At 35.1% G+C, this 120,438-nt stretch overlaps 3 protein-coding genes and 3 long non-coding RNA genes across 6 annotated transcripts; 2 read left to right on the top strand and 4 right to left on the bottom strand.

Annotated features, from left to right (window-relative positions):
• Window positions 1-49,162: 49,162 nt before the first annotated feature.
• Window positions 49,163-50,428, bottom strand: LOC114277095 (uncharacterized). Its single transcript, XM_028218915.2, has one exon. It carries the CDS (start codon window positions 50,426-50,428, stop codon window positions 49,163-49,165), a length of 1,266 nt encoding a protein of 421 aa, XP_028074716.2.
• Window positions 50,429-60,101: 9,673 nt separating this feature from the next.
• On the top strand, window positions 60,102-65,281 carry LOC114277421 (cytochrome P450 CYP82D47-like). The gene is made up of 3 exons (XM_028219321.2): window positions 60,102-60,848; window positions 61,935-62,271; window positions 64,373-65,281. The coding sequence occupies exons 1-3, from the start codon at window positions 60,235-60,237 to the stop codon at window positions 64,991-64,993; spliced, it is 1,572 nt and encodes a 523-aa protein (XP_028075122.2). The 5' UTR covers window positions 60,102-60,234; the 3' UTR covers window positions 64,994-65,281.
• A 5,674-nt stretch (window positions 65,282-70,955) lies between these two features.
• Window positions 70,956-71,940, bottom strand: LOC114277082 (uncharacterized). The gene is made up of 4 exons (XR_014341075.1): window positions 71,846-71,940; window positions 71,652-71,743; window positions 71,158-71,541; window positions 70,956-71,056 (listed from the first exon to the last, which is right to left on the bottom strand). It is a non-coding gene; the product is annotated as an uncharacterized LOC114277082 (long non-coding RNA).
• LOC145789224 (uncharacterized) lies at window positions 71,941-73,176 on the bottom strand. The gene is made up of 3 exons (XM_082888966.1): window positions 72,933-73,176; window positions 72,609-72,850; window positions 71,941-72,246 (listed from the first exon to the last, which is right to left on the bottom strand). Exons 1-3 carry the CDS (start codon window positions 73,174-73,176, stop codon window positions 71,941-71,943), a joined length of 792 nt encoding a protein of 263 aa, XP_082745092.1.
• A 32-nt stretch (window positions 73,177-73,208) lies between these two features.
• LOC145799016 (uncharacterized) lies at window positions 73,209-83,629 on the bottom strand. Its single transcript, XR_014340990.1, has 3 exons — window positions 83,512-83,629; window positions 75,207-75,331; window positions 73,209-73,361 (listed from the first exon to the last, which is right to left on the bottom strand). It is a non-coding gene; the product is annotated as an uncharacterized LOC145799016 (long non-coding RNA).
• A 17,207-nt stretch (window positions 83,630-100,836) lies between these two features.
• On the top strand, window positions 100,837-103,914 carry LOC145799015 (uncharacterized). The gene is made up of 2 exons (XR_014340989.1): window positions 100,837-102,742; window positions 103,085-103,914. It is a non-coding gene; the product is annotated as an uncharacterized LOC145799015 (long non-coding RNA).
• The last annotated feature ends 16,524 nt before the right edge of the window (window positions 103,915-120,438 follow it).

Below are 120,438 nucleotides of genomic sequence, written 5' to 3'. Positions count from 1 at the left end.
AGGACACACAATCTAAAACATCAGAACTTACATGACCTAAATGACCACTGAAAATTAAAGATTTTAAACGACCAACAGAAAGATGGCCTAAACGATAATGCCAAAGCTGAAAAGGAGATAAAAGAGGAGCAGTGGTAGCAGTGGTAGGAGCTGTGATCTGAGAGGAATCGGGAACATGAAGATGGATGAGTTCGTAGAGACGTCCATGCTTACGGCCTATCCCAAGAGTTTGCCCCGTCCGAGGGTCCTGCACCAAACAACCAGTACGGGAAAAGGTAACAGTTAGACCATGCTCACATAATTGACTAATGGAGATAAGATTTAAAGTAAGAGCAGGCATAAGATAGACATGTGATAAAGATAAGTGAGAGGTTGAAACAGAACCAACATGACTTACAGACAGAAGAGACCCATCAGCAGTATGGATAGAAGGAACATGAGGAGTAGAAGAAAGAGGAGTAAAAATAGTAGGATCAAAAGTCATGTGATTACAACAAGCGGAGTCAAAGTACCAAGAAGAGTTACCTGCGGTGGCAGATAAAGCAGTAGATGGAGGAGTACCGAAATTCTGCCAAAAATGTTGAAACATGGCTTCGACATCAGTTTGAGAGAAGACTGGAGTGGAAGGGTCTATAGGAACAGAGGAAGGTAAATCCTCTGAGGCAGCAGCAGCAGTGCGTTGAGCAGGCATTGGTTTAAACTGAGTCCCAGAGCGGTGAGAGTGGCTGCGAGAAAAATTCCCGGTGGAAGGACCATTGCGAGAGGCACGGGCGGGATTGCGGAAGCAGTCTTGCTGGAGATGACCAGGGCCAGTCTTGTTGCAAAACCGACAAAGACGAACTGGACAATGAACCAGAAGATGAGTTGACGGAAGATTGCGGTTGTGACAGTAATTGCAGGTATTGGACTTCTATGGTGAAGGTGGGGAAGGAGAACTTCGAATCTGAGGAGTGGCAAGAACAGAGTCCACAGGGTGCGGATGGAGAGTACCAAATCTGGTTTCCTCTGACAGGAGTTCAGAAATTGCTTGCTCAAGAGTGGGTAAAGGAGTGCGATGAAGGAGAGATGCTCGGACTGGCTCAAATCGGGAAGTGAGAGCCATGAGAAACTGAACCAAGCGTTGTTGGTCACGGTAAGTAGTAAACAAGGCAGCATCTGTACTACAATCCCATGGAGGTTCAGAAAGAGCGAGCTGATCCCAAACATAATACATTTGGGAGAGGAAATCATTAATGTTCTGAGTTGTTTCTTGGCGCATACGGTGAAGATGACTCAGAAGCTGATATTGGTGAGCAAGGCCAGTAGTCTGATAGCGTTCTTGTAAAAAATCCCAGATGGCCATGGCTAGAGAGGAAGCAGAGTCAAGTTGGAACCGACCAAACTGAAGGTTGATAGATGTAATGGAAGTATTGCGAAACCAAGTGATGATCTGATAGTTTTTACTATCCCAATCTTCCAATCGGTCAACATATTTGGTGGCGGAGTCCGTGGCAGCGGAATCCGTGGTCTCTTGAACGGGTTTGCGTACATCCCCAGTGATGATGCGCCAAAGTTTCTTTCCTCTGAGGAAGCCAGACATAGCTTGTGCCCATAGGACATAATTAGTCCCGTCAAGAATAACGGAAATAGGGTGATTAGAGGAGCCCAGGCGATCCATGAGAGAAAAATAGCACAATTGAGGTAGAATCTGAAAAAACTGAGGTTACCAGTGAATTCAGATGGTCAAAATTAGTCAGGAAAGGAGTGAACGGACCAAAAATATGACCAGAAAGACAGAAAATGAAAAAGTCAACGGCTGGTCAAACTGGCGCGGCGCACGTTAGCAGGCGAAGACACACGGCGCACGGAAGCAGCAAGGGCTGACGTCGGCTGACGTCAGAAACGCGCGACTCACGTTAGCAGATGAGGCGGTGGCGCACAATAGCACCGGACAGTGTAGGAGGCGCGTAGAGCGCGTCTGAAGCGAGGCAGCGCGTTGGCTAATTTTCTGGCGGCGCGTGGAGGCGCGTGGGACCTCAGATGATGATGAATCTGGTGGCGTTGGCTTCGTCGTGAAGAGACGAAGGTGTTGGTGTTGTCCAATCTGTGTATTAGGTAAGGACGAGGTATGCAGCAATCTGCCAAGAGAAGAAAGTGTGATGCAGAGGCTTAGGAGAAACACCTGTGCTCTGATACCATGTGAAATAAATTGAAAGAGAGTTGAGAGAGTGATATTGACAGAGAATTATCTGTTATTCATTCTGTAATGAGAAACCAATTCGATGCTCCATAATATAGGAGCTGGATTACAAACATCATAATGATGTGTTTCATTAAAATAAAGAAAAGGAGCCGAAAGAAGGGATCGGCCGAAAGCAGCCGAAAGTTATATACCTGTGTTTGGCAAGTGGGTTTGTAGGCTTTTTTGGCTATTTTAGGCACAAAAAACAAAATAGGCTATTTTAGCCATAACAAACAAAACATCACATCCAATCCATAATCATTACATTCTTCTCTCACAAAAAAACTCAAAAAAACCAAAAAGCCAAAAAGTCCTTCCCAAACCAAACTTTTAAGCCCAGGCTAAAATAGCCAAAAAAGCCAAAAAGCCAAAAAGCCAACCCACTTCCCAAACGGAGGCTTATTATATACATATTATACTATACATATTAATATATTATATCTATTAGATACAGACTATACTATTTAATAATGATATTACTATACTATTCTATTTAATAATATATTAATATGTTTAACACAAATAATATGAAATGTGACTGTGGATCGAAATCATAGCAGCATGGACTCCATCTGTGATTTCAGTTTCTGTTAAAATAAAGATAAAATATTTTGAAATAGTTTAAAGGCTCAAATCTTGATCTAGCTTCTATATGATCAAGATTGTCACTTTTATGTATAGAAGTCTCTCTGTCCCTTGGAAGTTGTTTGTCCTTCAACTGTCAACTTGTCTTCCTAAAGCCAAGCTCTGTTTGGTTGAGTTTCTTGGAGTTGGTTTTTTGGTGGAAAAGTTAGAATGTAATTTGAAAAAAATTAACACCAAAAATTTAAATTTGAATTTTCAAAATTTTACACTTCCTTGCACATAATGAAAAAGTGTATCATGAAAATATTTTAAATTTGTCCCGGATGACTGAAAAAATTTAGGATTGACCAGTCGATCGACTGGAAAAGGTTTTAAGCATTAATGATCTGGGGTAAGTACTAGGACTGGGACTGGTTTGGAACCAATATTATTATTAGTATTATTATTATTATTAAACAAGAACAACCGAATTAGTTTGTCCTCTCAATTAGTTTGCCCTGTTTGGTGTTAGTGCATAACAGATGACCACTTTAGAGAGAGAAAGCATATGGTTATCGTCTTTCTTTTCCATTCTTATTTTATAGTGTTAGAGCATATACCAAAACGCCTAATAGAAATTCTATAGTACACATTTTGAAAAAAGTTTAGTATAGTACACACTTGCATACACTACAGGAAAATACACCTTTGGCGACTAAATTTTTAGTCGCCAAAAGTCCCTTTTTAGTCGCCAAATGTCAAATTTCCACTTTCCCCGACAAAATCTTTTAGTCGCCGGGTTTGTCGCAAATAGACGGTCGGCAATACCTTTGGCGACAAAAAAAACTTTTAGTCGGCAATACACAGGTTTTCAGCGACTAAGGTTTTAGTCGCCAATAGTCAATTCCATTTTTGGAAATTATACCTTTGGCGACTAAACTATTAGTCGCTAATAGTGAATTATTATTTTTATTATTTATACATTTGGCGACTATTTTTTTTTTAGTCGCCAAAAGCATTTTTGAAAAAAAAAAAAAAATTTCCTTTGTGCCTCAGAGCTCCCACGGTTCGAACCTAGGACCTCCAAGTTCCAAACCTTAACCATACACTCCACCCCACTATGCCACTGAGCCATCTCATGACTATAATTGCAACTTATATTATTTATATATTACTTTCATCAGTATTAATACACAACTATATATATAAATGTAATTATATATATTCAAATATAATTTATGTAAACAATAAATTATTTATTAAAAAAATTTTAGATCACTTTTGGCGACTAAAAAAATTATTTAGTCGCCAATTGTATTATTTTTGGGCTACTAATTAATTTTCCGTCGCTAAAGAAAACCATTCCGCCTAAAAACCTACCCTTTTGGCGACTAAACTTGTTTTTGGTCGCCAAAAACCTCCCCCTTTGGCTACTAAAGTGAATTTTAGTCGCCATAAACCTATTTTTAGCTACTAATTTTTGTTTAGTAGCCAAAAAGCTTGACCTTCAGCGACGAAACTGTTTTTAGTCGCCAAAACAGGTACAATCAGCGACCAAAGTGGTTTTTAGTCGCCAAAACCTTAACGTTTGGCTACCAAATGGTTTTAGTCGCCAAAAACTCTAACCTTTGGCTACTAAAAATATGTTTGTCGCTAAAACCCCTATATTTGGCGACTAAACTGCCTTTTAGTCGCTAAAACCATTACATTCGGCGACTAAAGTCTTTTAGTCGGCAAAAGTGACCAACTTTGGCGACTAATTCCATTTTAGTCGCCAATTCCATGACTTTCAGCGACGAAAATTCCCATTTTAGTCGCCAATAGTGTTTTTTGTTGTAGTGATATGATACATCATTTTTCAAGGATTTGTATTGTAGCATTACCCATCCTGTATATCCAATGCTAATGTGGATGTACGTGTTGTGTCGTTGAAAATGAAAGGGCATGGAAAATCACGCTACCATTAACGGCCTTGTTTGACTTAAAAAGAAAACAATTGTACTAATAATGATGTAGAAAAAAAAATAAAATGCAGGCGAATTAGGATCAGATTGCTAAATAGGGTACAAACACACCTTTAACAACACAGCTTTTGTTAGAGAACAAGTGGAAACAAAGATTGCTGCTGATGATGGCTTCAACAACAACTCTGCTTTTAGTGGTTGTTTTTGTCTTTGATCTCATTGCTTTTGTTCTTGCTGTTGCTGCTGAGTTTAGGATTGCAAAAGTCATTTCCTCTCTCTCTCTCTCTCTCTCTCTCTCTCTAATTATTTCCTCGTAATTTTATATACCTACATAATTGCATAATTATGTATTTTTCTTGATATGTGTTTGTGGGTTTCCATTTATGGGTTCTTAATTCATGGTTGATTCAATACAATGTTGTGGGTTCTAGATTTATGGTTGGTTGAATTCATTTTGTGTATGTATATATTATATTTGGTTATGCTTGGATATCAAAGTGTCTCTCCACTGAGCAAGTCTTTATTCCAACTAGTCAGTTACATGAATTATTTATGCAAAACATTGTTTTCCCTACCATAACATTACTCATATACATGTAGTTGTTATGATGAACAAATAGCAATTCTGGCTTTCCACAGCCACCAACTTCTATGGACACCCCCACAAACTAGAATTACATCGAGCCAACCTTAAATAGATGAAATTATTCATAAAAAAGTCATTCAGCATGATGGGGTCACATTTAACTCAAAAACCATAAATCCATTAAAAACACCCACGTAGGTTTTTTTTTTTTTTTGTAAGTACTTATGTATAGATCCTAATAAGTGGACTTATTGTCTAATAGGTCTTATAGGAAAATTTTGTTATCAAAAAACGTCACTAATTGTAAATTTTAGCGACAATTTATAAAAATCATGACAAAAAAAAATCACTAATTGGTAATTTTTAGTGATATATATAAAAAATTGTCACAAAAAATTGTTTTTAGCAACAATTTTACCAAAACTTATTTTCAATAGGATTTGATGAAAACTAGGGTCTAGCTTGTCTCAAGTTGAGATCAAGATTGGACCCGTCCAGTTCGGCCCATGGGGCCCATTTTTGGGTTCGTTTTGATAATCCGAACCGTTTAATGTGTAGAACTCGTCGAGTACTACATATCTTTAGAAAATCAAATTGATCGGATATCATAGCTATGTGATCAAATCAGTTTTGTATAAAAAAAAATGGACGGTGAAACAATTAACGGTTGATAAAAAACTGTTTTGTTTACATAGCTATCGATATCTGATCAACATGATTTTTTACAGGCATATAGTACTCGACGAGTTCTACACATTGAACGGTTCGAATTATCAAAACGGGACCCGTGATGGTCCCCACGGGCCCAATAGCATGGTCCAGTCCGATCTTGGACTGGACCAAAGCCACTGCCTGAAAACTAAGTCTGACTATTGGGACCTATTGGTAGTTTACTCTTTTTTTTTTTTTCCATCAATTTAATGCGGTGAAGTTGACACATACTTGTACACATAGTGCGACCCTTGAATGACCTCTGCTTCTCTTCCCTTTTCACCTACTTATAATTGGAAACATGTCTGAACTAGTGTAGGGATCAATGTGTCTGTATTTATCTATCTCTTGACTTCAATTAAAAATGAAGCCGGATGCAGATAGGGTGCCTAAATTTAAAGTTGCGTTGGATTGTTTTGATGGAAGGTATTTGTTTGTTGAAGTGGAAATTTAGGAAAAACTAATTCAATTAGAATTCTAGATTTTAGGAAATTCAGGAAGTGAAAAGGGTGTTTTTAATATTATTTTTGGGTGAGGAGGAAACACTATTTATATTTGTATCTCTGAAAAGCTTTCTTGAGTTGTTTCAGAAATGGAAAGATATGGTCAGATGAAGTTCTTTATAAGTTGCCTCATCTTACCGTGTGCCCCCAAAAAAATGTAATTAAGAGAGAAACAATCCAACAAATCCAATGCTTTTGACAGAAAAATATTAGTTGACTAGATCTAACTCTTCATTATTTGCCTTCTCCTCCATTTTGATGTTTGACGTCTAAGATTGGCTCAAAGCATTTTTTTACTGTTACTTATAGTGACATTTTAATTTTTTGGCTGAAACGAAATGTTGCCAAACGAGACGGAGGAAATTAGAAATAGTAATAATAAAGAAAATGCTTTGGGCCAATCTGACATCAAACATCAAAATGGAGGAGAAGGCAAATAACGAAGAGTTAGATCTAGTCAATTGATATTTTTCTATCTAAACAATGGGATTTCTTGGATTCACTCTCTCTTAATTACATTTTTTCGGGCCACAAGATAAGATGTGTTGTAGGTTTAATAGAATTAAATTATTACAGCAAGCTGACCCTACTCTATTGACTTGCTGACTTCTTTGACAGGCTTCATTAAAATCAGATGCAGATGGTAGTACCTTTCATTGTATTTATGATTCAAATTATGCAACCGGCTTAGGTGTGGGCTCATTGGTATTACTCATGGTTAGTCAGCTCCTTATAATGCATGCAACTCGATGCTTGTGCTGTGGGATGGCTTTGAGACCTGGCCGTTCCAGGGTATGGGCCATCGTGCTATTTGTCACTTGCTGGTATGCATTTTTTTTTTAAAGATTTACAATTTCAAGAGTCTTGATATGGAAATATGGAAACATGTTCTTTCCTAAATATTAAATAAAATAAAAAACAAAATTCTGCCAATTTGATATTTTTCAGGGTGACATTTTTTATTGCTGAGGTTTGCTTGCTGGGCGGTTCAGTGAGAAATGCATACCACACTAAGGACAAGTTTGCAAAGTCGGATCTTTCTCGTTTTTGTGCAACCTTGAGTAAGGGAGTTTTTGGGGCTGGGGCTGCTTTCATTGTCTTCACTGGCATAGTCTCCGAGCTTTTTTATGTTTACCACTCCAAGGCTACTAATGAAGGCTTCCAACCTGCTATAGACACCGGTATCAGGATGGGTAACTACATGTGAACTCCGTTGCTACAGAGAGTCAAAAAAAAGTTGAAAGGGGAACAAAAATCTGATGCGTAATATATGTCATGAATTAGTTCAATATTTTTTTTTACTGTTCCCTTTTTTTTTTTTTTTTTGGTTAAGCACTGTTGGTGATCTAGATCAATTTGATTTATTTACCCATACAAAAGGTTCGATATCCAACAGCACGGGTCCTTTTTCTCAAATTATTCCGTTTTTCTACTCCCAATGCGCTCTTAATCATTAAATTATGTCTTGAGATTCAGGTTTCTCGCAATTCTTATATAATCCAATGAGTAGAAGGGCATTGGAATATCTTTTGCCTCGATATCCTTCCTCTCTAGGTCTTTTTGTGGAAGGTAAGTCATGCAGAGTAGCTAATGCGAGGGAAATTGAACATCAGAAAATCAGGGCACTTGGTGTCATTGGAACCATTGATGCTGTCCACTTAGCCTAAGTCTGATCTGTTTGAGTTCATTAAAATTGTTCTTCACAGTCACTCAATAAAAGAGTATTTCATCCATTAGACCAACTCTTACTCATTGAAAATTACATTATGGTCCTTATGAATATGAATTAAGCCTGAGTCGCCTTCATGTACTAGTTTCTTGCGACCACAAAGAAGGGTATAGGAAGATCAATGTTGTATCTATTTCAAGGGGACACCTACAGAGCACAAGCCCCATGCTAATGTTTAGTTCATTGGATGGAGTGAAATAGAATAATTATTTCATTAAAATACAATTTATTTCTATGTTTGATTGACAAAAATAATAATGAAAAAATTCAATGCAAATAGAATTATCATTCACTATTGTAAGGGAATGATCATTCTATAGAGAAGCTTCAAAAATTATCTTTCTCTTCCATACAATCTCGTTCTAGTGAACCAAATAGAACATATATGCCTGCATTGCTTGTTTATGCAAGGAAAGCAACCATTCCTTGATTGATTCAAGCCATTTGAAGTACTAATTCAGAGAGTGAATATTTTAACCCGATCAATATGTCCAGTCTTGAGGCTGCTCTGCTCCTAACATAGGCAACAAATGAACTAGGCAAGTAGTAGTAGTAGGCCTAATTCAACCAAAGCAGTATAGTTTTGAACCTAAAAAAATTGAACCAGAAATTTACCCAGAATGAAGGAGGGTGGTGGCTCAAATTGAACTTGTGTGTTCTGGATCCATATATAAAATGCATCCAGACCATTATTTAAGTTTTTGAATAAATTTATGGTTAATTACACCAAGACTCCCTCAACTATTAACAAATATCATTTTGACTATGGATTTGCACATGTTGACTCATTCAATTATGAAAATCATATAAATACACCCCCTTTGAAGATGGTCTGTACAGGGTGAAAGTAATATATTTTTATAGTTGAACGGGTCAAAATGCACATGTTCATAGAATAGGGGGTCGAAGTGATATTCGCTAATAGTTGAAAAGATCTTAGTCTAGTTAACCCATAAATTTACGAGTAATTATTTGAATTTTTAGGTAACTTATAATTATAATTACAGATAACATAGAACACAACTTAGGAGTATCTACTATTAATTCATGATATACAAGAAGTCCCTGCCCCAAACTAGGACAGTATCAAATTTGATACAAAATTTAGAAATTACCAAAGGATAAAAAAAGAAGCTATGTATCTCAAAAATGAAATATACGGTGTAGATTCAAATTCGGTGTGATGTGAGTCACGTTCTGAATAAATCTTATTATTATACATTTCATTTTTGGGTATTTTTGAAGATATATTTTTTTGGGGGGAGGGGGATGCCTAGTATCTCTTATAGTAGGGTCCGCAAATATCATTTCTATTTAATATTTGGTGAGAAAAAAAAAAAAAAAACATTTATACCATTAAAGCATGATTGCCAAGTTATATCATTTTGACAATAATATATCAAAATTCAACTTTGCATTGTCATTTTAAGATCAACCATGCGTTATGCTATCTTAGGGTTTGTTTGGCATGTGCGAACATTATCTTATTTGGATTACAATCATCTTATTTAGATCATATTATCTCTCTACCATATCACTTTAATTCCAACTCACGTTTTACATTTTTTTTAATATAAAAAATCAAAAATACACTAATCTAACATTTCTCAAACAATCCCTTAAAATTATTAGACATATTCAACACAAAACTAATTGACCCTGTCACATGACTGAAAGACAAGATAAATGTCTCGGATGGAAACTTGCTCCCCTAAAGATCATCCAAGATTCAATTTTGATAATATGTTAAAATTATTTGAGATATCCAACCCAAAACTAATTGACTATGAATAGAAGAATATTTAAATTATATAAATTAAATTTAAGTAATTTAGGGTTCATTTAGAATGTGGGTTGACATTTTGATTTTTTGACTATTTTTACATGGGGCTAAAAAGTCTCGTTTGGGTTAAGTTTTTTGACTTTTGTGAGAGAAAAAATGAAGTGATTATGATTTAGATATGACATTTTATCTTATTAATTTTTTAACATATTTTATCATTTTATAACTAAAATAATCAAAAAGTTAAGTTTTTTGGCATGCCAAACGAAGGCCTAGAGAAATAATACAAGACAAGTATTAAAATGCACTAAGCTCATATTTAGAAAAGAAAAAACCAAGTTCACACTATTCTCCATCACATTAATTACACTTCCACATTTGTACTTGATAACAAATTAAAGATTCCAATCTCTTTATCTAGATTTACTCCCAAATTGTTTCCTTGAAAATACCACATACAAAACCTTTTGTAGAATATAAAATTTGCACTTGTTTAGTAATCTCTACATGCACACACCAAACGAAGCACAGAAAACAAAACAACAAGAGCCAAGGAATAATGGACATTGGCCCCCAATATGAACATGTTTTTTGGTTTTTAGGCAGAGTAGCACATGCTCAACAATACTTGGGATGGCGAGAGGACAAGAAAGGACAACCTAACCAAAACATCATCCATGCTACATACTCACAAAAATTAAATAAATAAACTAGAAAAACATTTATATTTTAAAATAATATAGGGTATATTTATACGAATGTATTTCTCACTTCATAACACATTTAAATTTACAGTATATATTTAAATTATGAACATTTATTTATAGGATAACTTACACCGATCATTCTTAAATTTTAGAAAAAATATAATAAATTTCACAAGTTTAAAAACATAAATATACCAACTTTTTTTTCAGTAAGACTAAACATACATGTTGACAAAATAAACGGATAGGTTTCTTTCCAGTCTACTTTGTGGACTGGAGGTGTTGTTGGAGTTCATGGGGTTCACCACAAATTTTGTTTGGACAACCTAAATAGTTTATTTTGTTGGACTGTGTGTAGATCATCCATAAAAAATATTCAAATTAATTTGACAATCATAACTCACAATTTTATTAGATTTGACTTAAAAAAAATAAATGATCTATTTTTTAAATTGGCTTTGTCGTCTATTTTTTGCAAACAAATGTCATCCAAATATGTGGATATGATTATCGAATCAATTTGATTTTTTTCATGAATGAACTATACCTATGGTCCAACAAAATAAATAGTTCAGATCATTAGAGTAGGATTCATGGTTGGTCCCACTATCCCCAATAGCACCTCTAGTCCACGGACACCCCTTCCTAAAATAAACATTTCAGTATGAAAGAGACGAGTACTAGTACATTAATTTTTTTTTTTTTTGTTCATGTGACTAATAAATTACTGATGAGCAAGAGATTAAGTGTTATGTAAATAAAATTGATAAAGGTCCTAATGTATTCAAACAAAACTTAATCATGCTCACTTTTTGGGTTGTTTTATTAGCATTAAAAAAATGTTACTTTCTTTGTTGATAAAAACAAATATAGAAAAAGAGAGAAGTTAGTGTAATTTACCTTTAAAATTTTTTTTATATAAATAAATTACATTCATTTAAAAAAAACGAAAGATTGTGTGGGCGATAATTCTGCTCAAATAAGGGTTGTTTTGAAACGATGGTTAAAAGTTGACTTTTTGATTTTTTTTGAAAATACATGTAAAAAAGTAGAGAAATAATGTGACTCAAAATAAATTAAAAGTTGAAAAATGACTTTTAACTATCTTTCTAAAATAACCCTAAATATGTCCATCAAACGGCCAAGTCTGAGCAAGGATGGATCAAGTCAAAGGTATAGGTGAGTATGCTCAATGTGAGACTATGCTCATCTGTTCCGAAGACACAATCCCATCTAGGATGGAGCACCATGTGCAATTAAGAACAAAAGGAGGGGCAGGCCAAGGTGGCCATGGCTCCCTTAAGTTTTTTAAAATTTCACTATTAACTCTATAATTTATAGGAATTTTATCATGTTTATTAAATGGCCCTCTAAATTTATAAAATTCTTTATTCATGAATATTACTACAATATTTATGGCATAACCTCCGACTATTTGCTTGTTTTGAAATTTGTAGAGCAACTAAAATAAATGTTGTTGCTAACGAAGTATGAGGAAATGAGTCCCTCATATTATATATAAACCTTGTTACCGAACAATTGATTGTTGTGGCTCTGAGGATAGTGAAACCTAATATTGAGCTTCATATGAATTCCCAATATTCAAATTTAGTGAATACTTTACTTGGAAGAATAAACTGATGTAATAAAGAATAATACCATATATTGCCGTGTGTTGACCTTGTGGACACTCGAGGAAATAAAATGTTGATGTCGAAATTCTATTTGAATTCTTATTAATTTGTGTTGCTTCAATTTCGATATTCTGAATTTGATACAGTTAACTCCTCTTTGTCATGCTTATTATTTTAGCTATATGTCTTCTCGCAAGAAATCTGTCGTCCCGAGGTCATCAGAGCTGCCTCTTATGAAAAAGAGAGATGTGCCTCCAGCGTCTGAGTAGAGGAAATCTCCTTATTTTGGCCGAAAAGACCTGTTTTGGCGAGCGGCTACCTCTACCACTTCTCTTCCATCTCTGAGGGGGACTCTATTGTGCCTTTCTAAGGATATTGATTCGAGGCATGAGACCCTCATTTCCCCTTCTTTGGTGCTACGCTTTAGGGTTGAGCGAGAGGATTTTCCTTTCTGCTATCCCCAGTTCAAGGCTTTCTTCAACCCTCTCTTTGGTTGGCAGGAATGGGTCGATGGTGTCCTCTCGGACAAGGGCTTCTGTCAGAGGTTTCAGAAGGCCCGATTATTGATTCCAGTGAAGATATCTCGATCTTTATCCATTCACCGCAACAATGCTAGCCTTGAAGCCATGGCTCTCCGGTAGAGCATCGAGACACACACTTTCATACTTTGCCAGTATGAGATGGGGCCCACTCTTGAGGATGTGTTCATGTTGCTGCACCTAGAAATGACTAGCCCTGAGGCCTTCTGCCCTAAGAAGATACCCCCTGAGGATGATACTCTAATCCAATCTCTAAAACAAAATCTTCAAGCTTGTGGTCGGTGGAGCTCTGTATTTAATGGTTCAGCGAGGAGGACCATACCCATGAGGATGGACTGTGTCTTCTACACCGCATGGATCCTCCACTTCTTTAGAGATCTTTAGTCCTTGGCTAGAAATGTTGACCCTGGTTATCAAGAGTACGAGGTCGGCCGGATGCATTGTTCCAGACTTTATTTTTTGGATTTCTGGCTTGCTTCCTCTCCTTCTTCATTCTTCCGAGCACACCTTTAGATTCTCTCAATCCTTTTGTCTTTCCATTGGCAGTTAGATTCTTCAAAAGGGATCGGATCCCCTTAGCCCCACTATTTCTTGGAAACTTGTATTACCGATAGAATTTGCTACATCAAGACATGTTACGTTCTATGGGCCCGTATGAGCCTGTCTCTTTCATCCACAGTCAGTTCTTGCTCTGCTTCGTTTTTTAGAGATTCCCAAAGTTTGCTCCTACTCCGAGTATATTCGAGGCAAAAGTTCTTCAGGAGATAGTGGATAAAGAGGGTATCCCTCTGCTTGGTAATGACGAGTCTCGCACATTTGAGAATACGAAGACTTGTCAGCCGTTGATCACACGTTGGTCACGTGTTATTTCCACACTATCCTTGAATACTTTGGTGGATGATCCTTGGCGCTTTGTGGCACGCCCCTATGTATACCCACTAGTAGGTGTAGCGACGCCACTTATCTATCATGGTTCCTCCCAACCAGTTTTCTTTCCCTTGCTAAAGGGCATTTCTGTACATCTTGTTGATATGTTAATAATGGTTCGTCCCAGTTCATTATCAGTATGGCATACGGAAGGCCTTGATAGCACCGTCTATAGACCTGGCAGAGTGGCATGTCAATTTGGATTTGACTAGTGCGCCTCAGGGTTGGCACCTCCTTTATTGCTCTTTTCGGAAAGCTAGGGATGCTTTACTCGTGGCCTTGTATATGCCCTGCTTCCTGTATCTGGCACTTTGACAATGCCGGGTTTGAGTCGGGTAAGGGGTTTCACCCCTTCTTTTAGGAGATATTGAAGGAAGAATATTGATGCATTTATTAAGTTTGTCCAGAGTAAACCGACTATATATCTGCCTTTGTTGATTTATAAGAAGAACTACTCTCTTTGGTTGCCTAAGAGTTGAAAATCTGATCATATGTATGAGAGCTTCTTCGCTTCATCCATTCCGACTGACCCTCCAGCTCGGACATCTACTTCTAGCTTGGCAATTGCTATCTCAGAGCCAGTTCCTCTGAATAAGGCTTTTGGTTCTCGGAAGACTGGCCTCAAGAAGATGGCCCATAAGCGGGCTTCCGATGCTAGTCCTTCTATTCCTTGCCTTTCTAAAAGGCTCCATCAAGTATTAGATAGACATATTAGTTCTTTCTCTAATTCGTAGTTATTTTTCCTCTTCTGACCATATTTTCTTAAATGAACACTCTTTAATTTCCTTGTTGTACAGGACCTTACTCCATCTTTTGATTCCGCAGTTGCTGATGTTCTCGATACTACGGACATTGACCATGTTACCCCTACCAGGCCAGACTCAGACCTGGATGACACTTTTCCTTTGTCTGCATGGCTTGTGAAGATTCGAACCCCTCTAGTAGCAGCTATAGATGATTATGAGGCTGAGCTTGCCGATTACTTTAATGACCTTGTCCCGTATGTGCGTCGTCACCGTATGATGCCTCCCCCTCTGTCAGTTATTCCCTTCCTTGCTCAGTTATAGGGGATGAGCGCCATCTTGGCGACGAGGTTATCGGGGATTACTGCTCTGATGTTGAGATTATTGAGAAACACAGCTCTGGTGCTGAGATTATTGAAGGGACTGATGGCGTAAGACATACTTCTGGAGGTAGTGCAGAGATGAGGTGTGCTTCCGAGAGGCATGCTTTTGGAGGCCATGTAGAGATGATGTATGCTTCTGGTAGTGCCGAAGGACACACTTCCAAAGGCAGTGTAGAAATGAGGTGTGTAATAACCCTCACCACTGATTAATGCTAAACTGAGACCGATTATGATAATTGACTGAATTGACTGAAATCCTGAACTGATTGATTGTCTGTATCTATTTAAGTGCATTTCTATCTATTCGACTGTTAAACTATCTGTTCATGTTTTATGTTTTAAACTGCAAATTGAAGGCCTTATCGGCGGCCGAATCTAAAATTGATTAGTGATATGTGTTAATCATAATTTATGGCATATTTATTTGAAATGTGATTTGGTATGATTAAATAGATTAAAATAAGTTAAATTACATAAGTTGCCTTATTTACCATATTGCCATGCTAGTGGACCATTTAGGCAATACATGTTGAGCATCACATGCAAACACAATATTTCTTCAGCCCATTCTTGAGCCCTCAACCGACCAAGAGAGAAGAGGGGGAGAGAGTGAGAGAAATTGAGTTCTATCTTGTGAATTGCTTGGTGAATTAAAGAAATTGAAGGCTGATTTCATAGTTGAGCTTCCTACACTTGATATTCAAGGTCTAAGGTAGAGAATCCACCTTTTTAAACTTGTCTTTAAGTTAGTTCTTGCTTGATTCTTGTTATATTGAAAATTGGAGTCAAAATTAGCTTAATATGTTGAATTGAGTAGGAATTCATGCATGCATGTTGCCATTCTTGAGTTTTGAAGTTAATGTTCATGAAATTCCACATGCATGTTCATATTTTGAGTATAGTTCATGATTTTACCTTGTTTTTGGAAGAATTAGCTCATTAGAGCATGTAATTGAAGCTTTGAATTGGTTTAAACTCATGCATGTCATGTTTGAGTTATGTTCTTGGAAATTGGTTTGAAATTGGATTTAATTGAACTACCTTTGGGCTTTGATTTTTCAAATTGATCTTTGAAACATGTTATAATATGAGTTTTGAAGTGTTTTCTAGGAAATTAGCCCAAAAGGATCGAATTTGGTACATTGAAACTTGTTTTTGAGCTTGAGGTTCAAATCTGGAAATTCCAGATTTTGGACTCACGCTCGAGCGGAGTGACCGGCGCTCGAGCATGAAATTCGTGCATCCAACACTTTACACTGTTTTACAGTCCGCTCGAGCGGGGTATTGGATGCTCGAGCGAGGACTTGTGTCACACGCTCGAGCGGGTATCGAGCGCCCAATCGAGCGTGATTTTCACACATCCAGTACTTTTACTGTAGCTTGCAGTCCGCTCGAGCGGATTTATTCACGCTCGAGCGGAGGCCCTTGTCTGCATGTCCGCTCGAGCGGATATAGACACGCTCGAGCGTAACCCCTGTTTTCTGAAAATTTTAAAAAATGTTTTAAAGTGCATCCTTGCATCCTCATTCCATCCTAGGCATTCCTAGGCCTAGTTTAAGGCATCTTAATGAGGATATTGATGTAGAACCACATTGAGGCAAATTAGGGATTAAGTTATTATTTTTCCAATTGTGTAGCTTAGTGTGTGTTCACTCTATAACTGTGTAGGGTTGGCATCCGAGGACGCGTACTAGCTTATCTGTAGCCCAGAACTCTGTGAGTAACAATGTTGTAGAGATATGTTCGAAAATGAATATTTTCTTAATGATCAACTGAACTGTTTACTGTTAACTGAATGAATGTTTATCCTCTATTCTGAACTATTTTGTGGCATCCTTAGCAACTACTGTTACTGTTACTGGTACTGTTATAGAGATCTCTGTCAGTTCCTATCTTGGAACTTCTGTTTACTGTTACGATGGTCATCATTGACTGTTTGGTATTTTAAGACCTACTGTTTACTGTACTGTTCAGCTAATGGATGTACCACATATGACTGTTATGACTGAATGACTGATATACTGATTCAATGAACTGTTTTCGTTACTGTAAGGACATTCATTCTTAACCTCTTTACACATTATGTTATTCACTGGGCTTGAGCTCACTGCTTATATATATATGTAGGTGTTCAGGCACCAGACCGGAGCTAGGAGCGTGGGTTAGACTCCCTTTTGTCAAAGCCAACCACTGTGCCTCATTGCTAGGAGCGTGGGTTAGACTCCCTTTTGTCAGAGGAGCAAGGCAATGTAAACAGAGGCAACAGTGGCATGGTACCGGGTTTCCGGGCGTGGCAAATCGAGCATGCAGCGTCCCATCATTCCGAGGCGGGGCTGCGGCCACCTTCTTTTTGTAATTAATTTGTTGATTAATTAGAAGTTTTGTAATTAATTAATTAGTTAGTCAGCTAGTTAATTAGTTAAATCTGTATTATTTATTCGGACCCTCCGAGTGAGGGCAATTGTGTATTAAGTGTGCGTGAGTGTGTGTATGTCTTCCAACCCCACGTCTTTCTTTCCTTTTATTTACTAGCTTTCGATGGTTAGTTTAGGGCATGTCTTGATTAGCATACTTATGATAGCATGTTTGCATACATTCATTCGTAATGCACGCACCGGGCTCGGCGCATCATACTAATTGCATAGTATTTTCATTCCAACTTGAATACGTGTATCGAGTTGTCGCATTTCACATGCCATTCTTAGATTAGCCGAGCCTATTCTAGTTGCATTCTGTATGTGTTGCATTAGCCATCTTAACATGAACTAGGATCATGCATTTGATTACTAACTAGTTTCTGTTTTGGCTTGGAATACTAGGTAAGCTCTTATGCTTTAGCATCTTGCATGCGTGTGAGTGTTGTCATATTAGCATGCTTACCATGAGGCTATATGCTTATGTGATATATCTGCCTGAATGCTTGTGGGTAAAGGTTGGGTTATCTGAATTGGAATAATGCATTGACTATGAGTTTTAAGCCCACTAGACAGTAGCAAAACCATTTTTTCTAAGTCCACTTGAGGGTGGCAAAACCTGCATTTTAGCCTACTTGCGAGTAGCAAACAGTTTTCAAAACAAACATGAAATGCTTTGTCCCAATTCAGGCGACTCAGTCTATACTTGTTATGCTGTGCGCATCACATAGTAAATCTAGGCTAATAACCGGAATAAGAACGCATAATGTTTTCAAAACAAGATATCATGGTTAGTAGAGGCCGATCTTCGGATCGGGCAAGAGGGGTTGCTCATAGCTGACCTTCCCCAATCATATCCAAGTTCCCGAGCCGAGGTAACTCTGGTGATGACGGACACGTGGCCTTAGGCAAACGAGTCAGGGTTTCCTAAATTCCCCCATAAAAAATATTTAGGTGGCGACTCTGTATCTGGCAAAGCAGTCCATGTTTGGCACTTCTTTACAAAAAATCTGTTTTCAAAACGATTTGCCGGATTTGGACTCTTTGGTTCAGATTTAGAATCGTGACAATTTGAGTCCTGAAATGTAGTCAGCCCTAACGAACAGAACGGGATTCCCTTCCGGGGCGTTCGGGGACGTCTACACACGCCATCATGACGCACACCAAATTTAACCCAAAACACTCTCATATATCTTCCATCTTCACAATTTCTAACTCATACATAAAAGTAACTGTAAAAGTTAACATCAATCAATCTCGATGGGTTAAGCATAAATTCCTATGGAAACACTCAAATTACCACCATACTAATTATCCTAAAGCATCTAATTTAGAATTATAATATCCTTACAAAGTAATCTTAAAAAATTTCCTCTAAAAACATTAGTTGCTAACACAACTCCACAACATCCATCACATCATGTCCTTCAACACACATTTATTGCACTTAAGAATATCAACAACTAACTCTAAGACAATGGACTCTACCAATCTTGAAGGCACTCGGAACTTGCCTACATGTTCTAAAATATCGACTCACCAGTCAATGTTGTTACTACTAATAATCCCATCAAATGGTGTAACCCAAATCAAATTTAATCTCATTCCAATCTATCTCAAAATTATTTATCTCATTTGCCCTCTTAGGATTTGCAGCAAAATTATGAATAAAACAAACTCTCTAAGAAACACATTTCTTACTACATGATATAATTTCTATCATGCTAAGACTACGTTTATCACTAACCTTACAAGTAGTCCATCAAGCAAGTGAAACAATCCAACTATAACTAACTTCGTCTATCCTAATAAAATTTAGAACTAGTTTTGCGTGTTCTAATGTCAACAATCCAAAGCATATTATCTTAGATTACTTTAATCATTATTAAAGTCACAACCAAACCAAACTATTAGAATAAGGTTAATCTCTAATTCACTCTACTTCTAAGATTTTTTTTTTCTTCATCTAGTCCATTTCTACAAACTTGATATAAAATTGAAAAATAATTAACTCCTCATAACAACAAACCAGTCGCTACACAGCACAAATTCTACTATTTTAAGGTCACATTTACACTCACAATCATACAAATCGGTTAACCTACGTTTTAATACTAATTCCACAACATCTTGACCAATCATCCTGGCCATATTACTCTAGCTTACACATTCTTCCTGGGGAAAATGTATCCTTCTACATGAGAACATCCCAGGCACCCCAAGCGCCTCTAATACGGTCTCTCCCGCTTTATGACATCTTATATAAGAGACAGAATTAAACTCAGAAGTAAGTACTCCACACTAGTTCTAACATGCTGCATACGGCTTAAACATAAACCTACACATGTATCTACATCACATAAGGCAAACCATATAAGCACATAGTCACATAGAGCATATACGAGTTACCCCTCCAAGATATTGACTCGTTCCACAAATATTCAAAGACTTCCAAATAGAAATAGCATTGATTAGGTGCTTTTCAAAAAGGGCCTTAAAGAATTTCATGGACGCAAATCACATCTCAGAAGTTTAACCCTATACCCACATAGTCACATAAACATATTATAAAATATCACATAAGATATGCAACATTTCTCACTAGCGAAATGAACCCATTGTGGTAAAAACCACTTCCCATGAGCCCCAAGTATTCAAACCCGGTAGCTCTGATACCAAGTTGTAACGCCTCGAAAATTGGGCAGGGTATATCTATTTATGCTACAAAACCCACCTGATAGACAAACACATATATATAGTTAACTATTCCATACATCCATTTCCATTAAATTCCAAATGCCAAATACATGCTATTCACATCTCAATGCCCCAGTTCCAACCCCAAGCATACATTTTACAACAAGTATGAAATGGAAGCTACACGGATAATAAGTGTTTTACAGGCTTACAAATTTATCCAAGAACATTCTTTATTACACAAAATGGAGTTCTAACTCAACACAAATACAGCCCTGGGCTTACATTTAACAAATAACAATAAAACAAAAATGAAGCCTCAGCTCCGAGTCCTCCCAAGTCAATGCCTTGGCGGAGGTATAGCACCTGTACCTGAAATGGTTTCCCTTATAGGTAGTAGAGATATACTACACAACATATGAACCATGACAAGACTAAAGAGGAGTATACTCATGCCATGCTCATGATAAAACAATTTATCCTTTTTTTTTTTTTTTTATAAAGCATGCAATGCTAAGATGCAACAACAGATATAAAATCATTTTCATTTTAAACCACATGTGTTACATGAATACAGGCTCTATGAATCTCTAAGTGAGTGTTTGCGAGTAGGCCCTAATGCACTACCACTGTCATTTTACCAGTAAACTGGAAGGCTCGACACCTAACCGCGCGGTTCTACACCCTCTACCCAGATTCACCATGTATTCATCTTTTTGCCAACAGATACATTTCTAAACATTTCTCAAAAGCAGATACATTTCCAATAAAATGAATGTAATGCAATGTCCAATGCAACAAATGAGGAATGTGGTTCAATTTACCTAAGTCTCACCATTTCTACAACCATCATGGCTATCCTTCACCGATAGCCCAAAACAGAAATTTCTAAACAGATATTTAAACAATTAAATTCTAAAAATTTCGATAAATACAATATATTTCACATCTCATCAAATATGAACAACTACACTAATTTTCATATTACAATCACGTTCAGTAACCTCTCAAGGTCCATTTCTAACCGTGTCGGTTTTATTCTAACAGATACATTAAGCAAAATAATACCGTTAATGCCCAAGAAAATATCATTTTCTTTCCAAACTCATTCTCCAAGCATTATTCAATTATGACAACCTATTTTGATCGAAAGTCCCAAAAGTTAAGCGTAATTCTTTTGTTTTCTTTAAAAATGCTCTTTTGGCCACAAACTGGTAAAAATTTCAAAACGAATCGAATCGAAGTCCGTTTTTGTTCAAATTTAAAACATAACTCTTTCATAACCTTACAAACATATTCCAAGTTTACACTTTCGCAATTTGGGCATCAACTTTTTATTTTTGTCAAAATTTCTCTTTTAAGCAAATAAATCACAAATTTTTCAAAAATTCTAATTAAATTATATACAATTCTAAACTCCATATAATCAAGTAAAGTGTATAAAGAAGTGTAGGAAAAATTCCTACCTCAAGCTAGAAGAGGAAATAAACAAAAATCCAAATTTTCAACTTTGTTGAATTTTGATCTCCACCAGTCAAAACGTTGCTCTCAGCAAGCTCTTCACTTTGATCTTAAGAACTATGGTTTAAAACCTAATAGATTTTGGTGGATCAAAGAGGTCTTGTGATAAACCTAAAAGAAATTTGAGAGAGCAAGAGAGAGAGAGAGAGAGAATGCTGCTTAAGAACCAAAAAAAGAAAAAAAAGGAATGAAGTAAAATGAGGAGAGGGATGGGAAATAGAGTAGCCCTACGTGGGCTGCTCTTCTATCATCATTATTATACTTTATTTTATTATATTAAAACATCTATGAATCTACATATGTATATATATATATATATATATACATGTATCAATTAAAAGTATATTTTAACATCATTAATGATAAAAAGATATAATATTTTCTCACCACAAAATATATTTCGTTTAATGGTACATACCATAAAATCAACTATCAAATATTTATTATAATCCTATATAATAAATAATAACAACTCTCAAGGTGGTTATTACCAATCACATTTTAAAATGACTAAACAGTTAAACGTGAGTCATTAAATAAACTCAATTTAAATTAAATCTAAGTCATGGGTCTCACCCATAAGTCAAATATGATCCAATTATATATCAAAATAGACCAAACAAATTTATCTCAAATCATGGTCCGAACACCCAAAACTCAATTTTAAATTATGCTATAAATTAAACTGAACACCAATCAGCCCGTGAATTTTTATAAAATAAATTTTCATCATTAAATTCTGAAATTTTTAACCAAATTTCTAGACTCATATAGAAACAACATATAAAAATTTCATAATTTTCTGAGATTAGGAACTATTTTTAAAAAATATAAAACCAAATTGTTTTCACACAGAATTTACACGGCAATCAAATTCGAAAATTTGCTCAATTGAATTATGCACGGCTATTTTAAAAAAAAAATTTGGGTCATTACAGGAGGTATAGAAATAGATCATTTCTGGTAACAATCTGAATTTGATGTGCTAAGAAGTAATGCCTGAGCTTTTGGGTGGTGAATACCAAGGCTAAACAATGTCTCTCTAAAATTCATCCATTGTGAAGTTATGGGTAGGTGTTATTTATAGGTACTTCATGATGTAGGATGACTACCTTGTTCAAGGAGGTGACCTCTCCTAGGATAAGGAAAATCCCGAAGAGGAGATCAACCTCTTGGCAAACCCTTTTTCTTAGCCACACCTTACCAATGATCCCCAATCATCCCAAAAGGCCGAGGTAGTACTAGAGGACTCCCGCTACTAAATATTGTCGAGTCTCATGGACCCCCCGGGGTCATGCCACATCGACCCGAAAATAGGCTAAATTAACCGATGAGTGAATTCATTTCTACTTCTCGTCCTCGGGACTCAAGCCCTTTGTTCAGGCTCCAACCTCACTCATGATTCTGGTGGGCTGATCCCGAAATGCTCCAAGTCCACAAATGTTATGGGACTCTCCAATGAAGCGACTTCTAAATTGTGATCGAATCTGTTCGAAGCCCGAGTGTCTCGAATCTCTAAGCTTGCTCAATATCCTTTCGAGTCCAGGCTCGAATAAGTCTCTAAGTTCGTGGATCCAAACTCTTTCGAGGCTTAGAGCGATCTGGCCCATTTGATGGCGATAAATTCGGGCCCATCAATCTTGAACTTTTTGATTGGGCCTAATCGATTTAAATGGGTCCGACTCGACTTCTCCTAGATACAGAACTAATCATACAAAATATACAAGAATGAAAAATAATTTTTAAATTTGAATTACATTAATAAATTTTCGACAATGATAGAGACCCTTACAAAATACAATCTCCACAACCCCTAAAATGATCTGAACCATTTATGTCACTATCTGACACAACTCTCAAAAAAAATTTAAATACATCAATGATCAATATATTAGTAGGAGTCATGGAAATCATCTTTTGTAGAGATCCCAAATAGCTTCCATAAATTTTATAAAACTTATCTATTCGTCTGTATTTCTGCACACCCCTGTTTCTATGTTAGTAGGAGTTGCCAAAGTCAAGAAACTTCCTTATTTTAATTCAAGTGATTTCGCATTGGCAATCTTAATTGGCTGCAACATTTGTCCTAAGCTTGAAAATCAAGTGAACATGGACGCGGATATATATGTACGTTGTTGATCATTTCAAACTTGGTCTCTTCTTTAGCAATAAAAAATAATCAAATGAAAGAAAGCAAAAAGATATTGGAGAGGATAAATATGTTTTGGGTCTTGAATTAGAAGGTGTTGCTGGATCTATGAGAGTTTATTAGTATTTTTGTTTCGATAATTTGAATTGTTCAATAGGTAAAATTGCTATACGCTTGTAAAAGTCATGTTGATCAGATATCGATAGTTATCTCATCGGATTAGTTTTCTGTCAACCATTTATTTTTTTATTGTCTATTTTTTTATACAAAACTGATTTGATCACATAACTATCAATATCTGATTAACGAGATTTTTATAAACATATAGTACTCGACGAATTTTACACATTGAACGATTCAGATTATCGAAATAGAACCTGTGGTGGGCTTCACAAGTTCAACAGTATCCTCCAATCAAATTTGAAACGGAAAGGAAGCCAGTGCAATATGGTTTTTTTTTTTTTTATTTATTAACATTACTGTCATTTTACAAACAAAAAGGAAACCACAATTAAGTGAGTGACCGAGTTAATTGATTGGAAAAAAACAAACAATAAAGTAAGCGAGGCAATCCATTATAATCTTTTAGAATAATTTTTACTTCTCAATTTGGATAATTAAAATAATTTCAAATATTTAAATATTTAAATCAGTAAGTCACATTTGATCAAATAATATGACTAAATTATAGTAGAAGTTGAAGAGGGTTCAAATCCTTTCCCGTTTGTCCTGTTCATAGACTTGGCGATGACCTCTCTCCTATATTTTCTTAGCTCATAAACTTATCAATGACCCACGAATTTCCATTTCGGACAGATCAGAAAAAAGACGAGGTCTTGGTAAAAAAAAATAATAAAATAAAATAATAGCAAAGGTGAAAACTATTCCAGAAATTTTAGAAACAGAACAAATTTATGTAACAAAAAGGACAATATATGTCACTAATAGTAAAAGTCCACATGACACTCACCCCTTATAAATTATTCTGAATATTTTGTGGGTCCTTCACCAATCTCCGAAGTGTTGCCAGTGCCATCAAGAAATAAATCGGACCACTTGAATGGGATTAAAAACGTAGCGTAATGTTCGGTCTAACATAATTTGTCTACTACGTTCTATAATACTCATTGAGGAATGGTTTGAGGTTGAGTTACTTTTTGATTTATTAATTTTTTTATGAAAAAATGTGATAATTTATAATAAATAATAAATAAATTGCTTATTTGTTGTCAAACCACGTCGCATATCTAATACAAAAAATAAGGCATGCAAAACCATTGTTGATTTGTTTCAAGGAGATGGATTCTCTTCAATCTATTTGGACTGGATGGAGTTGTTTAGGCCCATGAAGCTTATTACGGACTTTGTTTCGATCATTCGAATTGTTGATTTCATTAGACACTTCATGTATTTCATCCACAAAAAGATTAAGTTGATCCAATATCTACAACTTGTTCAATTTATTATTTTTATCATCAAAAAAATGTATGGTCTACTTTTAAAAACACAATTATTGTCTTCTTTTTTTTTTTTTTTTTTTTTAAATATACTGAAAAAAAGATAAGTTGAATAAGTTACAGTTATTAGATCAAACTAATTTTTGTAAATGAAATTCACGAAGTGCCTAACAAAATAAATATTTAGATCATCAAAACAGTGCCCATATTTGGTCTCATGAGCCCAAACAACTCCCTTCTGAACTGGAAGGAATCCTCTTCATTGTTTCAATGACAAGATCATAGATAAGATAGGACCCTCAAAAAAATTACGAAATAAAAATTATCTTAACAAATTGACTAAATTTCACGTTTAGACAATAAAATTTTTATTTTTATAAAATAAAATTGTCACATTATTTTGTAGAAAATTCATACAAAAATTATATTTTGACAATTTGTTATTTGCAATATGTAACGATGTACAATTTCACATTACAAAGCCAAGTCTATCAGATAGGGTTCGTTTGGGGATTTTTCTTTAACTTGACTTTTTGATTAATTTAGTTTGGTTAAATTAATTTTGTTTGAGAATATTTTATTCTTGACTTTTTATTTTTTTTTTTGAGAAAAAAAATAAAATAATTGTGATTTAAATGTGACATTTTATTTTTGGGATACTTACGTGTAGATCCTAATAAATAGACTTATTGTCTAATAAGTCTTATAGGAAAAATTTATCATAAAAAAGTCACTAATTGTAAAATTTAACGACAATTTATAAAAATCATAATAAAAAAAGTCACTAATTGTCAATTTTTAGCGACATATATAAAAAATTATCCAAAAAAAATTATTTTTAGCGACAATTTTACCAAGACTTATTTTTAATAGGATTTGATGAAAATTAAATCTAACTATTAAGACTTATTGATAATTTATCTTTTATTTTATTAATTTATTTAACTTATTTTATCTTTTTATATTTTTCAAATTCTAATTTAAACCCAACTCACTTGTCAAATCTGGACAAAAATTTGACCGGATTATATAACAAAGGATTGATATCTAATTTTACCCAAAAAAAAAATTAACACAAGTCAAAACTCAAATAATTGGATCCGTGTCACTGTCAAGTGGCCTCACCCACGCACTTTGAACATTGCATATAAGACAAAATCACTATAAACTATTTTATGCTATGAAACAAATTACTATGCGTATGCATGTTATATAGGCCTAGCCTATGGAAGTAATATTTACTTGATGGACTGAAGTAAAGGCTAAGCCTATGGAAGTGTTTGAATTTAAAATAAACGGAGAAGGACCTCTCCAGTTGAGAAACCCAATTAGATGATGTTATTATACCTTCGTGAGTTCATCACAAAACTCGTATAGATGATCTGAACTAATCAATATGTAAAATTTGTTAAGTATTTTATTTTGTAAAAAAATAAACTAATGATAGATACTAGATCAAATCAAATTAGTATCAATAATTTATTTTTAAAATCATACTTACTGTTAACATAAATATGATCTAATCAAGTGGCAATCGATATCCAATCAACGTAATTTTTTGCTAAGATGAAGTACTTAACATATTCTACACATTAAATAATTTAGATTATCGATACGGGCTCCATGATGGGACAGAGGCCCAACAATGTCCTCCAATCCTATTTTCAATTGGAGAGAAACCTAACATAAAATAAAAACTTGTCAATATGATTGTTTCATAATCATCCATCATGAAATGAAGAGGATTCATGTCCTTTTTAATGCAATTATATGTTACTAATTTATTGGTCCTTTTTTTTTTTTTTTTTTTTTCAGTGTTATAAATCTTCAGATCTTAAACTGTTTTTGTTTTTAATGAAATATAAAATAGAAGATTATTTTCATATGTAATTTATTCCAAATAATAATATTTTATATTATATTATAAAAAAATGTTTTTCTTTTTGAACGAAAGAAATTTCAGGTAAGGGGGGCCCTCGTTACAAAGTTTCAATGTTTTTCTCTAGTTACAAATAAATAAAAATTAAGGTGAATTTGGTGCTTATCCTTGCTTTATTTTCCACAATAAATAATCAACCACTACATAAGAGGTAATTATTCAGTAATTTCGGAATATAAAAATGTGTTATTTTATAGTATTGTGATTGGTGAAGAAGGTGGGTAGGTGGAGTATTATGTTGGGTGATTAAAGAACATGAGGGGACATATTAAATAGTAATTGGTTAAAGAGTATAAACACATTATATTTCGAAAATATTGAATAATTTCTCTTATACAAGACCGGTAAAACGTTTTTAGTGAGAAATCTAGTTGGCCTATAACGATCAAATTATTTTGTCAAATTTTCTATTCACACATGATTATCTTTTGTGACACTTGTTAACAAGTGTCCTATGGGTATTGCTTAATATTAAGAAGTATGTAAAAATTCTCTTAAAAAATATAAAAATGTTAAAAAAAGTATCTCGAATTCAGTAAAATTACATTAAAATTAATGAAAAATGTATTGTATTATATAAATATTTTATTTTTTACTTGTGTTCTAAGGCTATGTTTGATTCACAAAACTAATAGTGAAGGTATTAATAATTCCATCAAATTAGTGTGGTATTCACTATCCAATTGAATTAGTAGGATAAATTATCTCCTTGTCTATTGTTTGATTTGCATTGAATAAGAAAACATATGAGAGTAAAAGAGTCTTTTTATTTTATTTCCCAATTCAGGATATATAATCTCACCCCTACCTTATTACTAATAATTCTACAAATTTGTTAGATTAATTATCTATTCCTGAAACAAAATTTCAAAACAAATATAGAATTATTAGGCCCACAGATTAATTATCTCAATTCCATACTCTATTCTGTCAATCAAACATGCCCTAAAGGCACTTGTTAGCAAGACTGATATTTTATTAACACATTAATTAATTTTTCGGTCATTCCAAGTTGAACTTGTCAAACACAACCAAGTTTCAAACGATCATCACACTCAACACTCTCAAATTGCCTATGGGCACTGCCTTTTAATTTGCTAATTGTTGTTGGCTTTATGATTTGTAGGGTTTGATCACTGGAGGTGCCGGTACAATTGCAGTAATGCTGACATGGGTGTCAACATAAATTTCAGAACATAAACCTTACACTTTGGATCATTTACCATGTGTGTTATCAAGAAATCAAGACAAAATGACATACCTGAATCCATTGATGAACGGTTAAACGGAAGCGTGATTATCAATGAACTCTTTGTTATTGATTATGTTATTGCCTTCTAATCCTTTCCCCTTTGGTGCCTTATGTTTCTCCTTGAGAGGATTTAGAAAGAAAAATGGCAGTGTTCTTATTTTTCCACCTGAGAAGGAATATGGACCATAACCTTTTAAAGGTTATAATTGGTTTTCAAAACCGAAAGGTTGTGGAAGTTCAAAAGGAATGAAAACCAACTTTAACCATTATTGGTTTTAATTTCTATTTATTGGTTTTCAAAACTGAAAGGTTGTGGAAGTTCAAAAGGAATGAAAATCAACTTTAACCAATATGTTTTAATTCCTATTTCTGCCCCTCATAGAAATAGAAATTATACAACTAGTATCTACACATTAGGTCCATAACACATATACCCTTAAGCCTATTAACTAAATTGAATCACTTAAATTGTAGGCTTCTTATAAATGATAACACCACATTTAATTATGTGGTCCCATTGAGACATTATCTAACAATCTCTCACTGGACCACATATGTATCCTGAAAAATGTGCTTAACTTTAGTGAGCTCAGAAATTTGTTATCATAACTTGAGGGTATCCAAACAATCTTGTCCATTAACTATATATTAATATAGGATCAAAGCGGTCTTCGTTACATCAATCGTAACTCGACCCACCAATGGCCACGTATACTAATACAGCTAAATGACATAGATCAATCATGGATGCGTAGCATGGAAATTACATGTGATGTGATCCATACATGCCTATTTCCAACTGGTCCTACTTAACTTTATTGAGATCAATACTTCACAATACGTAACAGAGCGTAATAAACTGAATATTTCATTTCTGCAGAAATTAATCTAATTACATAGATAAAACTCATGGCTGACATAAAGCAGTAATATAAATACAAACTCCCACTAAACCAGAATGTTCTCAAATAGAACAACACCCATCTGAGCAGTGTGCTCATGAAATACCTTGGGTGGTAGTCCCTTCGTAAGTGGATCCGCTATCATGGAGTTTGTCCCAATGTGCTCTATGGAAATCTGTCCACTCTGCACTCTTTCTTTTACAACTAGGAACTTGATATCAATATGCTTTGATTTTGTCGAGCTCCTGTTGTTATTGGAATTTAAAACTGCAGACTTATTGTCACAATATAACTTAAGTGGTCTTGCAGTGCTTATATTCTTCATTCATGGCTTCTATCCACTTATGAGAGTTGGAACTTTCCATGGCTTGACGAAAGTTGATTGGATCATCTTTCGACATTCCATTTTCTACCTTATGTTCCTGGAGATATACAATATAATCATCTGAAAATGCAAATCTCCTTTCTCTGGTGGATCGCCTTAATGGCACAGATTCTTGAGGTTCAGGTTGTAGAGTTTGTTCCTCAGGAACAATTACCTTATCTTGAATGGGGGTTTGAACTATATTATCTTGAACAACATTGTCTGGTTGAGGATCCGAAATTACTTCTCGAGCAATGACAGGTATAGGAACCTGTGATTGGTCAAAAGTAGTAGTAGGAAGTGGGATTACTCCTGCTTCCTCCTCAAAGACAATGTCTCCAACTGGATTTCTCCCCCCAAACTCAACATCATCAAAAAATGTTGCAATTACCTCATGTTCACATTAAGTTACCAAACAGATAATCTCTAAATAAATTAATTTAATGACAGCATCTCAAGATACCTAGCACAATATTAATACCATGCCTTTGGGTAGTGATATTAACTGTAAGTGGTATTCTTATTGTAATGATCAAACATTGACAATAAGTTATGCCAAATAACAAATCTATCTTTTGATGGATTTATTATTCACATTAGGTTTTCTTGACAATTGGCACATGTTTATCACCACAAAATGTGTGTGTAATTCTGCCAAGTCTTAATCATGTCTTTGGACCGATAAATACCCGCATGAGATACACAGACATGAACTTCAAAACATTCCATATAAAACAATCTAGACAAGAGAGATCACTTTTGTGACATCTTGTTTGAATTGACTTATATTGAGAGTGTTAGAAAATTAAATTTCTGTAGACGTTGTATGAAATTACATTAAATTTAAAGATTTCTAAATTTGTGACCCCGTATATGTTATATAATCTGCAGCAATTCCAATTATATATATACATATATAAATAGAATTGACGGGTCCAAAAAAAACTGCCCACCGAATCATTTTACAATTCCAGAAAACAGATTGCCATTTTCACAGAACAAAACAGGAAAAAACAGAATTTACATCCATAAGAAAATTCAGAATCTGATTCCAGGAAACTAAAGCATATCAATTCTGATAAGACACATGATATGCATGCTCTGATACCAATTGTCAACATAAATTTCAGAACATAAACCTTACACTTTGGATCATTTATCATGTGTATTATCAAGAAATCAAGACAAAATGACATACCTGAATCCATTGATGAACGGTTAAACGGAAGCGTGATTATCAATGAACTCTTTGTTATTGATTATGTTATTGCCTTCTAATCCTTTCCCCTTTGGTGCCTTATGTTTCTCCTTGAGAGGATTTAGAAAGAAAAATGGCAGTGTTCTTATTTTTCCACCTGGGAAGGAATAAAGACCATAACCTTTTAAAGGTTGTAATTGGTTTTCAAAACTGAAAGGTTGTGGAAGTTCAAAAGGAATGAAAACCAACTTTAACCATTATTGGTTTTAATTTCTATTTATTGGTTTTCAAAACTGAAAGGTTGTGGAAGTTCAAAAGGAATGAAACCCAACTTTAACCATTATTGGTTTTAATTTCTATTTATTGGTTTTCAAAATTGAAAGGTTGTGGAAGTTCAAAAGGAATGAAAACCAACTTTAACCAATATGTTTTAATTTCTATTTCTGCCCCTCATAGAAATAGAAATTATACAACTAGTATCTACACATTAGGTCCATAACACATATACCCTTAAGCCTATTAACTAAATTGAATCACTTAAATTGTAGGCTTCTTATAAATGATAACACCACATTTAATTATGTGGTCCCATTGAGACATTATCTAACAATAGGCACTCTCATTACTAATGAACAATCTCCATGTATTAAAGAAAGCTCAAGAAGAATTGGACATCCACATCGGTAAGGAAAGACAAGTGGACGAATCAGATATTGGAAAATTAGTACATCTCCAAGCCATAGTTAAGGAGACATTAAGGTTATACCCAGCAGGCCCACTATCAGGCCCAAGAGAATTCACAGAGGATTGCATTATTGGTGGATACCATGTCTCCAAAGGTACACGCCTAACTCTGAACTTATGGAAACTCCAAAGGGACCCAACTATATGGCCATAGCCATCGGAGTTTCGACCGGAGAGGTTCGTTACAAGCCACAAAGATGTTGATGTCAAGGGTCAGCATTTTGAGTTGATCCCCTTTGGAGCTGGAAGAAGGGTGTGCCCCGAAACATTATTCGGTATCCAAATGTTGCACTTGGTGCTAGCTAGGTTACTCCGTGGCTTCGAGCTTTCGACTCCATCCAATGCCCTAATTGATATGACTGAGAGCGCTGGACTAACAAATCTCAAAGTCACACCACTTGAAGTACTTGTCACCCCTCGTTTATCTCCTAATCTTTATTAATAGCTTGTCAACTATTTAAAGCAATAATGTTATTATGTGGACAAAATATCGTCCAAATATATATATATATATATATATATATATATATATATATATATATATACAAAAAAATCAATGTGTAGTTTAAATTCATTTTTGATGTAAGTGGTACTCAAAATGAATCTAAATTTAATATTGATTTTTATATGCATATATATATATATATTTTTTTTTTCAGGGCATGTAAAAATATTATTGTTTTTTTTCTTTTCTTTTTTTCAGTGCATGTAAAATTAGCGAAATTAAAATGCTCTGTGAAATTAACAACCTATCACTACAAGAAAATGGGGCTTAAAAGACGGAACTATTTGCGACGGTACACTTGCCGTCGCAAAAAGTGACTTTTTGCGACGGTAAAAAATACCGTCTCAAAAAACAGAGTATTTGCGACGGTAAAAAATGCCGTCTCAAAAAACAGAGTATTTGCGACGGTAGAAAAATACCGTCGCAAAAAAGGAGAGTATTTGCGACGGTATTTTCTGCCGTCGCAAGTACTCTTCTTTTTTGAGACGGTATTTTTCTACCGTCGCAAATACTCTGTTTTTTGAGACGGTATTTTTTACCGTCGCAAATACTCTGATTTTTTGAGACGGTATTTTTTACCGTCGCAAAAAGTCACTTTTGTGGTTTTTTTTTTAAGTGAATATTTTTAAATTTTTAAATATTTTTTTTAGATGCACTTTACTTAAATGTATCTAAAAAAAAAAATTATGAAAAAATAATTTTAAAAATTAATAAATACATACAAATATAAAAAAAAAATGTATTGAATTATTGTATTTCTTTTGTATTTTTGGTATTTAGTGAATTTTTAAAAGATTTTTTTACTTTTTAGGTGTATTTATGTTAGGTGTGTCTAAAAATTAAAAAAATTAAATATTAAAAAAATTCTGTAAAAATAATATAACACGGAAAATAAGAAAGTATAATTTTCTCAAAAGAGTTTTTGGAAAACTCTAACCTAACATAGTGATTGTGGCTTTGAGACAGCTTTCAGTCACAAAATAGTTTGAATAAATTCAATGGTATTTTTCTGTCACAAAAAAAATAAAAAAAACAATGTCGTCTTACTCTTTTAATATAACATCTCTTTTCATTCATTTTTTCATCTTCCTGTCTCTCTGTATTTATCTCTCTCTGTTCTCTTTATCTCTTTCACTCATCACTCTTCTCTTTATCTCTCTCGCTCATCTCTCTCTGTCTCTTTCTCATTTATCTCTTTTCGCTCTTTCTCTCTTTGTCTATATCTTTTCATCCATTTTTCATCTTCCTTTCTCTCTTCTCTTTCTCTCTCTCACTCATCACTCTTCTCTCTCTGTCTGTTTGTCTATCTGTCTCTCTTCTCTCTATGTCTCTCTCTTTTTCTGTGTCTCTCTCTCGCTCATCTCTTTTCGCTTTATTTCTCTCTTTTTTTGTCTATCTTTCGCTCATCTCTTGTTTCTCTCTCATTTTCTATCTCTCCTTCTATCTCTCTCTCTCTCTCTCTTTCTCTCTCTGTCTCTTTTTCTGTCTATCTCTCTCTCTTTGTCTCTCTCACTCTCACTCTCTCTCACTCATCACTCATCTCTCTCTCTGTATGCTTGTCTATTTGTCTATTTCTCCCTCATTATGTTCGCCTTGCTCACTCTCTCCTTCTCATATTCTCTATTTATCTATCTCTTCTCTCATCTCTTTTCTCTCTCTGTCACTCCATCTCTACAACTATCATTACTACCATCATCGCTACCACTCCACTACTACTACCATTACCTCTCATCTACCACCGCTATTCTATCTCCTCTACCACTACCACAACTTCACCACTTTATCTCATTCACCATCACTACCACCACCACTATCACCTCTTATCCACAACTTTCACCACTACTGCCATTTCTATTCTCTACCACAAAAAATTAGTTCTTAATTTTTAGTATAAAAAAAAAAAATGAGTCACAAAAAAATTATTTTCATTGACCACAAAAAATTAACTTTATTTTAATGGAAAATATTATCCCTACTTCTACCAAATAAAAAAAAAAAATTTATTCATTAAAATAAATATGAAACAAATAAATTTTCAACCTTACTAAATCTAAAAAAAAAAAAAATTCATCAACTATAAAAAAAAAATTATTTTAATAAAAATTATTTTAATAAATTATCTCTCTCTTTTTCTCTATGTCTCTCGTCCATCTCTCTTCTCTCTATCTCTTTCATATATCTTCTCTCTCTGTCTCTCTTCTCTCTCTCTTATTTTTTTCTCTCTCACTCTCTCGCTCATCTCTCTCTGTCTGTATGTCTCTCTTATTTATCTATTTTCGCTCTTTTTTTTCTCTCTGTCTCTGTCTCTTTGTCTATATCTTTTCACCCATTTTTTCATCTTCTTCTCTCTCTTTTCTTTCTCTCTCTTATTCATCACTCTTCTCTGTCTGTCTATTTGACTCTCTCTCTGTGTCTCTCATTCATTTATCTCTTCTCTCATCTATCTTCTCTCTTTGTCTCTTTCGCTCATCTCTCTTCTCTCTATCTCTCTCACCCATTACTACTGCCATCGTCACCACTTCACTACCACTACTACCACTATTGTGTAAATATTGATCCACTGTTTCTCTCTTTCTCTCTATGTGTCTGTCTGTCTGTTTGTCTCTCTCCTCCATTGTGTTCACCTTGCTCACTCTCTCCCTCATCTCTTCTTTATTTACTGAGTTATCCACTACAAGAAAATGCACTTTTAGCGACCACTTTGTCTCTCTCTCGCTCATCACTTTGTCTCTGTCTGTCTGTCTCTCTTTCTCTCTCTCTCTTTCTTCTCTATTTGTCTCTCACTCATCTCTCTTTCACCACCTATCTTCTCTACCACATTCACCACTACTACAAATGTCATTCCATTACTACCACTGTTGTCACTCCACCTCTATAACTATCATTACTACCATCATCGCTACCACTACTACTACCATTACCTCTCCTCTACCACTGCTATTATATCTCCTCTACTACTACCACAACTTCACTACTTATCTTCTTCACCATCACCACCACCACCATTATCACCTCTTATCCACCACTTTCACCACTACTGCCACTTCCTATCTTCTACCACAAATATTAGTTCTTGATTTTTAGTAACAAAAAAAAAAAAAAAATGGGTCACAAAAAAACATTTTTCATTGACCACAAAAAATTAACTTTATTTTAATAGAAAATACTATTCCTACTTTTACCAAATAAAAAAATAATAATAATTTTTTATTCATTAAAATAAATATAAAATAAATAAATTTTTAACTTTACCAAATGAAAAAAAAAATTCATCAACTATAAAAATTATTTTAATAATTTTTTATTTTAATAAAAAATAATTTTTATTTTAATAAAAAATAATTTTTATTTTAATAATTTATTTTTTATTTTTTATTTTAATAATTCATCAACTCTATGTGTGTGCGTAGGGTTTTGTTTGAGAGAACACACACACACAACACAAACACAAGCCGTCTCCTCTCTCTTCTCCTCCTGTTCGCTCTCTCTCTCTCTCTCTCTCTCTCCATCTAGGGTTTCGCCTTCTTCTCTCTCTCTTTCACACAACGACGGCGCCGATCATCCGTCACCGCCGATCCTCCCTCACCCCCGATCCTCCCTCCCCGTCGCTCGTACCTCACTGTCGATCCTCCTCCCTTACCGCCGCTGCTGCCTCCCTCTCTCTCTCTCTCACAAACGACGTTGACGGTTGCTCGCCCCTCACCGCCACTCCTCCCTCGCCGGCGATCTTCCCTCACCGCCGATTTCAAAGGGTATCTCTCTCTCTCTGTGTGTCGGGATTTCGGATATAGGGGGTTTTCATATACACACATATATATATATATATACATCTGTGAGTGTATATAGGGTGTTTTTGATCTGTTAATACACTAAAATGAAATTATCCCTAAAATTTTTTACTTACATCGCTGCTCCTTGTTAAATAAACACCTAAAATAGTTATTTATTATTTATTTTTTTATTTTCAAGAACTCTTGTTAACAAATTTTAAATTATTAAACATTTTTTATAAAATTGTGTGTAAAAAAATATCGAGATTGACTTGTATGCAGAACTTCTCGAGAAATATCTTGATAGTGTAATCCTGTCTCCACCACTCAAATAGGCATTCTTCATTTGCTCTGTTATTTTTCTTTGAACATACTTGGCATAGATGAGAGACTTTAGAGATTTCTTTTTTTCTCATGTGCTCTTGATTATCTGCCTTTTCGAGTGACATGTCATTTTTGTATGAGAAGAGTTTAGAAATTGACTATATGTAGGTCCAGAAAGCTCATTCAGGATTTTTAATTTATTGTGTTTTGATAAGTTCAAATGTGTTCAAACGGCGGTGTCAGCTGTCCTAGCTGTTGGCTTGGAGTTATCTTATGGAAATTATGGGAGCTGGTCTTCAGGACATCTTTAGATGTTTTTACGTTACATTTCGTTGCCTAGGGGCTTCTATTTTAGTGGAAGTGTTTCCAAAACGATATTCTCTTCTTTCCCCTCCCAAACACACATTAATGTGTACTAATTAGGTGTTGTTTTATGTATTGTTGCTTCTGGTTGTAGAATGGGCCTCCTCCTTCATTCTGTATATTATTGGTATTGTCATCACAACTCCAGCTAGCAGCGGAGTACCACTTTCCAGATAGTACATGTCAAGCCTATGTCATACTAACATGATTCTTTTTTTTTTTTTTTTTTTGGTTCTAATCTAACAACTTCAGGGACAGAATTTTTCTTTGGTGATTCTTAACTTGTGTTGTTATAAGATCATAATTTTATGGTGATATATGTGTATATATGAATAATGTGATGTTTCTTCTTGAATGGGAGTGTAGATTCTTGTTGGGTCTTTGATGATGCATTTGGGTTTTGATTAGCATGCTCTGTGAAATTCTTGGCTCTCAGTCTGCTCTGTTGCAGTTTTTAAGATTTCTGTCTTTTCAAGAACAAATTATTCATCATCAATCCATTCCCATATGTTGAATCCTCTGTGAATTTTATTGTAGGTTACTTTCTGACTAAGATTTTTCATCCAAACATTGCAACAAATGGTGAGATTTGTGTCAACACATTGAAAAAGGATTGGAATCCAAGTCTTGGGTTACGACATGTTCTGATTGTAAGTTGATGTGCAGTTTAGAGTACTAGTTTTGTTTCACTTTGATGCAGAGACCAGTAATTTGTTGAACCCATCAATCCTCTAGAGATTTTTGCATTCACGTGGCTTGTGTGCTGGTCCGATTATCTTCTCATTAAGCTCTTATATTTGTTATATATCACAGGTAGTCAGGTGTCTACTGATAGAACCATTTCCAGAATCAGCTCTGAATGAGCAGGCTGGCATGATGTTGCTTGAAAATTACAAGGAGTACGCCAGGCATGCTAGGTGATACATTGCCACTATGTCATTTGTTTATTTTTTATTTTTCTGAAAATGTGAGACTTCTGCGTGATTGATCTCAGTGGTTATCAAGATTGAACCCATCATGAAGGTAGGTTATTTAAAAGGGTAAATTACACTGACCTCCCCTGAGGTTTATGCCAATTATAGAAGCCTCCCTTGACGTTTCTAAAAAAACACTAACCTCCCTTCAGGTTCAATTTTGAATTTCACTTTTCCCATCTGTTAGTTGTCTGTTAATAGTACTAACAGATGTTGATCAGATCATCACAAATTTTCATGTCATTCCCAATTTTGCCCTTATTTATGTATGTAGACATAAATAACCTTAACTTTATAGTAAATGACAAAAATACAAAAAATGTGGATGAGAACTGCCTTTAAAGAAAGCAGCGGTCATTATGTGGTTGCTTTTCTTCGGTCCTTAATTTTGTTCTAGATTCAACACTTGTTTTAGGACTAAATCCCCTTCGGTCCTAAAACAGGCACACAAGGTAGCGATGTTGTATCGGTAGCTTTTCCTAGAACACATTGAGCTGAACACTTGAATTATTTGACCGACCAAGGTGTCATCTGCCATGTTTGGTCCTTAATCAGCTATTGTGTTTCCTATATTGGCCTTACTTCCTATAGTTGTGAAGTTTTCCTCATCATTGGAAATGCGTAGTTAAGATGGAGTTTTGGTTAACTTGTCATGAAGAAGATATAAATGGAACAGTGCTAAACATTACTCTTGGTTAGCAGCCATGTCAGCAAGAGTTGAATTGTGAAATTTCCAATGTTTGGTTGGGGGCTAATACCCTCTGGTTCTCTGTCTGGCGAAGGTCATGTGTCACCGAATTGTTAAATTGTTTCTTGCAATAGATTGGTGTTTCCCTTGAAGAAAATGGTTACTTCTGATGAAGTTTGGATTTTGAAAGAAATATTATATTGTTTCAACACATTAGAAGATTATGTCACGTTCACGATAGTAAATATGGTGTATACGATTGTATCATATGTGCCTTGTATGGATTTCTACTCATGAATTTACGGGTTGTGTTGTGTTTCTCGCTTTACAGACTGTACACTGGAATTCATGCTCTTAAGCAAAAATCAAAGTTTAAATCAGGAGCTATTTCAGAGTCGACCACTGCCTTGAATGTCGACCAGTCAAATACCTCAGTTCTTAGCGTTGATGAGAAGAAAGCAAGTTCTGGAGCTGCATTACCATTGCCATCACCATTGGCTTCAACTACAACATTCACCAAAGGGGGAAATGGGCAGGATCAGTTTTTTTTTTTTTTTTTTTTTTTTTTAGGATTTGGGTGAATTTTATAATTTAAATATGTTTTTATGAACATGTACAGTTTAATTATTCTTTGTAAAATATTGAATTTGATGGTTTGATCAATTTTTATTTTTATTTTTATTTTCTATTATGATGTTTTTGTGAATGGAATGTAAATAATCAGCTCTTAGAGAGTGAGAGACGGCACCACCGTCGGAAAAAATAGAAAATTTTAATATTTTTATTAATTTTGTTATGGGTTTTACTTTTTGCGACGACATTATACTGTCACAAAAAATAGAAATTTTATTATTTAAAATAAAAATTTTATTATTTTTTAATATTTTTTGCGACGGCATTACACTGTCGCAAAAAATAGAAAATTTCATATTTTTTATACTTTCTGCGACGGCACCACACCGTCGCAAAAAATAGTGTTTTTTTTAAAAAAAAGACTATTAGCGACGGTATTTTTTGCCGTCTCAAATAACGTTTTTAGCGACGGTAAAATATGGCCGTCGCAAAAAAGTCAAGAAATTTCAAATTATTAGCGACTGCACGGTGCCGTCGCAAAAAGGTAAAAAATGCCGTCGCAAAATATTAGCGACGGCACTTACCGTCGCAAAAACTTTTTTGCAACCCCTGTAGTTGCGACCCCCTCTTGCCGTCGCAAAAAGTTATTTTACCGTCGCAAAAAGTATTAGCGACGGCATTAGGAGTATTAGCGACGGTATTTTACCGTCGCAAAAAATCAATTTTTTTGTAGTGTATGGTCCTTGCTAGTTTAGAGCAGTGCCAATTGCATGTGATTAGAATAGGGCAGTTATCAGGATAGAATTAGGAGAAAACTATGAGGGGTTTATGGCTCCCCTGTTTCTGTAAAAAATTATATTTATCATTAATATTTTTAAAATATATATCTTATTATATAAATAAAATAATTCCCAAGTATAAAAGATATGTAGCACATTCTTTTACCATCTTACATTCTTTTTTTATTTTCTACCCAAAGTTTTTTTTTAAATTTTTTTTATCTTATTAGAGATGACTTCTATAGTATTTGAATTTTTTTTATGTGTATATATATATAATTTATATATCATACATGTGTGTTTGTATATATAATAAAAAAATTATTTATCTTTAACTCTGATGATAAAATTTTGATTTCATCCCTAGTGGTAATTTCTTTTTTTATTCTACGTAATTGGACTTTGCAAATGTTGAAGGACGGTAAAAGATTTATTAATTTGTTTGTTTGTTTGTTTTTTTTAAAATTTATTTATTTATTTTTTTATGACCAAAAAACTAACTAAAGGTTTATGAGCAAGGCTAGTAAATTTATTAACTTATCCAATGTTTTGTGCATTTCTTATTCTTATTCTTTTTTATTTTAGAATTTTTATTTTTATATTTGAAAAAATCTCCAACACAAATGCACAAATATTTCTTATATTATATCCTATCAATTATAACCACATCTTACATTTCATGCAAGTGTCAACCAGAAAATAAATTGGCCTTTTATTGTCTTAAAATGAAACTCTATGTGGGTTAGCTGATTGAAAGAATTGCTTTATGCCATCTCATGTTTCCTTCTCTCTAGCACCAATGCATCAGTTGGAATTGAAAACACTACAACAAAATACACTTTTGGCGATCTATTTTAGCTACTAAAAAAAATTTAGTCGTCAAAAGTTGTGGAATTGACGACAAAAAATTATGTTAGTCGGCAAAAGTACAATATTTAGCTACTAAATTTTTTTAGTCAGGTTATATTGATTATTGGCGACTAAAAAAAAATTTAGTAGCTAAAAATGTCACAATAAGCGACTAAAAAATATTTTAGTCGTTGTATAGTTAGTTTTGGCTACTAAAATTATTTAGTCGCTGAATGAAAAACAAAAATTTACTTTCTACTTTTGGCGACTAAAAGTTTGGTCACAAAAAATTTATTTGCAACGACTAAAACAATTTTTAATCGCCAAAGAACTAAAATATTTGGAGGGAGACATTTCAAATTTTGAAAGGATTTAAAAAAATATTTTCAGCAACTGAAAATTATTTTAGTCGCCAATAACTTCTTCTTTCCCCATTTTTTTGTACTAAATTGAATTTGTTTCTGTGAAGGAGCTCTCTCTGTTCCCTATCGGTGGGTCATCAATCTCAATCCCTCAAGCCGCTTTGTATGTCCTTGCCACCATTGCCGACACCACCGGCAGTCTTTGCCGGGACATCTGATTGTAAGCCTTGTGGTGGTGAAGCCAGAGAGCAACTCATCGGTACCGGCTAGGCTAGAGCTACGACTAGGGCTCCACACTGATTGAGCCGCCACCAGTTTGACTAATTTGATGGTGGGTCCACCGTCGTTTTATGGAAACAAGCCGACCACGCTTGATCTTCTTGGGTTGGGGATTGGAGCTGGTAGAGCCTCCATTACTGGCTTCTCGGCTTTGTTCACTTTCATTAGAGGTGGGCTTGATGTTGCGGTGGCGGCGACTTTATTTGAAGGAGTGAATTCCTTAGCTGAAAAATCTCAGAAAGGTCCATTTGAAATTACATTTTTCTCGACCAATTTTGCTGACTAACTTTTATTTAATTACTTAAAGTTTTCATTTGGCGACTAAATTAAAATTTGGTAGGCAAAGGTTTGGAGTTTTGCCAACTAATATTTTTTAGTTGCCAGAATAGAATTTTCTGTAACCAAAATTGAAATTTGGTGGGCAAAAAGCGGGAATGAAAAAAATTTTAGCGACTAAAGTAATTTGGTCGTAGATAATAAAACAACGCCGTTTTGATTGTTATTCAAGTAATTCAAAGACAATACTAACCAAACGGTTTTGTGGGAAAAATTGCCCTATATCAGCAGGATGAATTTTTCAAACTCTTTATACAGTATATCCCGTGCACCACTTCTCATACGCACCTCCGTCTATGATTCTCTTGCTCAATTGCAGTCACCAAAGTCGCTTGTGTTGCTTCGTCGAGCAAGCATCAGCGATGCTTTGAAAAGTACTTGGGCCCCCATTGTTAGGTATGTATTCTCTCTCTTTCTCTCACAATCCTTGTATTTGTGTTCCATTACTCCTTTACTCACATAGTTGCTCTCTATTTTCGCACCTAACAGCACCGACCAGTTCACCTATCTTCAAACAACCCCGAGATCAGGTATGGGTCCTCTCTCTCTCTGTTGCTCAATTTCTCTTTTTTCCTTTGTTTTTCTTAATTTTCAAAACCCTAATGAGTGAATGTTTAAAGGGATGGCCTCAAATCATACTCTCCAGACAATGCAAAAAATGAAAACTGATATGTATATATATGTATATTCTTGTTTGTTCTGGTTGTATATACCATATTTGCTTTATATAATTTGCAAATCATACTATCTAGACAATGCAAAGGAATTTTGTGTATCACTGTATGTATGATCTATGTTATCCTTGGATAGCATGATCAATAATTTTGTGTATCACATGTAGTGAAATGTTTTTGTAATTTAAATTTATGACACTTGAGTCACTATGCAATAATTTTATTCTCAGACTCACACAAATTATAATGACAAAAATCATATAATCATGGACGTGTTTGAAGTGATATTAACATAATTAAAAGGGTTGCCTAAAAAGATCCTTTTATTCCTCTTGATCAAGAATTTTCATTTCAGTTACATTAAGGTTTTGTTAATATATTAAAAAAAATTGACAAATAAGCAACATGTCAAAATTGTCAAAATTTAATCATTTTCTTTGGGTTGGGTTTGGGTTAAATTTGATCAACAATCGATTATCTTGTGACTAAGGCCCAATGATACTATGATAACCCTATAGAACGTCCTTTTTCGATGTTAAAAAAAAAAAAAAACAAAACTTTTATGACAAAATGCTAAATTACAACTCGACACTCTTTTGTGCTCCAACGCCTTGTTTGGGCTTGGATATGGTCCATTAAAGATGGCTGGCCCACTTTTTAGGTTTATGGAGCTATACTGTCACGACCCAAACCCGGCCCTATGGGTTTAGCACCGTAACCGGCCAGTAATCCGAGATTACCGAAGGCCTGCTGAACAGTAATACAGTAAAACAGAGTACAGGGCCTGGCGGAAGCCAATACAGTAATTAAACAATGTCCAATGAGCTGTGACAGTCTGTATGCCAAAAAGATTTTTCATGCATTCATACATACACAAACAGTACAGTCTATACAAAATTTACAGTCACACAGTACAGGGACCTAATCCCTTGATAACAGTATAGTAAACATTCAGTCTATACGGAACAGTTAGACAGTATGAAGACAGGCGGGGGGAAAACAAACAAAACGCCCCCAAGCCATAGCATGGCAACTCGGAACCTCGCAGTGAGGCACAAAGGCTGGCTTGACAAAACTGGAGTCTAACCCACGCTCCTAGCTCCGATCTGGTGGCTGAGCACCTACATATATATATAAACAGTGAGCTAAAGCCCAGTGAATAACATAAAGCGTAAAGGGGTTTAGAATGAATGTCCTTACAGTAATGAAAACAGTTCAATTCAATCAGTATTTCAGTTGTTCAGTACAATAAACAGTCATATGTGGTACATCCATTAGCATAACAGTAACAGTAGGTCTTAAAAGACCGAACAGTAATGATGGCCATCAGTCAGTAAACAGTAGTGGCTCCACGAGGGAACCGACAGAGATCTCTGTAACAGTAACAGTAACAGTAAACAGTAGGTACTAAGGATGCCACAGTACAGTTCAGAAATAAAGGACATACATTCATTCAGTAATACCAGTTCAGTAAACAGTTCAGTTCAGTATTCAAAAGATATCAGTTGAACATATCTTTACACAATTGTTACTCACAGAGTTTGGGCTACGGTATGCTAGAGCGTGTCTCCCCAGTCGCCAACCCTACACAGTTCACAGGTTGAACACACACTAAGCTACACAGTTGGGAAATATCATAACCTAATCCCTAATTTGCCTTGGTGTGTTCTACAACGATATCCTCATCAAGATGTCTTAAACTAGGCCTAAGAATGCCTAGGATGGGATAAGGATGCAACAATACACTTAGAAAACATTTTGCAAACTTTGCTGAAAATAGGAGCCTCGCTCGAGCGAGACTTTCTTCGCTTGAGCGGAAGTCCAAAATCAAAGGCTTCGCTCGAGCGAGGAATCCTTCGCTCGAGCGGTCTGTCGAAACAGTAAAAATACTGGATGCTGTGATTTTACGCGCGATGGTCGCTCGATGGTTGCTCGAGCGGAGCCCTGGACAAAGGTGCTCGCTCGAGCGGGGAATCCTTCGCTCGAGCGAGGAAGCCAAATCTGGAATTTCCACATCTGCCTCCCAAGCTCAAACCAAGCATTCCACCACTCCAAACTCGACCTCTTGGGCCCAAATTCTGGAAAACATAACTAAATTCAATGTATAACAAGTTTCAAAGCTCAATTTATGAATTCAAGCCCCAAAGGTGAGTCAATTAAAACCATATTCAAACCCATTTTCAAGAATATGAAGAACATGCAAACATGCATGGATTCAAACCAAATTCAACCTTCAAAGCTTGTTCAAATGGACTCATTTCTTCAAGAACATGATGAATTCATGGAGTATGACCAAAAGATGGACATGCATGTGAGGAAACATGGACTTACAACCTCAAAACTTCAATATATGTACATGCATGCAACAATTAAGCCACAATTCAACATCTAAATCATGTTTGGCTCTACACTCCTTCAATATGACATGAATCATGCAAGAATCAACTCAACACATGAACAAGAAGACAATGGAGCTACCTTTAGGCCTGTAGTTCAAGAAGGGAGCTCAAATATGCAATCACTTCAACAATTTCTTCAATTACCAAGCAATTTACAAGCAAAATTGAGATGAACTCCACTCCTCTAGTTTTTCTCTCTCTATGGTCGGCAATGAGAGGGGAAATGGCTGAGGAAATGTTGTCTTTGGCTCAAGTATAATGAGCTCAAGGTATAGAGGTAGTGGCCCACTCAAGGGCAAAACGGTAATTAAGTCCAACTCTCTAATTGGCTTATTTTAATCTAATTTAATCATACCTAATCAGTTTTCAAATAATTATACCATAAAATCACATTAATTCTGAGGATCATGGAACATCAATCGGTTTCTAATTCGGCCGCCGATATGGCCTTCAATTAGCAGTTTAAACATATAAGCATGAACAGATAATCATACAGTCAAACAGATAGAATGCAATTTAACTAACATATACTCAATCAATTCGGTTTCCAATTTCAGTCAGTCAGTTCAGTACTTTAATCAGTTCAATTATCAGTCATAATCAATTCAGTTTAACGGTAATCGATGGTTATCGGTAATCAATCAGTCATCAGTCGGTAAACAGTATGAGGGTTGTTACATATACATTTCATGGGCCGGTACTTCTCTCTAGGGGCTAAGCGTAATGTAAACTTTTGAACTTTTTAGGGTTTGTTTGAGATGTAAGTTGTTTTTTTGCTTTTTGATTTTTTGGCTATTTTAGCCTAGGGCTAAAAAAGTCTCGTTTGGGATAGGTTTTTTGATTTTTTTGACTTTCCTGAGAGAAAAAATGAAATGATTACGATTTAGATGTGATGTTTTGTTATATTGAGTTAAAAAGCCTATTTTGTCTTTTTGTGGCTAAAATAGCCAAAAAATAAAAAAGCCTAGCATGTCAAACGAAGGCTTAATGGATTGTAGAGAAGTTCCATTTTGGAATTTTTTCTTTGAATAATCCTTGGTAGCTCGAGAAACTCGTGGCCCGAATTGGCTCGAATACCCAAAACGACGTCGTTTTGGGTATTTTTTCCCCTCTTATATAGCTTAAAATAGAGAGAGAAAAGAGAAAGAGAGAGAAGAGAGAGGAAGAGAGAAGGAGTCTGTGTGTGTATCTCTTGTGTATGTGTGTGTGGATGATGATGGAGGGGGAAGATCCCTTTTTTATATGTGTGTGTATCTCTTGGGAAGATCTCTCATCTCTCTCTCTCTCTCAGTGGGTGGGTTTGATTTTTGTGTTTGATCGGTGAGTGAGTGGGTTTGATTTTTGATTTTGATTGCAGTTTTGTGATGTGTTTCAATTTTGTGGTTGAATCAATTTTGTGTTCAATGTTTTGGTTGAAGGAAAGTGGTTTTGCTTCAACTGAGAGTAGTGGTGCTATGCTAGTTTTTAGGGAAAGAAAGTAGAGGAAGAAGAAGATGAGGTTCTGTTTGTCAATGTTCACAAATGTTTGAGACAGAAAAGAGAGGAAAAGGAAGACAGAAAGAAGAAAAAGAAGAAGAAAAAAAAAATGCAAAAAGACGTCGTTTTGCATTTTCGAGCCATTCGAGCTGTGTAACTTTTGAGCTACGAATCGCTGCTGTTTTTCTTTTTAATAAAAATAAAATTTATGGATACTTTACTCACATGGTCTAAAAAACAAACAATTTGGATCACTAAGGCCTCGTTTGGGAATATGTTTTTTTAGTAATTTTTTTAACTTTTTGGCTAAAATATGATATAAAAAAACTAGTGTGTTTGGAATGACTTTTTGATTTTTTACGAAAAGATGTGCAAAAAGTAGAGAGAAAAAGGAAATATTTGACTTTTTGGTATAGATTGTTAGCTTTTTGGGTTTTTAGTGACTTTTTGACTTTTTAGCTAAAATCACCACTCGCCAAATGAGGCCTAAAGAGGATTTGTGGTGAGCTTTACAAGTTTAACTATGTCATACTAGATTTCAAAAATATGTTTCAAAAATCACAAGTTTAACCGATTATTCAGACTCAAAAGTTAGGCTCACTTTCTAAATTCAGTGATGTGCCAAGAAAATAATTTATTGATGATTAAATATTTTCTAATTTTCAATAAATTATTTGCTTGACATATCATTGAACTTATATATCATATTCATTTTCAAAATAGTTTTTGAAGCAATTTTTGGAATTAGTAATTTGAAAAATGTTTGGGGGCTCTAAACTATGAGCTCTAAAGGAGCTCTAGGAGGTTGGCCCCACCCATTGATATGATGTTTTGGCCTTAGTTTCTTTTTTTTTTTTTTTTTTTTTGTGAATTTCCACCTCATTAGGGCTCAATTAGAGCTTTCAAATTAGAGGGATGAATCATTGTTGTAGTAATTTTTTGGTATTCAAAAAGTTGAGTATCATATGAATAAATTTAAGGATAAATTACGTTACCTCCCCTGAGGTTTACCTTAATTACAGGGACCTCCCCTATAGTTTAAAAAATAACATTACCTTCCCCTGCTTTTGAAAATAATATACAAATTTCTCCTGCTGTTAACTTGACGTTAATAAAGTCACAAAATTAGTGACATCAGCCTCTATAAGCCTACAAATGGCCAAAATACCCTTGGCATCCTTTATAAAACAATACACCTCCTTCCTTACTATTTCCCTCCAATTCCCAGAGCACTTGTTAAGTTTTCCTCCAAAATCTCTATCTTTTTCTACAACGTTGCTTGACATGGATGAAGATTTCATGTGAGCTCTCTCTCTTTCTCTCCCCTAGTTCTGTGTATGTTATTTATAGGTGAACTATGTAAATTTTGTTTTGTTTTGTTTTGTTTATGCATGCACAGGTTCAATGATATGGCATCATCAAACAATGAAAGCAACATACTGAAATATAGAAGCAAAACATGTTTGTGTGGGGAAAAAACAACTATCAAGGTGACATAATCTGAAAGAAACAAAAACAAAAGAACCTTGTACTATGCTTGTGTAGAAAAAAAATGCAAATTTTGGGATTGGTGCAAACCTGTTAACTCAACTGAAAAGCTATTGATACTGTTCAAAGGCCGCTATCTCATGGCAATTTCAAGGATGTGCATACAAGAGTGCAAGTAGTTGAAGATAACCAAGGACATATAAAGCTACTGATAGTCATAAGTTTAGTGATAAGTTTGTTTGCCCTGTTTGTTGCCATTATGAAATAACCTATTTATCATATGTAAAGCTTGTTCTATAGATATGTAATGCAAGGATATCCTAGTATTGTGCTAGTTTTTGTGTAATGAAATATGCAAGTGTAAGTGTAAGACAACATGCTTGTACTACTTTTCCCTTGGAATGAAAGCATGGCAAATCCCAAATCTTGATCCAATTATGAGTGCTTCAGACATATATAAACAAGTTCAAATATCCATGCTTCATAGTTACATTTGATGATTCATAGTTAGTTAAAATTTACATCATGGTTACAAAAGTATGATCAAGATGCCCACAACAAAAAAACAAAAGTGGGTGTATCATCCTATAATTATATATTCTGTACCTGTTCATTGTCACACATGTGTCTTACTACTATGCACCTCATCTATCAGTACATCATAGTTACAAAAATGTGATCAAGATGCCCACAACAAAAAAACAAAAGTGGGTGCATCTTCCTATAAGCACTATGCACTATCTATATATTCTGTACCTGTTCATTGTCACACATATGTACCCAAAAAAGCATCACTAAGTGCACCATTTATTTGCAACAAACAACCAACCCCCCCTCAAAAAAAAAAAAAAAAAAAAAATTTAGAGCACATAAGTTGCAAACCAAACAATGTAGAGCACATAACTTGCAAACCAAACAATTTAGAGCACTAACCAGACATTCTCAGTTGAAATGCCTCTTCCAGATGATCCTCTGCCTCTGCCTCTCCCACTTGGAATATCTTGAATTACCAAAAAAAAAAAAAAAAAAATAGTTGCAAACCAAAATTTGTTAGTACCATAATAACAATAGAAGGAAAAAAAAAAAAAAATACAAAGGCAAAGAAAACAAAAGATGGTTATAGATGAAGTGCTTCCTCTGTTTTTGCCTCTCCCAGATGAAGTGCCTCATCTGCCTCTCCCACTTGGAATATCTTGAGTTGTAAGCCAAAATTAGTTGCAAACTAAAAATTAGTTAGTACCATAATAACAATAGTAAAAAGAAACAAAAAAATGCATAGGTAAAGAAAACAAAAGATACTTATAGATGAACTACTTCCTTTGCCTCTGCCTCTCCCAGATGAAGTGCCTCATCTGCCCACCAATCTGCATCTTTTGTCAGATGAAGAACCCATGCATGTGCCAGATGAAATGCTACCTCCTCTGTCCACAGATTTGCCTCATTTGCTCGATGAAGAACCTATGCCTCTACCAGATGAAATGCTGCCTTCTCTGCCACCCCTGACTGGATCTCTTTGACATGTCCTCCTATTGTGCCCAAATTCCTTGCACCAATTGCGTTTCAAAATGAAAGACCTCTTGGCCTAACTTGTGCCTGCGGGAGGCTCATGAGCAGCCTTCTTCCTGGAATTCTTTGGTCTTCCTACCAATCTTTTCAGAGGTGGTGGCTGCAAAGGCTCCTCATTTATTAGTGTCAACATAGTGTGGTCTGATATTGGATGTATAATCCCACCATTGGCCAGCAAATATTTTTCTTTAAGTAATAGGGATGCACAAAGTTTTCCACATTCATTCCATTGTATGAGATAGCAACCATAGCATGTGTGCATGGAATCCCAGAAATCTCCCACTCTCTACAAGAACAACTCATTCTACCTATATGCACAATGTGTCTCACTCCCTCATTGTCCCTAATATCATACTCCTGTTCTCCTACATACTTTACTTTGCACTTTCTGGACTCATAAAAGGTCTTATCAAGTTTCTTCTTAATGTTCAAAGTTATATTGGACTGCCATTGCAATGCTTTTTGATACCTCATTTGAAACTTGCCCATTAACTTACATCTTATGGTCTCTAACATTGTCAAAATTAGTTTACTTCTGGAAATCCCCAACCAATTATTGAATGATTTTGTCATGTTATTTGTGATATGATCATTTCTTATCCTACTATCAAATGCATGCCTAGACCTTGCTTCAACAGGAACTTTTTGCAGCCATTCATATGCTTCCTTTGAGATACCTTGAATGGCTTGCATAGCCTCATCATATGCCCTTTGATTCCACGCCCTTGCTGCCTTCCAAAAGTTCTTCCTCAAGATCATTCCAGGAAATTTATCTCTGAAGTTGTTAAACAAATTCATACAATATCTTCTATGGCTAGCCTCTGGTAGGATTTCAGTCACAATTGTGTCAAGACCCTTTTGTCCATCAAACATGATGGTCCAAGGCCTAGTGGGTAATGCATCACTCGGTATTGTTCTCAAGTGTTGTAGGAAAAATGTCAAACTCGCCTTACATTCACACTCCACTACTCCTACTGCTAGTGGAAACAACCCATTATTCCCATCTAAACCAACTACTGAAATTAGCACTCCATCATAAGGACCCTTCAAGTGACAACCATCTACTCCTATGAAGGGTCTACATCCATTAACAAACCCTATTTGCATTGCCTCAAATGAGATGAAAATACTTCTAAGCACTGGGTTAGAACTGATTATACTCTCTTCATCTGGTGTGGGTTCATCCTCTGAGATTGGCTTGGGTGGGTTATCATAATTGATCTTCACAAAACTACCAGGATTTGTCTTCTTAATCTTTGCAGCATATGTTGGTAGTAGCACATATTGGCTTCCATGATTACCCTCCATCTCATCTCTACATCTTTTTTTAGCTCTATACAATTGCATCTTTGAAACATCAATCCCAAACATCTTGTTCAACTTGCCTTGCATTGTGTCTAACCTCTTGTTTGGATTTTTTTTTAAAACTGTCAGCTAATTTTTTTGTTATCCAATCTGAAGTTGCCTTAGTATTTTAGTTTAACCTACTGCATGTGCGTTGGGGAACTAGGGTTTTTATCTTGTAAGTTATCCCATCTGGCAGAGGAGATGCCTAAATCCTCTAAGGACATCTCTCAGCAGCACAGTGGGCCGTTACCCTAGACTTCTCATTTTTGTCCCTCACAATCTTGTAGCCAGTTTCCACTATATAATCTTTCAATGAAGCTCTAAAGTTGTTTACATCTGCAAAAATAATCCCTTTTTCCAATACCACTTCCCTTTTTGAATTCAAATATGGCTTTTTATCATTATAGGGAGTATGAAATTGTTTTCCCTTGAAATCCCTCCTCTTAGGTCTACAAATAGGTTCATCATCCAAGTCATCATCAATACTAGCATCCTACACCATTACATCATTTCCTGATTGATAATCACTAAGTGTACAATCATCTTCACCTAAGCCATCATCTTGACTTAACACATATTCACTACTTTTGCTATCAAATTCATTTTTAACATCCACATTTTCATTCCAATCTAAGTCTTCATCACTAAACCCAACAAAATCATCCACGTAGTACTCATCATCCCTATCACTATCACCATCACCATCACCATCACCATCATGCACTGATTGATCTATTTCTACAACATCCTCATCCCTAGCATTAACTTCTCCACTCTCACACCCAATCGAATAAACAACATCTACATACAAGTTAATTGTTCTACTCACACTTTGTATGTAAAACATATCTAGTATATCAAGATCATTTTCTAACATTCTTCTCTTATCAGTATTAGGTATATCATAGTACAAATGAATTGCAAGAGCCTCAATCAAACCTATGTTACTAAGAACTGAATCATGTACATCCTTAAACAGATCAACATGACACTACATATCAGAATCCACATTGTATATCCTGCCCACTTTACCCTTGTAATGGATGACTAAATCAAATGAAGGAAATGCAACCATAGCTGAAATGGTAACATATAACAAAACCCATAAACATTTAATTTCAACAGATAAACATTTCATTTCAACAGATAAACAAATTTGAACAAATCAACATTTAATTTGAACAGATAAACAATTTGAACCAATTCAATGAATTTTTAGCAAAACAGATTCACGCAATTCAAAAGCTACCATGATTGAACCAAATAAACAAATTGATAATCATGAATAATGCAAAATATTAAGTAATAATGTTTACTAATCCAAAAAAATTACAATTTTTGTATATATTTTTCACAACATTAAACAGATGATACAACATTGCATTGAACAAAATCTATCTACATTGAACAAAATCGAACAAAAACCCTAAATAAAAAATAATTCAATAAAATCTAACAAACCTTTTTTATACTCCAAATCTAGTAAGTAATGATGTTGAATAATCCAAAAAATTATAATATTTGATTATGAACTAGAAAAACCCTAAATACCAAAAAATACAACTCTGAATCCATAAAAATTTGTTCAAAATTACACTAACAAAACTCCCAAAACTCTAAAAAATCCTTCATTCGTAAACCCTAAACCCATGTATTGCATACTTTTTTCTTCCAAAAATTTTGATCTTCAACATATTTGTTAATGAACTTACTTGGAAGTCGTAAATCACAAAGCAAACCGATTAAACTCTTCCGCACTTTGCACTATGAAAGATAATCGAACCAGATCTTCGAAAAAATCCCCAAGCCATCATCTTCTCCTTTATTCCTTCGTTGCTCACTCTTCTCCTCTCTTCGAATTTCTGATCGTGAACCCTAGGCAATGGAATGAATTAGGGGTTTTTTTCATTCTACTATGGGTATTATGGTCATTTCGGCTGTGAACTTAACGTTGTCCATGCTCTTTTAACAGGAAGGGAGAATCTGTATATTATTTTCAAAATCAGGGGAGGGCAGTATTATTTTTTAAACTATAGGGGAGGTTCCTGTAATTAAGGTAAACCTTAGAGGAGGTCAGTGTAATTTACCCTAAATTTAAATATGCAAAAACTAATCATACAAAATATACAAGAATAAAAAGTAATTTTTAAATTTGAATTCCATTAATAAATTTTATAAAACTTATCTATTCGTGTGTATTTCTGCACATGTCAGATTCTATGGCCCCGTTTGGTGTGACTGTTAAAACAGATTATAGATTATGGCTTAACCGATTATAGATTATGACTTTAATCAGAAGCTGTTAATCTGTTTGGTGTAGCTGTTAGATTATAGATTTAAGTTACTGAGTAGTGTTTGTTAAATAAGCTGTGAAGTAGTTTTTTCGATTAATTTTTATTTTTTGTTATTCACTGCTTGTCTACATTTCTCATTAAAAAAAAAAAAATCTATAGTCTATTTGGGTGCTTTTTTATTTTTTAAAAAATAAAAATAAAAATAAAAATAAAAATAAAAAATCTAAGAATATAACTGCAAATTAACATGTTTACAGAAGAAGTTGATAATTAGAAGTAAGAGGTGAGCAGCTTCTCAGAATCCGTTTTTTTGAGTTAAAATAAGTTGTTAGAATCAGAAATTATTTGAAATAAATTTAACCAAACAATCTAAAATAATTTTTCTAAAATTAAAAGTTATAAATTGACTCAAAAAACCCTAAACAAACACCCTCTATATCAGTAGGAGTTGCCAAAGTCAAGCAACTTCCTTAGTTTAATTCGAGTGATTTGAATGCGGCAATCTTAAAGTCTAGCAATTTAAAGTCTAAGGGCGTGCATGATCTAAATTGATTTGATTGAGGTAAAATTAAAATCAATTCATTATCTATAGTTTTTGAAAAATTAGAACTAATCTAATTCATTTAAAACCTGAAACCAACTCAAACCAATCTATTTAAATACAGATTAGATCGGTTTAGGATTACGGATTCACATAATTACATAACAAAAAAAAAAAAAATATAGAACATTTTAATTTCATAAAAAAATAAACATAGTATTATATTAGTTTCATAATAGTAACATGTATTTCCATAATAGCGACAAACTATTCTAGAATTTAAACAACCACAAGAAAACTGGTTTCACCATAAATATTTAAATCATTATAAATTAAAACTAAAAACTAACAAACAAAAGTAATAAAAGAAGATATTATACAGGATTAGATTTGAGTTTAAGTTTTATATGGAATAAGAGAAGATACTATATTGAGAGGGTATATAATATAAATATAAGTTATTTGTATACGGTCCGAATCGATTCCAATCTGAAACTGTGAGGTTCAATCTGGAATCGATCGATAGATTACGAATTTTTAATTTTTCAATCCAAAACCGAATCATGAATTCAAAAAATCAATTCAAACCTACCGAATTAAATTAGACCAGATCGAATTACGAATTATACGAATTCCTCCCACAACCTATTAAAGTCCAGAATTGGCTGCAACATTTGTCCTAAGCTGGAAAATCAAGAATATGGACACAGATATATATGTACCTTGTTGATCATTCCAAACTTGGTCACGTCTTTAGCAGTAAAGAATAATAGTAATGCTATTTTCGCCTTTCCTCTCAAAAAAGAAAGGAAAGAAAGCAAAGCCGTATTGGAGAGGATATATATGTTTTGGGTCTCGCTTTCATCGAGTTTTAGACGGATTTAGATGGTGTTATTAGGTCTATGAAGGTCTATTAAGGGTCCTCGTTTCGATAATTTGAATTATTTAATGTGTAAAATTCGTTTACTATTATATGTCTGTAAAAAATCATATTGATCAAATATCGATAGTTATCTCATTGAATTAGTTTTCTTTCAACTATTTATTTTTTCACCTTTTATTTTTTTATTATACAAAACTGATTTGATCACGTAGCTATTGATATCTGATCAACGTGATTTTTTACAAATATATAGTACTCGATGAGTTTTACACATCAAACGGTTGAGATTATCGAAACAGGACCCGTAGTAGGTCTCATGGGTCCAACAACACCCTCTAATTTAATATGAGATGGGGAGGATGCCAGTGCCATATATATATATATATATTTTATTATTTATTAACATTGCTGTCATTTTACAGATAGGAAGGAAACCACAATTAAGTGAGTGACAAGTTAATTGATTTGAAAAAAAAACAAAAAAAACCAATAAAGTAAGCGAGGCAATCAATTTTAATCCTTTAGAATAATTTTACTTCTCAATTTGGATAATTAAAATAATTTCAAATATTTAAATATTTAAATTAGTAAGTCACATTTGATCAAATAATATGACTAAATTATAGTAGAAGTTGACGAGGGGTCGAATCCTTTCCCGTTTGTCCTGTTCATAGGCTTGGCGACGGCCTCTCCCCTATGTTTTCTTAGCTCATAAACTTAGCAATGACCCTCGAATTTCCATTTCGGACAGATCCAAAAAAAGACAAGTTCTTCGTTAAAAAAAATAAATAAATAACAAAGGTGAAAACTGTTGGACAATCTTCACTGTATTTAATAAATAAACTCTGTTTGTGTACTAAATAACAAACAGAATACAAAAGAAAAATAAGAAAGAAGAGAATTTGTTTGATTACAAAAATCAAACCAGAAAAAATAAAATAAAATAAATAAAAATAAATTTTTATTTTGTTACAAAAACAAAATCAAAATCTGATTTAAATAAATAAATAAACAACTTACTTGATTAATTTCTTGAATAATATTTTGATCAAGTCCAGTGTTTGACACTGTATCCTTAAGACAGATTCGTCCTCTCCATGGTACTTTCAGAATATGAACGTTTACCTCTCAGGATAAAATGATCAATCAATGAATAAATGCAGCACTACAATTTTATGCATACAACGAACACACTAAGTGTTTATACTATTCCTCACAGAAATTTAGATGCAGCAAAATGCAGAGAGCAGTAGCAAATTTAAGGACGAAAATTCAGTGCCATAAACAAATGAGAGACTTGTCTATATATAGGAGAATATATGGCTGTTAGATTTGAATTAAACAAGTGCAAAACCTGTTTGAACAGGTATGAAACCTGTTCAGTTTGAATAAACAGATACACACCTGTTGGGTTCAAATTTTGAACAGATAAACCCCGTTTGGACTTGTTTGGATGTAGAGAAAAAACTGGAACAAATTATTTCCGGAATTAATTTGAATTCTGGACAGAAATTTTATTTTACCAAAAAATAAAATAAAATTCAAATATTTTTTGTTCAAAAAAATTAATATTGGGCAACCTCACTCCACACACCTACGCCTAGTTGGTGCATGGTGATTTTTTGGATTCAATGGGTCTAGCCCATAACCTCCCTCTTTACAAAACTTGGGTGTCCCTTAGGGCCTACCCCAAGTTCCAACTTCAAGCCTTATAAACCTATTCAAAACTTTCCACCAAATCAATGTGGGACAAACCATTATACAAACCTTAAGGAATTTTCACCAAAACTCCATTTCCATGGAGCACACTTTGGCTTCAATTTCTCATTCACCCGATAATAGTTTTGAACAACTAAATATACTACGTGAATCACAACGCAGCATAAAACGTGTTACCACTTAGACCCGCGAAATTCGGCGCATGGGTCCCACCTAAAAAATAGACCAAAATTGATGAAAAATTCTGTTATCCAGATTTTTCAAAAATCATTTCTAACAAAAACTATTCCAGAAATTTTAGAAACATAAAAAATTTATGTAACAAAAAGGACAATATATGTCACTAGTAGGAAAAGTCCACATGACACTCACCCCTTATAAATTATTCTGAATTTTGTGTGGATCTTTCTCCAATCTCCTTCACCAATTTTGTGTGGATCCCTCACCCCTTAATAAAATTCTGAATTTTGATCTGTGTGGGCAAATATGGATTGCAGCTGATGTTCTTTGTTGTTGTCCTGATTTTTTTGCTGTTTGTTAGTTTTGGGTTGCACTTTTTGTTTTAGTTTTGGTGTTTGTGATTGGTTGTTCACCAACTCATGATATATGATTGGGTGGTTTTCTTAGTGTCAACTTAGTTGGTATTGATGTGGTTCGCTATGATATTTTTTGCACTCATCGTCATTTTTTCCTTTATTGATATAATAGTCTTCTGATTCATCAATAAAGTTCCTTTTTATTGCTGATAAAAAAAATTCTCCGGAGTGTTGCCAGTGCCATCAAGAAATAAATTGGACCAAGTGAATGGGATTAAAAATGTAGCGTAATGTTCGGTCTACATAATTTGTCGACTACAATCTACAATATTCATTGAGGAATGGTTTGGGGTTGAGTTATTTTTTGACTTATTAATTTTTTACAAAAAAAAAAATGATAATTTATAATATATAAATATTTGCTATGTTGTCAAACCACCCCGCACATCTAATACAAAAAATAAGGCATTCAAAAGCATTGTTGATTTGTTTCAAGGAGGTGGATTCTCTTCCATCCATTTGGACTGGATGGGGTTGTTTAGGCCCGTGAAGTTTATTACGGACTTTGTTTCGATCATTTGAATCGTTTATTTTATCAGGTATTTTTTGTATTTCATCTACAAAAAAAATTAAGTTGATCCAATAACTACAACTTGTTCAATTTATTATTTTTATCATCAAAAAAATGTATGGTCTATTTTAAAAACACAATTATTGTCTTTTTTTTTATATAGTGAAAAAAGGATAAATTGAATAAGTTACAGTTATCGGATCAACCTAATTTTTGTAAATGAAATACACGAAATACCTAACAAAATGAATAGTTCGAATCATTAAAATATGGCCCATATTGGGTCTTACGAGCCCAAACAGCTCCCTTCTGAACTGGAAGGAATCCTCCTCATTATTTCAATGACAAGATCATAGATAAGATAGGACCCTCAAAAAAATAACGAAATAAAAATTATCTTAATAAATTGACTAAATTTCATGTTTAGACAATAAAATTTTTATTTTATAAAATAAAATTGTCACATTATTTTGTAGAAGATTCGTACAAAAATTAATATTTTGACAATTTGTCGTTTGAAATATGTAACAATGTACAATTTCACATTGCAAAGCCAAGTATATCAGACATTAAGGCTTCGTTTGGGAAGTGAGTTCGCTTTTTGGCTTTTTAAATTTTTTGGCTATTTTAGCCTGGGGTTAAAAAGCTTGATTTGTGAAAAACTTTTGACTTTTTTGATTTTTTTTTGTGAGAGAAAGAATGTAATGATTATGAGTTAGATGTGATATTTTGTTTTATTGGACAAAAAAACCTATTTTGTTTTTTTGTGACTATTTTAACCAAAAAAGCCACAAAACCCACTTCCCAAACATAAGCTAAGGGTTTGTTTGGGATTTTTTTTTTAACTTGACTTTTTGATTTTTTTGATTAATTTAGCTTGGTTAAATTAGTTCTATTTATTAAAAATTAATATTTTGATTTTTTAATCTGAATTTTTTTTTCTTGACTTTTTATTTTTTTGTGAGAAAAAGTAAAATAATTATGATTTGGATGTGATATTTTGTGTTATTAATTTTTTTAGCTAATTTTATCTTTCAACAATACTACAGACTCCCAAAAAACACAACTCCACAACCCTCACTCACTTGTGATTGGTCCAAGAAGGGAAAAAAAAGCACATGATTGATCTACATTATTTTAGACATTATGAGGGTCTCCAACTTTGAGAGTTCTGAGTATTTTTATTTTATCTTTTTATATTATTTTGATCCTAACTTAAATCCAATTCACTTGTCAAATGAGGACTAAAATTTGATTGAGATTATAAAACAAATGATTGAAATCTAATTTTAGCCAAAAATTATCTGGTCAAAAAAAAAAAAAAAAACCCAAAAATTAACACAAGTCAAAACTCAAATAATTGATCCCGTTTTACCGTGAAGTGGTCTCATCTACGCACTTCAAACATTGCATATAAGACAAAGCCACTATAAACTATTTTATATGCATGTTATATATATCAAATAAGGAAACTTATCCACTCAGTTATTTTTTTGATAGGTGATTTTATGGTAAATTAAATTTGTGTAATATGAAATAAAAATGTTTAAGATTCCCTTTTTTTTTTTCACCCTCTTTGACCCCTCTTTTTCTTATTGGTTGGATTTTTTTTTTTGTTTCCCTTGTTCTCCAATCACCACCTGCCACATGTGTGTGGGGGAGGTGGTGGGGGTAGTGATTGGAGGGGGTCTCCCTCACTCCTCAATATGAAATTTATATATATTGTTAGAATAAGAGAGGGATGAAATAATATGTATTGTATTGAATGTATTTATCCTATATAATAGAAAACCTGTATATATAGGCTGAGAAAAATAATCTTACTAGAAACAGAATGAGTACTTTATAAGAAATCTAATTATGGTTATTCTCAAATATATTTAGGAATATATACCATATATACATCAATATCCCTCTCAAACTTAAGGAAGATAAACATCTTGAGTTTGGAGAAAGAAACTAAAATATGAAATAAAACTAAAAAATAAAATAAAAGGCAAATAAATTACAAAGTCTGAATGGGAATGCAAGGATACTTGAGATAGATTAGAGGATGAAACTAATGCCGAGAGACAGTTTATGGTCATGTCGGGCAGAAACTAATGCTGGGACATGAGACAATTTATGGTCATGTTGGACCGTTGAAAGAACTGGCCGAAACTAATGCCGAGACAGTTTAAGGTCATGCCGAACCATTGTAGCAGCTAATCGAAATTAATGTTGGGACAGTTTAAAGGGGTCATGTCGGACCGATGTAGAGAACTGGATGTCAGTATAGTTTAAAGAGGTTATGTCGGACCGTTGTAGAAACTAATTGGAATCAATGTCGAAACAATTTAAAGGGGTCATGCCGAATTGATGTAGAGAACTGGATGTCAAGACCAACAAACGTGATACACACATAACTTCTAACGTGGTGCTAAATGATGATGGTAACAGATGACTAAGTGCGTCAGGAACGGCTTGGATTGTGCGCAAGGTGCAACTTAAGTTGTACATTAGAAAAGGTGGCTTGGATTGTGCGCTAGAGAGGGTGGCTTGAATTGTGCGCCGGAGGGGATGGCTTGGGTGATGTGTCAAGGGACGACTTGGGTTGTGTGTCAAAGAGGGCAACTTGGGTGGTTTGCATGGTGTATAACCATACTAACCATGATATAGGTATAATTTTTTTATTTTTTTATTTTTTAGAGGAAATACAATTCATTCAATACAAAAAAAAAAAGAAAAAAGATTGTGATTACAAAAAAAATATATGATAGAGATATTTAAGATATGAATAAATTAGTGGATAGAGGAAGAAATCACCACGAAGCGATATAGGAAAATAAAATATGGTCGTAAAATGGGTTGAGGTCCGGTGGGCGGTCAAGGTAAGGCTACCGCCCGATGAAGCGAAATTACTAAATATTTAATCTAGTTCTAATACCATATTAGAATAGTAGAGAGAAAGGAAATAATATGTATTGTATTGAATGTATTTATCCTATCTAATAGAAGGTCTGTATATATAGGCTGAGAAAAAGAATCTTACTAAAAGCTAACTATGAGAAAGTATATCCTACAAGAAAACATATCCTACAAGAAACCTAACTATGATTATTTCCAAATATATTTAAGGAATTAATACCTAACACATCTAAGAGTATATACCATATATACATTAACCTACAGAATAATTTACATCATTGATAATTATAGATAATTTTTAAATGATTAAGTTTGAATTACTATAATATCACTATGTATATATATATATAGTTAGTAGAAAACCTTAAACCCAAAACAAATCCAATTGCCATAAGCTGCCATGGATGTTCTTAATATCTCAGTCGCAAACACTTCCATAGCTTTAGCCTTTGCTTCAGTCCTACTTCTCTACTATTTACTACACAGATCTAAAACTTCCAAGGCAATTTCACCCCCAGAAGCTGGTGGTGCATGGCCGATACTAGGCCACCTCCACCTCCTCGGTGGCTCTCAACTACCCCACAAAACCTTAGCTTCCATGTCCGACAAATACGGACCCATTTTCACCATCCGCCTCGGCCTCCACCGAGCTGTGGTGGTGAGCAATTGGGAGATAGCCAAAGAATGCTTCACCACCCACGACATAGCAGTTTCGTCTCGCCCCAAATTCATCGCCGCTGAACACCTCGGCTACAACTACGCCATGCTCGCGTTCTCCCCATACGGCTCATACTGGCGCGAGCTCCGCAAGATAATCTCGCTCGAGCTCGTTGGTCACCGCCGGCTCGAGCAGTTCAAGCACGTCCGAGTCTCCGAAACCGACACCGCCATTAAAGAGCTTCACAAGGTTTGGAGAGAAAAGAGAGATAGCTCAGGGACGATTATGGTGGAGATGAAGCAGTGGTTTGCGGACTTGACTCTCAACGTGGTGGTTAGAATGGTCGCCGGAAAGAGGTATTGATATTGATATTGATAGTGATTGACGCAACATAAAACGTAAACAGTAGTAAAATCGCACACCAAAATAAAAATTAATTCTTGAAGAGGAAGAAAATAAATGAAATAAGAAAATTAATCAATGCGTTTGGTTTCAGTTTTTTGAATTAAATTTTTTAAAAATTGACTTTTTAAGTTTTCATAGTTTTTTTTTTGTTTTTAGTGAATATTTTTTAAATTTTAAACATTTTTTTTACTTTTTTAGATGCATCTTACTTAAATGTATCTAAAAAGTAAAAAATTTGTGAAAAAATATTTTAAAAAATTAATCAATACATAAAAATACAAAAAATGTACTGAATTCTTATATATTTTTTTTATATTTTTGGTATTTAGTGAATTTTTAAAAGATTTTTTTTTACAATTTTTTTACTTTTTAGGTGTATTTATGTTAGGTGTGTCTAAAAAGTAAAAAAATTGTTTAAAATATTAAAAAAATTCAGTAAAAATAAAAAAACACAAAAAATAAAAAAAGTAGAATTTTTTGAAAAGTATTTTTTAAAAAGTAAAAACAAGCAAAGTGATGTGTTTGGTGAGAGAATTTGTAAAGTTTGGTTAAATAATTTGTGAGGAGACTTAGAAAGATAAAAGGAAAAAGGATATAAAAGTAGGGGAAATATAAAGCTCGTTTGACATTAGCTAATATTGTTAATTTTTTTTTTTTTTTTGTGTTGAGATTTTTGTAGCTTGATTTTTTTAGTCTTGTTTGGTTTGATTTTTTGACTTTTGTAAGAAATAAAGTGTAATGATTATAGATTGAATATGATATTTTGTCTTATTAATTTATTTATTCTATTTTTGTCATTTTGTATTTTTTAAGTCTCAAAATAATAATTAAACTAAGACTAGTATATATATATATATATATATATATTTTTTTTTCTCTCTCTCTAAATCCCTAATCAAATACAGTGCTTACTAAATCCCTAACCAAATACAGAGGAAATAAATAGAAAAGTAAAATCTTAGTCTTAAACAATAATTCTAACTAAATACTAAATAATAAAATAAAATTTATAACTTTTAAATTTCAATCTACATCAGGTATTTTGGTAGCGGTAGCGGTGGTGATGACGAGGAGGAGGCGCGGCGGTGTCAGAAGGCGTTTAGGGATTTCTTCAAGTATTTGGGGCTGTTTTTGGTGTCTGATGCATTCCCATTTCTGAGGTGGTTGGACTTGGGTGGACATGAAAAGGCCATGAAAGAGACTGCGAAGGAAATGGACTGTCTTGTTGGGGGTTGGTTGGAGGAGCACCGTCGCAAGAGAGATTCCGGTGATTCTAACGACGAGCAGGACTTCATGTACGTGATGCTGTCAACTCTTGAAGACACTGACCTTGCTGGGTACGATATTGATGTCATCAACAAGGCGACGTGCTTGGTAAGTTTTCTTCCTCTGGGCCAGGCTCGTTGGACTGGACCGGTGTAGTGAAGATTCGTGGACTTGTGACCCATTTTTTTGGTGGTTGGTGATATGAAGTTTTCATCTTATATATTTTTGTATATATTATTACTTACAAAATTAAATTGATCTGGTTAACATTATTATTTTATTTATTTTTATAAATAGTAACAAAGTATGCTTTTCAAATAGATTGTCTATTTATCTGAAAATAAATATTATAAACTTGCGTAATTATGATTCCAAGTTATTTGTTTTAATATATAATTTATACACGTATATTTATACTATAAATAATTTAAATTATTAAAATAAGATCCGCATTGTAAAAGTGTGTTATAAAGTATTTATAATTTTAAAATCTTTTTAATTTATGCAGTAAAGGTATAGGTTGACAACATCCTAAATCTATATATATATATATATATATATTTTTAATTTGGAATTTAAAATAAAAGGAGAGGGCTTTCCCTAGTTGAAAAACCCAATTAGAGAGTGTTATTGGGCCTCCGTGAGTTCACCACAAAGCCCATATCGATGATCCGAGCCAATCAACATGTAGCGCTTGTTAAGTATTTCATCTCTGCAAAACATTACGTTGATTGTATATCGATAGACACTAGATCAAATCACATTAGTATCTACAATTTATTTAAAAAATCATACTTACCGTTAACATAAATGTGATTTGATCAAGTGACAATCGATATCCAATCAACATGATTTTTTTGTCGAGATGAAGTACTTAACGAGTTTTACACATTCAATAGTTTGGATCATCGATACGGGCTCCATGATGGATCTACAGAGGCCCACCAATATCCTCCAATCCTATTTGAATTGGAGTGAAACCTAACCTAAAATAAAAACATGTCAATATGATTGTTTCATAATTATCCATCATGAAATGAAGGGGATTCATATCCTTTTTAATGCAATTATATGTTACTAATTTTTTGGTCCCTTTTTTTCTTTCAGTGTTATAAATCTTCGGTTCTTAAACTTTTTTGTTTTTTTTTTTCTCTCTTTTTTAAACATGACAATATAAAATAGAAGATTCTTTTCTTATGTAGTTTATTCCAAATAATAATATTTTATATTATATTATAAAAAGATGTTTTTCTTTTTGAGCTAAAGAAATTTCAGGTAAGCGGGCCCTCGTTACAAAGTTTCTATGCTCTTCTCTAGTTATAAATAAATAAACGTGAATCCGGTGCTTATCCTTGCTTTATTTTCCACAATAAATAATGGGACAGCTGGCCTCCAGCCCTTTATCGGACTGGATAATATCATTCGGTCTGTGGAGTCTACCATGAGTTTTGTTTTGATAATTCAAACCAATCAATGTGTAGAATTTGTTGAGTACTATATGTCTGTTAAAAAATTACATTGATCATATATCAATAATTATCTTATCATATCAGTATTTTGTCAACCGTTAATTTGTTCACCGTTTATTTTTTTTTATATAAAACTAATTTGATCACATAACTATCGATATCCGATCAACGTGATTTTTTTACAAGCATATAATACTCGACGAGTTCTATACATTCAACAATTCGGATTATCAAAACATGACCCGTGGTAAGCCCCCACGGGTCGAATAGCACTGTCCAATTCGATTAAGGACTGGAGACAAGCTGCTCCCATAAATAATCAACCACTAATACAAGACCAGTCAAAGGTTTTTAGTGAGAAATCTAGTTGGCCGATAAGGATCAAATTATTTTGTCAAATTTTCTGTTCACACATAATTTTCTTTGGCACTAGTTAGCAAGTGTCCTATGTGTATTGCTTAATGTTAGGAAGTATGTAAAAATTCTCTACAGAATATAAAAATGTTAAAAAGTGTCTCGAATTCAGTAAAATTATACTAGAATTAATGAAAAGTATATTATACCCTAAAAACACTTATTAGCAAGACTGATATTTTATTAATAATTTTTTCGTCATTCCAAGTTGAACATGGTGTCAAACACAACCAAGTTTCAAATGATCATCACACTCAACACTACTCAAATTGCCTATGGGCACTGCCTTTTAATTTGCTAATAGTTGCTGGCTTTACGATTTGTAGGTTTTGATCACTGGAGGTGCCGATACAACTGCAGGAATGCTGACATGGGCACTCTCATTACTAATGAACAATCGCCACGTGTTAAAGAAAGCTCAAGAAGAAGTGGACATCCACATCGGTAAGGAAAGACAAGTGGACGAAACAGATATCGAAAAATTAGTATACCTCCAAGGCATAGTTAAAGAGACATTAAGGTTATATCCAGCAGGCCCATTATCAGGCCCAAGAGAATTCACAGAGGATTGCATTATTGGTGGATACCATGTCTCCAAAGGCACACGCCTAACTCTAAACTTATGGAAGCTCCAAAGGGACCCAACTATATGGCCAGAGCCATCGGAGTTTCGACCGGAGAGGTTCCTTACAAGCCACAAACATGTTGATGTCAAGGGTCAGCATTTTGAGTTGATCCCCTTTGGAGCTGGAAGAAGGGTGTGCCCTGGAACATCATTCGGCGTCCAAATGTTGCACTTGGTGCTAGCTAGGTTTCTCCATGGCTTCGAGCTTTCGACTCCATCCAATGCACTAATTGATATGACTGAGAGCGCTGGACTAACAAATCTCAAAGTCACTCCACTTGAAGTACTTGTCACCCCTCGTTTATCTCCTAATCTTTATTAATAGCTTGTCAACTATTAAAAATAATAATGTTATTATTTTCACAAAATATCGTCTCAAAAAAAAAAAAAAAAATACAAAAAAACACAAAAAAATCAATGTGTAGTTTAAATTCATTTTTGATGTAAGTGGTACTCAAAATGAATCTAAATTCCATATTGATTTTTATGTGCATATTACTGTTTTTTTTTTTTTTTTTTTTTTTTTCAGGGCATGTAAAAATATTATTGTGTTTTTTTTTTTCAATACATGTAAAATTAGCGAAATTAAAATGCTGTGTGAAATTAACAACCTATGGCCCTTGCTAGTTTAGAACAGTGCCAATTGCATGTGATTAGAATAGGGTAGTTATCAGGGCAAAATTAGGAGAAAACTATGAGGGGTTTATGGATCTTCTGTTTTTGTGAAAAACTATATTTACCATTAATATTTTTAAAATAGATATCATATTTTATATATAAAATAATTTCCTAGTACAAAAGATATGTATCACATTCTTTTACCATCTTACATTTTTATTTTTATTTTCTACCCAAAGTTTTTTTTTTTTTTTTTTTTAATCTTATTAGAGATAACTTCTATAGTATTTGATTTTTTTATGTGTATATATATAATTTATATATCATATTATATATATATATATATATATATATATGTGTGTATTTGTATATATAGTAAAAAAATTATTTATCTTTAACTCCTCCAATGATAAAATTCTACTTCCATCTCTAATAGTAATATCTTTTTTTATTCTACATAATTGGACTTTGTAAACGTTGAAAGGTAGGTAAAAGATTTACTAATTTTTTTTGTTTGTTTGTCTGTTTTTTATGACGAAAAAACTAACTAAAGGTTTATGAGCAAGGCAAGTAAATTTATTAACTTATCCAATGTTTTGTGCATTTCTTATTTTTTTCTTTTTTATTATAGAATTTTTATTTTTATATTTGAAAAAATCTCCAACACAAATACACAAATATTTCTTATTTTATAACCTATCAATTATAACCACATCTTACATTTCATGCAAGTGTCAACCAAAAAACAAATTGGCCTTTTATTGTCTTAAAATGAAGCTCTATGTAGGTTAGCCGATTGACAGAATTGCTTTATATCTTCTCTCTTTTCCTTTTCTCTAGCACCAATGCAAATCAGAGTTGGAACTGAAAACAAATCCACTTTCAAGTTTTCCTTGTGAAGTTAATTAGAAAATAACATTGATAATTTGCTTGAGTATAGATAATTCTATACAAATGTGTTCACAAATAGTTTTTCAATAGTTCATTGTCAAAATAAATATTTAACCACTAAAGAGTAACCAACCTTCTCCACAAAGCAATCCTCAACCACTATGTCTGAAGTTTGATTCTTCTTCTAGTAAGTATTTGTAGTAAAGCTTCATATAATTTTTCTATCCAGGTGCACGTAGTGTGCATCTTCTCAAATACCCCTTCTTTTTTTTTAAATGGCTAAGCATATGTGCATAATATTATAATTTATTTAGCATTCAGGAGACTTGATCTTGAGGTGATTTTTCATTGGGTATCGTTTTATTTTGCCGGAAATTATACTTTTAATTGACCACAGCATCAAAAGGGAAGCAGAGGTTCATTCATAATTTTTTAGAAATTCAAATAGCTCAAAACCCTAATAAATTTGGAAGAATGGTATATGCTTAAACTTTAGAAGCAACTACTACTTGGTTCCAAATCACAGGAGCATAATGAATCCATGCATGAATTTTTGAACATATCTGGCTAAAAAATTCTAACAAATATTTGCAACATCACAAATGATTGTAAAATCAGTTCCCATTCTTTATTAAATTTTATTTCTATACCAATCTCTAAACAAAATCCGGCAATCAAACGACTTTAATTGTGCCAAGCTTATCAGTGCCACCAATGAAACCATAATAGCCTAACAATTGACAGCAAAATGACAATATATTCACAATAAAAACATTTACAAGGGAAATTTTAAAAAAAAAAAATTAGCACTGACAAACCAACAATACACTAACAACCATTCCACCAAAATCACATAGCCACTATAAGAAATTAAGATTTTAGAGACAAATTTTTAGGGGCAAAAATAATTTGTCTGCAAAAATTATACTTTTAAGAACAAAATAAAGGAATTTTGAAAAAAAGTATATTTAATCATATTATTTCATTTTTGAAACAAATCTATTTGGTTGTAAAAGGATTAGTGACATTTTACCTACAATTTTTGTTGGTCCCCAATAAACTCAACTAATACATTATTTTATTTTATTTGCATTCTTGAACTTCAGTAGTTGGGATTTCATTCAAACCAATTAGAATTGTGAATAATATAGAATAGAATTGTGATAAATAAATCAAAATTCTATATCATAATATATCGTATTGTTATATTCTATAATATTCAAGTTCTCGTGAAACTCTTTTTGGTTGTAGATTGCGGAGGACAAAGTTCACCAATTGAATTTTTCACTTGAACGCATTTTTCTGTTGTTAAAGGAAACAATCACTACCTAAAAATCAAGATTTAGTAGCGGCCAAAACTGTCGCTAAAAGCAGGAAAAAGCGTCGCTAAAAACTAAAACACCTTTACCCGCGGTTGCAATAGTGGCGGCCAAACCGCCGCAATAGCCCTGTCGGCATATCCTTATAGTGACGTTTTTCGCAAACGCTGGTATAGTTATTTTTATTGCGACGGTTGATGTAGTGGCAATTACAAATGTCGCTATATCTTGAATGTACCAATTACTTGCTAACTTTATAGCGACGGGTCGACTGTTGCTATATCCTTCACTTTTGCGACATTTTGTAAACCGCTGCTATATTTTGACTCTATTCCATCAGTTTTACACTGTCGCTATAACCATAGAATTCGTTTCGAATTTTATTTACAGCGACGGTTATTAACCACTGTTATAGGCTATTTTTTTTTTTTTTTTTTGGAGGGGGGGGGGGGAGATGAATAAAGTCATAAATAAAACGACAAAAAACTACAAGATACAAGGGGTATACCCTAGGAGCTAACCAACTATACAAAGACACATAAACCAAAAAAACAAAAAAAGACAATTTAGACAACAAAAACCATCATGTTCACACACCACATAAGCAAAGAGCAAATGAGGACAAGAACAAGGCAAACAATACAAAAAAAAACCTAAGAGCAACATAACCTGGTTACATTGAAAAGATCCAAACATTCTTCTGCATTTTCATAATCCCAAAATATCCAAAACACCTTAATTAAAAGGTTCATTACATAAGCCTGTAATACAAAAAAGATCCAATGTTTCTAGCAAACTAATAGCCCACACCATAATCCAAAAGAAAAACTTGTCACATAACAATAGTACTCAAAAGTATTACTCATGACACCATTTTATAAAGATCTCCATGAAAAATATAGCGATCCCGGGTTTACCCTTGTTGTACAGTGATCCGGACATGTGTCCGTGGTTGAGGGTAGTTGTTTATTATCTTGTTTGCATCCTTTTTACTTCGTATTTGAGTTATAGGATGTGTTGGGCAGGTTTGTTACAGGTTTGTTGAGTTTAGAAACCAAAACTAGTTGCCCAGGTTTTAACCTGTCCGCTCGAGCGGGGGTATTGGCGCTCGAGCGGGGATTGCACCCATCCAGTGTTTTCTGTGCAGTGTTGGACGCTCGAGCGTGGTATTGGCCGCTCGAGCGGGGTTACGTGAGTGCCGCTCGAGCGGGGAGTTGGGAGCTCGAGCGGAGACCTGGTTCTGCAGAAGTTCTGGGAGTGTGTATTCGCCGCTCGAGCGGGATTGTTGGCACTCGAGCGGGAGTCTGTGAGTTACGCTCGAGCGGAGTGTTTTACGCTCGAGCGGGGCGACTGGGTTTAAGTTCCGTGTTTTGACTTTTCAAATCACTTTTTCACTTTCTCTTCTCTCTCCTACTTTTCTAAAAACACCATTGTTGAGCCTCTCACTCTAGAACTTTACCTTCTCTCTAGGTTTTGATCTAGTAGAAGTGATTTGCTCATCTTTGGCCTTTACAAAAAAGTTGTTGATCGTCGAGGGCTACATTTTAATCTGAAAATTTCGAGATTTGGAGCACGTTGGGTTTTGTCATCTTCTCCTTTGGGGCTCCGAATTTGAGGTAGGGATATCCTACTCCTCTCTATGAGTTTTGTCTTTAAATTTTAGTATTTTGAGATGTTGGGGTTGGTTTGGTAATTTGGTGAAAGTTTGGGGGCTTTTGTGTTATTTTACAAAAGTTGGGGTTTTATCCATAATAAACCTAGATGCATGTTTGGCATAGAGAAATGGAATAAATGTTAACTCATTGATGAAAATGGGACCTAAGGGTTGAAATGTTAATTATGGGAATTGACCTAATTACATTGTTTAATTAATTGGGATAATTAATTGTGAGAAATGAGGAAATGAAATGTTGATTGAATATCCATTGTGCATTTATTTTCTGTTTAGAAATAATTGCTTTGGGCTATCGGTGGAGGATAGTCGTGATTGTTGTAGACAATGCATGATGATTAGGCAAACGAAAACTAATCAATGGAATGTGTCATGGAATTTGACGATTGATAGAATACATTAACTACATGTATTGAGTGATTGTATATAGAACCAATGTGTTTGTATACGTTATGTGCAGAGGAGAAGATGGGGGATGTACTCCGCGGTTTAGGAGAAGATGGGGGATGTACCTCTAAACCGGATAGTGTTGGGAGAAGATAGGGGATGAACTCCGTAGATACAGCTCATATGCTTGTCTAGAGAAGTGAAGATAGAGCTCATATGCTTATCTTTGTGAAGTGTGGATATAGCTTATATGCTTATCTGTGGATATTGTTGTTATACATATCTGTTGAGAATGTGAATATAGCTTATATGCTTATCTGTGGATATTGTTGTTATATATATCTGTTGGGAATGTGGATAGAGCTTATATGCCTATCCGTTGAAAAAGGGAAAATGAAAGGTAACTTGGACTCATAAGGCGTATGCCATAAATATGTGATTTATGTGAATGTATCAGTGTTGGCCATCTATCAATTGCTAATCTTTTAGTCATTGTTCATGGTTGGTTTAGTATATTTCTACTGGGCTGTGGCTCACCCTATATGGGAATATCATTTTCAGGTACAGGTAGCATGCCACCTCCAAGGACATAGCTTGGGAGGCTAGAGGCGGACATACTTTTGTCGTTTTACTTTTTGATGTATTACATGTAAATTCAGGCCAAGGGCTTAATGTGTATGAGTTAGTACTCTTTTGTTGTAACCAAGTGTTAACTTGGAAAGCTGTAAGCCCATAGGGCATTTGCTTTTGTTGTTAACATGTAATACTTTTGTAATGAAACTCTGTTGTAATAAAGAATGTGGTTATCTCATATGTCAATGAATGTCTTATTTGATGGGTTTAATATTACTATTTTGAGGGCGCTACAAAAAATGTTCAAATCGAGAATTGACGTCCATTGTTTGATACTTCATATTATCTTATTTCCTGCAATAAAAATAATTGAATGAGCATAAGTATCATTTTCAATTTTAAAATCTATAAAGAAATTTAGACAACAAATAATTCTCGACAAGTCTTTTTTTTTTTTTTTTGGGTAAGTATATGGTTTACATATAAAAAAATAAAGATTACAATGAAGTTGAAGATCATCAAGCCAAACATTAGTAGCAGCCACCAAATCAAGCAACCACTAGCAACATCTAAGGGTCTATTTTTAATTGTATATTACAGTTTGATACGTTGCTGATATTCAAATTTGTTCGATTTTTGCCCAATTCTCTATTTCATTGGTTTGTTTGGTATTTTTACGGATGCCAATAAAGGAAGCAAAGTAGAGAAGTCAACCTATCAAACCCCAATTTCTGTCCAAACTAACTAACTAACAATTTATTGGTAAAGAAGTCATTAACAGTGGTTCTAAACTTGTGTCAATGTATGTGTATTGCAATGATGACTTACCTCGATTTGAAGGTTGCATTTCATAACTCCCAAAAGAGGATCTTTGATGTGTTCGTGGAGAAGCTTGGTCCGGAATGACACTAGATCCATCTGTCGCCTAATTTATACAATAAAATTTACATAAGTATGCATAAATTTAGAAAATGATAACATATGATAAACACATCATATAAAAGAATATGTTATATGTAGTTATACCTGCAAACCACTAGAACTATGTCTCTGACTCATCAAAAATGCTACTTGCTCTTTTAAAGAGTTTATTACAGCATCTTGAGCTTGCAACTGAATACCTTGAGTTTGCAACTGATCACCTTGAGTTTTTAGTTGTTCCTTCAACTCAATTATAGTGTCTTTGTCTCTCATTCTCTCTTCATCAGAAACCATTCTTAAGTGGTCAAAATTATTACACATGAAGCCATGCTTGGAAGGAGAAGGCCCAAATCCTAAACCTCGAACACGACCATGATGCTCTTTACCCATCACTTGGGAATAAATATCATTTGGTGACCAAGATATACGTCCACCAACATTTCCTTCGGAGCTACTTGGTTGTGAGCTCATCAAAGCTTCTAGTTTTTCCTATATCATAAATTTGGAGGGGGGGGGAAATAAGAAGACAAAGAGCGAGAGTGATTGTTTGCCACAAACACATTAGAATTTTGAAAATGTAACTTATTAAATGGGCATACAATTTTTGTAGCTGCTGCTTCATTGACTGGTGTCCCATCTTTCCTTTTGTGAAGCGGTATATATAATTTTGCTCGATCTAGTGCAATCTTATCTTTTTGCTCCCATGTAACAATCATATCGTTTGAGAATAAATTCATAATATAATGCGCTAACCAAATTGAAAATATAAAAGAAGGAATGAAGTTTGAAATACCATATCATATGCATGTTGTGCATAAGTTTTAGATCCTCCCGTATGTGCACTTGTTTGCTCTCGCCTGCTTTCCTTATTGGTTGCACTAAGTTCCTTCACTCATAAATGCATAACAATATGTTAAAAAAAAATTGATATAATGACATTGTATTATTTGATAGAAAACATACATCTATGCATACCTGCCCTTCCTTTGAAAACCAATACGCGACAAGGTCAGCATAGTGCTCACGGTTAACTGCTAAAGGCGCAGTAGCTACTATCTGTGCTGCTGTCTTTGTCTCATCATAGTACTTTGCTTTTAAACTACATTTCCAATTTCTCCATTTCTCTCCCATTGACTTCAATGTTCGATGCCTAATCATATCCCTCCTCTCATCTTGAGGAATGGCAAACTTGGACTACAATTGTATGTTTTTTCATGTTATGAACATTCTTAAAATTATCAATACAATAATATAAACTAAATTTGTGCATTTCTTTGCCTAATTCTCATATTTTTACATGGAGATAATGAACCACACTAATTTCATACTTCTTACTTCTAGACGACACCTATATCCTAATACAGGAAAGGAAATTTCATACAATCCTAACAACAAACATATGTCCTAAAAAGATTTATTCAATGAAGAAAAGGCTCAGCAGTTATATAATCAAAGATTTGAAAATTGTGATCATTCTACATACATGCAAAAGTTAATACAATTTTCTTTACTACTGTAGTAGAATTATCACAAAATACTTGTAGTTAGAAAATTACCTCGATAATATTCCAACAATCTTCTTTATACTGATCTGGCACTTCATGCCAATTCTTGTACTTAATTGGGCATAAGTGTGGCTTCCTAGCAATGGTGCCTATGAAGCGACTGAATATACCACCCTCTGTAGAAACAGCCTGCAGATCCTTGTTGAAGGTGAGCATAATGCGCTCTTCTGGAGTCAAATTCCACACTTCAACCATACGTGTAATTCCCCGCGTGTTTCGCTTGGTCGATTCATCTATTACAATACAACAATGAAATATATCATGGAAGTTAAGGGTGACTTGTAATTTGTACCTCAACTAAAAATCTAATAATACCTGTACGTTGCATTTCTTCTTCCCTTAACCAGTCCTCATCTAAATCATCTTCAAACTGAGGGTTAACCTCTGATTCTTGAGGTTGAGGATGTGGAACATGTGATGGAGCATGTGAGGAGGGATGTGACCAACTAGGTTGTGAAGAGCCATTTGATCGACTAGGCTGTGAAGTTTCATTTGGCCGATTAAGCTGTAAAGAGGCATTTGAATGTCTAGGTTGTGAAGTTCTATTTGGCCAGTCCATTTGTGGAGACCCAATTGAGTGACTAGGTTATGAAGTTCCACTTGGTGCGTTAAGCTGTGAAGGGTTATTTGGTTGGCTAGGCTGTGAAGAGTTATTTGACTGGCTAGGTTGTGAAGAGCCATTTGATCGCTTATTTTGGGAATCATTCTCAAGATTGCAAGTTCTAAATCGTTTCTTTGCCATATCTTCTAGATAAACAATAGATGTAATTAATCAAACACAAAGATATTAATCAAATTAAATGAGCATTTATCATAGTATACTAAAGATATTAAAGAACATAAGCCATAGGAAAAGCTCATATACACCTCACAAGATTATTTTCTTTTTCTACTTCTAAGCAGATTTTCTGTACACAATGCATGGAAAGAGGAACAGATCTGTTACAATGGTGGATTGGGTATAAATTTAGAATCTTGGAATGGAAAATATGGGATGTGTTTCCTTTTGCTGCACTGTGGTATTTGTGGAGGGGCAAAATGATTGTAAGTTCATTGGTTCTCAACTAAGGGTGCAGTCTCTAGTAAATGGTGTTTGATTGTCTTGGTACGGTTGTAGGGGTGAAGAAGGTGCCAATCCAGAGTCTACTCTTGATTTTTTGGCAAAACACTGTCAATGGGCTGTGGTGACATTAGGGCCTAATGGATGCATTGCAAAACATGGAAAAGAGGTCAGTGATATGTTATATTTGTCTCCTCTTCCATAGTTTTGGTTATTAGAAATATTAATATATAACCTGGTTATATATATAAAATCCGTGGAACTTTGAAAGGTAACTATTCCATGGAATCTTATAATAATCTCTCTTTTAGTATATAGTAAGTCTACAAACACAGATCTAACTACAGAAACAGGTCTAAGTACAGAACATTAGCACTAAAAAAATCCACTTTTATATTTTTTTACTTTTTGGTAAGTAATAATAGAATTTTATTCCCTCTTTTAGATTGTTTGGGTTCCCGCAATTGGGGAGGCAAAGGCAATAGATGCCACTGGAGCAGAGGACCTGTTTGCAAGTAGGTTTTTGTACAGATTGGTAAAGGGGCTAAACCTAGAGGAATGCTACAAAGTGGGCTTATGCAATGGTGGCTCTGTTATTCGGGCTCTTGGGGGTGAGGTCACACCAGAGAACTGGCAATGGATGCATAAACAAATGCAGACAAAGGGCCTGACTATCCCCAGTAGTGATGAGTGATATCTCCTGTCAAACAGGATTTTTTTAGGGTTTGGGTAATCATTATTGCTATTGTTTCATGAGTCAATGTTATTTGGCATTAATGATAGGCCAAATCAATTAACTAACCATGAACTAATCAATATTTTCACAGACCATAAGATTTAAACACTGAAGCCAAGCAAAACTGTACACATTTTGTGCCTTTCTTCACCAATAATACTAACCATTTAGGTTCAAAGTATGAATCAAGGTGTGATCAGTAAGATAGATAAAGAGACATGCATGCGGATAAAGAACATAGCATGACAAGGTTCAACATAAGCAAATATAGCATGACAGCAGATAAGAATTTGCCTCTGTTCTGTTCATGTAAAATTGATGAACATTGAGAAAATCCTCAAGGTACTTTAAGTGGCAAACGTGGGGCCTAACCTGGGACCAATACCTTATTTGTAAGTAATATTCCTTTTTGTGGGACCTTTTGGTCATTTAAATTTTTTTTATAAAAACTGAGGGCTCTCTCATAGGCTCTTTTGATGTACATGGGTGGCATCCCCTTGATGCTAATTAATGTAGTAATTATTTACTAAATAAATAAATAAATGGTGTAGGAATTTACATAGGCTGCAATACATGTATACAAATATGTATGTGCATGTATACATATATTTATGTCTCGGAAGTTGTAGAAGTTCACTCTCAATTAGATCGTAATTTTAACCACCAATGGTTATATTCAGAAGATGCCCAAACAAAATATGAGGTAAAGAGGAATCTACAAATGTTAACTACATAGATCAAACCCAGGCATATGATGTCAGAGAGAGAGAGAGAGAGAGAGAGAGAGAGAGACCTCAAACAAAGTTAAATCAGTACCAGAAATTATGTTCCAGACAATTCCAGTGGCCCTCTCTATGCCAATATCTAATAAAGGTGATTGAACGGCATTTAATGCAGCATCTCTTGCTCTGGACTTTCCTACACAAGAACAAATACCACAAGATAACTTACAGAAGTTTGGCCACTCATCCTATTTCATCAGACTAAAACAAAGCCAAAAGCAAAATGTAGAAAAAAAATAAAACAAAAATATATCTGTCCATACATTTTCCTTTCTTGGCTTAATTAAGGTTACTTATAAACCAGCACCTGAACTGGTTCCTTGAAAACCAGCCCAGAACTGAAACACAACAAACCTGCTACTAGCAGACTAGAAGCACCAATGCAAACTTAGAACTCTGCAGCCTGAAGCTAATGCACACCCAAACTGGGGCCTAGTATTCCAGTAGAAACAGCAGCCTTACCACAATAGCAGTCTTCTACCTTACAAACCAGCACCTGAATTGTTGCCTTGAAAACCATCCCAGGAACATACCACAATAACTCGGATCTCACACCAGACCACAATAACACAGATCAAACAACACAGGGACAGATCAGAAAGAAACAGAAGTTAGCTAGACAGTAACCTTAGCCAAGGCAGACTAAAACCTGTTGAAGATGATGTACAATGTCATTGACTGAGTTACTTATATTACTTAATTCAGATAAGTATTCAGTGCTGCCTTCGACATATTTAATTTGTTATAGGAATTCATAATATTAAAATTTAAAACCGTAGAAAAACATTTTAAAAAAAAGGATCGTAATTCAAATCTAGCCACTGAAGAACACAATAAAAATTGATTTGGCCTATCATTAATGCCTTAAAAATCCCTAGGGATAGTTTGAGCACAATAATTTGACTAGAATTTTGAGCAGGCTGAATGTAATCATATCAAAATCGGACAGTACATAGTTCAGGTTAGGCAAGCACAGCACCAGCATTATGGTGCAGATGCCCAGAGGCAACACATTAAACTGCTCTGTAAGAAAGAGGCTCCAACACGTCCACATCATCCCAAGTGTTGTTAGTAAACTCCTTAGTTCATTAAACATAACATGACACAATAATAGTACTACATTCAGACAGGTGCGGACATACATGACTATACTCACCTCTCTTAGACGGATGCAGACTTCTTTCTTCTCAAGATATGATATACCTAGATTCGCCAACTAAAAGTTAAAACCAGAGAGAGGAAAAAAACATATTGTCAATATGCTGATTTGACAGTCCAAGTTTGTAATAACTATATTTAACAACAAACATTAAAATAAAAAACATGGGTTGCCATACATAAATGAAACTAAGAAATTTGAAATTTATATTCAAAACCAAATCATGTTTCAAAGATTAACATGAGAATAAATAAATTAAAATCAAACTAGTTGAACTCAATAGCTAGGCATCCTCATCTAAATCATCTTCATCGATCAGTTGGTTATCAAGTGGAAGTGGTATATTGATTGTCGTTCCATCTGTATCATTTCTAGCCCAATTGAGGTTTTCATTCGCATCCACATGAGTGTCTTCAACTATCATATTATACGGCTCGTTATCATAGTAATTGTCAACATCACCATCACCCAATTCAGTAGTACCAACATCAAACACATCCCTCGCTTTTGTTTTAACAACAACCAACCAATTTTCATGCCTTACATCTCCCACATAATAAACTTGTGTTGCTTGAGATGACAAGACAAATGGTTCATCATTTAACCGTTCTCCAGTATGTATCAAATGCGAAAAATTTACAAGGTTAAAACCATATTCATCTATCTTGTAGCCTCTACTTGTGTTCACATCAGCCCAATTGCATTTGAATAGTACATATTTCAACTTGTCAAAATAATTCAGTTCAATGATATCAAATAAAACACCATAATACATGGTGCCTCCTTCAGTGGCCACACAAACCCCACTATTTTGAGTTTTCTTCGCCTCCTCGTAATTTTTAATTCGGAACTTAAAACCATTAACAACATATCGTTTGAATCGTCTAGCTAGAGTGTTTGGGCCTTGAGCAAGCCACTTGATTTCATCAGTAAGTTGTTGCTTTCTTGTGTCATCCATAGCTACAACCTGATATATTATAGAATCCATTAAATGATTACATTAATCTCTATGCTAAAAATTGTATATGGTAATAGTATTGTTTAATAGCTACATACTTACATATGATCGAAACCACTCACAAAACTTTTCCATATGCATCTTATTAAGAACTTCATCAGTTAGACGACGCGGACGACTTTGTCTCTTTATATGCTCCTTGTGTTCTCTGTATGTTCATTCCTAACTTGTGTTACTATTGCAAGTATTAAAATGGGAAACTCAAACTTAATTATATACCATAACTCATAAATATTGCTTACATCCGATATGGTTGAATTTCATCATTGTTAAATAGCACATAACGATGTGCTTGTATCCATGACTTTTGATCAAGTTCGATATTCATTATTGCCCCTGTAGAATCTTCCACATTTCTTAAGGGTCGATTGAATACAGTTTCAATAGATTCCAAATACCGCGAACAAAATATTAAACACTCTTCAGCTATGTATCCTTCTGCAATAGAGCCCTCTGGATGGGCTTTATTACGAACATAAGATTTTAGTCGTTGGAGATACCTACATGAAAAACAGCATGATTATAGATTGACTAAATTGGATGTCATTGTGATGTGGGTTAAAAACACAAATGGATACAAGTTGTCACACCTAACCTCTCAATGGGATACATCCATCTATAGTGAACTGGGCCAGCAATTTTAGCCTCAGTGGCCAAATGGACGACTAAATGCACCATAATAGTAAAAAACGAGGGAGGGAAGATTCTCTCCAAATTGCATAAAGTCAGTACAATTCGAGATGCAAGTCGGTCAAGCTCTTCCACTTGCAAGACTTTGGAACATATTTCCCTAAAGAAACAAGATAACTCAATTAGAGGTGAAGCGACTTTTTTTTGGTAATGTTCCTCGTAATGCGATAGGAAGAAGTTGTTGCATCAAAATATGACCATCATGACTCTTCAAACCTATAATCTTACGCTGTCTAAGTTGGATACAACGTGAAATATTTGAAGCATAACCATCTGGGACTTTTACCCCTTTCAAAACTTTCAAGAAGTCATCTTTCTCTTTTAAAATCATTGAGAAGCAAGCTGGAGGCAAATATGTCTTATTGGAACTGATCTTTTGTGGGTGAAGTTCACGTCTTATACCCATCTCTTGTAAGTCAAGACGTGCCTTTAAGTTATCCTTTGTCTTCCCATCTAAATTCAACAATGTTCCATATACATTATCAATCACATTTTTCTCTATATGCATCACATCAAGATTGTGACACAATTTTTGATTTGCCCAATATGACAATGTAAAAAATATACTTCTTTTCTTCCATGGTTGTATCTCATCACCATCCGCTTGTTTCTTTCTTTTTTTGTTTTTTTCATTTGCCTTTGTCTTCCCAAATTTGTAATCAAGGTCTTCTGTTTGCATCATGATCTCAAAGCCAGATAGTATATCAGGAGCTGATTCTATTTCTTGTTTGCCATCAAATGATGCTCTATCTTTACGAAATCTATGATCTTTATCCAAGAAACGCCTATGGCCCATAAAACAATATTTCCCTCCATGTTTTAACCATCGAGAATGAGTCTCATAATTACTAGAAGGACATGCAAGAGCACCCTTGGTATTCCAACCAGACAAATCACCATATGCGGGAAAGTCATTTATAGTCCACATTAGAGCTATATGCATTTGAAAGTTCTCTTTGGAAGATATATCATAAGTTTGTACTCCAACATCCCATAATTCCTTCAATTCTTCAACTAAAGGCTGCATATACACATCTATGTCATTCGAAGGGGAGCTCGGACCAGGAATAAGCAGTGATAGGATAAAAGAAGATCTTTTCATGCACATCCATGGAGGCAAATTATATGGGACCAATATGACCGGCGATATACTATAACTAGTACTCATATTCCCATAAGGGTTAAATCCATCTGCTGCCAACCCCAACCTGACATTGCGGGAGTCAAAGGAAAAATCTACATATCGAGAGTCGAATGTTTTCCAAGCCATAGAATCGGCAGGATGCCTCATTATGCCATCATTTGTATGACCTTCAGCATGCCATTTCATATAAGCAGCTGTTTTTGAAGATATGAACAACCTCTGCAATCGAGGCTTCAAGGGAAACCACCGTAAAACCTTTGCAGCCTTTTTCTTTCTCTTTTTGGATGAAGTACTCATATTATGCTGCAAATCATTCTCATTTGTTGCCCACCTTGAAGCACCACAATGACACACTTCATCATTTGCATGTTCTTTCCAAAATAACATACAATCATTAGGACAAGCATGAATCTTTTCATAACCGAGACCTAAATCCTTAATAATCTTCTTGGCATCATAAGAGGCTTTCGGCAAATTTGCATCTGAAGGAAGCATATCTCTCAAAATTTGAAGCAACATTGTGAATGAGTGGTTGCTCCATCCATTAAGACATTTCAAGTGATACAGATGCACAATTGCTGACAACTTGCTAAAATTCTTGCACCCTTCATACAAAGGCTTCTCAGCATCTTTTAGTAAGTCGTAAAATTTTTGTGCCTCTTCATTAGGATCTTCTTGAGGTCGTTGCATGCTTGGACCTTGATCAGATGGTTCTGGTAAATTACTTTCTTCTGCATATTCATCTATATTTTGGGTGTGCATGGGAAACACGTCCCGCAACATGTCACGTATATCACCATACTCAGGTCGTATTTCTTCATGGCTTTGACTAGTTCTACTAGAAGTCGTTGCAGACATAATTTCCCCGTGAAGATACCAACAATTATAACCCGGACTAATTCCATAGGATACCAAGTGATCATGTACAACTTCTAGGGTCAACATGTATGAATTCACACATCTCATACATGGACATGAAATTGTTCCATCATTAGATACATTGTGAGAAGCAAACTCTAAAAATTCTTTAATCCCTTGCATATAATCTCTTGACAATCTACTCTTCTTCATCCAACTCTTATCCAAGTATAATTAACTAAATTGAAGTACCACGAAACAAAATAAAAAGTTAAATATATTATATAAAGAGTTATCTATACTAATATAAAAAAGCACTACACAATTTAGTGTAGGTACACATAATTGAATTATTTGTATATGACTTTTCATGTATATCTTTTCCAAAAATTGAACTATTTTATATTGATATGTTTCATTTTTTTTTTTATTTGTTTTCTTTGATTTCATTTTCACAATTTATGTAGCATTATAATTTTTATGAGTTATGATTTTTTTTACCCTGTCAACCCCATTTGATGGAACATAAGGCTTAGTTTGGTTTCGTTATGATTTTTTATTGTCTTTCACGTGCACATGCAAATACATAATGCAAGTTTGGTTATTGAAGGTTAAGAAAATCTCTTGTACAATACATTATATGGTTTAAACTCCATGATTAAATTTAAGTATTACATAATAGATAAGAAAAATCTCTAATATAATACACTATTTCTAAGAAAATACTACAATTCTACCTTAGTACATAAATTTTTTATGAATTAAAGGGAAAACAATAACATTGAAAAAGTAATCTACACTAAACTTGTGGCACATCGATTTGTGTCCAGATTAGGGATTCATCTTTTATTGGAGTAATTATAACATGCAGCATTCTACTCACGTAATGTATACAATGTACACGTATAGTTTTTTTAGTATCTGTGTTTCATAGTTAATAATGTGTCAAGAAAACAATCAGCTGCAAAGCTAAAGCTAATAGCGAATGGGTCCAACAATATATATCAAACTCTCAAACAACTTCAAGTACTGTATACATAGTTCATTTCTAATCTCGTTCTTCTTTCGTCAGTTAAATCACATTCTTCTGCAGCACCATTTACGCACGTGACAAGTAACACCAAAGTAAATGATAATAAGCAGACACTGATGTGAAAGAGAACTGTATAGGAATAGATGACATCAAGATCATCAAGTTCTAGACACTAAACAGAAACAACTTAACTTGTAATATTAAATGTTTAGCACAACCAATATCAAGAAAATTAATTCACAAGAAAGTCACTAATTAAGTGCTTCCCCTCCCAAAAAATTAATATTTTTTGTTCGCAGATACATGAAACAAAGAAGTAATAAACCAATAAACAATTAACATTATCCTCAAAAACTAACATTCCAATCTTGCAGCAACAGATTCCAACACTAATTTCAATCAAAGCTCACAACATAGCAGAGATTCACAGCTCAAGATGGCATAAATAACATACCATAGTGCAAAAATAGTAACCGACAGTGGTAAAATAAAATGACATCATTCGGAAGAAATCAAAAAGCTGCCCAAGTCTCCCAAATGGATAACTCTCAAACAGCCTAATGGATAACTCTCAAACAATGAAACCCAGTTGTGCAACCAGTACACCAGGAGCAGCCCCATTGCAGCTGCCCCATTACACATCTGGATGTACCCAAAGCATCAATGACAGCAGACCAGTGCAGAACAGCAGCACAAGCCACAACCCCCTTACTATTAACACTACCTCCCACCCTTACAGTCATGCATAACAGAGTATAACAGACAGTTGAGAAGCCAAGAATTCAGACCAGTTGCAGGACACACCAGAAAGCATAATACCCATTATGCACACTAGAAAGCACACCAGAAAAAATTTGAATATTTGTATTGTTTGAATATAAATTTCAAACAAAAATAAAATATTTGAATATAAATTTCAGAACAAAAATAAACTACAAAACAAAAATGAATGGTGTCCGCAAATTTTCTGTGATGTGCATCCCAGAAATTTTTTCCCCCTGATTTGAGTAAAATTTCCCCCTATTATGCTAGCTCACAAATAAGAGTGCCTTGGTGACAAAAAGAAATATGGTTCTGAGGGATTGTTTGTCTTAGCTAAAAAGTCACTAAAAAAAATCATAAAATCATAAAAAAGGTCAGAAAATCCTTCCATTCTCTCTACTATTTGCATGTTTTTATATAGAAGTCAAAATCATTCCCAAACACTAATTTTTTTCACCTCATATTTTAACTAAACAGACACTAAAAAGTTGATTTCCAAACAGACCATAATTTCTATGACAAATTATTGCAAGTGTTTGAAGAACTAAAAGTGGTTATGCAATATATCCATCAGGACATGACAAGCCATAGCACCCACAAAACATCCACAACCTCAAGAAGACAAAAGCTGAACTTTATATTTATATGTTAATGGAAACATCTAGTGGGTTCACTTTCTCAAATAATAATATAAGGAGATATATGTACATGAGTATCATTTATGTCACCATTGTTGTTCCAGAAAGAAAACTCTTTGTGCAAAATTGTAACTTTTTTTGTTTGAGAAAAACAGTGGTTTTGGCTGCAATAAGTTATTCCATGTTAAGTGTTTCTACAAACTCTCTGTTGCAGTTGACTTAGTGGTGATGCATTCTCCTTAGTATTCTTTTTTTTTATCATTCTTAATTTTATTTCCTTTTTCTTTTTTCTTGGTTTATTTTTCCCCTTGACTCTCCTTAATGGAGGTAATTAAATGGGATAATCTGCCAAGGTGTTATAGTGATTGGGTTGATCTCTATGGCCCGTTAATCTCAATCTTTGAATTTTTGTTGAACATATTACTGGTTAATCTCAATCTTCTTCAAATTTTCATTGAACATACTATAGATGAACTGATTATCAACATATAGTGTTAGCATTTTATTTTTAAAAGTTCTCAAATATCATATGCATCTATTTAATAGATATATAACAACAACCATGGGAATTCCCCAAAAGAGATAGTCAAGGGATGTCTTCTGGGCTCATTGCTTCCCAAAGGGGCTAGTCAAGGGATGTCCTTTGGGTTCATTGCCCCTTGTAGATTTCTGATGTGTGACTCGGCACATGGAAATCCAGGTCAGGGTCAGTACATACATATATTGAATACCAACAATTTTTTTTTTTCTATTTTCTAAATTATTTTTCCAAATTAAAATCATTCAAGATGTTCATGAAATCCTTCAAAGTAGAGAAGTTTTAGAGATATTAGAAGCATTGAATGGAGTGGCAAGTCGTTAGATTAACAATGAATTTCATTGACCCAAACTTACCGAAGACAGTATAGGAAAAACATAAACAGAGATAGTAGAAGGGAGAATGGCAGAGAGATAAACCGAGAGACAAGAAGAAAGAAAGGGGCAGAGAAAGAGAAACAGAGAAAGCAAACTGACCTTGAAATCACAGTGGGAGGATGATGAATGCTGCGGGGAAGGATGAACGCCGATACGTCGCCGCGGGGGAGGATGAACTCTGATACTTCGCCAAACAGGGGTGCTGGATTAGGGCACAGTTTTAGATGAGTTGAACGGTTTTTTTTTTTTTTTTGACTGAAATTCTGATATGTTATATATCCACTCCCCACGGAAAAAAAATCTGATTTCGCGCGAAATCAGAGTTCGATTTGGCGGGACTCTATTTTGATTGGCTTTTTAGTAACGGTTGTGTACAAACCGTCATTATTAAAAAATATATTGCAGCGTTTTAGGCAAAAAATGTTACTAAAAATTTAATTTTTAGTTGTGGTTAATAACCGCTACAATAGCCCATCTATAGCAGCATTTTCTAGGCCGCTGCAATAAAAAACGCTGCTAAAACTTGATTTTCTTGTAGTGAATGGTAATCTATGTCAAAATATGTTTGCACTTAAATATCATTTTCAGATTAGGGAATTTTTTTTTTTTTTACTATTTTAAATATTTTGCTTTTCCTCTCCTATTTTAATTGCAGGTAATCAATTTTTTGACAGGTTTGTATGGAATCCATGTTCGAGAATGAATACAAGCTACTTGCTTGATCAGGAAATAGAGTGCAAGAGGTAAAATCTCATGATCCTACCAAACTTGGCTTGACTTTTTATTATTATTACATAGTAAAAACTTAAGAGTCTTTATCTTTGATCACGATCTACATTTTCTTCATATGCTCATTCGTTTAACTAGTTTGAAAGAGTTATTGAACTCAACCTGATGAGTTATGTTACATGGACTCTTCTGAATGTATGAAGTATCGTATCAGACATTCAATCCTTGGGTGAGATTGTGGAATGTGCCCGACAATCATTTGGCAAACATGTTTAGTAATTTGAGTTTGTTAATATATGAAATATATTAATATATTATATATGTATATAATTAACATATTATATATGTATATATTATTCTTTGTATTGTATTCCATATTTAGATTATAGGCTCCTCCCTATCAGGTATATTCAAATCTTGCCTTTTTCTTCCCCTACCTTATTCTTTCCTTACCTTATTCTCTCCCTACCTTATTCTTTCCCTTTCCTTTGTACAACACTCCTACATAGTCCTATATATATACCCATAGCTTTGTATCCTACATAGTCCTATATATATACCCATAGCTTTGTACTCTAAAATTATTAATTCAATACAATACATATTATTTTCTCTCTCTACTATTCTAACATGGTATCAGAGCTTAGAGTCAAAATCCTTGATCCTCTTAATTTCGGCAGTCCACAAATATTGCTCCATCCTCTACACCCAGTTTAGCAACACCACGTCTCCATTCTTCTCACCTTGTTATTTCTTTTTTATTGCTTTCTATGGATCGTTCTGATATGGCCCAACCAATTTCCATCATTCTTGATGGTTCTAATTACACCATTTGGGCTCAAGCCATGTCTAGTTTTCTCAAAGGGAAGAAGTTGTGGCGTCTTGTTACTGGTGATACTGTCAAACTTGTCAAAAATACTGATGAACTTGCCTCTAAATATGAAGAACGACTTGATGATTGGGATAGTAAAAACCATCAAGTCATCACATGGTGCCGTAATACTTCCATTGTCTCCATTAATCTTCAATTTGGGCGCTTTGACACAGCAAAGGAAATCTGGGATTTTCTAAAGACTCGTTATAGCACCACTGCTCTTGCTCACCAATATCAACTTCTTAGCCAACTGCATCACATGCGACAAGAGTCCGGTCAATCTATCAATGTTTTTCTGTCCCAGATGTATGCTGTTTGGGATCAACTGTCTTTGTCTGAACCTAAATGGAACTGCAAGGAAGATGCTAGTCAGTTCTCTACATATCGAGATGAACAACGCTTGATATCCTTTCTGATGGCCCTTCGGGATGATTTTGAACTTGTTTGAGCTTCTCTTCTCTATCGTCATCCGCTTCCAACCTTAGAACATGCCATCTCCGAACTCCTTTCTGAAGAAACTCGTCTTGGCTCTCTCAAAACTCCACAGACTCACAATGTTCTTGCTACTTCTCATTAGCCTAGCAAATCATCCGTTGCACAATCATGTACTTATTGCCATAACTCCAATCATAGTTTACTTACATGTCCAATCCGGATTTGTAAGCGGTGCAACAAGACTGGTCCTGGCCACTATCAGAGTGACTGTTTCAAAAATCCCAATCGCCAACCTCATGACAGTCGTTCTAAAGGAGGTCAATCTCAATCCCATTATCGCTATCGGCCTGCTGCTCATTCTCATTCTACTGCTGTTACTGCTGCCACATCTTCCTTTGATGTTGCTCCTCCTGAGCACAACCAAACCTTCACACTTCATGACATTGAATCCATAGTCAAACAGGTTCTCTCTACTTCTGGTACACCCTCTACTGCTCTGTCAGTCACCTCAGGTACCTCCTTATGGTTCTTTGATTCTGCTTGTTACAATCATATGACATCGGATTCTATTATTTTCTCTTCTACTATGTCTGTATCTAATATTCCTACCATTTATACTGCTGATGGCTCTCCCATGCATGTTAACCATATAGGCCATGTCTCTACTTCTACTGTTTCCCTTCCTAGCACTTATTTAATTCCTCATCTTACTCTCAATCTAATCTCTATTGGGCAACTTTGTGATCTTGGTCTTACTGTTCTTTTCTCTTCCTCTGGTTGTGTTGTGCAGGACCCCCAGACGGGCCAGACTCTTGGGATCGGTTGTAAAAATGGGCGTTTATACGAGCTCATTCATCTTCACATTCCATCTCAACTCTCTTATTCTACAGTCGCCGCCTCCACTAGTTGTACTCTCGATCTTTGGCATTCCCGTCTCGGCCATGTGTCATTCAGTCGTTTACGTAGTTTAGTGTCAAGTGGTCAGTTAGGTCATGTTACAAATAATTCAGTGGATTGTTTATCTTGTCAACTTGCCAAACAACCATCTTTACCATTTAATAAAAGTGATTCTATGTCCCATGCACCTTTTGATCTCATATATTCTGATGTTTGGGGGCCTTCACCACATCCTACCATGGAGGGATCTAGGTATTTTGTAATTTTTGTGGATGATTTTACTCGCTTTACATGGTTATTTCTAATGAAAAATCGTTCTGAATTACAACAATATTACTATGATTTTGCTAATATGGTCAAGACACAATTTTCTCGCACCATCAAAATTTCTCGTGCCGACAATGCCCAAGAATATAAAGAAACTAATTTTTTAAAATTTCTCCGTCAACATGGTGCACTCCCTCACTCCTCTTGTCCTGGCACATCTCAACAGAATGGTCGTGCTGAGTGTAAACATCGTCACCTTCTTGACACTGTTCGTACTCTTTTAATATCTGCCTCTTGTCTAGAGCGTTTTTGGGGAGAGGCAGTCCTCACTGCTGCTTACACTATTAATCGTGTTCCATCTCCCATCATCAACAATTAAACTCCATATGAGTGTCTCTATGGTAAGTCCTCAGCTTATAATCATCTTCGTGTTTTTGGTTGTGCATGTTTTGTCCTATTACAGCCCCATGAACGTAACAAATTAGAACCTCGGGCTCGTCTTTGTTGCTTCTTGGGATATGGCATTGAACACAAAGGTTATCGTTGCTGGGATCCTATCTCTAAATGTCTTCGTGTCTCTAGACATGTGGTCTTTTGGGAACATAAAATGTTCTCTTCCATGTCTCCATTCCACAACTCTGATTTTCCCACTACACCTTTCTTTACTAATCCTTCTATTCCTCTATTTTCTGATGATGAGCTTGATACAGATGCTACTAATGAGCTTACCACCGGTCCACTCCCCTCTACAGAGTCTGGCTCTTCTGATGATCCTGCATCTCCATCTCCTATTCCTAGTCCTCCTGCTTCCCTTGAAGTCCTTATCTCTACTGATCCTCCAGAACTTCCCACTGAATCTTCTGTGTTTCCTACTTCATCTCTTCATCAATCTACTCGGGTAAAAGAACCTTCTGTCTTGCTTCGTGACTATCATTGTTATTCTACTATTTTCTCTCAACATGAACCTCACTCTTATCGTGAGGCTAATACTAATCCCCTTTGGCAGCAAGCAATGACAGAAGAGTTACAAGCCTTGGACCGAACTGGTACATGGGAGTTGGTTGACCTTCCTCCTAATAAGCCTCTGGTTGGTTTTAAATGGGTCTACAAGATTAAGACACACTCAGATGGGACCGTCGAACGTTATAATGCCCGTCTGGTTGCTAAGGGCTTTACACAAGAATATGAAATTGACTATGAAGAAACCTTTGCACCTGTGGCTCGTCTCACCTCTGTTTGAAGTTTAATTGCTGTTACTACCATTCAAAAATGGACATTATTTCAGATGGATGTCAAAAATGCATTCTTGAATGGTGATCTTCAAGAAGAAGTCTATATGCAACCACCTCCTGGATATCCTCACTCATCTAATCAGGTCTGTAAACTTCGAAAGGCACTCTATGGACTCAAACAAGCTCCTCGCGCATGGTTTTCAAAGTTTAGTTCCACCATCCAGGTCTTTGGTTTCTCTTCCAGCTCTTATGATTCTGCTCTCTTTATCTGCAAATCTCAACATGGCATTGCTCTTCTTCTTCTTTATGTGGACGATATCATTATTACTGGTGATGATGTTCATGGAATTTCTGCACTCAAAAAGTCTCTTAGTGAACACTTTGAGATGAAGGATTTGGGTACTCTCAAATATTTCTTGGGGCTTGAGCTCTCCTCTAGCTCCGATGGCTATTATCTCTCTCAAGCCAAATATGTTTCTGATCTTCTAGCAAAGGCTGGCCTCACTGACAGCAAAGCTGTCTCTACTCCTCTCGAGCTAAACGACTCTCGGCAACGGATATCTCGGCTCTCGCATCGATGAAGAAAAATTTGTTAATATCTTCAGAAGAATAACCAGTAACACCTCCAAATACAACTAGAACATAATCCACATCCAGTGATCTCATTATTTCGTATGCTCGTCTTCAGAAGATGACATTGCCCGTCCAACAGTAGCAATGTGTGTATTGTTCCAGGTGTTGTTGTCTACAATCACAGTTCTGTTTCCTATGGCAGTGATCTGGTACCCATAATCCCACCAAGACATCACCTTAACATCTGGAGGAGTATTCTGCCGATGCCAGAAGTATGCTTCGCGGTAATCATAAAAAATGACCCTGTTACCATGATTTCCAACAACTTCTTTCTGCTTGTTGTTTTCTTCCACATCTAATGGCTTATGAGAACCACTGAGTCTCAATGTGGTTTCACGCCTCTGACCATGATCAAATTTATTGAATGAGTTTGAAGATGGCTCAATGCTGTCAAAAAGTAGATCATACTGGTCACTGCCTGGCCTAGGTAAATTAGTAGCCTGGGCAGATTTTGGCAAGGAAGTCATATGCCTTGAGCCAAGACTTCCAATACCTTGTCCATAAACTGGAACATGGCTCAAACTTAAAGAAGCATCGTGTAGATTACTGTAGGGCAAATCCTTTTCTTGCTTAAAAACATTAGAGCTGGATTTTGAACTTAGTGGCTGATCAAAAGTGGATGCATAAGGATTGTAGTAGTTTGAAATTCTTGACCCTCCAAAATCAGAAAGATAAGATGGCTGGTTCCTGTCAAGAATATCCGATGTATATCTTGACATGGTAAAATTAACATTCCCAAATTCACCCTGATTTACAGAAATTCCATCAGCTGCAGACCGCTGCAGACCATAGAGTGGCCTTTGCTGCTGCAAGTGAGAAGACGAGGTAGAAAATTCAACTGGAGGCAGGTCATCACCCGAGAAAGACTGCATTCTCCTTCCTGCTGAATCCCTCAGAGAAGACACAGGTGGAAGGGGTATGTTTCCCTAAGCAAATGAATTTAGAGGGTTTAAACCTTGTAGCGGGAACCGTGAGAAGTGATCTCCAGCAAGACCTGTATCTCCAAATGGTTGACTCGTTGGGTTGCCCATAGGTAAAGAATTTCGTTTGAAATCTTCCATATGCGATAAAGGTCGAGTAGGCTCCTGCTCCTGCTCCTGCATTAGAGAGTATCTGCGATACTGAAACTCACCAACCTGAGAATGAGCAAGTAATTCAGGCGCGTAGTGCCTCACAAAAGTCTGCGAAATGAAGTCATTCCTTGGAGGCTGCTGATTCTGGTGAGATTGTAATGAAGGAACACCTTGCATGGCAGTTGCTGCAGTTACAGTTGAATTGTTAACAAATGGCAGCAACGGTGGTGGCGGTGGCAGGACCAAGAGTTTGGTGGTGTGACAAAATCATAATGCTGGTTTTGCATTGGAGTTTGAGAGGGAGGATAGTTTTCCACAGGAGGAGAAAAAGATGGAAATTTTGAAGTTTGTTGTATCATTTCCCCATGCAGCTGTGGTGGAGAGGTACTTTTGCCTTGTGAAAGTGAGGAATGACCTAGAAAATCCACAGCAGGAATAATGGATGGAGTCAAATCCTTAGGGGGCCCAGATAGAGATGAAAACAAAAATGATTGGCTAATAGAACTCGTACCAGGATATGACTGAACTGAACAGATCTTATTTAGATAAGGTTCGCTAACAAGAAGCTGACTTTGTAAGGTTGATGACATCTGAAGGGGTGAAGAATCAGATGTAAAAGAGCCATCCACATGCTGAGGTCGGTAATGCCATGTTGAGATTTGCGGATAAAGAGAGCAGAATCATAAGAGCTGGAAGAGAAACCAAAGACCTGGATGGTGGAACTAAACTTTGAAAACCATGCGCGAGGAGCTTGTTTGAGTCTATAGAGTGCCTTTCGAAGTTTACAGACCTGATTAGATGAGTGAGGATATCCAGGAGGTGGTTGCATATATACTTCTTCTTGAAGATCACCATTCAAGAATGCATTTTTGACATCCATCTGAAATAATGTCCATTTTTGAATGGCAGCAACAACAATTAAACTTCGAACAGAGGTGAGACGAGCCACAGGTGCAAAGGTTTCTTCATAGTCAATTCCATATTCTTGTGTAAAGCCCTTAGCAACCAGACGGGCTTTATAATGTTCGACGGTCCCATCTGAGTGTGTCTTAATCTTGTAGACCCATTTACAACCAACCAGAGGCTTATTAGAAGGAAGGTCAACCAACTCCTATGTACCAGTTCGGTCCAAGGCTTGTAACTCTTCTGTCATTGCTTGCTGCCAAAGGGGATTAGTACTAGCCTCACGATAAGAGTTTGGTTCATGTTGAAAGAAATTAGTAGAATAATAATGATAGTCACGAAGCAAGACATAAGGTTCTTTTACCCGAGTAGATTGACGAAGAGATGTAGTAGGAAGCACAGAAGATTCAGCGGGAAGTTCTGGAGGATCAGTAGAGGTAGGGACTTCAAGGGAAGCAGGAGGACTAGGAATAGGAGATGGAGATGTAGGACCATCAGCAGAGCCAGACTCTGTAGAGGGGAGTGGACCGGTGGTAAGCTCATTAGTAGCATCTGTATCAAGCTCATTGTCAGAAAATAGAGGAATAGAAGGATTAGTAAAGAAAGGTGTAGTGGGAGAATCAGAGTTGTGGAATGGAGACATGGAAGAGAACATTTTATGTTCCCAAAAGACCACATGTCTAGAGACACGAAGACGTTTAGAGATGGGATCCCAGCAACGATAACCTTTGTGTTCAATGCCATATCCCAAGAAGCAACAAAGACGAGCTCGAGGTTCTAATTTGTTACGTTCATGGGGCTGTAATAGGACAAAACATGCACAACCAAAAACACAAAGATGATTATAAGCCGGGGACTTACCATAGAGACACTCATATGGAGTTTGATTGTTGATGATGAGAGATGGAACACGATTAATAGTGTAAGCAGCAGTGAGGACTGCTTCTCCCCAAAAACGCTCTGGACAAGAGGCAGATATTAAAAGAGTACGAACAGTGTCAAGAAGGTAACGATGTTTACGCTCAGCACGACCATTCTGCTGAGATGTGCCAGGACAAGAAGAGTGAGGGAGTGTACCATGTTGACGGAGAAATTTTAAAAAAATAGTTTCTTTATATTCTTGGGCATTGTCGGCACGAAAAATTTTGATGGTGCGAGAAAATTGTGTCTTGACCATATTAGCAAAATCATAGTAATATTGTTGTAATTCAGAACTATTTTTCATTAGAAATAACCATGTAAAGCGAGTAAAATCATCCACAAAAATTACAAAATACCTAGATCCCCCCATGGTAGGATGTGGTGAAGGCCCCCAAACATCAGAATGTATGAGATCAAAAGGTGCATGGGACATAGAATCACTTTTATTAAATGGTAAAGATGGTTGTTTGGCAAGTTGACAAGATAAACAATCCACTGAATTATTTGTAACATGACCTAACTGACCACTTGACACTAAACTACGTAAACGACTGAATGACACATGGCCGAGACGGGAATGCCAAAGATCGAGAGTACAACTAGTGGAGGCGGCGACTGTAGAATAAGAAAGTTGAGATGGAATGTGAAGATGAATGAGCTCGTATAAACGTTCATTTTTATGGCCGATCCCAAGAGTCTGGCCCGTCCGGGGGTTCTGCACAACACAACCAGAGGAAGAGAAAAGAACAGTAAGACCAACATCACAAAGTTGCCCAATAGAGATTAGATTGAGAGTAAGATGCGGAATTAAATAAGTGCTAGGAAGGGAAACAGTAGAAGTAGAGACATGGCCTATATGGTTAACAGGCATGGGAGAGCCATCAGCAGTATAAATGGTAGGAATATTAGATACAGACATAGTAGAAGAGAAAATAGTAGAATCCGATGTCATATGATTGCAACAAGCAGAATAAAAGAACCATGAGGAGGTACCTGAGGTGACTGACAGAGCAGTAGAGGGTGTACCAGAAGTAGAGAAAACTTGTTTGACTATGGATTCAATGTCATGAAGTGTGAAGGTTTGGTTGTGCACAAGAGGAGCAACATCAGAGGAAGATGTGGCAGTAGTAACAACAACAGAATGAGAATGGGCAGCGGGCCGATAGCAGTAATGGGATCGAGATTGACCTCCTTTAGAACGACTGTCATGAGGTTGGCGATTGGGATTTTTGAAACAGTCACTCTGATAGTGGCCAGGACCAGTTTTGTTGCACCACTTACAAATCCGGATTGGACATGTAAGTAAACTATGATTGGAGTTATGGCAATAAGTACATGATTGTGCAACGGATGATTTGCCAGGCTGATGAGAAATAGCAAGAACATTGTGAGTCTGTGGAGTTTTGAGAGAGCCAAGAGGAGTTTCTTCAAAAAGGAGATCGGAGATGGCATGTTCTAAGGTTGGAAGCGGATGACGATGGAGAAGAGAAGCTCGAACAAGTTCAAAATCATCCCGAAGGGCCATCAGAAAGGATATCAAGCGTTGTTCATCTCGATATGTAGAGAACTGACTAGCATCTTCCTTGCAGTTCCATTTAGGTTCAAACAAAGACAGTTGATCCCAAACAGCATACATCTGGGACAGAAAAACATTGATAGATTGACCGGACTCTTGTTGCATGTGTTGCAGTTGGCTAAGAAGTTGATATTGGTAAGCAAGAGGAGTGGTGCTATAACGAGTCTTTAGAAAATCCCAGATTTCCTTTGCTGTGTTAAAGCGCCCAAATTGAAGATTAATGGAGACAATGGAAGTATTACGGCACCATGTGATGGCTTGATGGTTTTTACTATCCCAATCATCAAGTCGTTCTTCATATTTAGAGGCAAGTTCATCAGTATTTTTGACAGGTTTGACAGTATCACCAGTAACAAGACGCCACAACTTCTTTTTGAGAAAACTAGACATGGCTTGAGCCCAAACGGTGTAATTAGAACCATCAAGAATGATGGAAATTGGTTGGGCCATATCAGAACGATCCATAGAAAGCAATAAAAAAGAAATAACAAGGTGAGAAGAATGGAGACGTGGTGTTGCTAAACTGGGTGTAGGGGATGGAGCAATATTTGTGGACTGCCGAAATTAAGAGGATCAAGGATTTTGACTCTAAGCTCTGATACCATGTTAGAATAGTAGAGAAAAAAAATAATATGTATTGTATTGAATTAATGATTTTACAGTACGAAGCTATGGGTATATATATAGGACTATGTAGGAGTGTTGCACAAAGGAAAGGGAAAGAATAAGGTAGGGAGAGAATAAGGTAAGGAAAGAATAAGGTAGGGAAAGAAAAGGCAAGATTTGAACATACCTAATAGGGAGGAGCCTATAATCTAAATATGGAACACAATACAAAGAATAATATATACATATATAATATGTTAATTATATACATATATAATATATTAATAAATTTCATATATTAACATCCCCCCTCAAACTCAAGGTGGCAAGGTAGAAAACAACTTGAGTTTGGAAACCAAATCTTGGAAACGTCCCGCTGGATGGGTCTTGGTGAAGATGTCAGCAATCTGATCAACAGTGGAAATAGGAAGAAGATGAATAGTGCCTTGAGTAACATGTTGACGAACAAAATGACAATCAATCTCAATGTGTTTGGTGCGATCATGGATAACAAAATTCCATCCACCGGTGCATGATCAATTTGGATAACAAAATGACAATCAATCTCAATGATGTTTTCCATGATCGCACCAAACACATTGAGATTGATTGTCATTTTGTTCGTCAACATGTTACTCAAGGCACTATTCATCTTCTTCCTATTTCCACTGTTGATCAGATTGCTGACATCTTCACCAAGACCCATCCACCGGGACGTTTCCAAGATTTGGTTTCCAAACTCAAGTTGCTTTCTACCTTGCCACATTGAGTTTGAGGGGGGATGTTAATATATGAAATATATTAATATATTATATATGTATATAATTAACATATTATATATGTATATATTATTCTTTGTATTGTATTCCATATTTAGATTATAGGCTCCTCCCTATTAGGTATGTTCAAATCTTGCCTTTTTCTTTCCCTACCTTATTCTTTCCTTACCTTATTCTCTCCCTACCTTATTCTTTCCCTTTCCTTTGTACAACACTCCTACATAGTCCTATATATATACCCATAGCTTTGTACTGTAAAATTATTAATTCAATACAATACATATTATTTTCTCTCTCTACTATTCTAACAGAGTTTAACATATAACTTTGTATAAAACTTCATACCATGCATTAGATGCTATATGAAACTTTGTAAACACTATTTTACCCAAGAAAATTCAATATTCTTTAAATAAAATTCAATGCAGCAATATATCAACCAAATGTAGTTTCCAAGTATATAATTCAAGTCTCTTGTGTTTCATGGTTATATCTTTTACGAAAATTTCTTAGATAAAGTGGATCCAGAAAAGAATTGAGTTGATTAGCTATGTATTGCTTCTTGGTTTGTGTATATATTTTCATCTTCCCAATTGGCCGAGTTGGATGGTGATATATGTCGTGGTCTTGAGATGGAGCCTTGATATTGAGAGACATCTCAGTGAAGGAAACAAAAAATGGAAGCAGTTATTCTTTGCCAATTTTTTTTTTCTTCTTCTTTTTTTTGGCTCAGAAACCTATACAACTTTGTTCATATTATGAATAACTACACTAATAATGTAATCATTATTTGTTTTTGTTTTTTTGTTTGTTTGCTTTGTTTTGTTTTTATTTATTTATTTTATATTTCGATTGTAATGATGTAATTGTATTGATAAGTTATATCAATTAATGAACTGAATTGTCATTGAAATTATGAGGTTGAAATGTTAGATTAAATTTTTTGAGATGAACAATATTATGCTTTGTGAGTATGTAGAGGAATTAGAAGAGCACTTTGCTTTAGCTATATGATGATAGAAGCTGGTTTTGCTTTTGCTTTTGCTTTTGAATTATGAGCAATTTGATAAAACCAAAAAGCCAATATATATATATATATATATATTATCAAATTTTTAGAGACCAATTTTAGTTGTTTCAAAAAAATTATAACTTTTAGAGACCAACTTTTGCTATTTGAAAAACTAATTTTTTACCGTAGAGTTGTAATAGACATTTAGAGACAAATTTTAGTTGTCTCAAAACCAAAACTTTTTGCAACCACATATTTTTGTCTCTAAAAATCTATTTATAACCCGCGAAGGGATCTCGCGCCCGCGACCAAGATGGTTGTGCCCGCGAAGATGTTTTGCCTATTTATAGCAGGCTCGTTCAAATGTCTTGTTTTAACCCTTGAGCCTATATCTTTAGTTTGTATTATGAGAGAATACTGTAGTGAGGTTTCATTGTATATTTCTCTTATGTTTGTTTGATGATTCATAATCATTTGTTCTTTCATGAAATCATCAAGTCTAAATCTATTCACCAACAACTTGTGAGTGATCTTAGGGTGTGAGTTAGTCGTAGATTCGACATCTCTTTGTGAAGGCGGATGTCCACAAATAGAAAGACAGAGTTCAGCTGCTTGGAGGTCTCGAGCAAGTGTGTGTGTTTGGATTGGTCGTTGTAAGAAATCTCTTGTATTACTCTTCTTCTTAGTGAATTGTTATTGTGGTCGAGGGCCAGTTTTTTAATCACTTATTGGAGGATTCTAACTGTGATTTTTCCATGTAAAATTCTTGTGTTTTTGTTTGGTTGTTGTCCTTTATTTTATTGTTGTGCTTGATTGATTTAAAACTCTTAAATCAATATTTACAAGATCATGGGGCTATAATTTTTCAATTAAGATCAGAGTGGGTCGCTTGTTTTTTGTTTTCAACAAAGCTGTGGTAGTGTGATTTGTCTTTTCAACAAAACATTGACACCCTGGAGCTAGATCAGCTGATTGACAATTTACAAACCTATTAGTCAAATCTTTTTTCAAAGAAAAAACAAAAAGATGCTTTTGCTTTCAAAAGCACTAATGAGGATGTAATTAAACCTGATGTTGATGATGAATTTGAATCTGAGATGTTGGCACTGTTTACAAAATAATACAAAAAATTTCTGAGAAAGAAATTGCCAAATCTTAAGGATTCAACTTCCAAGGAAAAAGGGAATGAGAAATTCAAAAATTTTGTAAAATCTAAAAAATCAGGAACTAGATTTCAAGAAGTTAAGTGTTGTGAATGTGGTGGTTTTGGTCATATTGCTCTTGAGTGTCCTTCTAAGAAAAACAGGAGGAAAGTGCTTGCAGTTGCTTGAGATGATGAAAACGAGTCGGATAACAAGAAAGATGGAGGAAGTTCATTCATGGCGTTCCATGCAACCTTGTCTTCTTCAAATGAAAAAGCATTGGTCGCTAGGACTGATCTTCTTAGTGAAAACTCTGACACAATCCATGAGGAAAGCTCTGATAGTGAGGAAAAAATTTTCAAGAGACCTATGAGAAGATGTACAAGGAATGATGCAATCTTATAAAGCAAAATTTCATACTCACAACTAGGGCTGCAAACGAAACGAACCGAGTCGAGCCGAGCTTTGCTGAGCCGAGCTTTGCTGAGCCCGAGCTCGGTTCGTTTACTTTTCGAGCTCGTTTATTGAGCTTGAGCTCGGCTCGGCTCGGCTTGGCTCAACTCGACTCGATAATTTTTTTAATATTATTTATATTATTTAATATATAAATAATATATTTCTTATATAATTTAAATAAAAATAAACGAGCCAAGCTTGACGAGTCAAGCTGAGCTTATGTGAGCTCGAGCATGTCTCGTTTACTAAACGAACCAAGCCAAGCCAAGCCCTTAACGAGTCTAGCCGAGCTTGTTCATGAATAACTCGATTGATTTGCAGCCCTACTTACAACGAACTTGAAGAAATGTGAGGAAGAAAAAGATTCATTGAAGGAAAAACTTGATAGGGTTAAAGCAAAAATGAGGATCCTTATCATGGACAAAGCCTCATTGATTAACAAACTCAAAACTTGTGAGAACGAAAGAAATTATTTTCTTAGTGCTCACGATGATCTAAGAAAGAGAATTTGCATTCTTTTTCATGAGGTGGAGCTAAGTGAAAAATCAATAAATGATCTTGAAGAAAAATGTGCAAAAGGGAACCGGAACTGATAGAAGCCAATACTACTCTCAAGCTTTGGAACACCAGCTCAAAGAACTTGAATGAAGCCCTTTGTGCTCAACAAATGGGGTTTGATAAGAGCGATCTAGGCTATATCAAAGGTGTCAACTCTGAATCAAAGTCTTCAATATCAACAAATGCTCAAGGAGTGCAAGGCTTTGTCGCCGCAAAAAGGTAAAATTTTCACAACTCCTTTTGTTCCTCAGGTTCCTAAAAAGGAAAATGACAAGTTTGCTTGTCATCATTGTGGTAAAATTGGTCACATACGCCCTTATTGTTTTGATTTGTATGGTTTCGTTAAAAGAGGTGACATAAAATTCAGCACTTCTTGGGTGAGGAGACAACCTTTTATGTCAAAACATAATTTTGTCAAAACTCCTCATAACAAAACTAGGGTAGTTTGGATTAGATGGAGTGACCTATCATGTTTTGTGGTTCACACCGCTCTTAAGGCCCATGACACTAGTATATAGTATCTTGATAGCGGTTTTCCACGTCATATGTCCGGTGACAAATCTTTTTTTACCACAATTGATAAATTTGAAGGAGGTCATGTCACATTTGGAGATGGTAGTACTTCTAAGATCAACGGTAAGGGATTTATAAGTGTTCCAAGATTACCAAAACTTGATAATGTTTTACTTGTGGTGTGATAAACCAACCTGTAATAAATTTAATTACGCATGTGATTATGTATTTGATATGAATTTGTATGTTTAATTATGTGAGTTCTTATGTGATTATGAATTTATAACTGCTGGGTGTAGAAAAATCTGTTGCAATTGGAACCTTGAATTGAAAATTTATAGCCTTAGAGATGCTAGAACCCAAAACTGATTTCACATCTGTGTTTAGTTTGATTTTTAAAGCCTATAGTAAAATTTGGCAAAATTACGATTCGTAATGAATTAATTGAGTTTAATTAGCATAAATCTTAGATTAAGCCAACCTCACCATGTATAGGATTTTATGTTTAATTGATAAAGGAGATTTGGATTCTAATTGGTGATTACTCTAATGTAAGTTGGGATATATGGGAATTTTGGAGTCTGATTCGCATTTGATTTTAATAACAATTTATTTTGAAATTGGAAATTAAGGTCCAAATGGCTTAAGGAAGCGAAATTAATTAGTTTAATTTTAAATACGGACCCATTTGGGAGTTTAATTAATACTCGATTCAGTTTAATAAAATTGAGATTTTATTAATTGGGTCCGAATTTGAGTTGATTAAGTTATGAAGATTGAAAATTTAGATTATTATGAATTAAATTTATCTATGAGGTGTTCAATTGAATATGCAATTTATTGACGGAGATTTTGGGTTTGATCTGAAATTAAAGGCTTTAACGATATGAGAAACCAAAATTGAGGATGGTAATAAGTTTAATTTAACATTTGGAGATTTTTGAAAATTTGACTAAAAATCTAATTCAGATTCGTAAAATTAAATATAATTAATTGGGCTATAATGGTAGTCAAATTAGACTAATTAAATTATGTGAGATGTGTAATTAGTTATGATTAATTATGACCAAGTGATATTTAATTAAGCTAATGTGTAATTAAGAGTTAAACTAATTCTATTCATTTAATTAAAAGAACGACAATGCTACGTAGTTTTGAGTACAGAACAACATAAAAATGACCAAAACGACGTCGTTTTGGCCATTTGAGCCACTTTTGAGCCACAAAATTTGAGCTACGAGACATTTTCCTTAAAAGAAAAGAGAAGGGTGTACATCTATATGTTTGTGGTGGAGCCCTGGGTACACGTGTTGCATCATCAAGAGCTAGATGTGCTTTGTGTTCAATTGTTTTGTTGAGGCAAGGGGAGGGTCATTTTATTTGTATTGTGCTGGAAAAGAAACATGAGAGTGTTAGAGAGAGAGAGAGAGAGAGAGAGAGAGAGTTGAGCGAGAGAGAAGAAAGAAGAGGGGCTTCGTAGGATGCCTTGAGTCAAGCCAAAAAATTACGACAAAATCATCCGAAGGTACGAAATTTCATCCTCTTTTTAGTGTTGTTTATTTAATTTAGATAAAAATTAATTCAAGATGGATTTTGAGAAGATTAAAAATAAAGATTTAAGGATTAATTATAAATTGATAGAAATTGGATTTGTATGTTAAATCAAGTTAGGTTAAAAAATATGAGTTATAATTCTTTAAATTTGTTAAATTTGGGTTCAATCTATAGAATTATTCTTGAATTGAGTTCTATAAATTACATGCAATAAGGATTTATTAAAGATTTGACCCATGCAAATGAGTTAGGTTCATGATTATGGAAATTAACTTAGAAATTAATTATTTTGGGTTTGATTTTGCATATCTTATATGAATTTAAGTCTTATTTTTACATGCATGTAATTTGGAGAAATTAAAGAATTAATTCATGAACATGGTTAAGGTTAATCAATATGGAAATAATTGTAATTCTTCATTTGAGCTTGGGTTTGGAAACCTTGATATATGTGAGATGTAAACTTATATGCAGCATAGATTTCTTGGAATTGATTTCATATTTTGATGAAATAAGAACTAAGCTTTGGCAAATTATGAGTTTGTGAACAATGAGTTTAATTTTTACATTAAAGGAGTTTTGATATAAATGTTTTAAAATTGATCATATTTTCTTGATTATTTAAGAGTTTGTGTGTGTTTAGACAAGTCATGTATGAACCCAAGTCTTGAAATTATTTTGAAAGTTCAATTCATGTTTTAGAATTTGTGAGTTTGGAATTGGGCTTGAAATAAAGAACATGAATTAAATTTAAATTTGGACAAATATGGAAATAAATTATAATTTATATTTGAGAATCAAAGATTAGTTTGATTTTGAATTAAATTTCATACATGCAAATATTTTTGAAAGGGCTTTATAGTTTCAATTTATGTTTCATAAAATAAAGAAAGATGATTTTTGAAACATGGAGAATTTGGCACCAGATCACATATGCATACATAATTTTGTTGAATCTTATGAATTTGAGTGTCATTTCTACCATTTGAGATGAAATTAGAGTCTACGTTTCACATGCATGCACAATCCATGAAAATGTAGAATTTATGTGCATGAGTTATGAAGTTATGGAAATGAATTTGAAATAGTTTGGGCTTGTATGATGAATCCTTGGAGATTTGAGTCTCAAATCTTGTGAAATTGGCATTATATCATGTTAGAAGTTGTATGGTTTATATATAGAACAAAACATGTAAGTTGTATCATTTAAAGTTATGTTTTGAAGCATAAACAACATTCTACAAAACCCATAAATCGACTTCATCGCTCGAGTGGAGAAGTTGCTACTCGAGCCTAGAATGCAAGCAACCAATATTTTTGCAGACAAAGGGGTCTGCTCGAGCGGCCAATGTGGCGCTCGAGCGAAGAGCCCTATTTCAAAAAACTTTGAAAGTTGTTTCATGTTCCGATTTCCTTTCTCTTTTATTTTTAAGCACTCTTAGGCATACATTGAGCATTATAAATGAATTAAAAGAGTAAGAAAGAAGCCTAACAGAACTAAATGAGTTAAGAACGGAATAAATTGTATTGTGACCCGATTTTTATATGTATTATGAATTGTGTAGGGTCAACTACAAGGGTGAACCAGACATCTAAACACTGTGAGCAATACTTTAGTAAAGATATGCTCATATATGCTATTTTTAAATACTGCTCATGTGTAAGTGTTCTGGACTTGTGAATTCGAATTATGAATGAGCATTCTATTCGTTTGATTGTGCAAGACTATAATGAAATTGACAAGTGTGAAATCACCTGATTGGACCAAAGGTTGTTTTGAATGAATATGAAATGGGCCTAAAGGTCGTTCTGTATATTTGATTACATGGACCAAAGGTCGTTCTGTAAGGATATGAAATGGGCCCAAGGCCGTCTGATATGTGTATCAAGGACACGAAATAGGCCTAAGGCCGTTGAATATGAATGTGATCATGATCGTGAATATGAATATGTGCATAGATATGAATATGGAAATGATGGACCTAAGGTTGTTCTGTAATGTGATTGGGCCCGAGGTCGTTCTATGTCATGATTGAGCCTAAGGCCATTCTGTAATATCATTGGACAAGTATTTTGGACCTGAGGTCGTTCTGTATGAATGAGTATTTTGCACCCGAGGTCATTCTATATGAATGAGTATTTTGAACTCGAGGTCGTTCTGCCCCTCTGATACGCCTTGAGCATGATGGATTGGACTTGAAATCATTCTGAGTTGGATTTACATGTATTAAGTATAAATATGAATTACTTAATTAAAAATCTCATTCGTATAACCTCTTTACTTTGGTGTTATTCACTGGGCGTTAGCTCACTCTTAAAATATATGTGTAGGTGAGCAATTAGAGGATCAACATTAGAGTTGCCCCGAAGTCCACCTTTTTGTCAAGCCACCCAAGAAGTGCCTCTGTGTAGAGGCTTTGTTTTATTTTGTCAGGCTTGGGTTAATCTTTTTATTTTGTTAAAAGTCCTTCATGTAGTGTGTGAGATATAAAATATGTCTTCGTACATGTATATATAAAAGTGTGTTAAGAATGTTTTAATTACTATAGTTGATCATGTACGCTAGCTCAATGGACATTATTATTTTTGTTTTGCTTTCGCTTCAGGCCTTGATATTCTTTAAATATTTTGAAATTTTGTCTTTGAGGCCATAGGTAATCTACGAATGACTGGCCGATTACGATGCTAAACTTATAGGGGTGGGTTTGGGTTGTGACATGTGGATGAACTCGAGGCAAATTTGATTAGTATTAGTTAAATGTGTGATTCACATCATGATGTTTTATTTTCAAAAGACAAACGCCAAATTTTTGATTTACAATGAAATACCGTGATTCATAGAATTCGCACATTTAACAATTGCTATGGAATTCATATTCCACAAATGACCTCACTTGTCATTTTGCCATTATAAGTAATGTTGATCTTTGGCATCAACGTCTTGGTCACATTAATTTCAAAGATCTAGCTAAAGTGGCCAACAAGGAACTTGTTTGAGGCATTCCTAAATTGGAAAAACCAACCAACACCGTGTGCAGATCATGCCAGTTGGGCAAGCAAACCAAAGCTCCTCATAAAAAGATGAATCGTTTGGCAACTAAGCACCCCATTGAGCTTGTTTACATGGATTTGATGGGGCCAAAACGAACTGAAAGCATTAGAGGCAAAAGGTATATTTTCTTAACTGTTGATGATTTTTCCCGCTTTTACTTGGGCAATGTTTTTGAAAGAAAAATCTGAAACTTTGGAGGCTTTTAAATTGTTGGTCCATAGAATTCAAAATGAACAAGGGTGGTCTATTGGGCAAATCATAAGAATTCGAACGGATTATGGTCGTGAATTTGAAAATAGCTCTTTTTTGGATTATTGTGATTTGCATGGTATGAAACATGAATTTTCCACTCCTATTACTCCACAACAAAATGGAGTAGTTGAGAGGAAAATTTGTGTTGTTCAAGAAATGGCTAGGGTCATGCTCATTAACAAGAAACTCTCTCTCAAATTTTGGGCAGAAGCTATCAATACTCCTTGCTATGTCATGAATCATGTGTACTTGAGGCCTAGAACTTTGCACACTCCTTATGAGCTATGGAAAGGAGTAAAACCAAATGTCAAATATTTCAAAAATTTTAGAAGCAAATGTTACATCTACAAAGATAGAGAACAATTGGGTAAGTTTGATTCCAGGAGCGATGAAGGTATTTTTCTTGGTTATTCCACTACAAGTTGTGCCTTTCGTGTTTATAATTCTCGCACATCGACTATTATGGAATCTATTAATGTGATTGTAGATGATGCAGGAAGTTCCACAGGTCAATGTGAAGATATAATGCAAATTGGAGATCTCATATACGACATCTCATCAACTAAGCATAGAGAGACTCAAATGCCCAACAAAGAAAGTGTGGAAGATTCAATTCATGAGGAAAAATGAAGAAGTTCAAAATGAAGTTTGTCTTGAATCATCGGCATGTCCAACTTTGGACCATCAAGGGTAAAGCTTAATCATCCTGTGCAACAAGTAATAGGTAATGTCACATGCCAGATAAAAACCCGAAAAAAGCTTCGGGAAGAGATATCTCATTTTTCTTATGTGTCGATGATTGAACCTAAAAATGTGAAAAAAGCTTTACATGATGATTTTTTGGATAAATGTTATGCATGATGAACTTGGTCAATTTGAGCGAAACAAAGTTTGGACTCTTGTTCCTAAACCTAAAGATTCTAATGTGATAGATTTGATGAAAATGGTACTGAAATTCAAAACAAGGCTAGGTTGGTAGCTCAGGGATATACTCATGTTGAGGGATTGGATTATGATGGAACGTTTTCCCCTGTTGCACATCTTGAATCTATTAGAATTCTTCTTGCCATTGCTTGCTACCTTGGGTTCAAATTGTATCAAATGGATGTCAAAAGTGCTTTTTTGAATGGATTTCTCAAAGAAAAAGTTTATGTTGAACAACCTAAAGGTTTTGAGAATGCACATCACTCTTTCCATGTTTACAAATTAGACAAAGCTCTTTATGGTCTGAAACAGGCCCCTAGAGCTTGGTATGAGAGATTGACATCTTTTCTTGTTGATAATAAATTTCAAAGGGGTGGAGTAGACAAAAATTTGTTTGTTAAAAGAACCAAGGATCACATCCTTGTTGCCCAAATGTATGTAGATGATATTGTGTTTGGATCAACTTCGGAATCTCTTGTCACTTATTTTTTTGAATGCATGACACATGAATTTGAAATGAGTATGATGGGAGAATTTTCTTACTTCTTGGGTCTTCAAAGCAAACAACTGTCTAATGGAATGTTTGTGTCTCAAACCAAATATGCCAAAAATCTTGTATCTAAATTTGGTCTTGAGTCCACTAAGCATACACGGACACCTATGAGCACTAGTGTTAAGTTGTTGAAAGATGATACCCGTCAAGATGTTGATCTCACTCTATATAGAAACATGATAGGAAGTTTGCTTTATCTCATAACGAGTCATCCAGATATCTTTTTTAGTGTTGGGGTTTGTGCTTGATATCAGTCTTGTCCTAAAAAGTTTCATTTATCTACCGTCAAACGCATCATCAAATATGTGAATGGAACTCTAGGATTCGGGATTTGGTACTCTTTTGACTCCTCTGTTGATATTATTGGTTCTTCTGAAGCTAATTGGGCAAGATGTGCCGATGATCGAAAAAACACATCTGGGGTTTTTTTTTTTACATGGGTCACAACTTGGTGTTTTGGCATAGAAAAAAGCAAAATGCCATTTCTCTTTCCATCGTCGAAGCAGAATACATTGCAGCTGGAAGTTACTGTGACAAATGCTCTAGATGAAGCAAATGTTTCATGACTATGGTTTGGACCAACAAAAACTCACTCTCTTTTGTGATAACACATGTGCTATCAACATTTTCAAAAATCCTGTTCAACACTCACACACAAAACACATTGACATCCGTCATCATTTTATTCGTGAGTTAGTTGAAGAAGGATTGATTGTTCTTGACTATGTTTCTACCAAGAATTAAAAGGACGATATTTTCACTAAACCTCTAGATCCACTTAGGTTTGAATACCTTAGAAAGTCTTTAGGGATTTTGCTCATTGATTAATTCTCTCATTTTTTTCAAAATGAATCCTGTGTTCTTCATTGGTTTTTCAAAATTTGTGTTTTGTAAAAAATCAATTTGATCATTCGGCGTGGATTCTCTTTACTTTGAAAGAATGAAGGATTGCTGAATTTTTTATCTCATTCCATACACATTTTCTAGAGGTCTAAAAGTTAGCCTTTGCACATAAAAGATTCTAATAATGTTCGTCATGATCGTGTTCTCATCTTTTGAGGATTGTCCTGGTTCAAATGACCAATATATGATGATGATAGTATAACCTTACTTTGTGTTTCTATGAAAGGTCAAAGAAAATGACTGCGTGTGTTATTGTCATAACCCGAACCCGCCCCTATGGTTTAAGGACACAACCGGCCAATAATCAAGGGATTACCTATGGCCTCAAACCAAACAAGACATAACTCATCAGAGTAAAGGGGCCAAACGGAAGCAAATGTAAAATTTTTGTCCATAGAGCTGTGCTTACGTGGCACATCATAACAGTCCATATATATATACCTGTTAATAACTCACATCAAAGGGATAACAACACAAAGTTCTGTACATACACAGGATCATTCAAGTCTTAGTCAGCCTAACCAAAACTTATATACAAAGGTAATCCAACATTCTCGCCAACATAACAAAATGTAACAAAATAGCAAAAGGGCGAAAATAAGTCTCGTACGTGAGACGTATGGGTTGACTCTTCAAAACCTTGACTGTTTCTTACATATTTCATCGAGGCTGGGTTTGGACGTTCCTTGGCTCACCTACATAGACATGAATGAGCGTGAGCGAAAGTCTAGTGAATAATATCAAATAAGGAAGATACATGAACAATCTTTGAAACAGTTACATCGGACGACCTTGGGCCCAATTCATGTTTCTATTTAATGTATCAATCGACTAAAGTTCTAGACGTATCAAACGGCCTTAGGCCCAATTAACTCATACCCGACGGCCTTTGGCCATCCATTCATGTCTAACGGCCTTTTTGGCCCAATCGTTCATATCCGACGGCCTTCGGCCCAATCGTTCATATCCGGCAGCATTTGGCCCACTCGTTCATACCAAACTATCATTCATGTCAGACGGCCTTTGGTCCTATCATTCATATGTCAGACTATCATTCATGTCAGACTATCATTCGTATCAGACTATCATTCGTGTCAGACGGCCTTCGGCCCATTCATTCTTTCATTCATAGCAGACGGCCTTAGGCCCAATCATTCATGTCAGACGGCCTTCGGCCCATTCATTCTTTCATTCATAGCAGATGGCCTTAGGCCCAACTATATGGCATAGCAAACATTTGTCCACAATTCAAATTAACAAACTTTATAAGACTTATAGGGAAATAAGTAATTGGACAAATAACATACTTCAAAATATCTTTATTAAGATATTACTCACTGTGTTCTGCCGGTGGATTTGCCCTGGAGCTCGACCCTATACATTACATAACACATATGGGTCATAACAATTCAATCCGTTCTTAATTCATACATCCCTCTTAGGCTTCTTTCTTGTTCTTTTAATTCATTCATAATGCTCAATGCATGCCTAAGAGTACTTAGAAGTGAAAGAGAACGAAAAATGAAACGCTGAACACTTTTACAAAATTTTTGAAACAGGGGTCCCCGCTTGAGTGTGGGTTCCGCTGCTCGAGCGGACCCTTATGGTCTGCAAAAGTACTAGTTACCTAATTTTTACGCTCGAGCGTGAATTCGGACGCTCGAGCTGAAGGTCACACTACATGGCTCCCTGTTCAAGTGGACATCCATGTTTGCAAAAAATTCTGGGAGCTCGTATTTCACGCTCGAGCGGACATGCCGAATTCTTGGTTTTCCAGAACTGTTCTTGAAGTTCAATTTTGATGTTCAAAGGTTCCAAACGCATGATTTCAGTTCAAAAACATGTAAACACATTACATTACATGGGAATATAAGAGTATGACACCAAATTGTTCAAAATCATCATCTCATTCTCAAATAACCCTCATTTCTTTTGTATGATCAAAACCCATGCATTCAAACTTCATACCAAATTCATATCTCTATCAATTTCAACATGCATGTTAGTCTTTGACCCCAATTCCATTTCAAATAGCACCAATGGTGCTTATAACCATGAAACTCAACAAAACCATGCTTGCATGTATGCTTTTAATGCTTAATCTTTCATAATTCACATATTACATGCTAGATTATGTAATTTCATAGCAATTCTCTTCATGCATGAACACATGGACTTCAATCTCAACTTAATCAATTCAATTCATGATCTAACTTACCATTTAATCTTCAATTCACAAAATCACAACTCAAACTCATGAATTAACGGTTGATTACTCACCTAGGAACTTCAAACACTCAAGTTCTTTGAGTTTAACTTCCAATTCTCAAGTCCTGAACCAAAATTGCACAATTCTCCCCCTTTCTCTCTCTAGAGCCGGCCTCACTCTCTCACTAAAGTATAAAATCTGATTTTGAGCTCAAAACTTAAGGGGTGTGGGTGTATAATGGCCCTTATATAGCCCCTCTTAATCAAAGTCCCTTAACACTAATTAATTGAGCACTATTTTTATCAATTTAATCTATTTAATTTGATCCGAATCAATTTTCAATTAAATTTTACTGTAGGCTCTAAAAATTACGCCAATTACAATGGCGTAGTCAATTTCGGTTTCTGTGGCCGATAGGGCCTTCAATTTAAATTCTAAAGCAGATAATCGAATAGATTTTCCTACGGTGAACAGATAGAAATTCAAAACCACATATATTCATATAAATGGCACTCAAAATCATATCAAACACATAATCACATTCATAATAAAGATCAATTAACATAATACGAGGCAGGGTTATCACAGTTATAGTTGTCATGATTCAGAGTATAAAATTCATGTTTCATGGATTCAGTTACCACTCTTTGCAGTGTAAAAGTCGCCTTTGACGGCCATATGTCTCTTTATTTTATTTTATTTTATTTTTTTAAAAAAAAAGAAGAAGAAAAGGAGCGACAGAAATGAATCTCTAAAATGGTGAAGCTCTCTGACTCATACGTTGTCATGAGAAAGACTAGCAACCAATAAGGAGCGTGCCACAAACTGTGATGTGAAATATACATGTTTCTCTTTTCATAGATGTGTTAAACCTGGTTGGTCTCCAACTTCACACCACATAATTTTTACATGAGATTTCACATTTTCATCTCTTTTCTCGATCTTAAAATGAGTGACTTGTCCTATCTTTTGATCATCGTCATGTTTTTCTCCAAACACTAGGATTATCCATAATCAGTGAAAACACAAGATTTGTCGTTCTCCTTCTTCTATGTGGGTTTTAACTTCTTTGTCTGTCTATTCGCGCCTGAGGTATTGCTAACCATGCCCGTGATGTCTTATGTTGTTCGCGCTCGCAGTGTGTCCAACTGTACCCGCGATGAAAGAGGGATAAAACCTCATGATAACAAGTCACAATCTCAATTTTCCTTTTCTTTTCCCCCCTCTCTACTACGGTTTGAAACTCTTCATCTTCTTGCCAATTTCCGACCTCCCTTGTGCTCTTAGGATGGATTTTCATCTTATTTCCTTGATTTTTGGTAAGTTTTGTTCCTTTTCTCTCTCTCCTTTTCAGTTTTGCCTTTTTATAGGTTTTGCCCATTTTTTAGTTTTCACTCTTTGGGTTTAATTTCTTCATCTCATCTCTATTTTGTGTTTGTGGGTTCCTTTTAGTATGTTCCTCTTTTTCTATTGGCGGAGTCCTCTAGAAAGCATCATAAAAAGAGTTCCCAAAAGGCCTCATTTTGTTCGTTTATTTTTTCATCCCAAGAACATGAAAATTTGTTTAAAAATCATTTTTTTACTCGCACTGTCCTTCTTGAACGCAGTGTTGAAACCAATGCTTTTGATTCAATCCCCATTGGTGGTTGGTTCAATTTCGTTGGTAGCGCTTGTGTTCTTGCTTTTGATTTATCTTGTTAACAAATCTTAGGTGCGCAAATTTTACTGTAATATTCATGGTCTTGCTGTTGATGAGTCCTCTTTCCGTTCTTTTGTTCGGGGCACGTATTTCACTTTTGACGCTAATTTTATTGCCCAATACCTTCTTCTTGAGCATCCTCTTTTGGTTGATTATCCCTTGGATAGGCATGCGGTGGATGACCCCATTGATTTTAATTTGATTGCTCATAGTTTGCTAGGTGTTTTTTTTGTTTGGTTTCCCGGCACTGTACTCCATCATCGGGATCTCACTCTGTCTTATCGCCTTCTCAATCTCATTATGGCTGCCAATGTTACTCCTACTCCACTTTTCTGACTTGACTTAAGATCAAGGGTATTTTCTTTATTGCATCAGTTAGAACATGGCCATTGATCTTCTGTTTGTTATGTTTCGTCATATGTGCGGTACCTTCACTGGTAAGAAGAAATCTTGGAATTCCTTATGGCTCTCTGATCACTACCTTCCTCTCCTCTCATGATATCTCTGTTGAGCCCGAAGATGAGGTTGTTGATCTTAGAGTATCCATCTCCAAATGGACCATTAGCTTCAACAATGCCCAAGTTCGAGGGTGAGCCGGCCGAGCTAGAGGAGGTCGTGGAGGTCATGCTGTTGTGAGTGGCACTGTTGAGGGGGAGCCTATTGTTGATACGTCTGTTGAGGAGGAGCATGGACCACAAGTTGTGGGGGAGCCAGGGCCCTCCCTCTAAGAGAAAATCTAGTAAGTGCAAGCTTCACAGCTTGCTTTCTAGCATGAGGTGTGATGTAGGTTGAAAGGTACCACATTGAGGCCACTTAAGTTACATTTATAGTCTTTGAATTTTGTTTACTTGGTAGATATGATGTATTTTGTGCACATGTACAGATTTGGTAGGTAACACACAAATTCAAGCAAAAAGTGGTACAAAAACAGATTCTTTGTGCGATAGTGACAATTCCTAGCATGCCACCTCACCTCACGTGCGACCAGGATTCATCGCACGTACGGCCCACCATCACTCGAGTGGCCCACATAGGGTTACGTGCGCATAAATTTCAGTCTATTCTGCTGGGAATAAAAGGAAGAAAAGAGACTGCTTTTAGGAAGGGGAAAATATTTCAAGGAAAATGGGAGGCTGGGGTTTGAAGAGAGGGGATTCTCAAGTTTCAAGGATAATTTCATGGAGACTTCTTCTACTACTACTTCTTCCCATGCCTTTATGAGTGGCTAGGCTCCTATTTCTAGGGTTTTGATGAAACCCTAGCCAAGTAAATAGGTTTTCTTTTTAGTTTTCTTTTATGTAATGGTTTGGACAGTTGTATGGTTCTCAAAAAGTTTTCAAATATAATACTCCATTATTTCTTCAAGTATTCTTCTTTCTGTGGTTGTTGAATACTTTCCATGCAATGGTTTTCTATTCTTTTATGTTTAAGGTATGAGACGAGCCATATTACGAGGGACGAGTTGTGAAGCTACCCTAGTTTAGAGCAAACGACTCGTACTACTTAAGATGGTTAATGCCTATACATTGAACGTGTTAATTCTCTTGATAAATTCTTCGAGCTTTTACTTGCGAAGTATTATTTAGTTCTAGCCATAACATAATTGAGTCTCAAATTGAAGCCTTATTTATGTAACTAATGGTGAATTCATTACCGTAGGTTTTTCTCAAAATCAGTAAATTCCAATTTTACTTTTAATTGCTTAGTTTAATCTCTTAGTTTATTTTAGTTATTACTAGTTTATGAATCATCATCATTTTAATCAAAATTGAATTAGAAATTCAACAATTAAATTAGTTTAATTTCCCGTTTGTCCCTATGAATCTATACCTGGACTTACTACTATTGTAAGGAATTTGGTATAGTTTAGTGTTTATTTTTGTTTTATGAAACGATCCATCAAATTTTGGCGCTGTTGCCGGGGACTTCTAGCGAAATTAATTAATTTAAAGTTATATTCTTATTTTTACTTTTAGTTTAGAATTTTATGCTTTTGTATTGCTAAGTGTGCAGAATTTTTGCAATTGGAGCTATCACCGAAGTGCGAGAGCTTTAAAAACAAACCACAGCACCAAAGTGCATAATTAAAATAAACAAATAAAAAAAATACTTGCAAGCAAAGCACCAAAGTGCTAAACATAGAGAGTTCAATTGGAGATTGGAGACAATGGTCTACACGTCAAGTACCCACAAGATGAGTAAAGGGTTTTCGATACATCGCTCTGAGTATTTTCTCCTTTGGTATTTTGCTTTCATAACTTAGCTCACAAAAGTTGGAACCTAGTGTGTGTGTGTGTGTGTGTGTGTGTGTGTGGTGTATGCATAGGCGCCGTTCTTGCTGCCTTGAATTGGATAAATATGTTGGCTTATTTTAAATGGAAAAAATAACAACCTCTATCTGACCTTACTCTTCTGAAAAGAAAAATATTAAATTTTACTCAGGAAGCGGATGAGTTATTTTGTCATTGTTGGGAACGATACAATAGCTATGTAGATGCTTGTCCACAACATGGCTACAAAATGACTCAATTCATTGCTTTCTTTTACAATGGGTTGAACTTTCTAACAAGTCAATTTGTAGACACAATATGGTCAACTGAAAATTTTGAGATGTTCCTAACTGAGGTGTGGATTTCTTTTGACTAACTCGTTCAAGACTTTCATAAGAGTGCATGCTGTGAGATTTTTGAAAAAGAGTTACAAATTGAACCTAGTGAAGCCACAACACATCTCTCCAGTGATCCAACAACTGATATGGAGTTAGTATTTTTGTCATTTGAACCTACCGTTGCACCAGAGATATGACAGAAACTCTCCCCATAGTTTTGGCCTCTCATGTGGATGAAATTGATAGGGATTTAATTGTAGAAAATGATAGTGATGAAGTAAATCAGCATGGGTGGGATTTTATTTTTGGTTTTGATCTTATTGTTTCCACCCATGAGATTTCTTTACACACTATACTTTTCACACACATATTTCTTCACTCCGTTAATCACCCTCCCACAAGTCATTTACAACCTAGTCCCACACTATTGGACGGGTTAATTTATTTTCATTACAAGGACCCCTATCTCACAAATTGGAAGAAAAAAAAAATAAATTTGTGTTGATATTTGGCTGAAGAGAATATATTTAGCTCTTCTCGGGAGGAAACCCGAGCATTTTAGTTTTAGTTCTTTATTTATTATTTTGTATGTTTTCAGTGTGGTGTGTCAGGGCCAAATAGATGAGTACACCTTTGAATGGAACTGAGTACGACCTAACAAATTTGGTTTGAGGTAGATTACTTAAAAGAAGATCAACATGAAGCCTTGGATTTCCACACACACACACACACCAAAAAAAAAAAAATTGTTGTGTTTATTTTCTAACCCTTTTGTAGGTATAGTTTCCTTCCAGTTGGGGGGTATTTTTCTCTACATTTCAGGAATGTATATTTTATTGTGCTTTAATTCCCTTTCCTTTTACTGTTCTTGTCGGTCCTTTTTGATATATGCCATTGAGGCCATTGTCATTTAAGTTGGGGGAAAAGGTTTTTGTTTTTGGTTTAACAAATATTTAGATATATTGCATGCCAATGTTTTTGTCTTAAAAAAAAAAACACACACACACACACACAAAACAAAACAAATAAATAAATAAAAGACAAAAATAGTGTTTTGTGTAATGTGCGTGATTGCGTTTCGTGTCTAGGAGACTTTAAATCCTCTAAAGGTGTAATTCATTTAGTGTTAGTCATGCCCAAACAACATCTGACGATCTGGTATAGCCACCTAACTGTGTTTGTAGTGAGTTCCTAGAAGACCAACTGAGTTGGTAAAAACTAGAGTTCGAATGGCAAAGCTTAGAACGCCAAGGTTTGGTTTAAATACCCAGAGGTGTGGAGATTGTTTCAAAACCATCTCGGCTTAAACTCTGTATGGCAGCCCCATAGGTCAAGTTAGCTTCAGGCGCCTTGATTTTGGATACTAAATCAACCTAGTCTATTACCCTGTTGGAGAATAGGGAAAGTTACAAACATAGTTAGGGAGAAAAGTAGTACGCGCGATTTTCGTGTGAAGATTATACCTTTGTTGAGCATTTAGATGTTTTCGAAGTGCTATATTTATTTCAGATGTGCAATAAAGGTAAAAATGGTTTGAAGTTTTTGGGTTGTGTTAGGACCCTACTTATTGCCAATTCTACGAACATGCTTGGGTTAATCGAGTTGTAATGTTTCCTCTACTTTTGGTATTTCCGCTTGTGCGGGGAAAGTTACGCTCAAGCGGAGTTTCCGTCTTTCTAGTACTTTGGCTAGTCTGCAAAAATACTGTGAGGTGTGATTTTACACTCGAGCATATGTTCCTGCGCTCGAGCGTGAATCCTGGTTTGGAACACGCATTTTAGCATCTCTGCTTAAGCGTCCATTCCAAGGCTCGAACGGACATTGCGATTTCAGCAGCTATAAAGCTGCAGGTTGCTCCACATCTAGAGTACGACTTCCAAATCTTCTTTGTGGGTTTTAGGGTTTTCTTTTGGGGCTATTTTGCTAGGTTTTTTTGATGTTTGATTGAGTATTCAACTCTTGGTTTGACAAGCATACATCAAAGAGTTTGATTGTTCATCTTCAAGAGTGTTTTTCTTCTTCGGTAGAATCTGGAATTCAAGCGTAGAGAATTCGAAGGAGTTCGAAATTGTGCGCAGTCGTTGGTTCGACATTGATGCTGTGGATTCAACATCAAGTTGATCAATTCCGAGACGAAGATGGTGGTGAAAGAGATACAGATTGTTAAAGACAAATTGATTGCGTTTGGATAATTTGTTTTAGTAAATCGTGTATTCTTTCTTACTTTCATAGTGGATTGATTTGTGGCGTTTCGCCTGTGGTTTTTTTCATCATAATTGGAGGTGCTCAAACTGTGCTTTTTTCATGTAAAAATCGTTTGTGTTGGTTTATTATTTTTGAAGCAACAATCTAAATCACTTTCGTATGTGCTAGATGATTTAGATTGTTTGTTTTAATCATTTGGGAATTGGTACAATTAAATCTTGATCTAATCATGAATCACTTAGGTTTTTCATTTGGTATCAGAGCAAGCCACTCTTTATTTTTTTTTCAAACTATAGGAGTGTGATTTTGTGTGATTGTTGATATGGATTCAATTCGCGAAGATAACTCGACGCATAGACCTCCGTTACCTGATGGTACAAACTATTTTTGTTGGAAAGCTCATATGAGAGCGTTTTTAAAATCTATCGATGAGAAAGTTTGGCACTGTGTGATCTATGGATGGAGTGAACCTGTTGTCACCATTGATGGTGTTGATATCCCCAAACCTCATGATAAATGGGATGCATTCGACTATCAAAACTCGGGTTGGAATAGTAAGGCTCTCAATTCCCTCTTTTGCTCTGTCACACCTAAAGAGTTTCGTCGTATTTGCACGTGTGAGGTAGCAAAAGATGCTTGGTACATTCTTGAAACTATTCACGAGGGTACTACTTTTGTTAAAAAGTCAAAACTTCAACGTCTCACCTCCTTTTTTGAAACTCTTTTTATGCGTGATGATGAGACGTTTGATGATTTTTATGCTAAACTTAGTGACATCGTGAATTTTTATTTCACACTTGGTGAAAAAAAATCCTTGAAGCTAAGGTTGTTGAAAAATTTTGAGGTCTTTATCCGAGAGGCTCCAATCAAAAGTTATAGCTATTGAGGAGGCTCAGGATGTTGATACCGTCAAGCTTGATCAGTGGGTTGAAAACTTGCAGATTTATGAAGCCCACCAGATTTCTAAGAAAAAACAAAAAGATAGTATGGCCTTTTCTAGTGCTCATGAGACTGTTAAGACCCCTGAGATTGAGTTTAATCTAGAGTCCGAAATGACGGCTATGTTTACTAAACAGTTCAAAAAAAAAAAAGAAGCTTAATTTCAAGGACCCCAATTCAAAAGATAAGGGTAATAAAAAATCCAAAACTTTTCCATCAAAAGTTACTCCAAAAACTGAAAAAAAAGACTGTAAAGGGGCAATGTGTCAAGTGTTATGAATATCAAGGGTTTGGTCATATTGCACTTGAATGTCCATTGAAAAAGAACTAGAAGAAAGTCTATACAGTGACTTGGGATGATGAAAGCGCGTCAGAGCAACAACCCAAATAAGTCGAATCCAGTGAAGACGAAGATAGTACTTACATGGCATTTTGGTTTACTGTCACTCAACCTCCTCTAAAGCCAGTGGAGTTTGCTCGTGGTTAGAATCTGCACTGTGCTCCTACCTTTGATAGGAGTAACTATTTATTTTGGAAGATCCGAATAAGGATGTTTCTTAAAGCTCATAACCCTGAAGGTTGGCAAGCCATTGAAAAGGATATTGAAAGTGCTGACAATCCAATCAATCAAAGAGTTTTGACTGTCATCTGTGAAGCAATTTCTAAAGAAGAACAACAATGGATTGCTCACTGCACAAAGGCCAAAGATGTATGGGACATTTTGAGTCAATTCCATGAAAGATGAGAGTCATCGTCACCACCATCGACCAACTTTCATGCCATGGTTGCTCGACTGGATGAGGTCAAGGAGAAAGAGGAGCAAAAAAAAGATGAAGATGATGAAACCTTAGAAGATAATGATGAGATCGATCGTGATGATCTACAACAAGCTTATGAAAAGCTTTACAATTAATCTTCAAACTTGTCCAAGATCAATGACAAATTGAATTTCAAGCTCAAAGCATGTGAAATGGAGAATGTCAAACTAAAGAGAGAGATTGCAATAGCAAAGCAGGATGTCATCAAGATCTTTAATGACGAGCAAGACCTTTGTGGAAAACTTCTATCTTGTGAGACCGAAAGGAATAAACTTCTGAAAATATATACCATATATGAAGAGAAGATTGAAATCCTTGAGATGTCACAAGCTGCATTGGAAGAGATGGTTGGTCAAAAAGATGAAGAACTCCAAGACACAAGAGCCACGATGATATGTGGAACAAAGGATCAAAGACACTGGAAGACATCCTTGGGTCTCAACAAATGAGTTGTGACAAAAGTGGGCTAGGCTATGGTAATACAACAGTTCAAAAGGAATAGATCTCCACATCACATAACATCAAAACTCAAACAAATGGGAAAGTTGAAGGTTCGACAGGGTGATCCCTCTCTTTATTAACCTAACAGAGGGAAGATCAACAAAAGGAAGGTAAAACTTGTTTTTGATTGTTATCATTGTGGTAAGTATGGCCACATTTGTCCTTATTGTTTTGAGTTGTTTGGTAAGGTGTTTCAAAAGGGTAGAAATTCTAATACTTTTTGGGTTAGGAGACATCCTTACATGTCTAGGCGGAACACCAAGATTCATGAGGGTGTTCACAACGCTAAGACATTTACCAAGACTGCTAGTCCTGATTTTGTTAAGACTAAAGAGATATGGATGAGAAAGGGTGACTTGACTTGTTTTGTCGTTCACACTACTTTGAAAGCACGTGATTCACACATGTGGTATGTTGATAGTGGGTGCTCTCGTCACATATCTGGTGACAAATCCTACTTCACTTCTCTTGAAAAATATGAAGGAGGAATTGTAACTTTTGGAGATAGTGGTACTTCTAAAGTCATTGGTAAGGGCTCTATAAGTGTGGCCAGTCTTCCCAAGCTCGAAAATGCATTACTTGTTGATGGCCTTAAAGTAAATCTTTTAAGCATCAGTCAAATGTGTGATTCCTACCATGAAGTATTATTTTCAAAAAATAAATGTGAAATTTTAGATAAGAAGGGAAATACTGTCATGCATGGGGTTTGCACATCTGATAACTGCTATGGAATTGTTCCCACTAATGATCTCACTTACCACTCAGCCATCATAAGTAATATTGATCTGTGGCATCAAAGATTAGGTCACGTGAATTTCAAAGACCTAACTAAGATAGCCAACAAAGAGCTTATGAGAGAAGTACCAAAAATGGGTAAGAATGTGAACCATGTGTGTGGGCCATGTCAACTTGGGAAGCAAACTCGTGCCCCTCATAAAAAGGTGTTAGCTTCACAATCAAACATCCTCTTAAACTAGTTCATATGGATCTTATGAGACCCACTCGCACTGAAAGCATTGGAGGTAAAAGATACATTTTTTTAACTGTAGATGATTACACTCGTTTTTCATGGGTTAATTTTTTAAGAGAAAAAACTGATACGTTTGATGCTTTCCAGACATCAGTCCTTAAAATCCAAAATGAACAGGGTATTTCTATTGGGCGTATCATAAGAATCCGAACTGATCATGGTCGTGAGTTTGAAAATAGTTTGTTTTTTGATTTTTGTGATATGCATGGTATTAAGCATGAGTTTTCTGCTTCTATTACTCCATAGCAAAATGGAGTTGTTGAGAGGAAAAACAGAGTTGTTCAAGAGATGGCTAGGGTCATGCTCCTTAGCAAGAAAGTTCCTCCAAAGTTTTGAGCTGAAGCCTTAAATACCGCTGTTTATGTTGTGAATCGTGTGCATTTAAGGCCCGGCACTTTACAAACTTCATATGAATTGTGAAGGGGATTGAAACTTAATGTAAAATACTTCAAAACGTTTGGGAGTAAATGTTACATTTTCAAAGATAGAGAGCCCTTGGGCAAATTTGACTTCCGAAGCGATGGAAGTATTTTTCTAGGGTATTCAACCACTAGTAAAGCCTTTCGTGTCTATAACCTGCGTACTTTATCTTTAATGGAATCAATCAATGTGGTTATAGATGACACAGGTTCTCCGACTCCAGCAATACATGAGGAAGAAAATGCTGAGTCTCCAATCTTGAATACTGAACCACAGAGTCAAGGAGAAGCAGAGAGTCAAGCTCAAGAAAGTGAGTCAGTACCAACTTCAATGGTAAATCCGAGTCCAAAGAGTACTCAAAGCGACACCACCTTTAATGCTCCTGTCACAACTAGTTCAGGTTTAAAACCTTCAGCAAGGGTAAAACTAAACCATCATGTTCAACAGGTAATTGGCAATGTTTCAGACTGAATGAAAACTCGAAAACAAGTTCGGGAAGAGGTAACTCACATGTGCTATGTTTCGTTAATTGAACCTAAAAATATAAAAGAGGCCTTACTAGATGATAGTTGGGTGAATGTTATGCATGATGAATTAGGTCAATTTGAATGTAACAAAGTTTGGACTCTTGTCCCTAGACCTAAAGACATGAATGTGATAGGTACCGAGTGGATCTTTAAAAATAAATCTAATGAGAATGGTATTGTGGTCAGAAATAAAGCTAGGTTAGTTGCTCAAGGCTATACACAAGTAGAGGGTGTTGACTATGATGAGACATTTACCCCTGTCACACATCTCGAATCTATTCGTATTTTACTTGGTGTTGTACGCTTTCTAGGGTTCAAACTGTTTCAAATGGATGTGAAAAGTGCCTTTCTGAATGGATACTTGAAAGAAAAGGCTTATATTGAGCAACCAAAAGGGTTTGAGGACCCAAAATGTCCACATCATGTCTACAAGTTAGACAAGGCACTGTATGGGTTGAAACAAGCTCCTCAAGCTTGATATGATAGACTTACTACATTCCTTCTTGATAATGATTTCCAAAGAGGTAGTGTGGACAAGACCTTATTTGTGAAACATAGTCTCATATACTTGTTGCTCAGATTTATGTTGATGATATTGTATTTGGATCCACTGCTGATTTTCTTGTAAAATATTTCTCGGATTGTATGACACATGAATTTGAAATGAGCATGATGGGGGAATTGTCTTACTTCTTGGGTTTTCAAATTAAACAGTCTCCTTCGAGTATGTTTGTGTCTCAAACCAAGTCTGCTAAAAACCTTGTGTCTAAGTTCAGTCTAGAGTCAGCCAAACATGCTCACACTTCTATGAACACTAGCCTTCACCTTTCCAAAGATTCTTCTGATACTGATGTTGACCCTACCCTTTATAGGAGTATGATAGGGAGTCTCTTGTACCTCACAGCCAGTCGTCCTGACATTGCATTTAGTGTAGGTGTTTGTGCCCGTTACCAAGCCTGTCCTGAAGAGTCTCATTTGCTTGCTGTTAAAAGCATCATTAAGTATGTAAATGGGACATTGGGGTATGAGATTTGGTTCACGATCGACATTACTGCTGAAATCATTGGTTTTTCTGATGTCGACTGGGCAGGGTGTGCCAATGATTGTAAGAGCACTTCTGGAGGGTGTTTTTACCTCGGGGATGATTTGGTTGCCTGGTATAGCAAAAAGCAAAACGCCATATCTCTTTCGACTGCTAAGGCCGAGTACATTGCAGCAGGGAGTTGTTGTGCACAAATGTTGTGGATGAAGCAAAAACTTCATGACTATGGTATAGACCAGAATACTCTCACCCTTTTTTGTGATAACACAAGTGCCATTAACATTTCTAAAAATCCTGTCCAACGCTCTCGCACCAAACACATTGACATTTGTCATCATTTCATTCGAGAGTTAGTGGAAGATGGCCTTGTTGTTCTTGAACATGTACCCACTGAGCATCAAAAAGTTGATATTTTTACAAAACCCCTTGATCTTCTTAGGTTTGAGTTCCTTAGAAAGACCTTGGGTGTAGTGCTCAGTCACTAGGGTGTTACTTGTTACTTGAGTAGGTGAGAGTAATTGGTTTTGTGTGTGCTTGGATGCCATAATCTCATTTTCATTGATTCTTGTCATCTTTTCATTTAGACTCATATGAACACCAAACTGTCACGCCCCAAAATTTGAACAATTAGATATTAAATTAGGACTAAACCCCAATTAATATTCCATTATCCAAATCCTAGGGGTGAAACAAAAAAAAAAACTAAAACGCCAACCAAACCATCCACCATAAATTCATAACTAACAAATACCTCAACATTAAGGTAGCAACAACTAGTCAAAACAACTTAAATAAAGTACGGTTACAAACCATGCCAAATTATTCCAATACTAAAGTCATAAAATAATAATAATAATAATAAATACATAAACTACTAACAACCCTAAGCTCAAAAAAAACAAAAGAAGTCCAAACGACATGTCCTACGATCATAGTTATTTCTTGTCACCACCAAAGCCTCTACTAATCCTGCAAAGGACGCTCAGCTGCGCTCAAACAGAACGCACCCGAGTTGCCAAGAGACAAAACGGGTCAGTATATAGGTATACTGGTATGAGTACAAGATTTAACACCCACGTGTCCACCAAACACAGACAAAAATACATTTAATTCTTATCACGAAACAAAACAAGTAGTTCCAACCGTACCGAGACGAATGGGTAGTTTCCCGAGATACGGCGGCA

The sequence above is a fragment of the Camellia sinensis genome, chromosome 9, assembly GCF_055761805.1.
Source record: "Camellia sinensis isolate YWXY chromosome 9, ASM5576180v1, whole genome shotgun sequence".
In the NCBI taxonomy this organism is placed as follows: Eukaryota; Viridiplantae; Streptophyta; class Magnoliopsida; order Ericales; family Theaceae; genus Camellia; species Camellia sinensis.
This window is presented reverse-complemented; position numbering and strand designations above follow the sequence as displayed.

Coding starts and splice junctions, on each gene's coding strand:
- LOC145789224 (XM_082888966.1), bottom strand. CDS start 73,176: ATGGACTGGCCAAATAGAACTTCACAACCTAGACATTCAAATGCCTCT. Junction 72,851..72,932: donor AGAAGAAATGCAACGTACAG/GTATTATTAGAT, acceptor GTATTGTAATAG/ATGAATCGACCAAGCGAAAC. Junction 72,247..72,608: donor ATTGTTGGAATATTATCGAG/GTAATTTTCTAA, acceptor ATACAATTGTAG/TCCAAGTTTGCCATTCCTCA.
- LOC114277095 (XM_028218915.2), bottom strand. CDS start 50,428: ATGCAAGGCAAGTTGAACAAGATGTTTGGGATTGATGTTTCAAAGATG.
- LOC114277421 (XM_028219321.2), top strand. CDS start 60,235: ATGGATGTTCTTAATATCTCAGTCGCAAACACTTCCATAGCTTTAGCC. Junction 60,849..61,934: donor AGAATGGTCGCCGGAAAGAG/GTATTGATATTG, acceptor AATCTACATCAG/GTATTTTGGTAGCGGTAGCG. Junction 62,272..64,372: donor TCAACAAGGCGACGTGCTTG/GTAAGTTTTCTT, acceptor TACGATTTGTAG/GTTTTGATCACTGGAGGTGC.